General features: G+C 41.8%; 2 protein-coding genes across 4 annotated transcripts in view; one reads left to right on the forward strand and one right to left on the reverse strand.

Annotated features, from left to right (window-relative positions):
- The window catches only part of tlr22 (toll-like receptor 22), a 3,087-nt gene extending 1,011 nt beyond the window's left edge, over window positions 1-2,076 (reverse strand). The window contains exon 1 of the mRNA XM_078411103.1: window positions 1-2,076. This exon is cut by the window's left edge and continues 1,011 nt beyond it. Coding sequence (XP_078267229.1) covers window positions 1-2,076 — 2,076 coding nt within the window.
- A 25,378-nt stretch (window positions 2,077-27,454) lies between these two features.
- On the forward strand, window positions 27,455-105,211 carry arhgef37 (Rho guanine nucleotide exchange factor (GEF) 37). 3 transcript variants are annotated; one of them, XM_078411565.1, is made up of 13 exons: window positions 27,455-27,574; window positions 28,782-28,960; window positions 38,958-39,081; window positions 56,880-57,027; window positions 66,422-66,621; window positions 69,425-69,555; window positions 73,303-73,407; window positions 81,241-81,354; window positions 82,794-83,123; window positions 87,854-87,976; window positions 89,214-89,400; window positions 102,552-102,736; window positions 104,447-105,211. In XM_078411565.1, exons 2-13 carry the CDS (start codon window positions 28,793-28,795, stop codon window positions 104,651-104,653), a joined length of 2,022 nt encoding a protein of 673 aa, XP_078267691.1. In that variant the 5' UTR covers window positions 27,455-27,574; window positions 28,782-28,792; the 3' UTR covers window positions 104,654-105,211. The 3 variants fall into 3 exon arrangements, with proteins under 3 accessions (XP_078267691.1, XP_078267693.1, XP_078267692.1); XM_078411566.1 differs by lacking the exon at window positions 27,455-27,574 and adding an exon at window positions 27,782-28,057; XM_078411567.1 differs by lacking the exon at window positions 73,303-73,407.
- The last annotated feature ends 38,968 nt before the right edge of the window (window positions 105,212-144,179 follow it).

Raw genomic sequence — 144,179 nt, forward strand, 5'->3', positions numbered from 1 at the left:
ACATGCACACAGAAATGGGTTATCTCGAAGATCCAAAAAAGTCAGTGAAGGTACAGCTTCTAAATGTGTTCTGTTTACCAAGCCTATTTGGTTACCCACAGCTCTCAGAAGAATCAATTTGTTCAGTTTTGAATACATCAGAAGGTCTAGATTTTCAAGGCCAACTTTGTTGAGATGAAGTTCACTCAGGGCAGGCAAAAAATGAAGCAGATTAGGACTAATGGATTGGAAGAGATTGTTGCCTATGTCCAGGTAAGAAATATTCCCCACATCCCGAAAGACACGAGGATCAATATAACGAAGAGCGTTATTTCCTGCGTGGAGTTCTTTCAGAGAATATAAACCATCGAAAAAATTTGAAGGAATGTTCTGAAGACCGTTCCCATTCTGGCTGTTTAACGCGAGATGATGCAAGGACCTGAGAGAAGTGAACGGGGCTTTGCCTAGCCTCTGCGAAGACGGGTAGAAGATATGGTTATCAAATAGTTGAAGCTCCTTCAAGGATTCAACCCCTGAAAACACATCGAGTCTCAGAATATCGCCCGTAAGTTTGTTAGATCCCAACAGCAAATGTGTTAAATTCGACAGCCCTTGAAAACTTCCGTTCTTTAGGCTGGAAATCTGATTGTCGATCAAGTTAAGGTAATGTAGATTCTGCAAATAAATGAACGTGTGCACCTCAATAGAGTTCAGTTTGTTACACCTGAGATTAAGAATGTTCAGACTCTTCAGATCTGAAGAGAAGTTGGCTATTGCGAACAAATAATTATTTCTTAACTCCAGTTCCCTTAATTGAAAAAGACCAGAAAACGAAAGTGAGCCGATTTTAGTGAATTTATTTCCAGCGAGAGACAACTGTTTCAGTTTGTGTAGAGTATTGAAATCTTGAGGGTTAATACTGTTAATTTGATTGAAACTGAGATCCAGATTTTCTAAATTGTAGGCCTCCAAAATTGCTTTCGGAACCAAAGTAAATTCGTTGCTAGCGAGGGACAGCCTCCTTAAAGAAATTAACCCCTTGAACAAAGACTGTGAAACCGTGCTTAATTTGTTCATTGTTAAATCCAAGTCCTGTAGATGAACGCACGAGGAAAACACGTTGTGGATTAAAGCACCGAAGCCGTTTCCTCTCAGGTGCAAAGCTGTTAAATTCTGATACAATTTGCAGATTCCCAGCAGGAGGGGGTCGGTGGTGTTCAGCTGTAAGTGATTCAGTACAATGTATTCCAGTGGCACGCCTGTTATGCTTGTCAGCAGCGCAAGTATCTTAGATGGTTGCTCGCGAATCCCCCCCAGAGATAACTTTTTCATCTTTTTAAAAAACAATGCATCTTCAACGTGGAATACGGTCGACCCGTTGCCTCCCGCAGACGAAAGATCCAGGGAGAGCAGGCTGCTGAGGACTGATGACGTGACGTTAAATACCACGAAAGGGTTTTTTGACAGATCCAGGTCCTTCAGGGTTTCTGGCACGCGAGTGATATTCTGAGTGGCGAAGCTGAGCAAACCATTGTTCTGCAACAGCAGATTTTCCACAGCAACAGCGTTAAATACGTGATTCACTTCTGCCAAGCGATGCAACTTGTTGGAGGTTAAATTGATCGTCCTCACGTTCACTAAGCCAGCAAACGCATCAAGCCCAACCCGTTCAATGAGGTTGTCGTTTAGCAAGAGAATGCCGAGCTTTCCCAAGCCATCCAGCATGCTCCGGGTTAATATAGTCAGCTTATTATAACCAAGGTTCAAATACAGCAGATCTTTGGTAGATGCAAAAGTCTCCTCTGCAATATCGCTGACATCGTTCTTTGAAATGTTCAATACTTGCAATTGAGTCAAGTGGTCGAAGCTGGTTTTCCCCAGCCTCACGATTCTGTTTTCAGATAAGTCCAAGTTTTCTGTATTTTTCGGAATGTATCCTGGGACTTTGTCCAACTTCATCTTGTAACACAGCACTTTCAGATTCTTGCCGACAAGCAAAGAGCCATGCACCTGACAATCACACAGCGAGAAACTCGTCACCTGTACATCCAAATAGTGACTTAAAGCTAAAAGTAGCAAAATCTTTTTAAAATGCATGGTTATTGTTTGGACCACTGAAGAACCAACAATGAGTTTGTAACGAACTTCCGCACTTTACGCGAACCACGCCCAGGTTAATGCACAAATTTGTTATATTCCTTTCTGCCATGCCTTCCGCATTGAATTAATTAAAGTGATACTGCAATTTACATTGAGCAAAACAGGCAGTGCTGAAGGGTCAGGCAACAGCTGTGGAGGGAATGGACAGGGCACGTTTCGGGTCGGGACCCTTCTAGATATCTATTATTGAGATTGTGCGTGAACTTCACCTAACTAGTTCTTGTTCTTCCTCATACAAGGAGCTCGCCACAAGGGTCCTTCGTGGCTGAAGATGATTTCATTTGGTAAAGCACAAAGTGCTGGAGTAACTCAGCAGTCGGGGAGCATCTCTGGAGGTCTTCTGAACATGTGCCCAGACCCAAAACATTGCCAATCCATATCTTCCAGAGATGCCATATGACCCGCTGAGTTACTCCAGCACTTTGTGTTTTACTCAACATTCCAGCATCTGTAGTTTCTTGTGTCTCTGTTTTATTTGCTGAATTGGGGTCTACTCATGTATGAATTATTTTAATATGTGATAGTTAGTGATCTCCAGCCAATGAAGGAACTTGACACAGCAAGAAGGTTGAGAACTGTTGGAGGTCAGGTTCTTGTGTCGACAGTTAAAACACACACTCATGGACAAATACATAGATGTCTACTTATACTCTCAACATTTTGACTATACACAGACACACTACGTTAACATACGTGCATAGGGAGAAACACACACTGCTCTTGGGTCACACCCCACATCAGAAATAACCGTCACATTCAGCAGAGCTTCCTTTACCCAAAACTGACAAATTCTCCTCGGTTTAAGGGCCTGTCCCAGTTAGGCGATTTTGCCGGCAACTAGGCTGTCGCCGAACATTTGCCGGGGTGTCGCGGGCATGATCGTGAGGAGTCTTCGATGAATCGTAGCAGATCTCGGCGCGTCGCGGAAAAATTCACCTGCTAGAAATTTCTCGGCGACAGCTGGCTTGTCGCCAGGTATCGTAGCTTATTGCGGGTGCTGTCGCATGCTGTTCCCAGGTTTCTAGCTTGTCGCAGATGCATTTAGAAGCACGTAATACTAAATTAAGTAAAGGCATTTGAAGATACCAGAAGATAGTTTTGTTTAACCAATTTATTTATCATCAGGACATTTGACAGGTAGATTGGAGGGGACAGCTTGACGGTCAGGTAAGCGTGGGAATTTCACGATGTTTCCGAAGACGGTGTAATCTCTTAGCCAGGTGCTAGTTTCACAAAAAAAGTGACTTGTATCGACCTGACTCGGCATTGTCGTGGTCATGGTCGTAGGGTAAAATAAAATTTTGGCGATCTGCTACGACTTTGACAGTTGCCGGCAGTCGCCTTAAAAATCACGTAACGGGGACAGGCCCTTTAGGGACCAAAGCAGAGGATGCGATGAAAAACGTTGCTATCTTTGAAAACGTATGGACTGCTTGACTCTACTTGCACTGCACCCTCATTTCACTCTTTGCTTCTGTTTTGTAGCCAGTGGCAGCTTAACATGCGGGTGAGAATGGGAAGTGGTGTGATGTGTGCAAATCAAATGAATTTAGGAGCATTCAGTGGTACCATGTCTTGAACTACCCTTCTGATTTTGCTATTAAGATGAACACAAGCACTATGTTCCTGGAACGTGGAGACCACCGGCAATATTTATTTGAACATCAATTTGCGTTGTGTGCGCATGGATGGGGTGGAGTTATAGACACTTTTCAATAAGCAATACAGACATAGAGAATAAAAATATTACAAGGTGGCAACTTAATGGAAGAACTACAATTAAATGCATAGAAGAAAAGACGGACAAACAACCATAATGAATAAGGGGTATCCTTTCAAAGTTAAAAATTGAGCAATTAAAAAGAGAATTGAAACATTTGGAGGAAACCACAAGGTCATAGGGAGAACGTGCAAACTCCACAAAGACAGCACCCAAGGTCTGATTGAGGTCTGGCGCTGTGAGTTAGCAGCTATACCAGCTGTGACACTGTGCCACCCTATCAAGGGTACCCTATATAAAAAGGAATTTCAACTAATCAAAGAATAGGATCCTGTAGCAGAAATGAAAAGTTCATTAACTTTCCATGTCAGGCTTGGCTGCAGAACAATGGTCAAGGCCAATAGGGTAAAGGGGGCGTGGCTGTGTTCTGCAGCTGCGGCTCACCGGCAGTCTCTCTGTTTTTTTGTTGTTTTTTTGTCTGTCGTTGTTAAATGCACGTTTTGTTTTATTTTTAATTCTATGTATGTGGTGGGGGGGTTGGGGGAAACCTTTTTTCAAATCTCCTCCTCAACGGAGATGCGACCTTTACCGTGTCGTATCTCCGTTCGCGCTACGGCCTAACACCGTGGAGTCGGCGGCCTCCAGCTGGGATCGACCTCGAAGACTCCGGTCGCAGGGCCTGGACTTACCATCTCGGAGGCTTCGGCCGTGGGCCCTGCAGACCGCAACATCGGGAGCTCGCAGGTCCCTGGCTGGCGACCGGCTTTTGGGAGCTCCAGCTGTAGCAGCTTCAACCGCCCCGAAGCGCGAGGTACGATCGACCCGCTCGCAGGCCCTTCATCGCCCTGCGTGGCTCGGCCGTAGCACTTTCCATCGCCCGGTGGGGGCTCAGGACTTTCATCGCCCTGCGTGGCTCGGCCCTGGGACTTTCCATCGCCCAGTGGGGGCTCAGGACTTTCATCGGCCTGCTCGGCTCGGCCCTGGGACTTTCGATCGCCCAGAGGGGGCTTCAAAAAGTTGGGAGCCTCGATCACCTCGTGGCACCGCGGGAGAAGAATGAGGAGGAGATAAGACTTTGCCTTCCATCACAGTGAGGGTATGCCTAGAGCAATCACTGTGATGGCTGTTTTGTGTAAAAAATTATATCTGTGTGTCTTGTGCTTTTCAATGTCTACTGCCGGACCCTGACGTGAGAGGACGCTGGCGTTGTGTATTCGCCGCTTTTCCGTCAGGATAGTTTGTCTGTTTGTTTCTATGTTAATTGTTTTTGTAAAGCGCTTTGAGCATGTGATAAGGCGCTATATAAAATAAATGGATTATTATTATTATTATTATTAATAGCCTGATTAGAGTTTGAAGAAACATGCACCAAGGACTTTCTTGGCACTATAGTTACCAGCTGCTTCCAGTGGAATAAGACTTTATGAAATGCATTGTCAAATAGGTTATGAAGTGTCAGTAGAGTTAGAGGGTGAGATGACAAAGCAAATGAGATTAATGACAATTGGGGAAATGCCCTGCGATACCAGTGGGAGGTTGTGCAGAAGGAATATACACATGGTAGATAGAAAGAAAGTATTCTAAACAAATTGGACATAATGTAACATTACCACAGTAGCCGCTGTTTCAATTTCTACGACTCCCATGGCACTTCCTCTTTAAGTTTCTTTTTGGGCAGAATTCAAGCTTTATTTGACTCTCATCACGTTCACATAACTGGATGCTGAACATATATAACATTTTTAAAGTTATGGTGTCATTTGTATGTTATTTGTAGATGTTCATTCTATTTGTTTTGGTGTCCAAGCTGAATTACAATAATCACACAAAATGGCCTGCGTTTACTGACTGAAAACCTGATCAATTTACTAGATGCGCCGTAGAAAGCATTTTATTGGGATGTGTAACAGCATGGTTTGGGAACAGCTTCATCCAAGACTGCAAGAAATTGCAGAGAACTGTGGATGCAGCCCAGACCATCACACAAACCGCCTTTCCTTCTATTTTCACTTCACACTGCCTCGGCAAGACCATCAGCATAATCAAGGATGAGTCTCACCTCAATCATTTGCTCTTCTCCCATCAGGCAAGATGTACAGAAGTGTGAAAACACACACCTCCAGACTCGGGGACATTTTCTTCCCAACTGTTATCAGACAACTGAACCATCCAATCAGCAACTAGAGAACGGTCCTGAGCTACTATCTACCTCATTGGAGACCCTCAAACTATCTTTAATTGGACTTTACTGGACTTTATCTTGCACTAAACCTTTTACCCTCTATCAGCTACCCTCACTGTGGATTTAATTAATCTTGATTCAAAAGACAACTGCACCCTGTTAATTTGAGGAAATGTCGCCCTGAGTAAGAGCAATGGTGAAATTTGATTTGTGAATTAAAGAAACTTCCTTTATGAAGGCCTATGTGGAACTGATGATAAAATCAGCATTTAATACTGAACCAAATCAGAATATTGTGAGTCATTCACAGATGGAAAGGAAGCAGCAAGTTGTTAAAATGAGATCATGGTGTGTGCAATGCACAGATTGCAGTGTTTCAGGAATTCGAAACTCAGGGCAAATTGGACAACATCACAGATGGTACTAAATGCGACAAAGTTGGAGGGTGTACACAAGCGTGACAGGAATCATGGATATTGAAATAATTGATTCAGAAGTGGCAAACTTGAATTTACAAAATGTAATAGTATGGAAATGAACACAAACCTGTATAAAATAGTCAGGTGGCCTATTTTATGACAGTTGAGGAAAATGACAAGTAGGGTATGTCACTTATTGTTCAGTAAAGACGAATTCTGTGCACTGCAAACTGGAATATAAAAGATGTAGGATGTATATCAAGGTTGATACTGAAAAAAACCATTGGGAAATAGTGATTTGGCTATCTCAGACAGAATGAATGTTCAAATATTCTTTTATTTCAGACCACAAATTAGAAAATGTAAACTAATCAGATAAATCAGAGCAAGGATATACAAATTAAAATAGTGCACATCTGTAATATATCAGGGAGGGGGGACGAGAGGGTGCTGCACCAATGCAGAAGTGGTTTGGGCCCAAATTGGTCTAGTTATTTTCTATAAATCAATGGACAACTGAAATTTCAAATACTAAAATTTTTGGATGGATCTTACGGTGTGTTAGATAACAACTGTAAACCCATTACAATAAAAAAGGAGAAAGAGTGAAAACAGGAAACTATGTCAGTTAGCTTGACATCACAGGTTGGGAAAATATTAGAATCAATTATTAGGGACATGGTTATAGGGTACTTTGAACAATTTAAAATGCATGGTTACGTGGCGGCGCCTAACGGCAGCGGCTGACTAGCAGTCTGTCCGTCTTTTTTTTGTTGAGTGTCGGTGTTGGGATGATTTTTATATATATTTTTTTGGTTGTGTATGTGTGGGAGGGGGTGGTGGTGTGTGGGGGGTGGGTGTGGGTGGGTGGGTGTGGGGAACTTTTCTCTTCCTCACGGTGCGGGGTGCGGCTCGGCTGCGGGGCCTAACATCCCCCGGTGCGGCTCGGCCGCTGGACTTTACATCCCGGTGCGGCTTGGCCGCTGGACTTTACATCCCGGTGCGGCTTGGCCGCTGGACTTACATCGCCCGGTGCAGCTCGGCTGCGGGGCTTAACACCGCCCGGTGCAACTCGGCTGCGGGACTTAACACCGCCCGGTGCGGCTCGGCTGCGGGGCTTAACACCGCCCGGTGCAGCTCGGCTGCGGGACTTTACATCGCCCGGTGCAGCTCGGCTGCGGGGCTTAACACCGCCCGGTGCAGCTCGGCTGCGGGGCTTAACACCGCCCGGTGCGGCTCGGCTGCGGGGCTTAACACCGCCCGGTGCAGCTCGGCTGCGGGACTTTACATCGCCCGGTGCAACTCGGCTGCGGGACTTAACACCGCCCGGTGCGGCTCGGCTGCGGGACTTTTCACCGCTGGTGCGGCTCGGCTGCGGGACTTAGCTGCGCAAGGCTTGGTCGCGGGCCTTTCATCGCCCGGTTCGGCCGCGAGACGTTTCAGTGCCCGGTGCGGGGACTGTGCGGGTCGGTCGGGGACGAGCTGTCTGTCCGTGGGTGTGGGGAAGAGAGGGGAAGTTTTGTTGCCTCCATCACAGTGAGGGGGTGTTTGGAGTCACTGTGATGGACGTTTGTGTTGGGGCTATGTGTCTTGTGTTCTTTTTTTTTTTTTACTATGACTGCTATGTAGTTTCGTTCGGTACTTCGGCACCGAACGACAAATAAAGCTCTGTTATACCTGTTATACCTGTTATAGTCCATGGCGATAAAATGTAAGTAGAATCTGATAAATCAATTGGAATAATTTATGGTTATGGCTGTGTGGGACTGCATAGTGACATTGTGGTAGAGTTGCAGCCTTTCAGCACCAGAGACCCGGGTTTGATCCTGACGACGGGTGCAGTCCGTATGGAATTTGTACGTCCTGTATGTCTCTCTGTGTCCACAAGGGTTTTCTCCTGGTGCTCCGGTTTTCTCCCACACTCCAAAGACATACAAGGTTGTAGGTTAATTGTCTTCTGTAAATTGTAAATTGTCCCTCGTGTGTGTAGGCTAGTGCCAGTGTACAGAGTGATCGCTCGTCGATGCGGTCTCGGTGGGCCAAAGGGCCTGTTTCCGCACTGTATCTCTAAAGTTTAAAAGTAAGGCTGGTAGGGTAGTAAGAAAAAACTAGTGAATGTAATAAATTTTGATTTTCCAGTAACATAAGGTCATAAGGAATAGGAGAAGAATGAGGCCATTCGGCCCATCGCCTACTCCTTTATTCAATCAGGGCTGATCTATCTCTCCCTCTTAACCCCATTCTCCTGCCGTCTCCCCATAATCTCTGACACCTCTGTCCTAATCAAAAATCTATCTTAACATCAGTTAAGATATCACACCAGGATTGTTACACAAAGTTAGGACCCCCGTGATTGTGAATAATAAATTAAGAAGGATTGACTGGCTAAAGTAATAGAATCATAGAGCTATACAGTCTTACAGAACTTCACCTGTGGCCAAAGATGCAAATATCTCTGCAAGGGCCTCCACAATTTCTTCCTTAGCTTCCCTCAATGTCCAAGGATGTACTTGTACTAGTGCCTGGGGATTTATCCACCTTAATATGGTTTAAAGCCACCAATACCTCCTCATTGGTAATTTGTATAAAATCTAAGATATCGCAACTTCATGCCTCAATTCCATGATTTTCATATTTTTCTCATTAAAAATGCAAAATTTTAATTTTATATTTCTTTTGGTTCTACACAAAGATGGCCATACCACGCTTTCAAGGGACCTAGTGTTTCTCAAGCCACTCATTGCTCTTATCATACCTGTTGATACTGTCAAGATATTCCTTTTGTGCAAGATCCATTTCATTTCCTCTTTAGGCTCTCCTGATTGCGTGATATTATTTTTTTAAAAGGGAAGACTAAAGTAATGTATTTTTTAGATTGGCAGGTCCTAATCAATGAGATACCATATTGACCAGGAACTTGGCTATTTGCAGTCAATATCAATAGTTTAGACGAGGACACCAATTATAATGTACTTTCTGATCACCAAAGTTAGGTGACAAAAAGTAAGATGTGTGGAGTGTGCAAAAAGACTGCAGTGATATTAATAGCTCAAATTATTGTGCAAGAAATCAGCATGTTGAATATAATATGGAGAAGTTATCCACATTCCGGTAAAAAAATAGGAACACACATTTATTTGGTAAGAAAGTGAAAATAAATGTATTTGGAAAGGATAGTTGTGGCCTTTTATGCAAGTAATGAAAGAATACAAGTAAGTATAGCAACATTAGGAAATTAATTTCTCTATTGCTCTTTAAAAAAAAGGATTGGTGTGCTAAAGTAAAGAAGTTCTACTGTGAACACGTGGAGCACTTGTGAGGTGATATCTGGTGTTGGGGAACAGTTTATGTCTCTTAAACTAAGAATATAATAACTTTGGAGACATTTCACTAAAAGTTCATTAAACTGATTCCTAAAATAGGCCGACTGTTCTATGAAGATGACTGAGCAATTCAGACCTATAAAACTAAAATTAGAAAAATGAGAGATTATTCCATTGGAACATATAAAATTTCCATTGGACTGGAAATTTCCATTGGACATTTCCCTGGCTGAGAAATTTGACATTTGGGATTGAGGTAAAGAGAAGTATCTTAATTTAAATGATGGTGAATCTTTGTAATCCTTACCCAAATGGATGGTCAGCTATTTCTGCTCCTCCCTTTTCTATTCTTGCTGTTGTTATTCGCAGATGCATGGCTAAAGCACAAATCTGGAAGTTCCCCTTTAATAATAATAATAATAATAATAATAATAATAATAATAATAATAATAATAATAATAATAATAATAATAATAATAATAATAATAATAATAATAATAATAATAATAATAATAATAATAATAATAATAATAATTTCCTTTATTTGTCCCACACCGGGGAAATTTGCATTGTTACAGCAGCAGTGGATAGCAAGAGACGTTCATTATAAATAAAAATAAAGATAAGGATAATTGTCATAATTTACTGTGTTTTTCCTTTAATGATACTGTTGACTGGTCTGTTGACTGGTCTGCTGGGAGTAGCGCTGGTTGTGCAGTCTCACAGCAGCGGGAAAGAAGGACCTCTGATATCTCTCCTTCACACACTTGGGGTGAAGGAGTCTGTCACTGAAGGAGCTACTCAGTGCAGTGACAGTGTCCTGCATGGGGTGGGAATCGTTGTCCAGCAGCGATGTTATCTTTGCCATCATCCTCCTCTCTCCCACCGCCTGTACTGAGTCGAGGGGGCAACCCAGGACAGAGCTGGCCTACCTGATCAGCTTGTCAAGTCTCTTCCCCTCCGCTGCTGAGATGCTGCCGCTCCAGCAGACCACTCCATAGAAGATGGCTGATGCCACCACAGTTGGCATTATTCACAGATGCATAGCTAAAGCACAAATCTGGTTCAGACTTGGAGTGGCTCTGTAAAGTTCCTCAATCTGGCTGGTTAAGGAGCTACACAGTTTTACGTCATTTTCCTGAGGTGTGGATTTTTTTACATCTGCAAGTTCCAGAGCAAAAGCCCATACAATGACAGTGAGCAAGTGATAAATGTGAGGGATGACAAAAGCACTCTGTCACCATGAAATGCAAAAACCTAGACCATGGATACATGAAGGGTAAAAAAAAAAGATGGATTGGACACACTCGAAAGGGAAGTAGGAAATGCCTCTTCACTGGCAGCCATGGGCCTAATAATTACTGGAGTCAACCCACATTCTGTCCAATTAGTAATTATTAATGAACATGCCAGCCTAAGAGCAGAAGATTCAATACAATGTTAATGTCACTCAAGGTATTTTCTTTCAACTGTTAAATAATATCCAGCGATGTTAATGGGTAGCTAATGTTGTCCCACTTTTTAAGAAAGGAGGGAGAGAGAAAACGGGAAATTATAGACCAGTTAGTCTGACATCAGTGGTGGGGAAGATGCTGGAGTCAATTATAAAAGACGAAATTGCGGAGCACTTGGATAGTAGTAACAGGATCGTTCCGAGTCAGCATGGATTTACGAAGGGGAAATCATGCTTGACTAATCTTCTGGAATTCTTTGAGGATGTACCTAGGAAAATTGACAGGGGAGAGCCGGTGGATGTGGTGTACCTTGACTTTCAGGAAGCCTTTGACAAGGTTCCACATAGGAGATTAGTGGGAAAAATTAGAGCACATGGTATTGGAGGTAGGGTACTGACATGGATAGAAAATTAGTTGACAGACAGAAAGCAAAGAGTGGAGATAAATGGGTCCCTTTCAGAATGGCAGGCAGTAACTAGTGAGGTACCGCAAGGCTCGGTGCTGGGACCGCAGCTATTTACAATATACATTAATGACTTGGATGGAGGGATTAAAAGTACCATTAGCAAATTTGCAGATGATACAAAGCTGGGTGGTAGTGTGAACTGTGAGGAGGATGCTATGAGGTTGCAGGGTGACTTGGACAGGTTGTGTGAGTGGGCGGATGCATGGCAGATGCAGTTTAATGTGGATAAGTGTGAGGTTATCCACTTTGGTGGTAAGAATAGAAAGGCAGAGTATTATCTGAATGGTGTCAAGTTAGGAAAAGGGGACGTACAACGAGATCTGGGTGTCCTAGTGCATCAGTCACTGAAAGGAAGCATGCAGGTACAGCAGGCAGTGAAGAAAGCTAATGGAATGTTAGCCTTCATAACAAGAGGAGTTGAGTATAGGAGCAAAGAGGTCCTTCTGCAGTTGTACAGGGCCCTAGTGAGACTGCACCTGGAGTATTGTGTGCAGTTTTGGTCTCCAAATTTGAGGAAGGATATTCTTGCTATTGAGGGCGTGCAGCGTAGGTTTACTAGGTTAATTCCCGGAATGGCGGGACTGTCATATGTTGAAAGACTGGAGCGACTAGGCTTGTATACACTGGAATTTAGAAGGATGAGAGGAGATCTTATCGAAACGTATAAGATTATCAAGGGGTTGGACACGTTAGAGGCAGGAAACATGTTCCCAATGTTGGGGGAGTCCAGAACAAGGGGCCACAGTTTAAGAATAAGGGGTAGGCCATTTAGAACTGAGATGAGGAAAAACTTTTTCAGTCAGAGAGTTGTGAATCTGTGGAATTCTCTGCCTCAGAAGGCAGTGGAGGCCAATTCTCTGAATGCATTCAAGAGAGAGCTAGATAGAGCTCTTAAGGATAGTGGAGTCAGGGGGTATGGGGAGAAGGCAGGAACGGGGTACTGATTGAGAATGATCGGCCATGATCACATTGAATCGCTGTGCTGGCTCGAAGGGCCGAATGGCCTCCTCCTGCACCTATTGTCTATTGATGTTGAATATTGGAAATGATCTTGTTGTTGTCTGAAATGTCTCCCTTTGTTGCAAAATTTCCTCAATATTGAGAGTGGCTGTGTTGGAATAGAGGTTAGGCTGCATTTGGGATATTGCGTTCTGTTTTAAATGCCCCCCTCCGTCCCCTACAGGAAAGATGTGGAAGGCTTGGATGGGGGTGAGAGGAGGTTTACCAGATAGATGGCTGGATTAGAGGGTATTAGCTCCAGGGAAGAGGTTGAACAGACTTAGATTGTTTTCTCTGGAAGGCCAGAGGTTTTGGGGTGACCTGATAGAAGTGTAAAAATTATGAGAGGTATAATAATAATAATAATAATGCATTACATTTATATAGCGCTTTTCATACACTCAAAGACGCTTTACAGGGATTTAAAGAACATAGGGAAGTGAATAAATAGATAAATAAGTAAACGAACAGAGAAAGGAGACAGAAGGTGAGGTGACCTTCAGTGGTTGAAGGCAGTACTGAACAGGTGAGACTTCAGTGATGTTTTGAATGTGGTGAGTGAGGAGGAGTCTCTGACGGTTTGGGGTAGTGAGTTCCATAGGGTGGGAGCAGCGATGGAGAAATATAGATAGGGTAGACAATCAGAATCTTTTCCCCAGAATGGCAATTTCAAAGACTAGAGGGCACAGCTTTGTGATGAGAGGGGCAAAGCTTAAAGGAGATGTGTGAGGAAAGTATTTTACACAGAGGGTGGTGAGAGCCTGGAATATGTTGCTGTGGCTGGTGGTGGAGCCAGGTATGTTAGTGGCATTTGAGAAACCTTTAGAAAGGCACATGGATATGCAGGGAGTGGTGCGATATGCATCATATGCAGGCAGCTAGGAGTTGGTCTTGGCATTATGTTTGGTGCAGATATAGTGAGCCAAAGGGCTTTTCCTGTGCTGCAGTGTTCTATGTTTCTATGTTTCTATGTTTCTATGTTCTATCTGCTCTTAACCCTGAAGCTGCCGCCAGGGCAACGGGCCTTTAAGGCCAATGTTGGACTGTACCCTTAACTTTGAAACTTTGTTGGCGCCAGAAACGTGGCGACTCTTTATGTACTGTCTTGGTGTAGTCTATTATTACACTACAATTGTTGCACTTTTATACTTATCGATGATTGTACATATCTATAGTATGATTATACTGGATTGTATGAAAAACAAAGAATCTCACTATTCCTAGGTACATAGTTCTTGGGACAACAAGGTACCATCAGCATCATCATCAACTTGTGATAATTCCATTCACAAGAACAGTTATCAGTGATAGATGCCACGTTGGATATGCAATCTGTCCTGGAGCTCACCTTCATTGTACAATTTGGAGTTAACACTACCCTCCACACACTCAGGACAATTTACAAGTATACCAAGCCAATTAACTTGCAAACCTGTACGTCTTTGGAGTGTGGGAGGAAACCGGAGATCCCGGAGGAAACCGGAGATCCCGGAGGAAACCGGAGATCCCGGAGAAAACCCATACGGGTCAAGGAGAGAATGTACAAACTCCGTACAGACAGCACCCAGTCAGGATTGAACCCAGGTCTCTGGCGCTGTAAAGTAGAAACTTTACACTGCACCACTGCGCTGCCCCAAATTTTTTACGGCATATCGTTGCAGATTTATTTTTAATTCAGAGAAACTATGGAGAGGGTCCCTGGATAGGCTGATTTTGAAATTTCCAATAGATATTCAAATTGAGGAAGGATATTCTTGCTATGGAGGGCGTGCAGCGTAAGTTCACTAGGTTAATTCCCGGAATGGCGGGACTGTCGTATGTTGAAAGGCTGGAGCGATTGGGCTTGTATACACTGGAATTTAGAAGGATGAGGGGGGATGTTATTGAAACGTATAAGATAATTAGGGGATTGGACACATTAGAGGCAGGGAACATGTTCCCAATGTTGGGGGAGTCCAGAACAAGGGGCCACAGTTTAAGAATAAGGGGTAGACCATTTAGAACGGAGATGAGGAAGAACTTTTTCAGTCAGAGAGTGGTGAAGGTGTGGAATTCTCTGCCTCAGAAGGCAGTGGAGGCCAGTTCGTTGGATGCTTTCAAGAGAGAGCTGGATAGAGCTCTTAAGGATAGCGGAGTGAGGGGGTATGGGGAGAAGGCAGAGAGTGAGAGTGATCAGCCATGATCGCATTGAATGGCGGTGCTGGCTCGAAGGGCTGAATGGCCTACTCCTGCACCTATTGTCTATTGTCTATATGAATTGATCATAACTCCTTGGTGATACTCGCATTCAATCACTGACCTAACCCCTTTAAATTCCCATTCGCTGATCCCACAAACCCAACCAGAGAGCAAATGGAAGACATACTCAAGTACATTTCCTGTATTATTGCTGGGTGTGTAATCCGAGGGAAATGCCACAAGTCCTGGAACAGGCCCAGAAAATCCTGGAAATATGTATCAGGGCAGGCAGCATCTACACAGAGAGTTAACTATTCAGGTCAGTAATGTCTTCTGATAAAATATCACCAACTTAAACTGTGAAGTTTGTTCTATTTGCAGACATTTTGAGAAACAGAGAAAGGTTTTTTAAAAAACATGCATCGAATTTTTAATGCAAGCAGAAGGTCGAACTTGTATTTTCCTTGTTGTTCTTTCAAATGTGTTGAGTTATAGATTAAGGCTATTTAATGATGTTGGCAGTTATAGCATTATATAATATAAACTAAGCAATAAGGCACAAAAATGAGTCTTTTATTTTCAGGCTCTAGGCTGCAATATACGACATCTGCCTCGCTTTGTTTCAGCCTGATATCATATTCAAATTAGGTTTCAGGTAACTATTGAGAAAAACCTGTTGGGCAACATTACTTGCCGGAAGAATGAAATATTTAAAACTGTAGTCATGCTAAAAGTACTTTCAATTTGCTGAATTACTTGAGTTGTTTATGCAAAGTGTGCTATTAACTGAACATAACAGTGCAACCATATTTGAAACGGTAAGTTTTTTTTGTTGCTCTCCCGGCCTGAACCTTTTTATATTATTACTGTTACTGTAATTTAGCAATGACATATTTTATGTGCATATAACATTCTTCTTGAAAGAATGAATTGGGCAACAGATCTTCTGCACGATTGGATGACCCTTTGTTTATTGAAGTGAGTTAAATAGTAACTAGAGAAACCTATTCACTATTCCTTTAAGTTTCAAAGACTGCTTTAATTTTTGCTGCAATCTAATGCCTGTAAAATCAGAATCAATACTCTATGTGAACAGTTTAAAAAAAAACCTTAAAACATGCAGTTATTTCATAATGTGTTTTGCTAACCATCCGTTAAGGTATCCCTTAAGGTATCCGTTAAGGTTTCAAACCCCTTTCAATGTTGTATTTTGACTAAACACTTGTTGTTTAGTTTATTGTCATGTATACTGAAGTACAGTTAAAAAGTGTTTTGTTGCGCATTGTACAGTCAACAAAAAGACTATACATGTAGGAAACAGCAGATGCTGGTACAAATCGAAGGTATCACAAAATGTTGGAGTAACTCAGCGGGTCAGGCAGCATCTCTGGAGGGAAGAAATGGGTGATTTTTCGGGTCGAGACCCTTCTTCAGACTGACAAATAACCTCCCTTCCATTGACTCCATCAACACATCATACTGCCTTCGAAGGGCCCCCTGCATAATCAAGGACCAGTCTCACTCGGGTCACTCCCTCTTCTCCCCTCTCTCATCAGGCAAGAGGTACAGCAGTTTAAAAATGCATACCTCCGGATTCGGGGGCAGTTACTCCAACATTTTGTGTCTACCTTTGATTTAAACCAGCTTCTGCAGTTTTCTTTCCTACACAGGCTAGTTTGTGTGATGGTCTGAGTTATTTGATGATTGGCATGCATTTCTTGAATAAATACCCAAGAGCAGGAACTCACTGGGTGAAAGATTGCCTGACTTGAGTTCTGTCTGTTGCTGTATTGATTCAGTTCATCATAGCTTGCATTACCTTTCGTACATATTTCAAATCAGGGATTTGTGATTGCATTGAGATAAATTCTTATCTATATAATCAATAAACATTCTAGACCATGATTGCCAGTTGGTTCCTTTGACATCCATCTAAAAATGATAGCCTGGATTTTTTTTCATTGATTACATGTAAAGGGATATTTAGGACACTTTGATCAGAATCCCTCCCTGCTTTACTAAATGTACAAATTATATCGGTGACAGAGTTTGTAGCGCTACTAGTTCTGTTTCAGAAAGTTCTGGTTTCAAAATCCATTGTAATGTGCTTAACATAAAATCTAGGCTGATATTTTAGTGAGGGAGTGTTGCTTTGTTAGAGCTGCAGTATTCTCAGATGGATACAAAAAGTTCATTGGCACTACATTGATCAGCAGAGGTTTCCTCCGAATCCAACAAGCTGCTCCACTAGTTCAACAGGCCAGGCAGCATCCATGAAGGCCGAGTGATGGTCAACATTTTGGGTAAGGGCTTAGGATTGCACCGGAATTGAGAGTGTAGAGGAAGGATAGGCAGTACAGAGAAGTGAGAGGAGGGTGAGATAGGAGCTGGCAAGTAACAGATAGTTAGACAATAGACAATAGGTGCAGGAGTAGGCCATTCGGCCCTTCGAGCCAGCACAGCGATTCAATGAGATCATGGCCAATCATTCTCAATCAGTACCCCGTTCCTGCCTTCTCCCCATACCCCCTGACTCCGCTATCCTTAAGAGCTCTATCTAGCTCTCTCTTGAATGCATTCAGAGAATTGGCCTCCACTGCCTTCTGAGGCAGTGAATTCCACAGATTTACAACTCTCTGAATGAAAAAGTTTTTCCTCATCTCCGTTCTAAATAGCCTACCCCTTATTTTTAAACTGTGGCCCCTGGTTCTGGACTCCCTCAACATTGGGAACATGTTTCCTGCCTCTAACGTGTCCAACCCCTTAATAATCTTACGTTTCGATAAGATCCCCTCACATTCTTCTAAGTGCCAGTGTATACAAGCCTAGCCACTCCAGTCTTTCAAAATATGACAGTCCCGCCATTCCGGGAATTAACCTAGTAAACCTACGCTACACGCCCTCAATAGCAAGAATATCCTTCCTCAAATTTGGAGACCAAAACTGCACACAGTACTCCAGGTGCGGTCTCACTAGGGCCCTATGCAACTGCAGGAGGACCTCTTTGCTCCTATACTCAACTCCTCTTGTTATGAAGGCCAACATTCCGTTGGCTTTCTTCACTGCCTGCTGTACCTGCATGCTTCCTTTCAGTGACTGATGCACTAGGACACCCAGATCTCGTTGTACGTCCCCTTTTCCTAACTTGACACCGTTCAGATAATACTCTGCCTTCCTATTCTTACCACCAAAGTGGATAACCTCACTTATCCACATTAAACTGCATCTGCCATGCATCCGCCCACTCACACAACCTGTCCAAGTCACCCTGCAACCTCATAGCATGTTCCTCACAGCTCACACTACCACCCAGCTTTATATTATCTGCAAATTTGCGAATGGTACTTGTAATCCCTTCAACCAAGTTCCAGGTGTGGGGAGGTTGATGGGCAGATGGAGCCAGCTGGGGGAGGGAGGGATGGGGATGGAGATGGTGATAGAGGCTGGGAGGTGATAGTAGAGACAATAAGGGGCTGCAGGTTATGCTCTGAACTGGACACATCCAAGTGGAACCTTGGGGAACTAAACAAGTTATAATATGTGGCATGAAATTCAAACCAGGTCTCAGTGTGCAGAAATAGGAGCAAAGGGCCTGTTTTCACGCTGTAACTCCAAACTAAACTAAATTAAACTAAACATGAACACTGAAGTCAACAACTAAAGTCTGGGCGATTGGTTTAAATTCCCGTTTTATTGAGACCAGTTTTGAGGAAGATGAATCCAGTACAAGTCAACCTTGTTAATTTGCAAAAAGCTTAAAGTCGTGTTTCTAATCCCCCAGGCTTTAGTTATTAACTTCAATTTTGTGTTTAGTTTAGTTTAGTTTAGCTTAGAAATAGTGTGGAAACAGGCCCTTCAGTCCACTGAGTCTGCACCGACCAGCGATCCCCGCACACTAACGCTATCCACACACAAGGCACAATTTACAATTTTATTGAAGCCAATTCGCCTACAAACCTCTATGCCTTTAGAGTGTAGGAGAAAACTGGAGATCCAAGAGAAAACCCACTCAGGTCTTGGGGACAACCTACAAACTCTATACTGTACAGACAGCACCCATAGTCAGGATCGAACCTGGGTCTCTGGTGCTGTAAGGCGGCAACTATACCGCTGCGCCATCATGCTGTGCTTCATGTTTTTCAGACAAGATATAAAAGAGGGATAATAAAGAAAAGGTGGAGCACCATAATGATTCCAGAAATTTTCTTGATTGTCCTGCTCAGCAATGAAGTTCCCAATAAGTTCAGGGAAACATATCTGAGTCCAAACACTGGGATTGCTGAAGGTGAGGAAGAGGAACGGAATGCTTTCCTTAATTAACCAAGGAATGAAACAAAAGGGCAGGGCAGTTATGTATAAAAATACCAGCTAAACCACAGGTGAAGAATTGCTTAAGTACTTTTCAGGAGGATTCAGGGACATTTGCAAGAATATTGCCAGAAATGAAGAAATGGACATGATTTGTTAACATGTCTTAAACTCTCCCGTCTAAAAGGACAAGGGGAGCAGCTGGATGTGTGCATCACATCCATCCCGATGGAACCATTATCATCATTCTTTCAGTAATGCTGAATCATCTCCATGAATATATCCAAGAGAAGGAACCAAGTTGACTGTAATATCAATGAAAAACCTTATAATATTACAGTTGCTTTGCACATTGTATGTCATATTTGTTTGGATGCTTCTGGTGAAATGGGAAGGATTTCCTTATTCATCTACTTTTGGCTAGAGTTTAAAGACAAAACAAGCTTGGCACGGCATCATCAGATTGTGTTTCAATGCTTTTGAGGCAGAAAAATCAGCTTTTAAACACTCAATTTGAAAGGTATGGAGACTCCAACACAACTTAAAACCCAACAATATGAACATTAAATTCTCTGATTTTTGGTAAACAATCCCCCCTTTCTCCCCTCTCTTCCCTGTGCTCTTCCTGGATGCATACCCATTTCTCCCTTTCCCCTTCCAGCTATATTCCTTCCTTTGGCTTCATATTTCATACCTCTTCTATAGTTATCTCCTGATCTCACACTTTTAATATTTTTATCTATGGACTTTTTCCTACCGTCAGCCAATTAATCCCCTGCCCCCCCCCCCCCTCCCCCCTCACCTGTATCTGCGTCTGACTCGCCAGGCTGTGACCTGCTGTCAGTCCCCCCCCCCCCCCCCCCGATTACAATCAGTCTGAAGAGAGAAATGCTGCCTGTCCATGTTCATCACAGATGCTGCCTGGACCACAGAATTGCTCCAGCATTTCTACCTTTTTGAGGTAAACATGCATCTGCCGTTCCACGTGTCTCCGACATGTGACATTGGCCTGCAAACGACAAAGAAAAATGTTAGGAAACAATGGGAACATTGTCTGGGATGATTGTAGAATGATTAACAAAGCAGCCTTTGAAGAATTAGATGGAATGCTGCAAGATTATAGACACCAATAAATTAATGGGCGAGTCCGAAATTTTGGAGGTTCTAAAGCAGATGAATTGAAAACCAGTATTAATAGAGAATATAGAACAGGACAGCACAGGAACGGGCACATCAGTCCATAATTCCTGTGCTGAACATGATGAGGTTAAACTAATTTTCTCTACCTATATGTGATCCATATCCCTCCATTCTCTGCAGATCCATGTGTTATCTAAAAGCCTCTTAAATACCACTATCATATCTGCTTCCACCATCACCCCTGGCAGTGCATTCCAGACATTAAAAAACTGGCCCACACATCTTCTTTAAACTTTGCCCCTCTCATCTAAAGCTATGTGTTATGCTCTGGGGCACACAGGAACTGGACTCAAACGCACGACTCACACACAAGAGTCAATTTGGAGAAAATAAAGGCGTTCTTTAATTTTCACATTAAAGAACACTGCGATTCGAACCAAAAACTCTAAACTTACTCAGCTACAAAAACATTAGTTACAAAAATTACTTACTAGCTATACTACGACCGAGAGCACATGAATCAGAGCACATGAATCACAATACGAACTGGCACAGGACAAAGGGAGGCGTGGACTATATATACATGAGGTAAGGGCACACAAGTGGAAACAATCAAGGCGGGGCTGACAATTACAATGGCAGGAAGTCAAGGGACCTGAAATGAGAATCTAAACACAGAACATGACACAAGACTAACAGATCTGACGGGGCATTACAGTACCCCCCCCTTTAGGACCGACTCCTGACGGTCCAGGCTGGTCAGGATGAGTCTTGTCAAAGTCCTTGATCAAAGTTTTGTCCAAAATGAAGCTGGCAGGAATCCAGCACCTCTCCTCAGGACCGTAGCCTTCCCAGTCGACCAGAAACTGGCGACCGCGACCTTTCTTGCGGACTGCAAGGAGTGCCTTAACTGTGTAGACCGGACCACCGTCGACGAGCCGGGGGGGGTGGAGGGGGCTTGGAGGCGGGCACGAGTGCACTTTCCTTGACCGGTTTTATTTTGCTGACGTGGAATGTAGGGTGAACCCTTAATGACCTGGGGAGTTGTAGACGGACCGAAACAGGGTTAATGACTTTCGAAATGGGAAATGGACCCACGAACCTTGGAGCCAGCTTTCTGGCGTGGACATGAAGTGGCAAGTCCTTTGTAGACAGCCATATCTTCTGGCCTGGGCGATAATGCGGAGCGGATCTGCGGTGGCGGTCGGCTGCCGCTTTCATCCGGGACTGACCCCGGAGTAGAACCCTCCGAGCTCCGTCCCAGATTCGGCGACAGCGTCGGATCATGGCGTGGGCAGAAGGCACCGTCACCTCACCCTCATAAGCCGAGAACAAGGGGGGCTGATAACCGTAGGCACACTGGAAGGGTGTGAGTCCCGTGGCAGCCGTAGGAAGCGTGTTGCGTGCGTACTCGACCCAGATGAGATGGTCGCTCCAGGTGGTCTGGTTCTGCGCGATCAGACAGCGCAAGCAGGTCTCGAGCTCCTGGTTCATCCGCTCAGTCTGGCCATTGGATTGCAGATGGTAACCAGAAGACAGGCTGACGGTGGCACCTATGAGGGAACAAAACTCACTCCAAAACTTGGACACAAACTGAGGACCTCGGTCCGAGACAATGTCTGTAGGGAAACCATGGATACGGAAAACGTGAGACATCATTACCTCTGCCGTCTCTTTGGCAGAAGGGAGCTTGGCCACAGCGATAAAATGTACCATCTTTGAAAATCGGTCTACCACCGTCAGGACAGTTGTGTTACCTTTGGAGGCCGGCAACCCAGTAACAAAGTCAATGGAGATGTGGGACCAGGGCCTCTGAGGGATTGAAAGTGGGTGCAGCAGGCCCGCTTGGGCTTATCTGGAGGGCTTGCTCCTTGCACAGACAGGGCAGGCGGCCACATATTCAGCTACATCCTTCTCAAGTGAAGGCCACCAAAAATGCTGTTTAACCACAAAAACAGTTCTCTTGGCACCTGGATGGCATGTGAGCAGGGACGTGTGAGCCCAGTGGATTACCTGGGGGCGCAATGTCGCAGGAACAAACAAACAGTTAGTAGGACAGCCACTCGGTGCTGGAGTCTCATCATTAGCCTGCTTCACATCTGTTTCGATCTGCCAAGACACCGCTCCTACCACACGGTTAAGTGGCAGGATGGGTTCGGGTTCTCTGGTATCAGGTTCAGGGTCATAAAGTCGGGACAGGGCGTCTGGTTTTGTGTTCTGGGAACCGGGCCTGTAAGACAGAGAAAAGTTGAACCTACTAAAAAACAGAGTCCACCTGGCCTGACGTGAGTTGAGTCTCTTGGCTTTACGGATGTATTCCAGGTTCTTGTGATCTGTCCATACCAGAAAAGGCTGCTCGGCCCCCTCCAGCCAGTACCTCCACTCCCCCAATGCGGCTCTGACCGCCAGCAGTTCTTTGTTTCCGACATCGTAATTTTTTTCTGCAGGGGTCAACTTACGTGACAGGTAGGCGCAGGGATGAATCCGGTTGTCCTTCTCCGCTCTCTGGGAAAGTACCGCCCCAATCCCCTCGTTGGAGGCATCCACCTCCACAATGAACTGTCTCTGGGGATCTGGGATGGTCAGAACAGGAGCATTGGTGAACAATGTTTTGAGGCGCTGGAAGGCGGCTTCGGCCTGAGGATTCCACTGGAACTGGGTCTTGGAAGACGTGAGAGAGTGCAGAGGAGCAGCAACAGCACTGAAGTCTCTAATAAAACGTCTGTAAAAGTTTGCAAATCCGAGAAACTGTTGCACCTTCTTTCTGTTAGTGGGGGTGGGCCAATCGGCCACCGCACTGACCTTACCAGGGTCCATCTGGATGTGGTCGGCCGATATAATGTAGCCCAGAAAGGACATTGTGTCTGCGTGGAAGTCGCACTTCTCGGCCTTCACATACAGACGGTTAGCTAGGAGCTTCTGCAACACACACTTGACATGACGCTCATGAGACTGTATGTCTGGAGAGAAGATAAGAATGTCATCAAGGTAGACAAAAACACACTCATTGAGAAATTCCCTGAGGACCTCGTTCATAAAAGTTTGGAAGATTGCGGGGGCATTGGTTAACCCGAACGGCATCACCAAATACTCGTAGTGCCCGTTAGGGGTGTTAAACCCAGTTTTCCACTCATCCCCCTCCCTGATTCTCACTAGATGGTATGCATTCCTTAAGTCTAGTTTAGTGAACACTTTGGCTTTGTGCAACAGTTCAAAAGCAGAAGACATCAAAGGAAGTGGGTAACGATTCTTGATCGTAATCTCGTTTAGGAAGCTGTAATCTATGCAGGGACGAAGTGATCCATCTTTCTTGCCCACAAAGAAAAACCCCGCGCCTGCTGCCGAGGAGGGTGGGCGAATAATGCCCGTCCTCAGGGAGGACTCAATGTACTCATCCATCGCCTTCCTCTCGGGGACGGATATGGAGTACAGTCGCCCCTTGGGAATAGGGGCCCCCGGCAGCAGGTTGATAGCGCAGTCGAAAGGTCGATGAGGAGGTAGGGTGGTGGCCCTGGACTTGTTGAACACCTCCTTCAGTTCATGGTAACATGGTGGAACCTTTGACAGATCGGGATAGTCATCATCATCATTAGAAATCTTTATTTCTTCAGATTTAAGAACATTTATTCCCAAAACCGCCCCGATCTTCCCGTAACTCACCCCTTTGTTCACTGGTTCAACAAGACATGATTGTGTGCACTCAACCCCCCATCGTCTGATCTTACCAGATCGCCAATCAATCTGAGGATTGTGATTCTGCAGCCAAGGGAAACCAAAGACCAAGGGATGTTGAGCTGAGTCAAACAAGTGAAAAGACATTATCTCCACATGGTTAGCATTGAACATGACTTTGACAGGTTCTGTACGATGAGTTATCTCAAACAACTGACGTCCATCTAAAGCGCTCGCCACAATAGGTTGCAACAAGGGCACAGATTTAACCTTACACGATCGAGCTAGAGTCCAGTCCATGAGACTCTCGTCGGCTCCGGAGTCGATCAAAACCCCCCGAGTCACAATTTGCTGATTCAGAGTGAGGGTGGCCTGTGTCAGAGGTCGAGGAGGTAAGTCCGAAACGGGGAATTGGCTCACCAGTGTCCTCCTTTTCACTGGTGAGCCACCCCCTTTTACCGAGCAGTCGGCCAGATGATGTCCTTGTTGACCGCAGTAAAAGCAGGCTCCGTCCTTCAGGCGGCGCTGTCGCTGCTCCGGAGTCAGCCTGGTTCGTCCTAGCTGCATGGGTTCCTCCGACGGCTGAGAGGACGCTGTTTTCTCCGGCCAGCGATGGACAGGGAACGATTACTTCTTCGGTGTGAAGGACCCGGAGGAGCGCCCCTGGTGATTGGGAGGACGATCAGCAGCCTGGTGTCTTTCCTTTATCCTGTTATCGACACGAATAGCCCTGGTAATTAATGTCTCTAGATCACTGGGTAACTCAAAAGGTGAAAGTCTGTCCTTTATAGCCTCCGACAACCCATTCATGAATGCATCCACGTGTGCAGGCATATTCCACCCACTGTCTGTTGCAAGGGTTCGGAAGTCAATGGCATAGTCTATCATTGGGCGAGTGTTCTGTTTTAGCTGCAGTAAGACTCGGGAAGCTTCCTTAGCAGAGGAAGTGTGATCAAAAATACTGCTAAATGTTCTTTGGAAGAGGTCTAGATCCTGACAGACTGTGGAGCCCCGAGACCACTCCGCAGTGGCCCATGCTGCGGCTCGTCCCGTCAAATGGGACACAATAAATGCTACCCTGGCCTGGTCTGAGGGGAAGTGTGCAGGGTTATGCTTGAAGTGGAGATCACATTGTACAAGGAATGATCTACAATTCTCCGAGTCTCCAGAGAACTTATCTGGTGAAGCCAGGCGTAGAATCAGCGTGGGGTTCGCAGGCGTGGCCGGAACAGCAGGCGGATGGCCGGCTGAAGGTTCAACGTGAGCCAGTGGAGAAGCTGCCGAGGTTGGGTCGAGACGAGCCAGAACCTGATGGAGTTGTACAGCGAGGTGGTTAATCTGGGTCGTCACTGATGACTGGAACTCGCCTTGTCGATCGTTCAGCTCGCGCACCCCGTGACTGACTGAGCGCAGCTGCTCCTCCTGGTGCTGGATCTTAGTGCCCTGGTTGGCAAGGGCTGATTTCCAAATCTTAGAGTCGGCTGAGTCCATATTAAGGCCAGTTCGTTCTGTTATGCTCTGGGGCACACAGGAACTGGACTCAAACGCACGACTCACACACAAGAGTCAATTTGGAGAAAATAAAGGCGTTCTTTAATTTTCACATTAAAGAACACTGCGATTCGAACCAAAAACTCTAAACTTACTCAGCTACAAAAACATTAGTTACAAAAAATTACTTACTAGCTATACTACGACCGCGAGCACATGAATCACAATACGAACTGGCACAGGACAAAGGGAGGCGTGGACTATATATACATGAGGTAAGGGCACACAGGTGGAAACAATCAAGGCGGGGCTGACAATTACAATGGCAGGAAGTCAAGGGACCTGAAATGAGAATCTAAACACAGAACATGACACAAGACTAACAGATATGACGGGACATTACACTATGCACTGTACTCTTTGACATTTCCAAGCATTTAAAGCATCATATATTTGGAAATATGGTTAAACGATCATCTTGGATTCCATGTGATCTAACCTTCCAAACTACCCTGCCAAATTGGGTGTCTTGACAAAAGCCTATCGAAAGTCCATATAAACAATGTCCACTTCACTCTCTCATGAATCCTCTTTGTGACCTCTCCAAAAAACTCCACCAGGTTTGTGAGACGTGATTTCCCACACACAAAGCTTTGCTATCTATCTCTAATAAGACCCTGTCTATCCAAATATCGGCAGATCCTATCCCTCAGAATCCCCTCCACAAACGTTTGCACCACTGACATCAGGTGTGACGTCTAGTTCCCCAGCATATCGTTGTTGCCCTATTTTACTACGTAAATCACGCCACCCTCCAGACTTCCGAAACATCAATAGTGGCTAAAGATCATGCAAATATCTCTGCAATGATCTCCACAATTTCTTCCCTCGCTTCCCACATGCTCTGAGGGTGCTCTCTCTCACTTTCAGTAATCGTTCTTTCAGGTTGGTCTTAAGTGCTTTTGATATAATCCATTATGATACTGTGGAGGTATGGTTACCATATCGACTGATTATCTTGTATTTTCCAACTTGTGATTTAAATCGACAAAATAGAACTCGTCTGTTTAGCTTAGTTTACAGATACAGCACGGAAACAGGACCTTCAGCCCACCGTGTCCGGACCGACCAGCGATCCCTGCACATTAACACTATCCTACTCACACTAGGGACAATTTCAATTTTACCGAAGCCAAATTTTACCGAACCAAAACCTGTACGACTATGGAGTGTGGGAGGAAACCGGAACACCCGGAGAAAACCCATGCAGGTTACAGGGAGAACATACAAACTTCATACAGTCAGCACCTGTAGTCAGAATCGAACCCGGATCTCCAGTGCTGTAAGGCAGCAACTTAACCACTGCACCAACAGGAATAATATTCCATTGTGAGACTAGCTGTAGGCTGCAGTCACATTCCATGTTGTTTATTTCCTGAAAAAAATCAGCCCCGTGCATAATTGTAAACTACAAAAACACAATGTGAAGAATGCACGGGACCTTTTAAAGCTGCTGTGTCGCATTCCTGGCATATTTTGCAGAATTGAGCAATGAACAAAGGCCACTCTAATCTCTATCTTTGGTGTGCGAAATGTGGAGCAATTATAAGGAGTGGTCAAAATAGCATTAGCATGTACGGTCATTTTGAATGATCATATCAACTCAGGAAGAAAGTTCCTTTCTGATCTTCCTGAAACTTAACATTCTCCTCATAAGTAATTATTCTTATTTATTTGCAGATTAAAAATAAGGCTTTTGGAAGCCTTGCTTTAATATACATGAGTACATAAGACACAACAAACGCACATTCTTCATAATTATTTTCAGTCAACAGCAATGAGCTGGGACACCTTAAAAAAATAAACATGGTGTTTTATAACTGCTCTGGTTTGCCTTTAGAACTGTCTGGTTCTGAGTAATATTAGCCAATGAGAACATGGTTGCAGCCCATTTTGGCAGGGTTTGCAAGCTCGTGGTTGTAACAGGACTCCAGAAGCAATGAGAGTTTCACAGGTTGAAGCAAATGCTGTGCATTAAAAAAAAGCAATTCATGTTTGGAAATATGAAATGCACTTTAAAAAGGTAAGTAAGTGGTTACAAAATTATTAATATTTGATGTAATAGGTTGAATAGGCATCCTGAAAATTATGACGACTCATGGGAGCAGATTAGAAATGGAATGTTCCATGACGGCCTGCAGTAAGCAAACAGATTGTTTATGTTGTTACGTTGGTCAGGCATGTTTGACTGCCTTATATTCTGACCAATATAAATCACTTTAGGATTCTTGCTATGAGTAACACATTGGGGACGTGGAGTATATTCCAAGGTTTACAGAAAATTATGATTTACCCGTGCAGTAACAGAGAGATTAGTTTGCTGAATTAACAGGCAGAGTTCTGAAAAATTAACCCGTAGGTTTGAGTTTAAATGTCACCGTGGTAGCTGGTAGAATTCAGGTTAAATTAATCTTAGATTTTAAAAAGAATCTGGTGCCAGTCTGATGAAGTCTGATCAACCTGTAACGTCACCTATTCCTCTTCTCCAGAGATGCTGCCTGACCCGGTGAGCTACTCCAGTACTTTGTGTCTACCTTTGGTGTCAGTCATGGTAACTCTGAAATTGTCAGATTGTGTGTGGCGAAAGCCCATCTGCTCCACTAATGTGTACTGAGAAGGATATTTGCTGCCTCTGAGACTCCAGAACCATCTGGAGTGTTTAGAAAAGCGCTATATAAATGTAATGCATTATTATTATTATTATTATTATCTATGCTTCCTCATTTAAAGTGGAACTAGGGATGCTCAGTCAGGCTACACAGTGGTGCAGCGGTAGAGTTGCTACCTTCCAGCACCAGAGGCCCGGATTTCATCCTGACTATGGATGCTGTCTGCACGGACTTTGTACGTTCTCCCTGTGACCACGTGGGTTTTATCCCTGTGCTCCGGTTATAATCCCACAATCCTACAGGTTTGTAGGTTAATTGGCTTCTGTAAATTATCCCTATTGTATAGGATAGAACTAGTGTATGGGTGACCGTTGGTCGGCGCCGACTCTGTTGGCCGAAGTGTCTGTTTTTACTCTGTATCTCTAAACTAAATTAAACAAAAAAAAAGTACCTATGTTGCCAAAAATGTGCATATATCTGGAATGAAAAAGAAAAAGAAATATCAGATGATATAAGAGCAGGGTTTAAATTCAATGACAGGATATATTTTTAATTCCGTTCAGGAGAGTTTAGGACTATTGACAGCTATCTAATCAGCAATTCTAATTGTGTTTCCTGCAGGCACAGTTACCATGGACGATTCATCTTATTATGAGGAAATTGACAAATTTTCATCACCTAGCAGAATGGAGCAAAAACAAATGAAAGCAATTGAAGAACTCATTACTTCAGAAGAGCGCTACCTTACTTTGCTACAATTATGCGCAACAGATATCCGAAACCATTTGCAGTCCAAACAGGTATTCCCACTTAGAAATTATGCATAAATCGATGAAATATTTATGTGACAGGATGCATAACACCGTTCCAAATGCCGCACCTGCACTCGAGTAGGGAGAATGCATAAGGGAAAGTAGCTTGATATTACAGGCATTAATTGTGTTTTATCTCAGAAATAAGATCAGATATATTTATTGCGATAACTTAGAACTCACTTTATTTTCACATTTTAATGTTCTCGTGGAGCATCCAAGGAGGCCATTCATCCCACTGTGTCTATGCTGCCTCTCAAAGCATTCACATCTATCTATCTACTAAAACTCGTTTGTTTGTTTGTTCCTGAACTACAGCCAAAACGGTACACGATAGCGCAACAGTTTTAGGCCCACCTTATTCACTGTTGTCCCTTTGGTGCTAATGGAAGATGTTTCATTGAAATCGGTGTTATATTTTTTAAGTTATTCATGTTTTAAAGTTTAAATCTATCTCCTAGGGAGGGAGGGTAGGAGGGTGGAGGAAAGGGAGGGGGAAGGGGAGGAGGGGGGAAGGGGAAGGAAGTGGGAAGGGGAAGGAAGGGGGAGAGGGGAAAGAGGGAGGGGGAGGAGAAGGTGCTGCACCAATGCAGGAGAGGTTTGGGCCCAACGGGTCTACTTGGTCTAGTTCCTCCTTATGTCCTTATTATCTATTCACTAAAAATCATTTCCTTCCTGATTTCCCTACCAATCAACTATGCTGGATGTAATTTAGAGTGGCTAATTAACCTATCAGCCTATCAATGTACCTATTAATGTGCTATAACTCGCTACATAATCATAATGCAGAATACCTTGTAATTGTATAGTGCCTTTAACACAGTAAGGTGTATTAAGACATTTAAAGGAAGATGCTATCAATAAGAAATTTGACACCGAACCACATAGGTAGAACATAAGATGGATGTCTAAAGGTCTGGTCAAGAAAATAAATGTTGGAGAGCATCTTAATGAAAGAAGTAGTGAGATGGAGAGTTTTTAAGCTGAGATAGGATCATTGAAAGGCTGAAATGGCAGTTGAAGAGTAATTAAAATCTGGGATGTCCAGTAATAGAGGTGCTAGGAAAATTGCGTTTAAAGAGATGACGGGCTGGTGAAATGTAAAAACCTCAGTAAGGATTGGAAAAGAAGGTTGATCATTTTAAAACGGAGACATTGTAGATCCAATGGATTGCAGATAAAGTTTTAATGAATAAAACTCGGTGGATCATAACGGTCTTACATAGAACATAGCACAGTGCAGCCCAGGAATACGATGTCCGTGCCATGATGCCAATTTATACTAATCCCTTCTGCCTATACATGGCCTATATTGGTCCATTCCCTGTCTGTTCATGTGCTTATCTAACCTTGTTAAATATTATGAAGTTTAGTTGAGTAGCACATTTTTAAATACTCAACAATTGCTTACCTGTAAAAAAAATTGTCATTAAACATAATTAATATTGTATGGCATTCACACAGTCTATGAATGGCCACATCACAATTTGCATGATGTGTTTACTCACAGGGCTGCTAAAACTTGCAAAGGTGTTGTCAATCCATGTGAAATGCCCCAATGACAGCTTCCCTTCAACTTGGTTGGCATGGGCAAGGTGGGCAGTCGGGTCCATTTCAGTGCTTTGCAGCTAGCTCTAACACTATCACCCTATTACTGCTTTAAAGCATTAACATCCTTCCTTGAAGGAGGAGACCAGTTAAGTACACCATCCAAGACGTGAGGCCTCATCAATGCTCTATACAATTGTAGCTTTATCTCCTTACTATTATATTCAAATTCCCTAGCAATGAACAATAACAATATATTTGTCATCTAATAACTTGCTGTAACTGCAAAATGGCCTTCTGTAAATCATGCACCATGACACTAAGATCACTTTCCATTTCTAATTTCTCTAATCTTTGCAGATAATAAGTTTTTTTGCACATTTCCTGCCAAATAGCCTTTTTTTAAAATTTTCCCCCATTTAATTTTGAGACCATTTTCCAGTCTTTTGCTCATTTATCTAGCCTAGTTAAATACATCTTGCAGTCTCCTTGTGTCATCTTAAAAATGTACTGTCTTACCTTCTTTTCATCATCAGCAAATTTAGCAACCACAGCTTTGGTGCTTTCATGCAAGATATTTATATAATTGTAAACTCAGCATCAATCCCTTTGGCACTCATTATATCTTGTCCTCTATAAAAAGACCCAGCTACCCTCCATTTCTTGTCTCAGGCTCTATCCATGCCATTATGTTTTCCTCCTACACTATGGGCTTTCATGTTCCGCAGAAACCTTTGTTGCAATAACTAATCAACTGCATCTGGAAATATAAATATTGTACATTAACCACTTCCCCCTTATCTGCAGCACATTTTACTTCTCGTGAGAACTCTGATAAATTGACCAAACATAATTTCCCATTCATAAAACTAATTTAAATTTGCTTGCTTACTGTGAATTTGTACAACTACTCTGGTATAATATCTTATAACAGTGTCTGATGTTTTCCCTGTGACTGACATTAAGTTAGTTGGTTTGTAATTTCCTGCTCTCTAGCTCGATCCTACTTTTAGAAAATGGTGTTACATTTGCGATTTTTCACTTTAATGGAATATTCCCCATATCTTATGAATGTTGGGAAATTAAAACGAATGCACTATCTATCTCAATAGCCACTTCTTTTAAGACCACAGAATGAGATCTTTGATGACTGGTAGATTTATCAGTCTGGCAGTGCAAATATTCGCTCAGCACTTCTGGCCTAGCAATTGCACTTTTCCTGAGCTCCTCCTTCATTTCCAATTCATAATTTCTGGCATTAAACCGCTGCCATTGAGACTTCAGCACAAGTAGGAACAAGAGGGATAGAGGTTAGAAAAACTTGCTAAATGAGTCAATGGGACGAGGAGGATAGTTTGATGAGTGGGCCAATCTGTTCTTTCTAGAATTGTTTTAAAAATCATGCTCTTACCTTAAAAGTCATCCTCTCCTGAAGCAAGCACTTGAATAAGGCATCAATGACAGAAATCTGATGCCACCTTAAGCTACACCACATTCACACTTGGACTGCATGCCCCGTTAATGTGAAGGTTTTTGTCGTCCTAATCTGGATCATTCAGATGGTAGAAGTGGATCTATATTCCCTTCACAGTTATCGGCAGATGACCACATTAGTATCACAGGTATCCATCTTTCTCTTTCCTGCTGTAGATGCCAGAAGGTATTGGACAGTGTGATAACACATTGCAAACTGTACTTTTGAATCCGCATGTTCTGCAAAGTCTATCTTTCCCTCATGAATACGTGACAAAGAAAAAATCTTTGTGGTTAACCATGCATCTGAGGTCCTGACTAGAAACTTCTCCTAACCAGACTTGAAGGTTAATTGGTCTCTGTAAAACTTCCCCTAGCATGTAGGAAGGCATTGGGAAAGTAGGATAAAATAGAACTAATGTGAAACATCGTGGAGCTAGGGACTGACTTCAGGAACTCCAAGCCGCAGAAGCTACGACCGCCCCGATCGCGGGAGCTTCGACCGCCCCAACATGGAGGCTTCGATCGCTGGCTGCGGGAGCTTCGATCGCCCCGACTGTGGATGGTTCGACTGCCCCGTCCGCGGGAGAATAAAGAGTGATGAAGATTAGACTTTATTGCCTTCCATCACAGTGAGGAACGTGGGGAATCTGCTGTGGTGGATGTTTATGTTAACTTTTATGTAGTTGAGTGTCTTGTTGCTTTTTTGAGTATGGCTGTCTGGTAAATCGAGCTTCACTGTACTTTAATTGGCATATGTGACAATAAAATACCCTTTGAACCTTTGAACTCTTGAAATTACATGTGGTAAATGAGGCAAAAGCTTCTGCAGTTAAAGTTGGAATTCATTTCCTTGATAGGAATAGTGCTGGCATTCTCTGAGTAGAAATGAGTTCCATTGACCTTTTATGTAGTAAATTTATTTCAATCTACCGAAGGAAATTTTGATTTTGTTTCTTTTGTTTGATGTTCATCGGCTCTTTGCAACTTCAAAATATATTGTTGAAACAAGGAACTGTAAACTGCCAGTTTACAAAAGAAGACACGAAAGTGCTGGGGTAACTTCTTCAGATTGATTTGAGAGGGGTTGGGGAAAGGAAATAAACTAGAAGAGTGGTAGGCCAGGACGAAGCCCGGCAAGTGATAGGTGGATACATGCGGGATGGGTTTTTGATAGGCAGATGGTTGGATACAGGCCAGAGATGAAAAGACAAAAGCTGTGAGATAAGATTAGAAGAATTACAAATTGTGAAGAGGAAGAAATGTAGGTGGAGGAGGTGAGGAAGTGGGAGGGGAGAAATGGGTGTGAGCCCAGGCGGGGCATTGGGAGTAATTAAGATTTGGTTAGTACCTAAAATTGGAGAATTCAATGTTCATACCATTGAGTTATAAGCTACTCAAGCGGAATATGAGGCGCTGATCCTCCAGCTTTTATGTGGCCTCACTCTGGCTATGGAAAAGGTCAAGGACATTAAGGTCAGTATGGGAGTAGCAAGAGGAGTTAAAGTGGTCTGTAACCGAGAGATCCAGTAGGCCTTGGCGGGCCGAGCACAGACGTTTGGCGAAACAGTCGCCGAATCTACATTTGGTCTTATCGATGTACAGAAGATCACACCAGGAACCCTGGTTGTAGTAGATAAGATTAGAGCACAAACCTCTGTCTCATCTGGGAAGATTGCTGGGGTTCCTGGGTGAGTGTGACGGAGAAGGAGAGAGAAAGATCAAGAAAGGGGAGAGAAATGTTAGAGATAGTCCAAGAAAATTTGAGGGCAGGGTGGAAGTTTGTAGTAAAGTTAATTAAATCAATGAGTTGTTTACAGGTGCAGGAGGCAGCCCCAATGCAGTCGTTGATGCAGCGGAGAAAGAGTTGGGGGGTGGTGCCAGTGTACATTTAGAACAAGGACTGTTCAACATAAACAACTAAAACAATGACGAGACTGTCGTATGTTGAAAGACTGGAGCGACTAGGCTTGTATACACTGGAATTTAGAAGGATGAGAGGGATCTTATTGAAACATATAAGATTATTAAGGGATTGGACACGTTAGAGGCAGGAAACATGGTCCCAATGTTGGGGGAATCCAGAACCAGGGGCAACAGTTTAAGAATATGGGGTAGGTCATTTAGAACGGAGATGAGGAAAAACGTTTTCAATCAGAGAGTTGTAAATCTGTGGAATTGTCTGCCTCAGAAGGCAGTGGAGGGTAATTCTCTGAATGCTTTCAAGAGAGAGCTAGAGAGAGCAAGATTGCAGAATCAGGGGGTTTTGGGGAGAAGACAGGACCGGGGTACTGATTGTGAATGATCAGCCATGATCACATTGAATGATGGTGCTGGCTCGTAGGGCCGAATGGCCTCCTCCTGCACCTATTGTCTATTGTCTAAAAGGTAGGCATAGCTGGTACCCTTGCGAGTGCCCATGACTACACCTTTAACTTGAAGAGAGGAGTCAAAGGAGAAGTTGTTGAGGGTGAGGCCAAGTTCTACCAGGCAAAGGAAAGTGTTAGTAGAGGGAAACTGATTGGGTCACTGTTCAAGGAAGAACCGGAGGGCCTTAAGACCTTTCTGATGGGGGATGCAGGTGCAGAGGGACTGGACATCCATGGTACAAATGAGCGAATGAGGGCCTAAAAATGGAAAGTTATTGAAGAGTTGAAAGGCATGTGAGTTGTCATGGATGAAGATCGATACTGTGAGTTGTCATGGATGAAGGTCGCTAACTACTGGAGAAGGTGGGATAGGATGGAATCAAAGTATTTAGAGATGCACTAATCAAGGTTTTTGGAGTTTTTTGCTGAGGTGAGTAACTTCATTAGTATCTTTTGGATATAAAAGACCTCCTTGGCAAGGTATTATTAATTGTACCTTACAAGCAAATAAGATATTCACCACAATGTAGCTATTAATAAATATATTGAGCCATGTAGTGCTCAGTCTGACCTGTTACACACACCCAGCCCAAATGCTAATCCTGTGGCTGCAATTGCTAATATTACAGTTGGAGGACTGCCATGTTGGATGTCTCCATGTCTGAGCCCTTCTGTAACTCGAGTAGGCTAGAAGCTGTGACCAGGCCTCAGTTGGTAAAACCTGAGGACCCACTCTCTGCTATGTCCCGATGACCATCGACTGCTCATCACTGAGAAAGTATTTGCTTTCATTGTTACATCGCCCGTCAACCTGAGGAGTACCTTCAGCAACAGACTGGTTCCACCAAGATGCAGGACAGAACGCCACAGGATATCCTTCTTCCCTGTGGCTATCAAACTGTACAACTCCCCCCCCTTCGGCCATGGGGTAGACAGACTGACTCCCCCCCCCCCCCCCCAATCTTTGCACATGCCCAATCCTTTCTACTTGTCACTTTAATTTAATGTTTCATGTATTTTGTGTTTTTATGACTGTTGGCAGATCAATTTCAATTTCTAACCTGGGATAAATAAAGTTCTATCGTGACGTTCTGAGATATTTAAAACAGTTGAAACCGATTAAAACAGAACCGAATAATTAAGACTGAGGAAAAAAAGTGACATATAATAGTACCATTGAGTTAATTAAAAATACAGTGAAACATAAGGAAATAACCAAAAACAGAGCTGAAAAATGTTTTTCAAAAAAAATTGGTTACCCTATTCAATTGAGTAGGGCAACCTTGTATGCCACTGGTGAAGTGAGAGTTTTGATGCAACAATTCCTGACTTCTACCATGTTTCCTATTTCCAGACTGCAGTAGGGAGATGCACGATTCATTCGATAGAGGACAGGCAACAATTCTGTAGGAAATCACCACGTACAATAAAGAACAAGCTGACCAAAAGTGCAGAAAGTCTCCAACCAGGGCTGATTTGTCCCTGTAGATCCTTGTCAACTATTGATGATATTTTATGCTGTGATATTTCACTGTTGCTGCTTATAGGCAGGGAAGCAGAAATAATGTAGCCAAAGTGGGTAATGGGGTAGGAACAAGCAATGCAGGCATGCCTCGTAGCCCCACTAATCAATTTGAAAAGCAAAGGATGTGATCTGAGGAAGGAACAGTATGACTTTGCTTCCAATGGGGTCTTAGTTGAGTAGTGCACTAAACATGCTACCTCAGATGATTGTAGTTTAATTTTTTCCCAACTGTTTTACAGTGACCATTGAGGGGATAGGAGAGCAAAGGGACCAATTCCTCAAGGTGATCTAACTCGATGGAAGCTGCCATCTCTAAGTGGAAGTCAGACAGTTCTTGTAGACAAAACCAGTGATGAAAGCATTATATTTTTGGCACCCAATACCATTTCTATATTAGGTCTTACCTTTGTGGTATCTGATACACCATTAAACTCCTGAATGCCACTGGATTTTTTCCCAAGCAGATCATGCAAATACTCTTTGTGTTCATGAGTAAATGCTATGGGGTTTATTGTGATTACATTTTGAACCAGTATTACAGAAACTGTAGAATATATGATTCTGTTGCGTTTTGCAACAAATCCAGTTGCCTTCTTCAGTCTTGACAGGCAAGAGAACCAATCTTATCTGCATCCCGATGTGATTTACCTTTTGTTTCTTCCTATGTTATGAACACTTTTTGAAATGGTTGTGGTTTATCAGAAATTTGATTTTCATGCTTAAAAATATAAACGTTGTGGGCTTTGAAAGGCAAATTTGGCCATGTGAATTATTTTGCAAATTTACCATTCTCAGGTTATTGGGGCATTAGCTGCATACCTGGTGAGCCTTTGACCTGCTTGTTCCAGTGCAGGGATTAGTGCCCGAGCCTCTGTCACACTGCACTATCCCTAGTATTAATTGTCCAATACAAGGTTTCAATTTCTTACTTTGTCAAATTTTGTTACATTTTGTGGCAAAAACAAAAGTTTCAGCTCCAGAATTTAGTTCCAATAGGTAAAGATTGTAGAATAGAAACAATATAAATTGTATAAAATGTATGGGAGATCCATCATTAACCAATAGAAAATAAAAACATTAAAATTTGACTAAATGTTAGGGAAGCCATCATGATTCTCAAAGTAAAAAGCTCCAAGGTATTCCACTAAATGCATTACTTTTTATTTTAACTAAACATAGCACAAAAAGTTAGGAAATTTGTGTTTGGTAGATTATTTCTTTGTTGTAACAATGCTTCTTGGCAATAAATCTTATACCGTTGGAAAGCCTGTTTATTTCCCTTTTAAATGGTGCCACATTTGTAAGGAACATGCATTTGTGGGATGAGCAGCAGAGCTGAGTATGTGGGTTGCGCCCATGAAAAATCTGCCAAATCTTCTCTGCCAATGCCAAACAGCTTATTCTGCCATTGACTCTTGTTCGGTGTTGTTTGGTGGATTGGATGATTGAAGTCTGAAGAAACAAGACATATTGGCAATTTAACAATTTATTCATTTAATAAACAGGAGCCTCAGTAGCGTGTGGAAGAACCATACACAGCCACAACAGCCTGGCACCTCCTCCTCATGCTGGTCACCAGCCTGGTCACACACTGTTGTGGGATGGCATCCCATTCTTCAACCAGCATTTGTCGCAAGTCAGCCAACGTGGTTGTGTTGGTCACTCTGGCACGAACAGCACGCCCAAGCTGATCCCACAAGTGTTCAATGGGGTTGAGGTCAGGACTGCTGGCAGGCCATTCCATCCTCTCCACTCCCAAATACTGGAGGTAGTCTCTGAGAAACCCTGCTCTGTGGGGGCGAGCATTGTCATCTTGGAGGATAGAGTTCGGTCCCAGACTGTGGAGATATGGGATTGCCACTGGTTGCAGAATCTCATCTCGATATCTCTCTGCATTGAGATTGCCTCCAATGATGACAAGCCTCGTTTTTCCAGTGAGGGAGATGCCGCCCCACACCATCACACTGCCTCCACCAAAAGATGTTACTCTATCGGTGCAGCAGTCAGCATAGCGTTCTCCGCGTCTTTTCCACACTTTGACCCTATGATCCAACTGCCGTAGGCAGAATCTGGACTCATCGCTGAACATAACGTTCCTCCACATGTTCAGGTTCCAGTGCACGTGTTGCCGACACCAGCGCAAACGGGCCTGACGGTGAAGGGCAGTCATGACAGGCCTCCTGGCAGCCCTATGAGACCGGAGATCGGCTGCGTGCAGTCTGTTCCGAATTGTCTGGGCAGAGAGCCGTCGGCCATATCGTCCTGCAAACCTTGACTGCAAATCTGTAATAGACAGCCTACGGTTCCTAAGTGCTGACAGGGTGAGGAAACGGTCTTCTTCGGGTGTCGTCTTCTTGGGACGCCCACTTCGCAGCCTGTCTCTGACATCCCCCGTTATATGGAACTTGGCCTTCACTTTGGAGATGGTACTAGGGCTCACTCCAAATAATGCCGCAACTTGGTTTTGCGGAACACCAGCTTGATGTTGCCCTATCGCACGGGCCCTATCCAGATCAGTCAAACGTGTCATGCCGATTCTTGGAGCAGACACCTACTGACCACTGTAGCAGGGCCCACGCTCACAGATGCTGCCAATCAGGTGCCAATCAGGCACCTGATTGTCAGCACCTGGGGGTACCAGAAGCTCAAAACAAGAGTCAATAGCAACAGCAGAATAAGCTGTTTGGCATTGGCAGAGAAGATTTGGCAAATTTTTCATGGGCGCAACCCATATACTCAGCTCTGCTGCTCATCCCACAAATGCATGTTCCTTACAAATGTGGCACCATTTAAAAGGGAAATAAACAGGCTTTCCAACGGTATAAGATTTATTGCCAAGAAGCATTGTTACAACAGAAATAATCTACCAAACACAAATTTCCTTACTTTTTGTGCTATGTTTAGATGCTGCCTTTCCAATGTTTTCATATGCATCTCAATTTTTACCATTCTGTTTCATCCTAGGTCTTTTTTTTAAACTTTGATGAAACACACAAATTCATGACCAACTAATCGTGGCTGCTTGAAGTACAAAATATTTTACAGCTGTTGCATTTCTTTCTGCTTTTAGGTGCCAGATCTCGATCTGGAAGGCTTGTTTGGAAATATCGATGATGTAATACTCGTGTCCTCTAATCTGCTCAAACATCTGGAAGATACAGCTACTGGAAATTCTGACCAACTTCTCCTGATAAGTAATATTCTTTAAATATTTACTCAGTGTTAGCTTTGGTGAGATGATCTTTCTTTGTTGTGTTGTGTTCATTTAGGCAGTAAGAAAAGTAGCAGCTTCCTTTGTGTTAGGCTCTGCTTTGAATTCACATTGGTCACTGGTGCACATTCCTATGAATTTTATATTTATTCATGGGACATGGGTGTCATAAATCTAGTCTTTATTGAAAGGCATTTGGTGGCCTTGGGTTGATGGATTTCATAAGAACCAAAAATAGGATTAGGCCTTTTGGATCCTCATGTTTAATCTGCCATAAAAGAAAGTTAATACTAACCTTGTACCTCATCGCCACTTTCCTGCTCCAACCTTGAACCCAGTGATTTCCTTAATATGTTTCCATTCATACCCACTACTAACTCCTTATGTTCCTTCTTTTGATGCCTGGGAATTAAAATACTACCAACCAATTTTCCTGACCCGTATTTTCCTGACCCAGAGGGGACTTAAAATTTAGATCTATTGTTCCATGCAAGACATTGCTTTAGATTTGTGCTTTTATTAATGATTGCTGGATACGTTTTATTTCTCTTACCAGCCTGGCTTAATGAACCGAAAGTGCCAGAAGATCAGATGCAGATTTTTTTTTGGATGATTTATTCATGATTCATTTCTGTTACAAAAATGGGATATTTATGCCTGAATTTGTTTTACCCATTATTGTTCGGTGATTAAAACTCACCTGGTTCCTTATAGATATCGCATAATAGAAATGGAAATCAGTAATAGATCAGGGGGCTGAGCTATAGAGAGAGATTGGGCAGGCTAGGAATTTATTCCTTGAAGCACAAGAGGTTGAGGGGTGATCTTCCAGGTGTATAAATCATGAGGGGAATAGATAGGGTTAATGCAATTTTTTCCCCAGGGTAGGGTAATAAAGAATAAGCAGGCATTGTCAAGTCAATTTTATTTGTATAGCACATTTAAAAACAACCCATGTTGACCAAAGTGCTGCACATCTGATTAGGAAAAAAAAAGAAAGTTACAGTGGCAGGCAGTGAGAGATGAAAAATTTAGTAGGAACTTGAAGGGCAACCTTTTCATACAGAGGGTGGTGGGTATATGGAATATGCTGCAAGAGAACGTAGTTGAGGCAAGTACAATAACAGTATTTAGAACAGAGAACAGTACAGCACCAGACTGGCCCTCCAGTCTGACTCTCATTCAGTCTGACTAATTATGACTCATAATTTCATATACAACTATCAGGTCTCCCCGTAATCTCTGACCCTCCTGATAAAACAATCCAAGTCTGTCCAACCACACCCTGTAGTTAATACCTCCTAATCCAGGCATCATTCTGGTAAACCTCCTCTGGTAAATTTCCAAAGTCTCTGCATCGTTTCTGTAAAGGGGTGACATTTAAAAGACATTTGAACAAGCACATGGACAGGAAAAGTTTAGAGGGATATCTACCAAACATGAGCAAATGGGTCCAGCTTGGATGTGGCATTTTGGTTAGCATGGACAAGTTGGGCTAAAGAACCTTTTTCTGTGCTGTGTGACTCTATAAACCGATACACATGCTTATCATGACGTGGCAAGAGAAATATTCATAACACCTTCAATTTTTCTTTTGCCTATAGTTGCTAAATCTAAATCTGAAAGGGACATCTGGAAACATAGATATATTTACATGCAATAGTCAATAGTCAATTTATTTGTCACATACACATAAATGTGCAGTGAAATGAAAAATTACCCGCAGTCCAACAATAAGACCAATAAAAATAAGCAAAATAAAGTTAATGTTATCTTTTTATTTTGCAGTGTAAAACAAATAGTTTATGATAAATTTCTTGGTACCCTTTTAGGTACTTGCCAAGGTTAAGAGTTGCTGACTTTCATAACTTTCTAGAGGCCTAGAGCTTTGTGTGCACAGCATTTGGTCTTCAGGTGAAAACAGATGGTGAAGGGTCTGGTAATAATCAACCTGTGCCAAGAATGCTCCACACAGGTTATGCCTTCTGCCGTCACCTGGTTGCTTGTCTGAAATTGGCGCCAGGCCATTTTTCTACAATAATACCCATTTCAGGCTCCTAGCTACTATTGGCTCAAGAATGGCCCCAGCATGTGTTGTGCATGCTGCAGCCAACTTTCCAATTATCCAAAAAGAACAGAGGTTTCTACCTAATGTCTTCTGATTAGAAAAGCACTGCTGTCTCAGGCACAGTAAAAAACAGCTTAACTGTATTATTGCACTTAATGCGTATAATTTATTTTGCAAATGTTTATCACAGCACCTTCATGAATATTGTAAAGTAATGCATTATAAACATCCAGCAAGGTCATTCATTTTTGTAATTTGAATTCCAATTTAAGATTAGAACTTCACAAGTGTTGTGATTGCAGCATTAAGATCATTACATATTTACTGATAATTCACTTTCTAAATTGCAGAATGCACAAAGTTCATTTTCTTTATTTTTAGCTCAGTAATTTGGAAATGAGAATGATCCCCAATTAAATCCAATCTTCACCTCCTCGTTTTCTTTTTCTAAATCGCATTTTCTGCCTCGCACCTGAATGTATAATTTTTCCCACTTAATGAAGAATACAATAATGTCCATTATGAGCTGGAATTTACAATTATTCAGTTTCATTCCTTGACAAATACTGCCTCAAATAAATTAGCACATGACTCATTCACGCTTCTGGAAGTAACCTGAAAAACTACTGTTGACAATTTTAATGCTGCAAATTGTTCCTGGATGGTTAACTTTTAGAAGGGAAAGACATTATAGAAAAGGGGGTAGAGCAATTCTATTTTTCGAGATTAGGATAAGTGCAGTGGAAAGAAAAGATTTTAGTTCAGAGAATCAGCTTGGGTGGAACTAAGAAATAGCAAGGTACTGATTACATTCATGGGGGTTGTATTAAGGTTGTATTAAGGGCCACTGAAAATAGTGGTAATATGCAAATTAAGAGCATTGTATTTATCAAAAATTATGGATACATATAACAGGGATAATACAATAGTCAAGGGGTTCTATAATGTGCATTTTGTCAGGGAAAGCCTAATGAGCAAAGCATGGAGGATAAATTCATGGGGTTGTTTTTCTTGATCATTATGTTGCGAAGCCAGTGAGGGAATGGTGTTCATAATATGGTCGAAATTTCTGATATAAAAACTGAAAATTATTTAGCTCAATCTGAAACTACAATCAAATCTTAAATCTGAATATAGTAACATTCAAGGGTATGTGTTAACTATTGTAAATTGGGAAAGTATATTAAATGTATGGCATTAACAGGCAATTGCTGACGTTTAAAGAGTTGCTGTTTTGTTTATAGAAAATATATAATTCCTTAAGGCAAAAAAACCTTGAAAAAATGTTCCAGCCATGGTTTTTTAAGAGAAAGTTAAAAATATTATTGGATCAAAGGAAAAGGCCTGTACAGCCTGTAATGTTGACAAGAAAAGTAGTTAGCCTGAGGAATTGGCCGTTTCAGAACTCGGCAAAGTAGGGCCAAGAAACTGAGAGAAGAGTAAGTGAGTGGGTGACTGAAAAACTTAGAAACAAAATGAATGACAGGACCCTGGGAGTGTTGTAGAACAGAGAACCTAGGGGTACAAATACAGTACATAGTTCCCTGAAAGTGGTGACACAGTTAGACAGCTTGGCGAAGAAGGCATATGGCAAGCTTGGCTTTATTTGGCAGGGCATTGAATACTAGAATAGGGATATCATTTTACAGCTGTATAAGATATTGGTGAGACCGCATCTGGAGTTTTACATGCAGTTCAGTTCACTTCATCATAGCAAGGATATGATTATGGACATCATGAGCGTTCACGATCAAGCTTATCTTGAGAGGAATAGATCAGGTAAACGCACAGAGTCTTTTGTCCAGAATAATTTAATCAAGAACCGGAGGACATAGGTTTACAGTTGAGGAAGTAGTTGAGGTAAGTACTATCACAATGTTTAAGAAATATTGATACAGGTACATGGGTACCTTTAGAGGAATATAGGCCAAAAGCAGGCAGGTGGGACAAGTGTAGATGGGGCATGTTGGTTGATGTGGGTAAGTTGGGTCAAAGGGCCTGTTTCCATGCTGTATTACTCTAATATATTTGTTTCAAATTTTGCAATTGATCTCTGTGTCCCTATTTGTAAGATGAAGCATTCAGTATGGTGGCTTGTGCCAGAATTGTTTTTTGTCATTGAATTACAAATGCAGAATCAAGGATTAATGATCAAGGGATTTCAGTTCCAATCCTGTCGTATTGACTCAAGATTTTAAACTCCGTTAATGAGATTTAAATTTTTTTTTTTATCATGATAACCATGTAACTTTAAAAAAAAACACCTGGTTCGAAGGAAATCTGTCGTCTCTTGCCAATCTGGCTGCTATGTGACTCCAGACCTGTGGTTACATGGTTGTACATTTGAAATAAGCCAGAAAACCATTCAGTGCAAGGGATATAAAGGGCCGGGCAGTGAATACTATCATAGCAAGCGATGCCTATATCCATTGAGTGAATAAAAATAAATTCAAAAACATAATGGTGGTGTAGAGGTAGAGGTCTCTGCCTTACAGGACCACAGACCCGGGTTTGATCCTGACTACGTGTGCTCTCTGCACGGAGTTTGTACATTCTCCCCATGAGCTACGTGGGTTTTCTCTGGGAGCTCCGGTTTCCTCCCACACTCCAAAGACGTACAGGTTTGTAGGCTAATTGGCTTGTTAAAATTTTTAATTGTCCCTAGCGTGTGTAGGATAGTGTTAGTGTGCGGGGATTGCTGGTCGGCGCGGACTCGGTGCTGGTCAGTGTGCTGAAGAGCCTGTTTCCGCGCTGTATCTGTATAAACTAAAACTAAACACAAAACGGTGATAAAATCTGAAACGTTTGAAAAGACATTTTGACTGTATGAACAGTTCTATGAGTCATCAGCTCATCCCACAGATTCAGCTGCTGTGCTGCAGCTCACTATTCAGCTGGAACTTTGGCAGAGCTTTGGTTCATGCAAGGTGACCTGGTTCCAGGATTTTGAAAGCCTTGCTTTTTTAGTCGGCTGTTAAAAGGCACATCAGAATTGCAAAGCCAATTTTGTTTTATCAGTTCCTTTGTTTCTATGAACAAACCTCTCACTGTATGAGCCCGGCTAAAATTAGTTACTCATTGTGGAGCAAAGTGGCAAACCCTCACTGAATCACCATGGTGAAAACACTTCAGTACTCCAACGCTGGAATCTCTCACTGTTCTTTAAAAATTTCCATCAACCCTTCAGTTTTAACTGGCTTGGAAATTTAAACATGCCATATTGGTATATTATACTGATTTGTCGTGTGCGTGTAGGAAACTTGCTTCTTTTATAAAGTCATGAGAGGAATAGATTAGGTAGACACACAGAGTCTCTTGCCTAGAGTCAGGGAATCGAGAACCAGAGGACTTGGGTTTAAGGTGAAGGGGGAAAGATTTTATAGGAATCTGAGGGGTAACTTTTTCATACAAAGGGTGATGGGTGTATGGAATGAGCTGCTGGGGGAGGTAGATGAGGCAGGGACTATCGCAATGTTTAAAAAGTAATTCGACAGGTACGGGGATAGAGCAGGTTTAGAGGGATATGGGCCAAATGTAGGCAAATAGGACTAGTATAGATGGAACATGTTAGTCAGTGTGGAAAAGTTGGGCCGAAGAGCCTGTTTCCACACTGTATGATTATGACTTTAATATATATCTGCTATTAAAGTATCAAGTTGTAAAGTTTCAGAATTATTTTAATAATATTACATGCAAGTAATGTTGACTATAATGACACTAGTTTTTAGGCAAGTACAATTGTTTATTAGGCAGTTACTTGCCAAATAAGACTTTATAACTATGAATTGAATTCATAGATGGCTTTTATCCCTTGAACTATTCATTATTAATTTACAGAAGTAGAGAATTTCAGAAATACTTAGTTTAAGTGCATTCACTCCTCTATTTCGTTTTTCTTTTCTGATTCAGAGATTAATAAATGCCTAAGGTCAAGTACAGGTATATATAAAACCAACACTTAAAATTACCTGTGGGCTAAATAACATTATTATAGATTACATAATGAGTATATGGTTTAAGCAGATTGAACCTTTTTGACTGACCATCTGTTCATTAGGTGATTCATACTCAGCAATACCTCACAAAGAGCTACTGCCTTACAGCGCCAGAGACCAGGGTTCGATCCTGACTCAGGGCCGGATTAAGCTAGCGCGGGGCCTGTAGCATATGTTATAAAGGGGCCTTAAAAACAGGACAAGGTGACATCACCGCCCGCACCCCACATGACCTCACCCAGCCAGCGGCCATGTGTCCCCGCTCCACCAATGGCGGCCGCCTGGGCCGGGAGGCGGGTTGCTACGCACCCCCCCCCCCCCGATTAGGGGCTCCCAGAAATCGCAACAAAATGCAGCAGCAATTAGAGAGGTCCCAAAATCCAAGGTTCAAATGCACAGGCTTGGGCCGAATTTTTCAGTGCAAAATTCAGCAGAAATGCCGCTGGGATTTCTGCAGAGTAGGCAGGAAACACATTGGGCGCCGACCGCAGTACAAGTGAGTGCGGCCAGCGCCTGCTTCATACATACAGTGACACTGGAGACACCAAGGGCAGCTCTCCCAGTGTCAACAACGCCGGCTGCACTCCATGTTCCCATTAGGACAGCCCGGACCCCCGTTCCTCCCGATGGCCGGCGCCTCCCTCTCCCGCGAGCCGAGCCTGCCCGCCCCAACCACAAACTCCACTGGCATTGTGTGCAGGTTTACCAAGGACGCTGCCCCAGCCTGTATGCTCTGGGGAGGGGAAAGGAATAAAAAAACCCGGCGACTTCCCGCCCACCCAACCAACCAAACATGCCCTCCAAGACAGCAGAGTCCGGCTCGGTCCACCGGCTGCTACAAGGAAACAAACCGGATTGTCAATGGGGAACCCGCGACCAGCGTCAAAGAATGACCCAGTCCCTGAACGCTCCCCATGGATTGGACGAAATCCCACAGGTTCAAGTTATCCAAGTGGACTGCAACCCGCTGCATGAGCCGGAAGCACTCATTCAATGCCGCTCCCTCTGAGGGAACAACATTAAATCACTGCCTCCAAGTCACACATCGGGCCACAATCCACTCAAACTGTCCAAACCCGCGGGCATTTGTCCAATCCACAAAAACAGTCAGAAACCGAGCCATTCCAGAAAACCAATTGCAGGTTCCCCATTGACAGTCCGGCTCAATTCCCCGCGGCAGCCGTCAAACCGAGCCGGACTCTGCTGTCCTGGAGGGCATGTTTGGTTGGTTGGTTGCGTGGGCGGGAAGCCGCCGGACCCCCCGATTCCTTTCCCTCCCCAGAACCCCCAGACTAAGGCAGCGTCCCAGGCAAACCTGCACACGATGCCGGTGGAGCCCGGGGTCGAAGCGGGCGAGCCCGGCTCGCAAGAGAGGGAGGCGCCGGCCACCAGGGGGCCGAACCGCCCCAATGGGAACATGGTCTGCAGCCGGTACCACCAACACCGAGAGAGCTGCCCTTGATGTCTCCAGCGCCACCATACACATGGAGCAGGCGCTGGCCGCACTCGCCCTCACTGTAATCGCCACCCAATGCAAGGGCGTGATGTATTTTCTGCCCGTATTCTGCAGAGATCCCCACTTGTACTTTAGAAACCACCTTCTGACATTTACACAAGGAGTCACAATGCTCCACCATCCGACTTAAAGCGATTTGGGAATGATGACCAATCGCCAACTTGAAACATTAACTCTTTCTCTTTCTGACCCGCTGAGCTTTTCCCCGCGGCATTTCTGCCAGACACCACCCGAGTCAACCCAAACCCGCATATCCAAACCCGGGATTTCAAGACCTCGCTGAACACCACCACACCTTGGGAATGAGGAAGTTGGCAACCCTACTAATACGGGACAAGGGCAGTCCAAATTTAGCCCAAAATAGGGGATGCCCCAGCTAATACTGGACAGTTAGCAACCCTAGGTGCTCCCCCCGCCCTACAGTCTACCCCGTCTCTCGCCTCTGTCCCTCTGGGTGTGTGTGGAGGGGTGAGGGTCTGTGTCTTGGGGTTGGTGGTTGGGCGATGACCCGCTGGCTGCCCATTGGGCTGCGCTGTCCCGCCAACACTTTCTAACCGCGGCGGTTGGGGAGCGGCGCATGCAACACAGCGCCCCTCAGTGGGATGCCGATTTCAAGCATTTAGCGCAGGGCCCTCGAAAGTGCGGGGCCCGTAGCAAATGCTACTTTTGCTACTACGTTAATCCGGCATTGTCCTGACTACAGGTGCTGTCTGCACGTTCTCCCCGTGACCTGCGTGGGTTTTCTCCGAGATCTCCGGTTTTCTCTCACACTCCAAAGACGTACAGGTTTGTTGGTTAATTGGCTTTGTATAAATGTAAATTGTCCCTAGTGTGTAGTATAGAGTTAGTGTGCAGGGATCGGTGGTCGGCGCGGACTCGGCGGCCTCTTTCCGCACTGTATCTTTAAACTAAAGCTTAAAAAATCAGATTTCATTTATTTTTCTGTGTGAAAAAAACAATTGTGAAATCAGATCTGTGACTCACAGTGGGGACTGTGGATTTCATGTGCAGAGGAATTTACAGCCCTACATTTTCTGCCAATACGGAACTCTTCCTCTTGAATAAAGTGACAGGTTAAGATTTTTCTGCCCTGCATACCAGCTTGGAAAATATACATGTCAAAATAATATTTCAGGTTGAAGACACATCACCATAATGGAAATCTCAACTCTATTTTGCAAACTCTATTCACAAACGTTTCCTGATCTCAGTTTTTAGTTTATTTTATTTTAGAGATACAGTGTGGAAACAGGCCCTTCGGCCCACCGAGTCTGCGCTGACTAGCGACCCCTGTACAGTGTTCTACACACTTAGGATAATTTACAATCTTTAACGAAGTCAATTAAACTAAAAACCTGTACGTCTTTGGAGTGTGGGGGGGTTACCGGAGCACCCAGTGAAAACCTACGCAGTGACAGGAGAACATACAAACTCCATACAGACAGCACCCATAGTGAGAATTGAACCCGAGTCTCCGCCGCTGTAAGGCAGCAACTCTACCGCTGCACCACCATGCTGGGTATTTTCGAGCATCTTCTGTTTTCATATCAGACATCCCAAATTTACTTTTTCTGTCAGAAAATATATACTACTTGAATATCTGATTTAATTTTACATGTTGTATTATTGATCAGAGAGTGAATTAATGTTGAATACGAATTGGAGTAGTTCATTAAATTGCAAGCTGCAGGTCAATTAGGGCACGGCTGATTTATGCCTCAGTTCCACTTGTTTACAGTTGTTCCAATTCTCTTGTCATCTTTATGAGCTCAGCATTGAAAGTAATAATAAATGCACTATCCGTAGGTTTTTTTTTTGGAAACATGGAACTCCTGCCACTAACTGTTTAAAAAATATTTCTCCAGATTATACTTCTTAATAGAGTGGCTTCACTTTTGAGGTAGTGCCTGCTTGATTTTGGGCTCATTCTCCAGACATGGAATATAGAGCAGGACAGAACAGAAACAGGTCCACGATGTCTGTGCCAATCATGATTCCAAATTAAAGTAACTCCATCTGCCTGCACGTGATTAAGTTGCTCCATTCCCTGCATGTTCATATCCCTGCCTAATTATACAGATCTACTTCCATCACCCTCCCTGACAAGCACGTTCCAGGCACTGGGTTCCAGGTTCCAGACTGTGTAAAAGACTTTCCTTGCACATCTCCTTTAAACTTACCTCCACTCACCTTGCATTCTACTATTTGAAGAAAAAGACCATGATTTTGCTCCATCTACCCCACAGAATTCCATTATTATTACAAGCACATCAATTCAATCTATAATAATTTAAGCAAGAAATAAAAATACAGGTTTGCAATATATGCCTTTTTGTAACTCCGAAGATGGTAAATTTCTGGTGCATCAGCAAACACCAGTGTGTTTTTCCCTGAAGTTCAAGAGCCTAAAATATACCACATTTCTCCAAATAGGATCTGGTTACGTCTTCACAAAAATAGTGCATCACTTACTCACTTCTAAATTTCAGCAAAATATATGCAACTATCCGTTAATCTTTAAAAGTTATTTTTGTACTTATGCTTTAACTTTTAACGATTTATGGATTTATATATTAATTTATTTATGTATGAACAATATGACTCTATGCTTCATGAATATTTGCTGCTCCAATTTAGAAAATACCTTTAGTGGATATTTTATTTTTAGCTAATTGTTTGTGTTTCCAAATGTTAGTGCGATTTTAGGTGACTGATGAGCTAATGTGGGACTGGAGATGCTAGATGGAAAGGACATGTGGTTAGTTTCGAATGTCGTCCACTCCTGCTCATCTCATTGGGCTTCTGTGCACTCCAAACAATAATACTTTCAGTTCTCAGTTCTATCCTGCATTTTAGATTCATAGAGTCATACAGCGCTTCGAACAACTTCGTCCAACTTGCACATGCCAACCTTATTGCCCCATCTACACTAATACCACCTGCTGGTGTTTAGCCCAAAACCTTCCAAACCTATCCTATCCATGTACCTACCCAAATGTTTCTTAAACGTTGTGATAGTACCTGCCTCAAATACCTCCTCTGGTAGCCTGTTCCATATACCCACTTCCCTTTGTGTAAAAAAGTTGCCCCACAGGTTCCTATTAAATCTTCCCTCCCATTGGAACTGACTGAATATAATTAGAGTGTAGATGCTGGGGATGTTGGCCGATGGGAGGACACTGACATTGCTTTGTTCATCCTGCTAGTGGATTTGCAGATTTTTGGAGAGCACATTGGCAATACCCCATAAGTGCTTTTGTTTCTCCTGCTCTAGATAGTACATCTCCCAGAGAAATATGAAGGGCCAGGGATAACTGACGCGTGGTGAACCTTGAGCTTTGTGCTGGTTTGAAGTCTTGATCTCCAAACACTTTTTCCCTCAGGTGGGCAAAGGCTTTGGTGCAACACTCGAGGCAGTAAGTGTTGAGAGGTGGATCCCAAGATAAATAAATTGCCTAGGTATTCCAAGGATCCACTGTAGATCCTTTTGTGTTTGACAGGAAAGTTATGCAGTGAGACAGTTTGATAGAGGGCCTTTGTTTTCAGGATGTTTAGCGTAAACCCATTCTCTTGTATGCTTCATTGAATTGAATGAATGATCAATAATGTGGAGCTTGGCTTCAATGTGTCCCTACACTAACATCATCTGAGTTGCTGCTCCATAACTCAGATTCAATTGATATTTGTTCTGGAGTGCAGGCAATGTAGGTTGAACAATTATCCATTCCTCTTGTAGATTAGATTCTACCAGTGGGAAATTAGACAGATTGTGGCACTATTAGTAATTGGGGATTGCCAGTATTTGAGTTTCTACTTTTTAACCTCTTTCCCTGTTCTCTAAAATATGATGCCAGAACCCTCTCGATTACTGCTGCATCTTTTTGTTGCATTATCGTCATGGGGTAGAATGCCAAATGGAGTTGACATTGCATAATCATGACTTTCTTAATGCTAACTAATAGCAGTTCCTACTTATTAAACTCTTGCTCATAGATGCCACATCCACCATGTGACACCTACAGAAGGAAATATTGGTTTGTTCACATTTGGTCATTTTCTTGTGAAAATACAATTGTTCCAATTTTTATAACTCTTCAGATCTGTACCTCAAGGGCCTGTCCCTCTTAGGCGATATTTTAGGCGTTACAGGCGACTAGGCTGTCGCCACATGGTCGGCGGGATGTCGCCTGAATGGCCATGAGTAGTCTCCAAAGAGTCGTAGCGTCTTTCTGGCCGCCGCTGGGTTTTCAGAATGTTGAATTATTTTTGGCGACAGTGGTTTTGACACCAATGAGCGTAGCTTGACGTATCCTGACGTAGATCTGTCGTAGGTTGTTGACAAATGACGTAGGATGTCACCGGTGGTGACTTCGATGAATTCCATTGGCGACTACCTACGTCAACCTACATCAACCGGTGACAGGTACCGGCGTCAAGAGAAGTCAAGTTGCGACAGGCATTGGGAAAACCCAAGTCCACAGAAGTCAAGCAACAACAGCCAGTCGTGATGCTGATGAATGAAGTCCATGTACGCCTATATCGGCGACAATCTATGACAATGTACGACCATACCGACGACAAGGTAGGACCATACCGGCAACAAGGTACGACCATACCGGTGACAACCTACCACAACCTACTGGCTACCATCGGCGACAGTTGACGTGACTAGCTACGCCAGGCTACGTCAGTGGCGTCCCCATGGCACTTGTATTCTGTTTGAAGTTTGAATTTTAAAATTTGAAATTTATTGAAGTTTATTACAATATTTTTGTATGCACTGTTGTATGTTCTTATCAATCTTTAAAATTTTTTTGTTTGTTTCAATATCAATAAAGGAAATTCTTGACATTTTGATGGAAAATTGATGTATGGTTATTGTATTTCAGAGTAGTTTTTCATGGCATCACTTTCAAATAGTCATGATGCAGAATGATTGGAAACCCTACCATACACCCCCTTTTATAGGGTAAGTAGGGGATTCCATTGTTTTGGAGGCCAGAATGACGTGAATTGTCATCAGTTGTCTTCAGTCTTCAGGGTCGTCGCTTGTCATAGCTTGTCGCGGGTGGACGTAGGTTGACCTCAGTTGTCATAGGTTGTCGCCTGTGTGGTCGTAGGTGTCGTCATAAGTTGTCGTAGGTGCAGTCGTTGGTGGACGTCCTAGGTCGTGACGTTTGGGTCGCCGGTTGTCGGTACCTTGCCGTAGCTTGACGTCGATTAGGTGGTAGGTTGTTGTAGCTTATCGTAGACATTGTCGTAGGGGGGGTCCAGTCGCCGGTTTTTCGGCGACCTGCTACTATTACAGTTGCCGGCAGTCACCTAAAAAATCGCCTAAGTGGGGCAGACCCTTTACACATTCAAACCTGTTATCAGAGAGCAGAAGATTTTTTTTTCTGCTTCAGGTAATATCTTGGAATAATACAATCTAATTGCACACTGCTTATTTGTTTTGAAATTGCATGAAGTGGCGCTCCACTTAATTGCACAGAGCAATGTGACCAATGCACATTTGTTCTAGCAAGTCTCACACAAGAGACCTTGGCACTCGAGGGTCAAATTTAGTTGTCATATTTTCCTTGTAACTGTTGAAACCCATGTTGAAACTTACAATTTACTTAGTAAATTAAGTTATCAAAAGCGTCCGCAATCACAGGAATTCAGGTAAACGTTCCACTCTGCAACTGAGCTCTGCATGTTAGTAGTGGAGATACCAGTTCAGTGCCTCAGGCAAATTGATACCTTCACCACCAACATGCATAGCCCAGATCCAAAATACTGGGGCAAACAATCTACAGGTGCTAGAAAACAAAAAAAACAACAGAAAATGCTAGAAACACTCTGCAGATCAAGCAGCATCTGTGGGGAGAAAAACAGAATCAAATTTTCAGGTTAAAGACCTTTTTTCAGAATTGAAATACTAGCAAACTTGAAAGATACTTCCACCCACAATCCAAAGTTGTGCAGGTTTGTAGGTTAATTGGCTTCAATAACTTGCCCTTAGTGTGTAGGATGTGGAAATGGGATAGCATAGAACTAGTGCACCTTTTTATTTCAAAATATACTTTATTCGAGAAATAAATATATACAAAACATGTTCCTTACAAAACTCCACCCGACATTCTCGGAGGCTATATATACATTCAATACATACATTCAATACACCAATTACACAAAACGTTCCCCCACCCTTGTCGCTCATGTGGCCCACTGGCATGGAATCCCTTCCCTTATTTTTGAGGGGCATCTCCACCACACCCTGCCCCCCATATCCAGCAGCGGAAGGACCCTAGACTGTGGCCCTCCCCCACAGAGTCCTGGCATTGGCTGCACCAAGCTTCAGTGCGTCCCTCAGCATGCACTCCTACAGTCTGCAGCGGGCAAGACGGCAACATTCCCCGACAGACATCTCGCTCCGCTGGGAGGTCAACAAAGCTCGGGCAGACCAAAGAGCGAGTTGATGACTTTCCAGCATAGATCTAGCGTACCAGGAGATTGATGTTATGCTGTGGACTCTGGGCCAACGCTGTATATCTGACCTCTGAACCCAGTGCACACCAGCACCACTCTTGAGTGCAGGTGACAAGCTCCGCCACTGAAAGACTTTGACTACTGGGAGTTAACAGTTTCCCAACCCACTCTCCCATGCAAGGCTCACCAGCTATTATTTGTGAGCAGCATTGCAGAATGCCATTACAGTTTGAGAGAAGAGTCTGGCTACTGTTACCATCGAGGAAGGTTTGTGACTTACCAAAGATTAAGCTTAGAATAAATAGGGTGCATGTTATGAGATGGAAAACCACTTGACATTGTTATTGAACTGCAAGCCAGACAGTTGTAAAACCATGATACTAAGAGTGTACAAGTACCTACTGAATGTAATGATGTACGAAAGAATAGTTCACAATTCAAAATATCCCTTCATGTCTGATACTGGCAGTTTTCAGCTTGTGAATCCCAGTGAAACCACTACTGTATGAACTAGTATAAGAAAATAACTGCAGATGCTGGTACAAATCGATTTATTCACAAAATGCTGGAGTAACTCAGCAGGTCAGGCAGCATCTCGGGAGAGGAATGGGTGACGTTTCGGGTCGAGACCCTTCTTCAGACTGATGTCAGGGGGGCGGGACAAAGGAAGGATATAGGTGGAGACAGGAAGATAGAGGGAGATCTGGGAAGGAGGAGGGGAAGGGAGGGACAGAGGAGCTATGTGAAGTTGGAGAAGTCGACGTTCATACCACTGGGCTGCAAACTGCCCAGGCGAAATATGAGGTGCTGCTCCTCCAATTTCCGGCGGGCCTCACTATGGCACTGGAGGAGGCCCATGACAGAAAGGTCAGACTGGGAATGGGAGGGGGAGTTAAAGTGCTCGGCCACCGGGAGATCAGTTTTGTTAATGCGGAACGAGCGCAGGTGTTCAGCGAAGCGATCGCCGAGCCTGCGCTTGGTTTCGCCGATGTAAATAAGTTGACATCTAGAGCAGCGGATGCAATAGATGAGGTTGGAGGAGGTGCAGGTGAACCTTTGTCTCACCTGGAAAGACTGTTTGGGTCCTTGGATGGAGTTGAGGGGGGAGGTAAAGGGACAGGTGTTGCATCTCGTGCGGTTGCAAGGGAAAGTGCCCGGCGTTGGGGTGGTTTGGGTAGGAAGGGACGAGTGGACCAGGGAGTTACGGAGGGAACGGTCTCTGCAGAACGCAGAGAGGGGAGGGGATGGGAAGATATGGCCAGTGGTGGGGTCCCGTTGTAGGTGACGGAAATGTTGGTGGATGATATGTTGGATCCGCTGGCTGGTGGGGTGGAAGGTGAGAACGAGGGGGATTCTGTCCTTGTTGCGAGTGGGGGGAGGGGGAGCAAGAGCGGAGCTGCGGGATGTAGAAACAGACTAGTAGGCTTCTTTAGCCTGTTGCAACATGTAACAAGATCACAGCTGATTTAATTGTGACCTCAAATTCCCATTCCCATCTACCTAGTTTTAAATGCATTTTTAAATGCATTCAACGATTCTTCTCTTTAAGAAAGAATTCAAAGGACTCAAGGAAGATCCTTTTGGATTAAAACAATTTCTTCTCTGTATTAAATGTGCAATACCTTCTATAAAAACCGCAGCCCCTAGTTCTTTTATCTCCCATAAGAGGAACCATTTTCTTCACATCCCCTGTGCCAATAAGCCCCTTCTGTGTTTCAATCAAGCATCTTCTACTCTTCTGAATTGTAGTGGATATGTCTAGCATGTTCAACTCTTTGTCAAAGGGCAACCTGTTCTTTCTAGCATCACTCCAGCAAATCTCATCTGAAGTGTTTCTAATGCATTAACATTCTTCCTTAAATAAGGAGATTAATACTGTATAAAGTGTTTGAGATGTATTTGTCATCAATGCCCAATCTAACTGAAGTATAGTCTCCTTACTTTGAGTTCATTAACATTATAAAGATAAGGATAGCATTCCATTAGTTTTCCTAATTATTTGCTGTACTTGCATACCAACCCGTTGTGAATTATGCATTATAACACATAGAATCCGTGGCATTTCAAAGCTGTCCAATCTTCCACTGTTTGCATAATAATCCTCTTTTTAATTTTTATCTGCCAAATGGACAATTTCACATAAAAGTGCTGGAGTAACTCAGCAGGTCAAGCAGCCTCTCTGGAGAACATGGACAGGTGACCTTTTGAGTTGAAACCCTTCTTCAGATCAATTGTAAGGGGGGAAGAAGAAAGCTGGAAAAGAGGAGAGGCAGGGCAGAGCATGGCAGGTAATAGGTTGACACGGGCGAGGGAGAATTTTTGATTGGTAGATGTTTGGAACAAAGGCTAGTGATAAGACCAAAATGTGTGAGACAGGTTTGAAGAGTTGGTGATTGTGAAGCCAGGAGGAAAGTAGGACACAGCGGAGGCATTAGGTGGGGGGGTGGGGGGAGGGGGGAGGAGGGAATATGGGAGAAAGGGGATTGGTTGGGGGGGGGGGGGGGGGGGTGTTAGAAAGAGGTGACTTAAAATTGAAGAATTCAACCTTCATACCATTGTGTTATGAGCTACACAATGGAATTTGAGGTGCTCTTCCTCCAATTTGTGTGTGGCATCATTCTGGCAATGGAGGAGTACCTGAACAGAAATGTCAGAGTGGAAATAGAAGGGGAGTTAAAATATTTAGCAACTGGGAGATCCAGTAGGCCTTAGTGGACCGATCGCAAATATTCAGTGAATATTTTCCATGTTATACTCCATTCACTCACTTAACCATATCCCATCATACCCACATTGTATCCTCTTCACAGCTTGCTTTCCCACCTATCATGGTGTCATCAGAAAGTTTAGCAACCATGCTTTTGGTGCCTTCACCTAATTTATTTACATAAATTGTAAAAAGTTGAATGCCCAGCACCAATCCCCATGACACACCACTCATTACATCAAATGAGCCAGAAAATGACCTCTTCATGCCTCCTTGTTTTTCTATTTAGTCAGATAATTTTCTCTTCATGCCAACATGTTATCTCCAGCACCTCTGGAGATCTATTTATCGTACCTCCTTTTATCCACGGCATGTTACAGCTTTAAAGAGCTCCAATAAATTGGTTGAACATGATTGTGTATAAAATAAAATCAAGTCAAGATCACTTAAATTCAAATATGATAGTTTAGAATGGCTGACAACGTTTTGTGTTTTTAGAAAAGTAAGAATATAATTGGGGCGGCATGATGGAACAGCAGTAAAGCTGCTGCCATATTGCACCAGGGACTCGGGTTTGATCCTGACTATGGGTGCTGTCTGTACAGAGTTTGTTCGTTCTCTCCGTGACCACATGGGTTTGCTCCGGGAGCTCCGGTTTCCTTGCACATTCCAAAGATGCACAGGTCTGTAGGTTTATTGGCTTTGGTAAAATTGTAAATTGTCCCTAGTGTGCAAGATAGTGCTAGTGTACATGGATTGCTGGTCGGCAGGGACTTGGTGGGCAAAAGGGCCTGTTTCCGCACTGTATCACTAAACTAAACTGTACAAAAAATGTGTAATTCTTTAAGGTATTACTTTTTGAACATGGAATTTAAGGCATTGATTAAGCCCAATACATGCTAACCAAAACTTTACAAAATCCAATACTTGCTGCTCCTCTTCCTCTACTTCAGACATTAATCTGCAATGCTCCTAAAGCATTATAGGGATCTGTGATGATTGATACATGTTTTTATTCTGAAAGGTAACGTGTTCCTCACCTTCAAACAAGAGCTGGAAGATGCGTACAAAGTGTATTGTGTCGACTATGACAACATCCTGCTACTTGAATCTATTTATAAGAAGAATGAAAATATTCTGAAAGAAATTACAGAATCTGTCACAACAGTAAAGTAAGAAACTTGCAAAATCATATCTAATTATCTTTGTACTGCTTTAATTCTTTAAATGTGCATGAATCGGTTAACCTTTTGAACAATGTGTATTTTTGCTGTGAAAAGCTATGGATAATGGGACAGTAAAATGGTCGTCATTCTGTGAACATTGTTGTGGGAGGAAGAGCTGCAGATTCCTCATCCAACTGATGTTGAAGCTAGAGATGCTTTCTGTGTTAAATAAGTGGGGACACTTACATGTCTGAAATAGCCTAATCATTTTATAGATTTTGAGGCAAACCCCTACATCCATCCCATGGTTGGGGTTAGCTAACTGCAGCCTGGTGTTAATTAGGAGCCAGGAGGAGCACTCCTAGTCTTCGTGTATCATCGATAAGATGCACTCCAGTTAATTATCTCTGCTATTGTGACAACACCTCACAATCCCTGACATCTACGACCAAGTAGGACAGGTGGACTGATCTCCATGAACCACCATCATCAAGGACTTTCGTAGGATGTTAATAAATGCTGGACCCGCTAGTGAAGTTCACATTCTGTGCATGAAGAAATATATGAGAGAAAAAAAAAGTCCTAATCCTGTTCCTGTGCTTTGGATGCTGTTCAATCCCACAAATAAAGCATAGTTCCACACTATGGCCACTAGATGGCTCTTTGCAACAAATGTTTAGTTCCACCAGTTATATCGTCATCTTTCTCTTGATTTTGTTCATTTATTCATGAAACGTGGCTGATTCATTTATGAATCACTAACATGGTCCTAGCTTTCTAAAAATACTGGTCTCCAATTTCTTCCTTCATCTGCAGGTTTCCGGGGGGTTTATAATTATTCATATAATTACTTAAAAATGCAAGAAAATATTAAACATCCTTTTAATTGAACTTCCTCCCAGTGCTATAAATGAAACAGGAAGTATAAATAATATTTTGTTAAATATAATTGTTTGTTACAAAATAATCCTTTTGAAATTAATGTTAAGTCACGTGGTTCTATCTTGCCCTTCATGAAGTCAGCAACAAAAAAAAATCTGCCTTTCGAATTGTGACATTGAGAAATGCAAGTTACACAGTTTCCTTACTTTAACTCATTGTTCACAATTGTTTGCTATTCATTCAAAGACACTGTGGCTGTGTCCACCTCTCAGATGCTGCTCTGATCCCTATCACTAGCTAACAGGCCAGGAGAGGCCAATTTCCAGCATCATTGGTAACAGTTGGGTCGAATTAACTGATACTGGTTGGACCCTTGAACCTTGTCAGCTTACTAAAAGTAACCCAGGCTTTTTAACCAGAGTAGAGAAGGGAGAGGATGAGAAAAGAAGCAGGAGATAAAGAGGAAGGGAGAAAGAAGGGAAAAGGCAGAGGAAAGGAGACAAAGTGAAAGGCCTCCCTGCTAGCTGTGTGCCCATGTTGCAGGTTCGAGGAAGATTGAGCCATTGAGATAAACCCAAGACCACCGGCGCCACTGCGTGTTCAAGACTGAGCTGCCAGGAAGAAGCCCTAGACAGCCAGCATCTCTACCAAGGCTAAGACTAAATGGCCGGGGCAAGCCTAAGATGCCAATGCCTGTTTCTGCCCATGGACAACGAGGGACTGCGCCCACACACAGAGGCAAAGAATGAGCCGCCAGGATAATCCAGTGACCCACAGCACTACCTCTTCAGGCCCAAAGGCCAGGTACCAGGATAAACCCGAGGCCACCAGTTCCTCCTCTCGAGGTTAGGGTGAACTGCAGGGAGAAGCCTGAGATCGCCAGGCTTCCTCCTTCGAAGACCAAGACTGAACTGCCAAGACAACTCGAAGATCTCCAGTGCAACCGCATATGTTTGTGCCCTCTTGGCAAGAAACAGAGCACGATGTGATCCTGGACTTTCTTACCACTGTAAATAAAATATATCATGTGTATTGACTGAATGACTGAAATATATCACCTTACTGCAAGTGTCGATGTGGTCACTGCCAAACCTGGTGTCATCCCCAATGCTGCAATATATTCTTCCCGGCTGTTATCAGACAACTGAACCATCCTATCATCAAATAGAGAATAGTCCTGACCTATCATCTACCTCATTGGAGACCTTCAGATTATCTTTCATCAGACTTTACTGGACTATATCTTGCACTAAACATTATTCCCTTTCTCCTGTAACAGTACACTCTGGATGGCTTGATTGTAATCATGTATAGTCTTTTCACTGACTGGATCACACACAAACAAAAGCTTTTCACTGTACCTAATAAACTATTAATGTGACAAAAATATCACGTGACAATAATAAACTAAACTAAAATAACGATATATGTAAGATAGACATAAAATCCTGGAGTAACTCAGCGGGTCAGGCAGCATCTCTGAAGAAAAGGAATAGGTGACATTTTGGGTAAGAAATCTTCTTCAGACTATACAGTATATGTATGTATATTGCGGATTACAAATACCCTTCATACAAATATGAAATTGAAGAAGTACATTGGGCTTTGACCAGGAATCTTCCACTCCAGCAGTGTTTTATTCATTTTTGGGATCTAGGTGCTTCTGGCAAGGTCATCAATTATCGCCCATCTGTAATTGTCCTGGAGAAGGAGGTGGTGAGCTACATCCCTGAACTGCCATAGTCCTTTTGGTGAAAGTCCTTCTATTGTATTGTTGGTAGAAAGCCCCAGCACCAAGACCCAATGACTGAAATACAGAAGATAATTTGCCAAGTGGTGGTATGCACCTTGGAGGGGAACTTGCAGGTGATATATTGTCATATGTACCTGGTGACAGAGTTACCAACTTGAGAAGTGTTAGTGGGGATTGGTTTGAGCATGTAGCTGCAGCATGTTTTAAAAGTAGCGGTAGAGTTGCTGCCTTTACAGCCCCAGAGACACAGGTTCAATCCTGACTATGGCTGTTATCTGTACAGAGTTTGTACATTCTCTCAGTGACCACATGGGTTTTCCTCGGGTGCTCCGGTTTCCTCCCACACTCCAAAGGCATAGAGGTTTGTACGTTATTTGGCTTGGGTAAAAAATGTTAAATGGTCCCTAGTGTGTGCTAGTGTAAGGGGGATCGCCGGCCGGCATGGACTCAGTGGGCCGAAGGGTCTGTTTCCACTCTGTATCTCTAAACTAAACTAAACTAAACACATTGGAGTCACAATGATGGAGAGAACAATTTTTAGAGTGGTTGATAGAATATCAATCAAGCAGGGTCCACAGTTTTTGCTTCAGGTTTTGACCCTGGAGATTGGATAATTTTAATGCTGTAATCCACTGGGGATCAATATATTGGTGGGAGCTCAGTTTGTGGATGGCATGCCTTCCGTTAAATCATGAAATTCAGTAATAACAGAAACAAACCCATGAGTGACAGGAATCACGATTGATCACAGTTGATGAATAGGTAAAATTATGTATGGAAGAAGGGAGAAATGGAACCGTCATGAAGCAAGTGCAGGTTTATGAAAAGTTCAATAGAACTGCAGAATGCTTTCATAGCGTTTTGTAGCACTTAGAAAAATCAATAAAAAACCCACAATTCTGATGTAAAAAGATTTGGAATAAAAGATGCTGTCTTGAAATCAAGGGCAATTACTTCCACCTCTTGTCAGGAATTCAGCTCCTTCGTACATGTTTGGTCTAAGGGTAGAAGAGGTCTGTAACCAAATGGTCCTGACAGAATCCGAACTGGGCATGGGTCAGTAATTTTTTGGTTACTAATGCTGGATTTAGTGGTAGTCCAATGGTTAAATTACCAGGCTAATAATCCAATGTCCTCATGCAATTTGAAACAACCTCATTTTGCTCCCAGGTGTTCCTACAATTTGCATGTAGCCTCACTCAGTGGAGGAGGCCCAGGACAGAAAGGTCAGTATGGGAATGGGTAGGGGAGTTAAACTGTTTGGCAACTGGGGGATTGTGTAAGCCAAGGCAAACTGAGCGCAAGTGTTCAGCGAAACAATCACTCAGTCTGCGCTTGGTCTCTCCGTTGTACAGGAGCCCATACCGAGAACACCGGAAACAGTAGATGAAGTTGGAGGAGGTGCAAGTGAGCCTCTGCCTCATCTGAAAGGACCATCAGGGCCCTTGGATGAAGTCGAGGGAGGAGGTATAGGGATAAGTGTTGCATCCCCTGTGATTGCTGGGGAAAGTCCATGGGGAGTGGGTGGTACGGGTGGGGTGAGTTAACCAGTGAGTTGCAGAGGAAACGGTCTCTGCGGAAAACGGAAAGGGGTGGAGATGGGAAGATGTGACTAGTTGTGGGATCCCGTTGGAAAGGGAGAACTGGTCATTGAAAGGTGATGTGGAGACGGGGAGAGAGAAAAAGCATTAGATGAAGAGCATATTGAGGAGAATTTGAAATGTAAATTAATGGCACAATCTTCGGAGCACAGGACGATGTGGGGTGATCGTATAGAGGTGTACAAAATCATGAGAGGAATAGATTGGGTGGACACATAAAGTCTTTTGCCCAGAGTAGAGGAATCGAGAACCAGAGGACATAGTTTAAGGTGACAGGGGAAAGATTTAATAGGAACCTGAGGGGTAACATTTTCACACAAAGGTTGGTGGGTGTATGGAACGAGACTGGATAGCACGCAACAAACGTTTTTCATTACCTTGTTAAACGTAACAATAAACTAAACTGTGACTGAGCAGCCAGAGGGGGTAGTTGAGGCAGGTACTATGTTAAAGAAACATTTGAACAGGTACATGGATTGGACAGGTTTAGAGGAATATGGACCAAATGCAGGCAGGTGGGATAGTGTAATTGGGATATGTTGGTCGGTGTGGGCAAGTTGGGCTGAAAGGCCTGTTTCGACACTGTATGACTCTATGACTCCATAAGCCTACCTCCACTCCCCACCCACGTAATCTTTGTTCCGGCTTTGTGTTGCTAAAGAGTAGTTGGAAAATTGATAATGTTAATGTTATAATTCACTTGAGATTAATGTCCATGGGAGCACAGTTTGTAGTTGGCATGCCTTCTGCATCGTGATTAAATTCAGTAATGATATCTTGGAAGGAGAGCAACAGAAAGAGATCCATGAGTGACAGGTAGACACAAAATGCTGGAGTAACTCAGCGGGTAAGGTCAGGCAGCATCTCTGGAGAGAAGAAATGGGTGACGTTTCGGGTCGAGCCTTCTTCAGACCATGAGTGACAGGAATCACTATCGATCACAGTTGATAAATAGATAAAATTATGTATGGTAGAAAAGACAGACAGAAAAGCCATGAAGCAAGTGCAGGTTTATGAAAAGTTCAATGGAACTACAGAAAGCTTTCAGTTTGTAGTACATTGTGTTTGTAAAACATCAATAAAAACCCACAATTATGACAAGAAAGGATTCTGTTAACATGATCATTTAAAATCAGTTACAATAAGACGTAATTAACATGTCATAGTTTGTTCTCCCCATTTTATTTTTAGGTGGTTTTATTTAAACAGTGGCTGCATACACCTCGCTAATAACACTAATAGGAGAAAATAATTTACATGATTATCAATGATGTGGCTTCATGTGGCCACAGTCTAGACTTATAGGGTAGATAAGCCATTGGTGCTTATTTCACTGTTGACTTTTTCCAAGTAAATAAATAAGTAATTTAACATTCTTTACAATTTACATTTCTAGAGAAAAAAAATTTAAAAATAAATTCCCACTGCTGAAACTGCTAACTCATGCTGACTTTTATGTTCTTGGGCAGAACCACACCCTTTGCACTTTGTTCATTTTTCTTCATGAACACTGAGCAAAAGTAGGCTACTCAGCCATAACATTAACTTGATCTCAGTACCTTTGCTGCAGACAAAAAGATGGCAGTACACACATGAATGAAAAATTAAACTACATTTATCAACAAATGTTGTTCCTTCAATATACCCAAATGTTGGGAACACTTTAACTTGAAATATAATAACTGAACTCTCAGTCCAAACAAATAAATGTTTAAGTCATTCATTTATGTTATCCATTAGCTAAACACAATTAATAAACATATGTGTCACGTTAGAGGTGCCAGTACGACAGAGTGTACCGTCATAAAAATAGCACTGCCTAATCTTTTCAACATGCCCACACATTTCTGAGCCAAGACAGCCACTTAGAACAGAGAAATGGCTATTATTTACTACTATGATTCGGAGGAATTATACAATCTTAAATGTTCTATCAAGCCCAATAATCCAATGTTTATGTCACTGGACTGGTCGTCTGGAGATATGGAGTTCAAACCCCACCAAGGAAATGGCAAATGTAAGTTCAATTAATTAAATATATTAACTGCAGTAATAAATAACGGTGAGGCCATGTATTATGGCAAACAATCGAATTGGTTCTACCTCCTTCCCCCCTCAATCCTCCCCACCCCGTGCTTCCCTCCTGTCCCCCCACATCCCCTCCCACCCGTCCTTACTGGGTGCAGTCTATTTGTCCCACTGGTTAACGAATGTCTAGTATGTTTCATAACAGCCAACTAATATTCAAACTATCTGGTTGGTGTGCTACCATGCCTCTGAGGAAGTTCCTAGTTTCCTCCTGAATCGACCATTGTTTCCTGTATGAATACAACAGAGGTAATTCTGTAGGTGGTAGATCTGGGAGATCCAGTCTAACAAGGCGCCTGCCAGGAATAGGTGCAGTATTTCTTCCAATCTTGTCAAACCAGATGGTTAAGTGCGAGATGTTAGTGAGTGGTTTTCTCTGGCACCATCAGTATCGGTAACAATCTTCCCACTAAAATAAATACTATTTATAGGATTGCGAGTGTACTGTCTTTTGGCATAATTTGTTAACCCTATTTTTCCGCATAATTCGTTATGACCAAACATGTTGCTACACTTGAGTGCACAGGAGCAATAGGCTGGAACACAGTAAATACTTTTATCTACACAAGAATGTGTTCAGCCCTGCCTGTGGATCCTGCATGACCCATTGAATCACGACACAGCAATTTTATTTCATACCTACATTACATTTAAAGGGCTATCATTAGTGAGGCTTCATTAAAAAATCAAATTACTAAATGAAACAGTATTTTTTTCAGTCTAAAAACAGCAATAAAATGAAATGAACCATTAAATATTGATTTTTTTTTCATCTTTTTGAAAGTATTGTAATCTTTTATATCAAAAAGGACTCATGATTTGAATGAATCTTCTGGCATCATTTGCAGAGCATCTTCAGAATACTTCAGTCAGTGAAGTTTGTTACAGTATTCATGTTTTCCAATTAGTAGTGGATGGAAAAGATTTGAAGGAGATTTTCAACGTGACTGAAATCATCCACAAGTCTACAAAATGTGTCTATTTTTGTCATCAAGATATCGCAAGAAAACATAGAAAATAATATTTCAAGAGTGAAATTTTATGATTCAAAATCTGGTACCAACTCATTAAGGTGTCTTTAGATGTGTTTGTTAAGGAGCATTTAGAGAAACCAGTTTTCAATTTGTTACTGTTGCCTTTAGAATATTGTGGGTTGTCATTATAGGTTGTTTGAAATACTTTGTTTAAATGTGTGGGTAGAAAATAAGATTGCACAAGAAATATAAAATTATGAGAGGCATAGATAGGATAGACAGAATTGTTTTTCCCAGGGTAGCAATGTCAAAGACTAGAGGACATGGGTTTACGGTACAATGATCAGTTTAAAGGAGATATCATAAGGTTATGTCATAAATGATAGTAGAATTAGGCCAGTTGGCTCATCAAGCCCACTCCGCCATTCAATCATGGCAGATCTATCTCTCCCTCCTAACCCCATTCTCCTGCCTCCTCCCCATAACCTCTGACACCTGTATTAATCAATAATCTATCTAGCTCTGCCTTAAAAAATATCCACTGACTTGGCCTCTACAGCCTTCTGTGGCAAAGAATTCCACAGATTCACCACCCTCTGACTAACGACATTTCTTCTCATCTCCTTCCTAAAAGAATGTACTTTAATTCTAAGGCTATGACCTCTAGTCCTAGACTCTCCCACTAGTGGGAATATCCTCTCCACATCCACTCTATCCAAGCCTTTCACTATTCTGTATGTTTCAATGAGGTCCTCCCTCATTCTTCTAAACTCCAGCGAGTATAGGCCCAGTGCTGTAATAGGAGATGATCCAAAATATGGAGATGATCCAGGCAGATAAGATTAGTATATCTTGACATCATGTTCAGCACAGACATTGTGGCCTGAAGGACTTGTTCCCGTGTCGTACTTTTCTATGAATATAGAAATGCTTGAAACAAAAGATCCAGAGTTGAAGCTAGGCTGGACAATGCAGAGAGAGCATGATCAATTAGAACTAACCAGCCCAATGATCACTGCCTCTTGTAGCCTGGTGATTTGCTCATGCTCGTGTTGTCAGAAGAAACACACCTCCCCTTGGTATGAAAGACACTTTTTATTTTATAGTCTTTTCCTGAACTATTAAATAATGATATTTATAATAACTATTACCTCAGATGCTGCCTGACCACTTTGGGTTTTTTTGATTAAGAACATCTTCTGTCAGGCGAACAAGCGACCAATGAAAAATTCTTAACTAGCCAGGCCTGACCCTTGCTTATCAATAACAGAAGATTATTTCAGTTTGTAATAAGGCGCATAATGAACAAATTTAAACTGCATTTAGTCAGGATTTAACATAGACCTACTTAATGAACCATTTGCATTTAAGATACCTATTTTCATCTCTCGGCTGGTTCACTAGACAAGTCATGCTTTTGCTGTCTCAACCATACAAATATTCCTACTCAAAAGTTTATTATTGTTGCTATCTCCTACTACTTTCAAATGAACCAGGTTATTATTAAGGTTCATTAGGATGTCCCAAAAATAGTGAATAATACAATAGAAATCTAGGCCCTTTCTTTTGATTAAAGTTCTACAAAGCAAACTGTGAAAGTTTCTAGGAGACATAATGTTAATTCAGCATTCATGATAAAATTAATATTTTAAGTATTCACCTCAGGATGAAAAATAAATGTCCCATTAAACAATTACATGGGTCTCGCTCCAGGCCTGCAGAGACCAAAAGAGGAGCACGCTTCCTCGTGTGGAGATAAATTGGATTCTCTTTAGCTGTTGCACCAGGAGTAATACAACACATAAAGGAAAAGTTAATCACTTATTTGGTTCCTGGGTTTGCCCACAGTTTGGCTCGTTGTAATGAATCCCATTGAATAATGATAATCAAAGCCATTCTTATCAGTTCCCCTAACAGTGCTTTCTTTCCAGGTTTGCTCAATGCAATACATATGATATCATTTGACAGGTTATCTTTTGAAAGACTGTAAAAGTGGAATGATAAAGATGATATGAAATGGAGGATTTTAATAATGGTTACATGCCATCTTCATTTATAAAGGAGGACCAGTATGAGATTTATTTTCTGTCTTTTCCCAATAGGTCACGCACTGGTGCCATAACATTGACTTTCTACTTGGTGATGCCGGTGCAGAGGATACTTAAATATCCGCTGATTTTAGAAACTATACTGAAAAATACACCTGAGTCTGATGAAGGCTATGAGGCACTAGAGAAAGCTACTAAGGCCATGCAAGAAGTCAATATTAATATCAATGAATACAAGGGACTAAAGGAAGTAGGTATGAAATGGTCTTTGTACTTTCCTTGCATTTATCTCCTCCTAAAAGCTTCCACATCATCATTCCCACTTATTCTGTTTGCAGCTAATGGTAGACGCAGATCATTTCATTGATAACATTGCCCGTGCATTTTGTGAGGAAGCCATAATGGGGAAAAAATTGGCTTTGGCTCAGTAGTACAAGCCACAAAAAGTTCTGCCAATAAATTGAGAAACTTTCATTTTTTGATGAAGGTGCCTTTTGTATTCACACTTGGAAAGGATATTTTCCTGCATTGCAAGCCTGCAAGAATGCAGACATTCATAAAGGATATGCATGCCTCTACAGGTACCGCTGAAATTTCCTGCCATCAATGTAATACAATTGCCACTTGGCGCAAATGGTTTTTTGGAACCCTCTGCAAGTTCCAATGGGTCTTTGGGAAAAGTCTCCCTTCCAAATATCATTCCCCTTGGCAGCAATGGAAAGTATAGTGCGGAAATACTTTCACAGCCATAAAAGTAGGAAGAGATTTGACCCCTTATGCCCTCAGAGTAATGTTACATGAGAGACCCCACTCACACAGTTTTGTAATAGGTGCAAATTATTATTTTTTACATAAAACTATAAGGGAGATTGTTAACATTAAAGCCAGAAAATGGTGTGCATTAAGTTCTTAGTCAAGGTTTTGGATTGCATGATTAACAGCAGAAGTTGCAGTTGTGAGATTTGCACTAAGAACATAGAATAGTACAGCATGGGAACGGGCCCTTTGGCCCACAAAGTTCATGCTGAACATGATGCCAGGTTAAATTAATCTCCCTTGTCTGCACATGTTCAATATTCCTCCATTCCCTACATATCCACGTGCCTATCTAAAAGTCTTTAAATGCCATTATCGTATCTGCGACTACTACTACCCCTGGCAGTGCATTCTAGGCACCCTCTCTTTATTATAAAACTTGCCCCTTACATCTACTTTAACATTTTCCCCTCTCACCTTAAAGTTATGCCCTCTAGTCTTTGACATTTCCAGCCAGGAAACAAGGTTCTGATCCATTATTTTATATATTTCTATCAGGTCTCCCCTCAGCTTCCAACGCTTCCAAAAAAAAAATCCAAGTTTGAACATCCTTTCCTTCTTGATAATACACTCTAATCTAGGCAGCATTCTGGTAAAACTCTTCTGCATCCTCTACAAAGCCTCCACATCTGCCCAGCAATGGGGCAATCGGAACTGCACACAATACTCCAGTTTGTTTTTCTACTCTCCCCCACCACTTTGTTTTGTGATTATGGCTTCAGTTCCTTCGAGATTATGACGGGTGAAACAATCATATATGAAATCCCCTCAAGACTGTGCAAGCCACTGATAAAATGTGCCTGTTTGCATGCAGTAGAATTTCTGGTTCAGACCCTTTTCATGAAGAATAGGTGGAACGGAGGGGGGTGGGGGGGGGGGGGGGTGACCTGGATTTTGACTTTGAGAGCAATCTAGGCATTTCTTTTTTTTGCTTCTTGAGATCTGTCGAGCATGAGGCCAATGCAAATCATGTTAGGAAGCACCAGTTACTCCCAATTAAAGTTAGTACTCGGTATCCTTCCCATCTGTCTTCCACTGCTTAACTGATCTCCTAACTAGATCAACAAATTTCTTTGAATTCTTCAAGCTTATTTTTAATCAAATGCTTTATTTGTGAGTGTTTTCCATGCCGTTTCTTAAGGCAAAGCAAGGTCCAAAAGTGATTTATAGAGAAGGAAATTTTGAAATAAGTGCGATGAGAGACTAGGGTACCAGGTAAGAAATGACAAAATCACCAAATTCAATCACCCACTACGACTGGACATTTGGCTCGAATGATATTAATGCAAGGGTGGTATAGATGTCTACCAAAGAAAGCGTGATGAAAGATAAAGAGGTGATGAAGGAAAGTGTGATGATAATACATTTAAGGATTTTAAAGGCAAAGTAGATGAGAAAAAAGTAGAAGCAGTGTTTTTGGGGGTGAGACGGTAAGAGAAATGTTTTAAGATTGTGGAAATGAATGCAGATTTGAAGGTATGGAATCAATGATTATGGAGAGAAGTTGATAACGTTTGTAAATGTAGCTCAGGAGAAGTTTGAGTATGGAAAGGGAGAACATCAAGAGAACAGGCAGATGAGATGGTATAGAAGGAATGGGTGGTACAGTGGCTCATTTATTAGAGCCACTGCCTCATAGCACCAGAGTCTTAGGTTCACTACTGTTTGCATGTTCTTGCTATAACCTTGTTCCTTGGCGCTTCATTTGGAGTGCTCTAGTTTCCTCCCGTATCCCAAAGAAATACAGATTGGGAAGTTAATTGCCTACTACAAATTGCCTCTAGTATGTAAGTGAGGAATAGAATCTGAGAGGAGTTGATGGGAATGTGGAGAGATTAAAATATGAGATTAATGCAGGATTTGTGTAAATGGTTGGCATGGACCAGATGTATTGAAGGGGCTGTTTTCATGATACGATATATGAATTAATGGCTTATGAAGTTTGCAAATGCAGAAGGAAATTGAATTTGCAACTTAGAAAAATCTGGCACCTGCACGGTTTCCTATTGCTATTAAATCCACCTGCTGTGCAAATGAGTAGACCTGGCACACTAGAATCTGGCAGTGAGGGAAATAAGTTAACATGGGTGAAGACCTAGTTCTAATGATATCCGACAATATTCAGATAGCAGATGTTATATTTGGCAAACTGTTGTCTTCAACCAGGTATTAGACCAGTGAGAGGCAAATGCTAGAAACTGTTTTGTTGTTAATGTTTTATGCTTCTTCCAATTCCAACAGCAAACAAATATATCAGACCAGAAAATCTTTCAATAATGGATTCAATATGCAGAATAAACCCGCATTCTATTTCAAAGAAGGCATCCAGGCTTAGTCAAGCTATTAAACATGAAACTGGAATTCTTCCAAAAGTAAGTTGTTGGTCCAGTATTTAAAAAAAATATTTTTACAATACATACTGCAAGTAAAACTATGATGAATTCCATCAATGGTGTTAGAATACACTGTGAAGAAGCAATAAATTCAAAGAGCCAGTATGTATTGGAATGAGTTCGATTTTTTCAGAATATTATGAATCTGATTCCATTTCCAATCTTAGGAATCTGCTTTTCCAAAGGAAACAAGAGATCTGTGTGTAAAATTAAATGTCAGATGAGTTGTGCCATAATTCCACTTGAACATTTCTACAGTTACTTTGTATGACTCAGAAATGACCACTGAAGCAAAGTTTTATTCAAAACTCGCTGAACTGCATACATTTTCTATACTGTCCTGTAAAGGCAGTAAAGATCAAAACATAGAAAATAGGTGCAGGAGTAGGCCATTCGGCCCTTCGAGCCTGCACCGCCATTCTATATGATCATGGCTGATCATCCAGCTCAGTAACCTGTACCTGCCTTCTCTCCATACCCCCTGATCCCTTTAGCAAAAAGGGCCACATCAGGGGGTATGGAGAGAAGGCAGGTACAGGTTACTGAGCTGGATGATCAGCCATGATGGGTCTGTATTTCTGATCAGTTATAGTAATTCTGAGATAAATCCAAATAAACATATGACACATGCAACAAAATATGAAATTCTACATCTCGACTATGAAGCTTGATTCTTCATGTCTATTATTTGCCCTTTTAAACAGTTTATTAAAATGAGGATTGGAATAAACAGCAATAATAAATTATTCATATTAGAGAATGATATAGTGGAACCATATATCATAGTGATATACCATAACAAGGTGCAAAAATGTGAGCATAGAAAGCAAAGTGGTGCTTCCACACAATTACAAGAATACAAGTATTTTCCATCGTTGATGGTTTCAAACTTTTTGCTAATAATCTGTTTTTGAGATATTCCATTAAGATGAGCAGGTATCTTGATAGTTGTGATTTGGTACAACAATGATGTTCTCATTGAATACTTCTAAATGCATTTTATAACCCTTTGCAGGAGTAATAGAAGCGCATTATGGTGAGAAAGAAACAAAGATTGATATTTAATTCCAAGTAGAAGTTGTTGCAACATGTGAACCCTAAGACATATGGGAACTAATTAATGTTAAATACATTTTTATTTGTAGTCTTGAAAGAATTGAGCTCCAAACAGTCAACTTAATCAGTCACCGAATCTGCAGTGTATTTATGTTACTCTGCTGAATGTGGTCTGATTCTTTCCTGCAATGATTCACTTAGGAATTGAGAATGAAGCATTGAAATCTGCAAGTTAATGAGGTAGAACTTCACGCTTGTTTGCGTGTGCGTAGGTTGCAAATGTCCCCTGACCAGTGGTTCTGAAATCTGAAAGGGAAGTGGAATGTGCCGACAACACCATTGAAAGATGGGTAGGAATGGTTAGCAGATGGAGAAGATAATGAATGCAGGGGAAGAGAAGGCAGTGGACTTTCACTGTGCAGTCTGAAGAAAAGAATGTGTTATTCGGAATTCATATCTTGGGTCAACTTCTACAGTTGGGTCCCAGTGAACTGAAGCCCAATTTCAAGCCAAGTTGAGTTTATTTTCATCGGCATAATTACGGTGAAGTACAGGCACAATGAAAATCTTGCTTGTGGACACAAAGACTTAAACAATACAGAAAAACCTAAGTTATATATAAATTATGCATAAATTGCGCAAGACAGTGAAACAAAAACTGCAAAACAAAAAGACATGAGTGTGATTTACAGAGATAAACAAGACTTTATTGCATTTTGAGCAAACTTATCTCCAAAGATAGACACAAAAAGCTGGGGTAACTCAATGGGACAGGCAGCATCTCTGGAGTCAAGTTCTTAAACAACTCTACACAACTCTCCTCCTACCTCAGTAATAGAATACTCTGCATCACCTCTTACACCTCCAGGTATTGCATAAGATTATAACACATTCTAGTAGAATTAGGCTATTCGGCCTATCAAGTCTGCTCTGCCAATCGATCATGGCTGATCTATTTTTCCCTCTCAAACTTATTTCCTGCCATCTCACCTTAACCTTTAATGCCATTACCAATCAATTTCCACTTTAAAGATTTGATTCCCATTGTGTTTTTGGCAGGAACGTCTTGTTTTGTACAGCCTTTTTCTTTTCATTATCTTGTATAATATATGTATTATTTTATGCTTTACACGTGGTCTGAATCTACATGCATACATCAAAACATGTTTTTCATTGTACCTGTACCTTGCCCTTCTTCCCTGCTCAGGAGAGTATGGCAAAAATGGCAACTGCAGAAAGGCAGCTGTTTCAAACATTTAAAATATCTGAAGAACAATAAAAACAGTTACAGGAAGGGAGAGGTTTATTTTTATGGGTTTGTGGGTACATTATTACAGGAGATCAATAAACTTTTTTTTAATTTGATGAACTTTCAGTAGAATTGAAGGAATCTGACATCAAATGCCACTCTATTTTACAGGTTGCAGAAAGAATCGTCTCCAGACATCTAACCCCATTGTCTGGCCGTAAGCAACTTAAATAGTGACGGCTTGTACTATCTAAGTTGCTTAATTAAAACGTTCTATCAATTCAATTCAAATATATTGCCTTCATCATTCAGCAGACCTGAATCAGAGCACCATTAACATTTTGTGATCACTAGTGTAACAAGATGGATGTTCAGGTGACCAATTCACCAGTGGTTTGCAGGTGGATCAAGGCTGGGGTTCACTCAATGAAAGTGATCTGAAACCTTGATCAATTGAATTATTTTGGAGCTCACGTGTTTTTGAAGGAGCATGCTGAACAAAGTGGGCTGGATTTATGGTGTTTTTCTTAAACCTGGAAGTGACAGCAAGACACTTGGGGACAGAGTGGCAGAACTGTAGTTTGCTGAAACTTGTGGGGAGGTTGGATATACGGGACCAGCTAGTTCCTAAAAATCAGTAGGAAACCCTCCATAATTGCAGTGGACCTCTGCAAATGGCTGATACCATTGCACAGAGTGCACATGGTGCAGTATCTTAAAGGTATCTTAAGGTATCTTTTAAGATACCTTAAAAGAATCTAAGGTAGACTCTTTTTTCTACCTTATAAAAGAATAGGGTAGATTCTTTTATAGCAAGAATCTACCCTATTCTTGCTATAAAAGAACATGTGGAGTCCGTTTGATGCTTTCATACCCCCATGGTTACAAACCCATTAAAAACATAGAAAATAGGGGCAGGAGTAGACCATTCGGCCCTTCAATTATGATCATGGCTGATCATTCATAATCAGTACCTCTTTCCTGCTTTCTCCCCTATCCCTTGATTCCATTAGCCCTTAGAGCTATATCTAACTCTCTCTTGAAAACATCCAATGAATTGGCCTCCACTGCCTTCTGTGGCAGAGAATTCCACAGATTCACAACTCTCGGTGCGGCTTCCCCCACCCTTGCATCTGATGAGTGATCGTCCTTCAATGAAATGTCATCAATATGGATGGTGGCAAGTGCTCCCATTCTGACCCAGCAGTGGGATTAAAGAACAAGCTCCTTATCATATGAACATAATAATTTAATGTATTAATGAAATGTTGGCAGTCAAGGGAGTAGGCAATTATGTCCTGTTGAAGTAGATTGACAAATTAAACTGATTTTGTGGTTCTTCGACAACACAAAATGGAAAAAAATGTAACGAGAAACCATCAATATATATTTTTTACAATTTATTTTTTATTTATTGGTAGACCAAAGACAAAGATTACGATGATATGGTAAAGCTTTTCAATATAATAGGAAAGGATGTTACAACACTGAAGAAAAATGCACAAAATTACTTAACAAATGTGGAGGTAACAAAACAATTTGTTTTCTTTTTTGATTCTCTTCTTGTCCTTATTTGATATTTTTCAAGTTTGTTTTCAACTGCTTTGCCTTTTACTTTTGCTCCTTACATATATTTTTTTCCGATTACTTTCTTATGTCTTTGTTCGATATTATATGTTAACATTAAAAAAGACGCATTTCATCCTTTAGGAAGTTTGTTTATTTTCTTCAAGTCTACTGAGTGTACATGCCCAGAAGACAGGCCTTGTAGAATCAACCAATATAATGTCTGCCAAAGAACAAAACAGTGACACAAGATAAGTCCCGAAAAGCACTGACTCCTGCTGGCTTGGAGGAGAATAACCATGAACTATACACATTCAATGATATACATTACCACATGATGCATTCCTACCTTCTCCCCAAAAGGCTCATTCAATATCATTTTACAAAAGCTTTCAAATAGTCTGTGATCTCCTTTCTCCAGTAGAACACGTGAATCCACTTGAGGCAGTACAGGATCTGCTGTTTCTCGCTGATTCATGTAATACCCACACACTCGTTGATCCATCATCAACACTTGGATCTGTATTCCTTTATCAGTAGTCATCTTCTACACTAGATTTAGATCATCTGCATTTCACAGATATTGCCATAGTTTCTTCATATGTTCTCAAAGCCAGTTTCAAAACCAATGAGGAAAACCAATGTGTGAAAACGTTACCTCTCACGTTCCTATTAAATCTTTGCCCCCTCCAAAAGTACACTGATGGAATTGTGGGACTCCAAGCACGATGCCTACTGCCTTGTCCAGATTAGACTACTTTCTCTCTGCTGAAATCAGCTCTCTGGACATAAACCTTTTGGTTTTTCAGAACTATCTTCCATCAATGGGACAATACAGCACCAATCTCACGCGGTGAAGCATCGCAAGATGAACTCTCTGCCTGTTGAGTCATGAGATAGCACATCATTTTTTGGGAATACACGAAATCCTGTTCTTGAACTTCAGTCCAATCTCCGCTTCACATCTTTTTTCAGTAATTCCTGTCAGCGGAGCAAAGGGCATTATTAGATTTGACAAGCCTTTAATATGGTAATTCAACATCTCTGGTCATGCTGTCAGTTCAGGTGCATTATTTGGGGCAGAAACATTGGTAATGGCTTTTAGCTTCTCTTGAAGTATCCACAGCATCTCAAGTATTGGACTTCATTTGAAAAGAAAAAACACCTAGTTATCTTTGAACATAGACCTGCCTTTTCTAGTCTGCTCAAAACATCTTTCAGATTCTACAGGAATCTTTTCAGTCTCCCTGAACACAGAATATCAATCAAGGGTACATCGACCCTCAGAATGCCCCCTTGCAACTCCTCTTGCTTCTCCAGAGGATAACAGATGCAGAAAAATCTTTGAAGGATAGTTGTTTTTTTGTTAACTAGTTTTTGGGTGTATCCACTGTCAAAAACTTCTTAGACTAATCCTTCAAAACAATCCATTGTTGTGCCTAACTCCTATTCAGTTAAAAAAAAACGGACCTCCCTCAGATAAAACTGCAAATAACTCTTTTATTCTTGGAATAAGAGCCTGCTCTAGGAACAAGATTCAATTAACACTCAGTTTATAATGTCCACTAACCCTGATGAATCCATCATGCTTCAATATTGGCACAGTAGATGCTGACCGTTTAGAGAATTTGATAGGTTCATTTATTTTCTCTCTTGTTAATCTCTGTCTAGAATTTAGCTTTCATTGCTTGAGGCATTATCTTAGCTTGAAGAACCATGGTCATGAGTCCAGATCATTTAGAATTTTAGATTGGGTGCCCTTCATTGAGCCCAGTTCAGTGTTGAAAACTGCTTCATATCTCCCAAACATATCCTGCCTTGCCATCTTAACACGACAAGTCTTCCCCTGAATCAGGGGAATTTCTTTCTTTCGACGAGTGCTAGGGACGAGTGGACGAGCGACCAGCAGCCTAGGCAGCTAGCTACCGGTCGCACTCCACAGCACGCTATCGGACCGCCTCCCACCAACCCCGTCAATCGCTAGACAGGCAAACGCCTTGTTCAACACGCGTTTCGGTTGTTATCGGTGGCGCTGACTGCCATTTGGTTTAAGCGTGTCTCTGAAATCTTTCAGCGAAGATTACATCAAGCACTCGAATGGTTACCTGGAGTGATCTGCTTCGCAGACAACATCCTCATCTATGGCAAAGGAGAGGCGAGGGAAGACGCGATCATCGACCACGACTCGAAGCTCGAGCAGTTGCTTCAGCGATGCGTATAGCAACACATCAAACTCAACAGAGACAAGTCCATCTTCAGAGCAACCGGGATTTCCTTCTTAGGACATGTGGTCACTCGCACAGGGCTGCAACCCGACCCCAAAAAGGTCGCCGATGTTGTCAACATACCAGCACCCTCAGATGTACAGGGTGTGCAGAGGCTACTTGGATTTGTCAACAACCTGAGCTGTTTTCTACCCAGCCTGTCTGAAACCCTAGAGCCCATCAGACAGCTGGCGAGACCAGACATGGCGTGGGAGTGGTCTGCTGAGCAGGACAATGCAATGTCCAAGATCAGACAGATGATGTCTGAAGGACTGATCTTAGCGCACTACAATCCCAAGGAGGAGCTGACGATTCAGTGTGATGCGAGCAACAAAGGACTGGTGGCAGCCTTGCTCCAAAAGGGATGTCCCATCGCGTATGCGAGAAAAGCAATAATCGACACCAAATCGCGATATGCTTCGATGGAGAAGGAGATGCTCGCTGTGGTATTCGCAATGGAGCATTTTCATCAATACACATTTGGTCGCTTCACCAGCGTGCTCAGTGATCACAAACCGCTTGAGATGATAGCGAATAAGCCGTTAGTGAAAGCACCGTAGCGTCTCCAAGGAATGCTACTTTGCCTACAGAGCTATGGTTTTGACATCAGCTGCTGTCAGGGGAAGCTCGTGTATCTTGCAGATACACTGTCGCGTGCAGCTAGCGGAACTCCGAGCAGAGAGCAAGCATTCGAGGAGGTCAACATGGTATCGCACTTGCTTTTTCGCGATGAGCGCCTCGAGCAAATTCGTGATGAAACAGCGAAAGAAGACACGCGACAGTTGCTGAAACATGTCATCATCAGTGGTTGGCCTAGCAAACGAGATACGCTACCAGCGCAGCTCACGCCTTATTACAGTTATAGGGATGAGCTCGCAGTACAAGATGTTTTGATCTTCAAGGGCGAGCGCGTGATTATACCGATACGCTTACGCAGAGACATGAAAGAAAAGATACACTCTTCACATCTGGGTATCGAGGGCTGCCTACGACGAGCACGTGAATGCCTATTCTGGCCTGGCATGAGTAGCGACATCAAGCAGTATATCGCCACATGTGATGTGTGCCGCACCTATGAAGCCAGCCAGCAAAAAGAGTCGCTTATGAGCCATGAGCTAACGACTAGGCCATGGGAGAAAGTCGGTACAGATCTCTTCTAATGGGACAGGAAAGATTATATCGTCACTGTCGACTACTGTAGCAACTTTTTTGAAGTAGACCGGCTGAGAGACACGAGCAGTCCAACCGTAATTCGCAAGTTGAAAGCTCATTTCGTGAGATACAGCAGCCCGTCACAAGCTGTGAGCGATAATGGACTACAGTTCACATCGATCGCATTTCGCCAATTCGTGAGAGAATGGGATTTTGAGCACTTGTGCAGCAGTCCCGGTAATAGCAAAACGAAATGGAAAGCAGAATCAGCTGGCAAAACAGCGAAGCGAATCATGACGGAGAGCAACAAATCGCGATCCGGCCCCTACGATGTTGGATCATCGTAATACACTTTCGCAAGGGCTGAGCACAAGTCCCGCTCAGCGCCTCATGAATCGTCGCATGGGTACACTGCTGCCTACGACAGCAAGCCTACTCGAACCCAGAGTAGTATAGGTCAGCTAAAGACCTTTCCCCACTTCTCGAAGGGGATGCTGTGCGAATGCAACCCCTCGTTCAAGGAAAGAAGATTTGGGAGAAAGCCATTGTTTCTCGCCGGCTTGATGAGCGTTCATACGTGGTTCAGACCCCTTCCGGCAGCTACCGTCGCAATCGCCTACATCTCCGCAAGACCTGTGAAAATCCACCAGACGAGCTAGTCGCACGCCAACACACGAAGCACGGCCAGACCATTAATGACCAGAGCGCGTCCACAACACCGACCACAACCAACGCGACACAGGCGTTTAAACAACAGCCAGCGCCTACTGAAGAGAAAACAGCTACAAAGCAAGCTGACAAAAAACAAGGACATTTGACATGATCAAAACTACTGAAGAGAAAACAGCTCCAAAACAAGCTGACAAAAAACAATGACATTGACATGAACAAAACAATGAAAACCCGTTCAGGTCGTACAGTGAGACCGCCAAAGTATCTCAGAGACTTTGTGACACATTGATTTTGTCATTGTCAGTTGTCATGTTTGATGATGCATGTCTTTTAGAAATGACAAGTTCATGGTAATGGAGTTCATAAATGTCATGGTAATAGATAAGTGTAGTCACATTGCACAGTAAAGAAATATTTTTTCAAAATTGTTAGAGAATCAATGTTTAAGGTACGTTTACTTAAAAAAAAAGTTTTTTTTTACAACATTGTACATCTGACAGTTTTTCTCTTTTGGAAAAAGGGGGGATGTTATGATATATAATATCCATGTAATGTTTGATTGATTGAACGACTTAATAAAGTCCACGCATGCACGTGCGCATGCGCGGGAGTTAAATCTTCTTGGAAATGTGTCTCCAAACATAACTCAATGGGTCAGGTAGCATCTCGAGGGAACATGGATAGGCGACATTTTGGGTCAAGACCCTTCTTCAGCCAATGTTTAGTTAGGTTATCAACTGTAAATCAAACTTAAACCTTTGCATGATCCCATTTAGCTTTGGGTTAAAGTATTTTTTTATTACTGGGTTCTCTGGGGTCAGCAGGTAACTCACTAAAATATATACAGATGCTCCCATTGCACTAGTCAGGGTAGACTTCTGTTTATATTTATCATTTATGTTGTTTGCAGCAAAGATATGTAACTGTATTGTGCAATATTTCTCCCTTGACTGAGTTTGAGAGTTAGATGCTGCAGTCAAACCTTTGTCTGAAACTGATGGACTTATTGGACTTTGCTTCTCTTTCCACGTTTTCTCTTTTGGTCCTACTTGAGTTCGGAAACAATTTTCTTTGTCACCAATATATCACATCTTAACATGCCAAACAAGGTAGTTTCATCTTTTAGTGGTGGATTTGTTTTCTTCAAGCCCACTGAGTGCAACCGCAGAGAAATCAACCAAAAAGGAGAACGCCAAAGATCAAAATAGTAACACAAGACAAGCATCTAAAATAAAATGCTTGATTGGAGAAGAACAACTGACTATATATATCTAATCATATATATTGCTTCATTTCCATTTAGATCTACTCCATCTTTCAGATTAAACATATAAGTACCTTTCCCTTTTCCACATTATTGTTTTTCTCTTATTTCAATTATAACGTATGAGCTTTGAATGTTTTGAGATGAAAATGAGTGCCGATTTTATACTTGATCTAGTCTTTAAAATAATTTACAGTGCAAATCCTAATGAGATTCAATGTTCAAATATTTTTTCTTGCTACTTTAGAATCAAATATTTTGTGAATAAATTAATTTAAATATATCTATTCAGGCCACTCTTTTCCAACGTTTATGTCTAGTTGGGCTGGTAACATGTTAGTTTCATTTTCTTACTGTAATGTTAGATACTAATGAAGCTTAGCAAGTGGGCAGATGAGTCTTAGCCCATTTAGAATAAATGGGTTCATTCATCACACATATTAGCGGTCCACACACTAGTATATCAGAAAGTAAATTCACAGCCTAAAGTATTTTGTCCCTTGATATGATTTTCTTTACGAATATGGAATGTAGCATTTATCTAGAAATAACAGTTTCATCATAAAGAATTTATTAAATAAAAATTGTTTGTTGGATCATGAGATAACTAACTGCTATGCTTTCATTTACTCTATGTTATCAACATTATAAGTTCAGAAGCTGGTATTTTTACATGATGTTCAGAGAAAGCATTCTCAACTAACGTATACTGTTTCAATTCAACTAATGCAAAACAAATGTTCAGTATTGGATTCCATTGTTCTAGAATTGGTTCCATAATGAGAAAAATAATTCTGTTCTTAATGTTTCACTCTTTTTCCCGCATTTTAGATGTAGTGGTGGTGTGATAGGGCAATTTACAAGATATATTTAGAAGTGGGTTTTTTAACGGTTATCGTGGTGTACAGAAGCAGGCACCACAGGCATCTACGTACAAACCTTCCAGTCCTGTGTATGCTACATGGCATAATCCTCAGTTTAGGCTTCAGAGTTTTACAACTAAGAAGGAATAAAAACAAGTCAGATCTACCACATTTAAATACTTCTTTTTAATATTTTTCACTAATGTATATTCATTTATGTTCTTAAAAGTGGCATTGATAGTTTCCACTATGATTTTAGCCATCAAGTTCTTCGTGATTGTATCCAGACTTTATTTGATTGTTAACATAGCAGATCATTGTGGGCTCCACCTTTCCTTGATCATCTGCCAGGTTTTGATTTGTTCTTTTCATACCTTTCATTTATTTGTTCTTTGTATCTTTTCATATCTCTAGTTTCCCTTTCCCCTGACTCTCAGTCTGAAGAAGGGTCTTGACCTGAAAAGTCACCTATTCCTTTTCTCCAGAGATGCTGCCTGACCCACGACTCCAGCATTTTGTGTCTATCTTCAGTGTAAATCTGAAATTCCTTCCTGCACATCAAGCATGAACATGTTTGCAAACATATATTTTACAAAGAGTATAATGCAGCTTTTGATAGTACACTTATTCTTGAAGTATGTGCGGGTGATGTTAACACATGTGCAATGCTCATTTGGTGTCTTCCCTGTGAAATTGATTTACAGATATTCATGTCAATAAACTAAACTAAACTAAACTAGTATCCAATGTGGACCAAACAATAGAAAATGATATGAATGCTGGGCCAAGCTCTGCACCCTCAGAATTAAAGGGATTACATAGAGATGTATCATAGACTGAGTTGGAGGAGAGATCGTTGCATTCAGCATATTGGAATCTGCAGTTAGAAATTTTGGAGTAAATTTGGATGATTGCATAGTTCAATGTTAATTTTTAACCAAAAGTACAAGTAGGATCAAGGCCAACTGCCAGGGAAAGGTGAGAGGAGGATGGGGTCGTCTGGGATGGTCAGCACTCGAGAGATTTCCAGCAGGTGCCCCTGCTATCTCTAACTACCTGAAATACCATGCATGCAGAAGTTAAATATCTCCTAGTAATTAGAGACCAAAATCTGTCACTTTCTGCAGGCACAGATGCAGTCACCTGCTTGTACCTGGACTGCTCCACATGTGGTGGTATCAGTCACTGTCATTCGGAACCTTTTAGCACCTGGATCATTGCTGACAAATGCTGCATTGTGCAGCTTGCTGTTCACCACTGGTTATGGAATGGCATTGATGCTCTCTGCTCAACTATCATCGAAACCTATGGAATTATGGTCACAATTCCTAAAATGCTCCCCGACTGAAATTTTAATCACTTGGCCAGATTCATTCCTTAATATAAAGTTCGTATGACTCCTTTCCTAGTTGGGCTATTTATATATTGTTTCAATAAACTACTGGATGTACTTATCAAATTCTGCTCCATTTAGGCCCCTGGCACTAAGGCAGTTGGAGTCAATATTGAGGAGTTATAATCAACCAAGACATTAACCCTATTCATTTTTTAATCAGTTAATTTTTTATTTTGAAACAGCATTTTCAACAGTTAAACCCATGCCAAGACTTTTCTGATTTGGTGGATGAACATGTTGCAGCCTGCTATCAAGGCTTTATCGAGAAACTGTGTCAACAAGTAATTCCTGAATTTGTAAGTAAAAGCATACAATTAATAGACTGAACACATTGGCTTTTTATTCAGTAGTGTTTATAGAGTTTCAATAATCTTTTGGGGTGGCACAGTGGTGCAGCGGTAGAGTTGTTGCTTTACAGCACCGGAGACCCAAGTTCGATCCTGACTACGGGTGCTGTCAGTACAGAGTTTTTACGTTCTCCCTGTGATCGTGTGGGGTTTCTCCAGGTGCTCCGGTTTCCTCACACACTTCAAAGACGTATAGGTTTGTAAGTTAATTGTTTTCGGTAAAATTGTAAATTGTCCCTAGTGTGTCGGATAGTGCTAATGTACGAGATGGCTGCTGGTCAGCACGGACTCTGCATTTTACTGAAATATTTAAAATAAGTAAGGTCGATTCTGTGAATAGGCTTCCCCAGGCTGAAAGTCAACATAATGGATCACAGTTTCAAAAATAAAGGTCAACCTTATTTGAAGAAGAGACATTTTCAGCAAAAGATTGTAAATCTGGAATTCTGTACTCTAGAGGACCATAGATGCTGAACCTGCTGGTATTTTCACGAAATAAATCAATAGATTCCTGTATACTTCTGGGAATAATGTTTATGGAAATAATGCAGGGAAGTGCAATGGAGGTAGATTAGTAATTATCTTATAGAAGGGTGGTGCAAGGTCAAGGGACCAAATGACCTATTTCCGATTGTTATTTGTTACGTTCTTATAAAGTTATGGAAAAAGGCCCTTCACCCACCATTTTCATGCCAACCATCAGGTATCTAACTATAGTAATCCCATTCTTCAGCAGACGATCCATTGCCTTGTGTGATGGTAATTGGAGTGTTTGCCGAGGTACTTCTTAAATGTTGAGAGAATCCCCACTGTCAATAGACAATAGACAATAGGTGCAGGAGGAGGCCATTCAGCCCTTCGAGCCAGCACCGCCATTCAATGTGATCATGGCTGATCATTCTCAATCAGTACCCCGTTCCTGCCTTCTCCCCATACCCCCTGACTCCGCTATCCTTAAGAGCTCTATCTAGCTCTCTCTTGAATGCATTCAGAGAATTGGCCTCCACTGTCTTCTGAGGCAGAGAATTCCACAGATTCACAACTCTCTGACTGAAAAAGTTTTTCCTCATCTCAGTTCTAAATGGCCTACCCCTTATTCTTAAACTGTGGCCCCTTGTTCTGGACTCCCCCAACATTGGGAACATGTTTCCTGCCTCTAATGTGTCCAACCCCTTAATAATCTTATACGTTTCGATAAGATCTCCTCTCATCCTTCTAAATCCGTCATAATCCATCACCTGGTGCATTTGAGATTCCAACCACAATCTTGTTGAAAAGTGTCTTGCTCAGATCCCTTGTGAACCTCACCCCTAAATGTGCACCCTCTAGCTCTAGGTATGCTCATTAATATGAATGACTACATATGGGAATATTTTTGTTCAAAACAGAAGAGAAGATTGGAATCCATCATTTATGAACCACTCTGTGTACTCGCAAGTTTGTTCAGTGGTCCACAACAGCTGGTTCGAAAACATAAAGATAAAATGCTGGACTGTGAAAAAATACAGGAGAAGATAAAGCAAGAAGGTGATGCATCTTATGATGAGAAGACTGCTGTGAAGACATACGAAATGTTGCATTCTTTATTACTCACTGAGTTGCCTAGATTTAACAGAATTGTACTACAACTACAAGAACAAATTCTACAAGCAATTATCAACGTTTATCGTGACTTGGCCAACAACGTCCTTGAATTAATCAATCAGCATCTGCATGAGGTAATAATCTATATTTTGAATTATTACATGCATTGGAGGAATTGAATAGAGAATTGGGTAACATTATTTTCTTTTCCAGAAGCTTGTTTCAGATTCAACTATGTTGTGTGTAAAATATCAGTTCCTGGTGCAGTTTAGAACTATTCTAATCTGACAGATGGTAGAAAATGTTCTGATCACCTACCACAAGCACCCTAATGTTACCCACTTGCTCAGGGAAATAACTGCACCAATGGCCCTTGAAATGTTGTCCTACTAATTAAGCTGGATTCAAGAGACCAGAATGGTCGCTTGGTTGCCTGACCTTCCTGCGGTACACTGTAGAACATTGTGTCGAGGAAGATTCTGAAGACATGGGTCTCTCCCATAGATGGGAAAAGTAAATATAGGCCATGGAACCATGCATTAAGTCATAGAGTCATAGATTAATACAGTGTAGAAACAGGCCCTTCACCCAACTTGCCCACACCGGCCGACATGTCCCAGCTACACTAGTCTCACCTGCCAGCATTTGGTCCATATCCTCCAAACCTGCCCTATCCATTTACCTGTCCATGTTCCTGTCTAAGTGAGACTAAATCCTTAGTGAAAATGGTGCAGTATAATACCAATGCAGCGCATAGCTGAAATGAGCACTTTGCAGTGCAAGGTGTTTGATCACAAACTATAAGGCAAGTAGTTTCACTGTTGAGTGAGAAACTCAGAGGAGGAGCAGCGCAGCAGATTTAATAAGCAGACATGAGTGTCCCAGAGTGACGGCTCTTATAGGTGGTAGAAAAGGAAGGCAGGCGCTGAGGGAGTGGTCTACTGGGAGCGGCCTTTTTGGCCGAGGCTAATGCTGCTCTCCCTGTATCTCTGGCCCTCAAGGCCTGGAAACACCTATAGGCTCAAAACCTATTTCTACTCCCTAGCGTTTGAGGCTCATTGAGGAGGCGCTGTGAACTGTTTGCGTGCTACTGTATGTTTCATTTTTTTCCTTAGTACCTAATCAGATGTACAGCACTTTGGTCAACGTGGGTTGTTTTTAAATGTGCTATACAAATAAAATTGACTTGACTTGACTTGACTATGTAACACTCTCTGTACATTTTTCAGTTTAGTTTAGTTAAGTTTAGAGACACAGCTCGGAAACAGGACATTCGGCCCACCGAGTCCGCAAATATTGTGGTGCAAATGCTGTGTTTGAGGGTAGGTGTCGAGGATAAATTTTACTCATGGGATTTCAGTGAGGAGGCTGACTGGAGGGTATGGGCAAGATGAGGTATTTTATTATGCAACTCTTCCTTTATCTTAGTGCAGTAGACTTGGCGATTAGGGCACTGGTTAACTCCTCCTAAGGGATGTGTGAGGTCAGGGGGACTTACCATACCCCTGAAGGCTACACCTGTGGGAAGTGCATGCAGCTGAGATACTAACTGCGTGAAGGAACTAGAGTTGCGACTTGGGAGACGATTGCTCCAAGGAGAGCAGCAGTCAGGTCTGTGGAACCAGGCCTGGCCCTGAGGCACCGAGGGGTAGGGTGAAATCAGACAGAGTTATAGTGGTAAGAGACACTTAGTTAGGGGGACCAGAAGGAGATCCTGTGGCAGCAAACGAGACACCAGGATGGTGTGTTGCCTCGCTGGTGCCAGGGGTCAGGATGTCACGGAGCAGCTGCAGAACATTCTCAATGGGAGGGTGAGCAGCCGGAGGTTGCTGTGCACATTGGCACAACTGACACGGGTAGGAAAAGGGAGGTCTGGCAGTTAATATAGGGTGTTAGACTAAAGGTTAGAAAGCAAAACATCAACGGTGGTGATCTTCAGATTACTCCAGGTGCAACGTGCTAGTGAGGGTAGGAATAGGAAGATGGGATAGATGAATGCATGGCTGAAGAGTTGGTACAGGGAGTAGTGATGCAGAATCTTTGAACATTCTTCAGTGACCTGAACAAGAGGGATGGTTTCACACGATCTGGTGGTGGTTGACTAACATTCTGGCAGGCAGGTTTACTAGTGCTACTCAGGAAGTTTTGAATTAGGTTGGCATGTGGACAGGATTCAATGTAATAGTGAGGCAGGTGGGAGGCTAGAAGTTAGTACAGAAGCCAATACCAGTTTGGTAAGAGCATGGCAGGGAACAGGGAAAGACAGTTGGATGAAATTGCATTGATTTTAATACTTGAGACCTGCCAGATATGGCGGATGAACCCAGGGCATAAATAGGTACGTTCGACTAGTATGTTATAGCCATTTACAGAAACCAGGCTAAGGGAGGGGCAGGTCTGGCATCTTAAGAATCCAAGGAACAGGTGCTATAGGCAAGATAGAGGCAGGGGTAAAAGAGGAGCGGGAATTGCTTTATTGATTAAGGAGAAAATCATGGAAGAAGTCCAAGGTGACATTAATGAAGGATCAATCAGTGAGGCTATATGGATTGAGCTAAGAAAAAAAATGATTACATTATTAGGAGAACCAGGGGACACAGCCTAAGTATAAAGAGGAGGCCATTTAAAATAGAGGTGAGAAGAAACTTCTTCACCCAGAGAGTTGTGAATTTGTGGAATTGTCTGCCACAGAAGGCAGTGGAAGCCATTTCACTGGATGAATTTAAAAGAGAGTTAGATAGAGCTCTAGGGGCTAGTGGAATCAAGGGATATGGGGAGAAGGCAGGCACAGGTTACTGATTGTAGATGATCAGCCATGATCACAATGAATGGCGGTGCTGGCTCGAAGGGCCAAAAATGGCCTCTTTGTGCACCTATTTTCTATGTTTCTATGTTTGTATGATTGTACAGTGGGCCCATGAAGGGTATGAAATAGGGTGGTGAAGAAAGTTAATGGCACATTGGCCTTCATCAATCAGGGTTATGAGTATAAAAGTTGTTACGTTATGTTACAGTTGTACAAATTGCTAGAGAGGCCACACTTAGAGTATTGTGTTCAGTTTTGGTCACCCTGCTAGAGGAAAGGTCCAATTGGGTACAATGACAATAAAGATATATTGTATTGTAAGGTGCGGCACGCTGGCGCAGCGGTAGAGTTGCTGCCTTGCAGCGCTTACAGCCCCAGACACTCGGGTTCGATCCTGGCTAAAGGTGCTTGTCTGTACAAAGTTTGTACGTTCTCTCCGTGACCTGCATGGGTTTTCTCTGAGAACTTCAGTTTGCTCCCACACTCCAAAGACGTACAGATTTGTAGATTAAATGTAGATTGTCCCTAGTGTAAGATAGTGTTAATGTGCAGGGATCGTTGGTCGGTGCGAACTCGGTGGGCCGAAGGGCCTGCTTCCGAGCTGTATCTCTAAACTAAACTAAATTGAAGTGTACGGAGAGGACTTACATGGGTGTTTCCAGGCCTTGAGGGCCTGAGATACAGGGAGAGGTGGGCAGATTAGGACTTCATTCTTTAGAGCACAGGGGTGATATTATAGAGGTGCATAAAATCATGAGTGAAATAGAAAGGGTGAATACACAGTGTCTTTTTTTACCAGGGTAGGGTCATCAAAAACTACATGGTATAGATTTAAGTGAAATAAGAAAGATTTATTAGATACCTGAGGGGGAACTTTCTCATACAGAAGGTAGTAGTTATAGGAAATTAGCTGCCAGAGGAAGTTGTTGAGACAGAACAATAATAGCATTTAATAGACATTTGGACAGACACAGATAGGAAAGTTTGGAGGAACATGGCAAATACAGGCAAATGGGACTAGCTTACATTGGGCATTTTGGTTGGCATGCACCAGTTGGGCCAAAGGGCCTGTCTCGATTCTGTGTTACTGAATGACCATATGTCTCCAGTTTTCTTGGCAGCAAAGAAAAGTACACAGCGTGGAGAAGGCCAACTTGAGTAAGCCACCAACGCAGAAGGAGGAGGCTTTTTTATATCCAGTTATTCCCCACTCGAGTTTACCAGAGCAACCAGTTCCCCCAAAAAACCACATTGATGAAAAAGAAAGGCTGTTAATGTGTGGGAAAGAATATTGACATCAATTACTAATTGTTACATGGTAGTTATATAGATGGGATCAGTCCTTCAATATCTCAGCCACATATTCATGTAGGTGCTGGCTGGCATTTAAATTTAGAGCACATCATTTTGTGACCTTTGGGATCAGTATAGCTCTGCTACTCAATATTAAATTTGGTGAGCTGTCAAGAGAAAAATTGGATTTATATATCTATTAAAACTATCTGGTCTGTCACGATTATCTACTCTGTCAGTACCGCATCTTACAAATTACTCTGCCAACTTAATTTTCAACTAAATAGCTACTTTGACAAGTTACAACCAACTTACAGCAAATCATACAAAGTTATTAAATTGTACATATTAACACTGGGACAGAATAATTTACAAAGCTCACACATTTCAGTTTAATCGGAGAGACCATTGAGCCATTTCAATTTAATGTAAAAACAAGGTGATGCTTCGCATGTACCCATTACTGGGAAGAAGAAGCATGTCTTGGATGTTCTGAATCTGATCCAGGTCAAGCCTTATTCAAATAAGATCAAAGCAGAAGGAATAATCTCTCCTCCAGTGTGTGAGGTTTATATCAGCCTTTGTGTCTGTATATGTACATATGTATACAATTTTTAAAAAAATACCACCAATAGCACATTTCTGTAAAACATTGTGCAATTGCTACTTGTCAAACTTGTGAACTATTATTTCCTCACCTGGGAAGAGCCATGATCATTAGATAATGCTTATGGAGTAATTTCTGAAACTACTTTTGTATTTTAGTTTCTACCTAGCCATGAATACAACTCGCAACAACAAACAGAAGAAACACTGGAGGAGTCAAAAGTAAAGCTGGAAGAATTCAGCCAGATATTTGAATCAATAATGGAACAAATCATAGAACAGGTATGCTAGGGGTAAAAGTCAATTAAAAAGATAATATGAATTTTTATGCAGTTGGTTTATGTTTACATTTCTCCAGAAGCTGACTACCAAAGACGTACAGATATGTAGGTTAATTGGCTGGGTAAATGTAAAAATTGTCCCTAGTGGGTGTAGGATAGTGTTAATGTACGGGGATCGCTGGGCGGCACGGACTTGGAGGGCCGAAAAGGCCTGTTTCCGGCTGTATATATATGATATGATATGATATGATACACAGAAAAAAAAATGTAATACAGGATGAAAAAAGCATGACAATTGACTAAAAAGCACATTTGAAAGGGCACCTTCAGCCCTGAACTAAGGCTGGAGAGACTTTGCAATCATTTTATGAGCAGGAATTTTGACATTTCGCATTTAGTTATTGTACATTTATGTCGATCAGATGAAATGATATTCCAACTTTATGGCAGCAAGCTATTGAAACCTCCTGAAAGGATGAGTCACACTAATGCCATTGCTGACCTTTTTGTCAATGTTCCTTTAATTGGCCGAGACATTGTTGCAAGTGGCTACAGTAATTGACGAAATCGAAGTGCAAATACCGGAAACTAGAAAACTGAGGCGGGAAATGGGATTGTAACTTACTGTATTGAAGGAGAGCAATGAGGGAATGGCTGTGAGAAGGTGAGCAGCATCACATCCTTTCCAAACATGCGGCATGCGATTTGTTCATGAGGGCTGCTGACAAAATGGGCTCCTAATGAAGCCAACATCCTGCCGAAACTCTGGAGTGGCTATCTGCATGGTCCAGTAAACAGCTACAAAGTGCCTAAAATCCATGTGGCAGAGTGTTATGTATTTCATAAGTTCATAAGTTGTAGGAGCAGTATTAGGCCATTCGGCCCATCAAGTCTACTCCGCCTTTCAAGCATAGTTGATCTGTCTTTCGCTCTGAACCCCATTCTCCCCATAATCCCTCACACCCGTACTAATCAAGAATCTATCAGTCACCAGCTAAAAAAATATCCATTGACTGGCCTCCACAGCCTTCTGTGGCAATGGATTTCAAAGATTCACCACCCTCTGACCAAAGAAATTTCATTTAACAATTACGTCATCATCTAGAGTTGCTGCAACTTGCTGGCTTTTAAATATGTCCGAATATGAGATTATGGTTGTGTGAAATGTCCAGAGTGAAATTATTTTGCTAAATTGTCATTTTTACAGTTTTTACAGTTAATCTTCGATTTTTTTTCAGCCTCTCAATCAAGAAAAGCTGAACGTTCTTCTGAAAAAATACAAACCCAGCAAAATATACCATGTTACCAGTAATATTTCAGGAAGTAAAGATCTTGACCTGACACTTCAAAGTGGAGATCTCGTGGCAATTCTTCAAATCACAGATACAAAAGGAAACTCGAACAGATGGCTTGTGGATTCAGGAGGTAACAATTTCATTGTCACGAATGAGACAAAAATATAATGTGTATGTGCATAATCTAGTTACCACTGTAATTTTCTTTCCACACTCACCCAATTTTCTCCTCCAATTCTGAAGTGGCTTCATGCTTGAGCTAAAGCAATTAGTGACCGGATACCTGCCAATCGTGTGGCATCATAGCCAAATGTTTCTTGTTATCCTGATGCTTATTTTCCAACATAGCAACAGGAAATGTTGAAACGTTGCTCATTGTTCTCTTTGAAGGCGCCCTGAAGGTCTTGTAAAATATCTGTGGCAATCCCACATCAGCAACAGAACAGACTGAAGATTAAATTAAAGACCTCCTGGTCAGTTTTTCTTTTATATTCTAGTCCATTGACTAGAAGCAGTCCCAGATATAATATGAGCACAAGATCAAGTTGGATAATCTGAGGCAAATGACTCAACTCCTGACTCGCGAATGCCTTTTTCAGCATCAAAAAGGCAGCAGAAGTCAGGAGAACCCTCCACTTGCAACTCCAACAGAATTCAACATCATCTAGAACAAAAATTCCTTCATTGATACCTCACCCACAAACTGCAGCGCATTTAAGAAATGCCAAGACTTCTGTGTAGTTTATTGTCACGTGTGCAGTGAAAAGCTTTTGTTGTATGCTATCCAGTCAGCAGAAAAACAATATATGATTAATATGATGGGTACCATATGGCATGAGTTTGGCACATTATCGTTATGCTATTACTTATCCCATTGATATCTCTACCTCTGTTGGTTTATTAAACCAAGTGGCGAGACAAAAAGGTCTCTAGACACTGCATGGACATTGAGTCGACGATGTTGCAGTTTGGGGGAAGAATAGGCCAATCATCTACCCTGAAGAAAACAGGAAAAAATCCAAGAGTAATGATGATGTTGACTTAGAATGCAGTGAACATGTCAAGAAGCCAGAGTATGAGTGAACTTAGCCATTTGCCTTGTGAATGTAACAAGTAACAAAGTCCCTGACCATGAAGGATGCAGCTAATGGTTTAATGGTTCTTTTTGCACATATTGCATATTCTCATATGCATTGCACAGTGAAATTCTTGCACCTGTCGCCACATTTTGGCAATATTTACAAAAGAAAAAGTCCAAAGTACAAAGTCTGGCTCACTGGGAGCTATGTCCCAGTCCAGTACATAGGATAGAGAAACTAAGTGGTACACAATAAAAGTAAGGCAATATCATTGCTAGTGGAAGGACTGGGGCATAAGAAGCATCAGTAAGTTTACAAGCACCATTAACTGCAGATGAGGATTATTTCAAGGACATAATGAAAATCTTTAAGAGGCACTTTAACCTGGCAACCAAGGGGAAAATAAACGGTTGGCAAATATTGAAGAAACTGGCAAAGATGTGTAATTTACTGATCGTTTTGTATCTAGCATTGTTTGTGTGGACTGGAGGATGAGAGAATTCAGACGAAATCATTTAAGGCGATGGACATAAGGGTTGAACAAGAATATAGATTGGATATGAATATGGAGGCGACACTTAAAAAGATAAGGCACTTTCACGTAGAGCATGGTTGCAAGGTGCAAGCAGGGAGAAAGCCCACAGGCATAGTAATATTGGTACATTTCAATCTTCATACCCAAGAATGCTACAAGTGTGTTTGGTGGAAAATTGGTAGGTCACATGAGGAGAACAAGTTGGAGACCTTGGCATGAATGTAATGCAAGTCCATTCCATGTGTGGCCCTTATAATTTTACCTATCTTAATCAGGTCCTCTCTCAGCCTTATCTGCATCAGGGTAAAGAAACCCAGCCAATCTATGTCCTTCCCATAACTGAAATGCTCTAATACAGACAATATCCTGGTTATGATGCAGATCTCAGCACCCCCCCCCCCCAGTGCAATCACATTGTTCATGCAGCATAGAGTCCAGAACCGCACATCACCCATGGTATGTATCTTTATGTCTGATACCATAGTAGTCCAGCTGTGTTAGGCATTAAGAACTACTGTGTGGAACAATTCCATTGGGATACCACTTGCACGGTGAAGTCAGATAATGAGACGATGGAATCTATTGCACATCTAAGGAGATTGATCAGGGCTGTACATTTAAGGCCATTTTGTTGACTGAAGAAGAAACTCCAAATATGTGCATCGCATCTGCAGTGAATAATTCTCTCATTAAAACTTGTATATGAAACACATCCATCATTCTCCATTGAAGTGGAGAACATAATGTTGGGTGCATATGCAGGAGAAACCCTTTGCCTTACTGGGGAAATGAATTGTTGAGCCTCTCTGAGAGATAAATGGAACTAGTCGCATGCTGTAGTTACGTGCCATGACCATTGGAGTCATATGGATTGAGCCACTTAGATTAACAGTGTCTCCTTCTAAAAAGATCAGCTTTCAACAATGAGGGTTTGGATCATTCACACTTTGGGATACATGGTGTCTCTCCCCATTGGTGATGTGATGTGTCCCATAGGATCTCCAGCTAGCAGACACTAGTAGACCATGGTTACAGATTGCAGCTTCAGCGAGATGGCTGCAAAAGATGGTAGTTTAATGGTTCCTATGCAACTACCTAAAATGGTGGGTGAAGGTATATCCATGAATGAGTGTGCAGCAAATTACAGAGAGTTCCACCCATGAGTCCAAAATACCTTGATTGCATACTAGATGGTATTTGATGACAACCCATCCGACACCACTTGCATGGGAGGAGGTAGTGTAAGTAAGACTGTGCTCTGTGGCAGCATATTTGACTTTGGTACCAAGTAAAACCTAAGGAGAGACATGAGGCATAGAGCCACGATCTGTAGTGAAGCAGCACAGCAGCGAGTGTAAATGTGATATCACCTTAAGTGGATTTGCTTTGAGCCTGGATGATATAAACAAAGGCTGTACCAAGTGATAGAGCATAATGAGGCCATTCTTCAAGATTCATGGATTTGCAGTGTAGACTGTTTGAATATCTGCCAATATAGGTTGAAAATATATCTATTTCACCGTGTCATCAAATGAAGCGTGCCTTGCATCATCCTGGCTGGGAAATGCAAAGCCAGAAGGTATTAATTACAGACGCACCAGTGGAAGCCTTCACAGTTTTAAGAAGATAGACACAAAATGCTGGAGTAACTCAGCAGGTCAGGCAGAGGAGTTCTGACCCGAAATGTCACCTGTTCCTTTTCTTCAGAGATGCTGCCTGACCCGCTGAGTTACTCCAGCATTCTGTGTCTATCATCGGTATAAATCAGCATCTGCAGTTCCTTCCTACACAAGTTTAAGAAGGATCCCTGCAAAGCAAGTCAAAAAGCTGACGAGAGAAGTAGACCAGGGTGAAGTGCCCCAGAGGAAAGGATCATTTATCCTTTGCCTTACTGGGGAAAGGCAGAGCCAGAGGGAGACAATCCATTGCATTTTCCGGTGGTGGGCCGTCATAGACGATGATAGCGTGGTTGTGCAGTCTCATGTCTTGTGGAGATCGATTGTGGCTCACGAGTCTGTTGCGCGGGCCACATACGCGGCAGCAGTGGGGGCACATGAAGGCTATTGTGGGGGGATTTAGGGCTGCACATATTCCTAGTTAAAAGCATTGTTTTGACAGAGACCTAGCGATTTCAGAACAATGGGACTATTCACAAAATCAAAGACAGGCAGATCAGGGGAAGATGTGATGAATGAAGTGGTGAAGCAAAAGAGTCAGCCAGGGGTGAAGTTGATTGAGTCTGCCAAAGATGACATCGACACTATTAAGTTCTTGGCAAGAGCTAATTGCTTACGTGAATAGCCGAATGGCCTGAGTTGGAAGCATTAAGTGAGGGTTTCATTGCAATGTGGGGCGAGTTGTAAAGGGTTGAAACTCATCAGACAGATATTACTAGAGGCACAGACTTACTAACGTCAGCCCAATACAACATAGCTAAAATGCCATAAGAGAGACTGAAAACAGGTGTGTCAAAGCTGAAAGCTTTGAAGATGAATCATGGAAAAAGGCCTCAAGTGCAACACAAGGAAATAGGACCAGTCTGGCCTACAAGGAGTTAGAGAGGGAATTAGGGTGTGTAATTGGCATGAAAACCGGTATAAAGTTAGAAAATTTTAATAATCAGGTAAAACAGAGATTGGTGCATTTGTTTTCATGGAATTCAGGAATGTACCAAATGCAATATAAAATAGTAACTACTAGGGTGGCTGATTTGAGTTATTAGTCCTCCATTTTAAACTGGACAGTTCAGTGTATACAATTGAATACACCGATTTAGAAAAGGCATTACAATGTATTTAGAGTTGTGAAGATACAGTAATTACACTGAAGCACCAGTTGCCGAACAGAATGAGAGACCAGTTGTGCATGAGGTCTGAACTGAGAATGGAGAATGCTGGAAATACTCAGTTGGTTGGATAGTACCAATGAAAAGAGAAACAGAGTGAACATTTCATTAGAAACGTGAACATTTTAGAAATCAAACATGGTTTCTGAGAAGAGGGAAGGGAACAAAGACAAGGTATCTGAACAGGTGGTGATCAAAAAGACAATGACACAAGCTGCAGTGCTGCTGACTGAGACAGGGTTGAGAAGGCTTATTCAACAGTGTGCGTTCATTTGTGGTGTATGGTGTTATTTGGAGAAGTGATCCGATGAAATTCAATGCCTGGAGTGGATACTTCAGAGTTATAAAGTGTATCTTGCAATGAAGATTTTGTTGAATTTAATCAATGGCCAATTCCTTGCCCACAGCTACATTATAAAAAGACATGATTGGCACTAAGACATCAATAAAATAGCAGATCGATTTATTCACAAAATGCTGGAGTAACTCAGCAGGTCAGACAGCATCTCGGGAGAGAAGGAATGGGTGACGTTTCGGGTCGAGACCCTTCTTCAGACCCTTCTCGACCCGAAACGTCACCCATTCCTTCTCTCCCGAGATGCTGTCTGACCTGCTGAGTTACTCCAGCATTTTGTGAATAAATCGATTTGTACCAGCATCTGCAGTTATTTTCTTATAATAAAATAGCAGACTTGGCTCCAGTGACATCATTGACCAGTCTGCCATCTTTGATGAGGTCACAATGTGCGAGCAGTGATGTCTGGCTCGCCACCATAAGGTTGCTGGTGTGGGCATTCAGTGGCCGGAGAAGGAGACCAAGCCCAGTAGGGGCAGATCCCCACATGGGTCAAAAGGAGGAGTGCTCCAGGCGAGCACCAGCACACACCCACTCAAGACAGGATACCCCCTGCCGCAATAATTACGTTTGGCCTGATTCCATTCATCCCTCTTCCATCCTGCTGACTTCCCAGTGCTTTTGCTCAGGATCAGTTGCTGGCATGTTACTAATGCCACACCATCATTATTAGCCACAATGCCATTGCTAACCAAGTTCTAAACCTGTTGGTTAATAATTTTGGTCCTTTGCAGATTACTGATTTTTCATCAAACTGATCTCCCGGTGGCCGAGCACTTCAGCTCCCCCTCCCACTCCCAGTCTGACCTTTCTGTCATGGGCCTCCTCCAGTGCCATAGTGAGGCCCACCGGAAATTGGAGGAACAGCACCTCATATTTCGCCTGGGCAGTTTGCAGCCCAGTGGTATGAACATCGACTTCTCCAACTTTAGATAGTTCCTCTGTCCCTCCCTTCCCCTCCTCCTTCCCAGATCTCCCTCTATCTTCCTGTCTCCACCTATATCCTTCCTTTGTCCCGCCCCCCTGACATCAGTCTGAAGAAGGGTCTCGACCCGAAACGTCACCCATTCCTTCTCTCCCAAGATGCTGCCTGACCTGCTGAGTTACTCCGGCATTTTGTGAATAAACTGATTTTTCATCAATCTCCTGGCATTTCACAGGTGCCAATAGAAATGGACACAATGGAACTATTCACATAAGGCTTGCTGTGCAGCACATAATGATGGGAATGCAAAATCATCAGTTCTCTCCCTTTAGGAATCAAGCCACCTCTTTGTTTTAATAAGGACAAGCTGAATATCTACGTATGTCTATTTAGCACACAACATGAAGCCCAAATACAGTACCTGAGTGTCAAAATGATGTTTAACCAGTCTCTCTCTTTAGCCTAATGCCATTAGCTCTCAGGGTTTAGTTGAAAGGCACAAGGAAGGAAGGAAAGTCTTTTATTTCTTTGTTGATGGTGATATCCTGTTCATGGTTGTTTATTAGCTTCCGCTGTCCTTCTCTGCTGCTATCCTTCCTGTGCCAATTCACATGCCCTCTCCATGTTTCTCGTCACTAATTTTATACTGAGCAACCTGACAGTGATTTTTCAAGGTCACCCCTTGCTGGTTTAGAGAAATCAGTGACTAATGCTGTTTTGCAGGAGTAAAAAAATTGGCATCATTTTCCAGAAGTAGAGGAATAAGCTTTTAATGTTTTGCAAGATTCTCACAAGAAGACAGCATTACAAGCTGCAGCTGCGTTGCTCATATTGACACTGTAGATGATCCCTCTGTGTCACAAAACGAGGGCTTTCTCTCCATTACCATTCTGTGTGTGCTTGCCTTCTTTACCACCTTCAGCTCTAGTTCTATTTTTTTCACATATGCTCTGATGGCTTTATCTTGCCCCATTCCCTAACTCTCTAAATCTGTGACCTTGTGCAGCTAGTCGAAGGCTTGCTGATTCGGGATAGATCAATCCTGCACCTTTGACTTTTGGTGTCTTCCATGGCTAAACTGTGTGGCAGGCAGATTCACGGCTATACTACAGCACTCACCAGGCAGACCATTGGAGCCCCGAAGCAACTGTGTACCAATGCCATAAGGGAATCTGAGGGATTCCTGCAATGTGGCTGTCGCAGTTGGCTGCATAACTTTGTTTTGCACAGAGCCATTTTTTAATGAGAACCTTCAGCATGTTCTCCCGGTGACCGCGTGGGTTTCCTGCAGGTGCTCCAATTTCCTCCCACATCTCAAAGACGTGCGGTTTATAGGTTAATTGGCCGCTGCAAATTGGCCCTAGTGTGCTGGGAGTGGACGCGAAAGTGGGATAACTAGTGTAAACATAGAAACATAGAAAATAGGTGCAGGAGTAGGCCATTCATGGCTGATCATCCAGCTCAGTAACCTGTACCTGCCTTCTCTCCATACCCCCTGATCCTTTTAGCCACAAGGGCCACATCTAACTCCCTCTTAAATATAGCCAATGAACTGGCCTCAACTACCTTCTGTGGCAGAGAATTCCACAGACTTACCACTCTCTGTGTGAAGAAATGTTTTCTCATCTCGGTCCTAAAAGACTTCCCCCTTATCCTTAAGCTGTGACCCCTGGTTCTGGATTCCCCCAACATCGGGAACAATCTTCCCGCATCTAGCTTCTCCAACCCCTTAAGTGTAAATGGGTAATCGATGGTTGGCATGGAATCGGTGGGCCGAAGGGCCTGTTTTCATGCTGTGCCTCTAAAACTATAAAACTAGTGAAGGAGTGACTGATGATTTAAGAATGGGGAAGATATAGACTTGTTCCAGTGGATACCCACATTTGCCTCTCCGACTGAAGGCCAATTCAGGTGAATAATTTCTCTTCTGCTGAACTAATTGATTATTGTACCTTTATGTAAACTTTTAGTTATTCTTATGCAAGGACATCCTTGAAACATACTGGCACCTTTCAATCGGTAAATCTTTCGATCTTTAAAAAATATTCACACTTTCTATTTTTCTACGGACGTAGAAAACATTTTCACTCATTTTGTGAGACATATTTTTTCACATCATATTCCATTGGCCTTGTCCTCGCCCATTCTGGAACCTGTCCATATCCCCCTGAAGCCTCTTGAAATCCTCTACCTAATTCAAACTGCTACTAAGCTTTGTATCATCAGCAACCCCAGATATATTACACTTCATCTCCTATTCCGAATTATTGATACAACTGTAGCCCCAGCAATGATTTCCTTGGCGCCCGATTCATTTATTGGCATATTCTATTTTATATCTACTAACACATCTTCAGTCCATAAATTATATATATGCTCTCAATAACCCTTGCTCTAATTTTATTTAGTAATTTTATATGTGGATCTTATCAAAGGCCTTCTGAACAAGTACATTAATCGATTTATTCTTATCTATCCTGCTAGTTGCAACTTCAAAAATCTCTAAAGGATTTGTTAAACATGATTTGCCTCTCATAAATCCATGTTGCCACTGCTCAATCCACTTGTTTTCTTTCGCCAAGCTCCCAATAGTAGATTAAAGTCCCTTCCCTTCTGTTAATGTTAGTCTAACTGGTCAATGGTTCCCTATTTTTGCTCTCTTTGTTTTAAATTATGTTTTTTTTCCAAACATATGCCACCTCTCAGACCTCTTCAGCGAACAAAACCCCTTTTCAACAATCAGAAATATCAGGGATAAACCTGAGCTTTGTCATGGGAAATGGAGCTCACTTCATTGTAACTGCTACCTGAGGGCTGCATCGTGGTACATTTGGTAGAGCTGCTGCCTCACAATGCCAGTGACCCGGGTTCGATCCTGACCTCGGGGTCTGTGTGACTAGTGTGCTCATTCTTCCTGTGACCGCGTGGGTTTCCTCCGGGTGCACTGACTTCCTCCCACATCACAAAGACGTATATGTTTGTAGGTTAATTGGTCTCAAAATTACCCCTAGTGTGTAGGAAGTGGAGCCGAAAGTGGGATAACACAAAACTAGCGTGAATAAGTGATCGATGTTCAGCATGGACTCGGTGGGCAGAAGAGTCCATTTGCATGCTATATCTCTAAACTAAATTAAATGTCCCTTTAATGCAGAAGTGTGGGAAATTTCCACTCATTTTTCAGCCCATTATATCATCAGCTCAGCAACACCCAGACATTCTCTTTCCTGATTCCAACCATGTCTAAGTGTCAAGATACAAGATTTAATATTACAAACAAAAATATCATGAATTATCAAGCAGAAATGGGTTTTCCTGAAAGATTTAATTTCTGTTGCTAACTGTGTAGATAGAATAAGTGAAGCTGTATTTTTTTTGCAAGTAGAAAAAGGTCGATTTGACCACAGGTATCCTAAAAGACACATTGCAGGGTCCTGCCCAAAATAGACTGGCAGAGCAACTGTGTTTTAATCATGATCTGCTCACTTTGACAAAACAACCTTGTCAAAAAACTAAGAGCATTTTTGCAGCATTTTGCAATTGAAAATTGATCTCATTTTCCCCCGGAGTGAAAAGCGATAGTCTCTATTTCCAGTCCTATCTTGCCATTCTGGAAATTCACCCAAGCACTTGCAAGCATGAGCCACCTATTTACTCTGATATGACGCCCATTTCAGATTACACAGCTATATTCCTTTTAAAGCATTGCGTGGGAACTGAACAAGAAGGAACCATCATTACTTGGACAACCTGGTCTTCGTAGAGCAGCGCTGAACTGTGCCCTGTGTCAAGGAAATCCTGCATCTATGAATTTACCCAACAATCTGGATCACAATGCAGGCCCAGTCATGAACCTAACTCCAGAGTGGAGTACTGAGTAGCCCACTTTTCTATTTCCTTATAACAGTGGTGTGGGGGTAGGTATGAGAAAAATAATGGAACAGTTGTCTTTTCCACGCTGCCACATTTAACTCATCCTTTCAGATGCCCTGCAATTCTTTGTTATCTGCACGTTGATTTATTTGTAATAAAAATGTACGAATGAGTGAATCCCCATTCTCCCTATAACCTTATGTTATAAAGGCAAGTGCTGTTGAACAACATGCATATCTGTTCTCACTCAGTTAGGTCTGTGGCCCTCACAGATCAAATAATATTTATGCTGCAAACGTTAATCCTTTTCTATCGAGACCATCCATTTGAGGCGGGTCTCAGCTGGATGCAAATTGGAAGTTCTCTTGCTGTATCCCAACCATCTGTCTAAGGCTCAAACTCAGAAAATCATTCACCATTGCATCAGTGGGACCCTTTCTAATACATACTTGTTTAGAATGTAGAAGCAAGGAATTGCTGATGCTGGTTTACAAAAATAGACACAGAGTTCTGGAATAACTCAGCAGGTCATGCACTATCTCTGAGAAAAAGGATAGGTAAGGTTTCGGGTCGAGACTGTTCTTCAGAACTAGTTTAAACCTGTATTGTATTAAATATTCCATTTGCATTTCAATCATCTTCCTGAATATTAAAGTTCTATTTGAAATGCATTTCAACAGGTTTAAATTAGAAAGAATAAAATATTTTTTCCCCCACTTTAAATTCATGCATGCAGTCACAAGGTACTAAATAGGAGCATGACTAAAATGTTTCTTTTTAAACAGATTCCAACTGTTTTTAGAAAATAAACACAAGTTTTCTCTCCTAATTATCTGTAATTAAGAGAGCATATGTGTGAGCTTAAACATACCACTGCAGGAATAATAGGTTAGAGTGCCCTTTTTTAACCTCCAGTAATGAAAGGTTAAAACTGAGTGACATTCACGAATCAAAAGAAAATAATAACATAGAAACATAGAAAATAGGTGCAGGAGGCCCATCGAGCCAGCACCGCCATTCATTGTGATTATGGCTAATCATCCACAATCAGTAACCCGTGCCTGGCTTCTCCCCATATCCCTTGATTCCACTAGCCCCAGAGCTCTATTTAACTCTCTCTTAAATCCATCCAGTGATTTGGCCTCCACTGCCCTCTGTGGCAGAGAATTCTACAAATTCACAATTCTCTGGTTGAAAAAGTTCCTTCTCACCTCAGTTTTAAATGGCCTCCCCTTTATTCTAAGACTATGGCCCCTGGTTCTGGACTCGCCCAACATTGGGAACATTTTTCCTGCATCTAGCTTGTCCAGTTCTTTTATAATTTTATATGTCTCTATAAGATCCCCTCTCATCCTTCTAAACTCCAGTGAATACAAGCCGAGTCTTTTCAATCTTTCCTCATATGACAGTCTCGTCGTCCCAGGGATCAATCTCGTGAACCTATGCTGCACTGCCTCAATTACAAGGATGTCCTTCCTCAAATTAGGAGACCAAAACTGTACACAATACTCCAGATGTGGTCTTACCAGGGCCCTATACAACTGCAGAAGAACCTCTTTACTCCTATACTGAAATCCTCTCATTATAAAGGCCAATATACCATTAGCTTTCTTCACTGCCTGCTGTACCTGCATGCCAATTTCAGTGACTGGTGTACAAGGACACCCAGGTCTCGCTGCACTTCACCCTTGCGTAACCTGACACCATTGAGATAATAATCTGCCTCCGTGTTTTTGCCGCCAAAGTGGATAACCTCACATTTATCTATATCATACTGCATCTGCCACGCATCTGCCCACTCACTCAACCTGTCCAGGTCGCCCTGCAACCTCCTAACATCCTCTTCGCAGTTCACACTGCCACCCAGCTTTGTGTCATCCGCAAACTTGCTAGTGTTACTTCTAATTCCTTCATCCAAATCATTAATATATATGGTAAACAGTTGCGGCCCCAACACTGAGCCTTGCGGCACTCCACTCCCCACTGCCTGCCATTCTGAAAAGGACCCGTTTACTCCTACTCTGTGCTTCCTGTCTGCCAACCAATTCTCTATCCATGTCAACACCCTACCCCCAATTCCATGTGCTCTAATTTTGCTCACCAATCTCCCGTGCGGGACCTTATCAAAGGCTTTCTAAAAGTCTAGATACACTACATCCATTTTACTTGTCACATCCTCAAAAAATTCCTGAAGATTAGTCAAGCATGATTTCCCTTTCATAAATCCATGCTGACTTGGACTTATTCTTTTACTGCTATCCAAATGCACTGTTATTACCTCTTTAATAATTGACTCCAGCATCTTCCCCAGCACCGATGTCAGGCTAACTGGTCTGTAATTCTCCGTTTTCTCTCGTTCCTTTCTTGAAAAGTGGGATAACATTAGCTACCCTCCAATCCACAGGAACTGCTCCTGAATCTATTGAAGATTGGAAAATGATCACCAATGCGTCCATTATTTTTAGAGCCACCTCCCTGAGTATCCTGGGATGCAGACCATCAGGCCCTGGGGATTTATCAACCTTCAGTCCCATTAGTCTACCTAATACTATTTCTCGCCTAATGCAAATTTCTTTCAGTTCCTCTATCCCCCTAGATCCTTGACCTCTAGTACATCTGGGAGATTGTTTGTGTCTTCCTTAGTAAAGACAGATCCGAAGTACCTGTTCAACTCTTCTGCCATTTCTTTGTTACCCATAATAATTTCACCTGTGTCTGCCTTCAAGGGACCCACATTTGACTTTGCTACTCTTTTTCTCTTAACATATCTAAAGAAGTTTTTACTGTCCTTCTTTTCAGCCCGTATTGCCCGATTTGGATAATAGCAAATCTAAAAAATGTAAATTAACAGACCAAAATGACAATTAAAATTAATGTAAAAGCACCCAGAACCCAAGGAAAGCAAATTACTGTTTGTTTTAAAACTTGGCAATAATTTTCTGTGGTGCAGATCCTTTGAAGTAAATTGAAATCAGACCTATCTTCCTGTTTTTACTTTTCCTCTGCACAAAACACAGGAACACACCTTTGTTCACGCCAGACATGTAACCACTAACAGTTTATAATCCATGGCAGGATGTACCGGTTTAGTCCATGCAGAATTTGCTGCTGCAAATCACAATCGTGTTGCAGATACGGAAAACCCATGATCAATGCCAAGGGAGATCTATTCATCAAATAAAATTATCTGTGAAAACATAACATTGAAACAGACAAGAATTGAAGGGAAGCCACAGATCACTGTGAGTGAGATTCCCCGCGGATTAGGAAAAATGATTGAAGGAAATCAAATATATAAATTAAACATACATTTATGCTGAACATCTACTTTTGATGAAAAAATGCAAACCAGATTTAAGGCTGCATGTACATTTCAGTTGAATATTCAGAGCAGTGCAGATGATTCCTCCAATCTTTCAGAGCTGATTTTTATTGGTTCCAGTTGCTCTGATATATTTTAAAAAATTGTTGTTTTCAATAAATTCATTTGTACTCCATGGATTTTTTGCATCATTAGTAATGTTATTACCATAATAAAACAATGAATACTAAAGGTAATTTGTTTATATAACTAAGAGTTGTAAATGTTTCAATTTTAGCAAACAAACCTGTACTTAGGTCCATTGAATTAAAGAATGCTGCTTTTGAAGCTGCAACACTTTCTTTTGTAAGATCGTAGAGGATTTGTCCCTGCTGGAAGTTTGAGTCCATATCAGCCTGAAAAAGAATCCGGTGGAAATAAAGATTTATTAGCTTCATCACTTGCTGATATTGGCGATGGAACAAATTCCAGAAGAAGATCTTGTCACCTGCCTGAAACGCCTCTTTCCTTGCCGCCAAAGACAATGCGATATCAAGTAAGGGATTCATTGTTCTAAAATTCATAGAGTCATAGAATCATAAGCACAGAGACAGGCCATCCAGCTCAACTCATCTATGCCAACCATGTTTTCTTGCTGAGTTAGAGCCATTTTCCTGTGTTTAACCCATATTCCTGTAAACCTCTCCTATCTAAGTATCTGTCTAAATATCATTGTTCCATGTATGCACCATGAAAGAATCGTCCTCTGCATGAAAGAATCGTCCCTCAAGTCTCTTTTACATCTTTTTCCTCTCCCCTTAAACCTACGCCCTTCAGTTTCGTATTGTTTTACCTTCGTGGAAAAAGGCAAAGACCACTTGTCTTATCTATGTTTCTCATGATTTTGTATGCCCCCTATAAGGTCACCCTTCATCCTCCTGTGTGAAAAAACTCCCATCCTATTTAAGCTCTCCTTACAACTCAAGCCCATGTGACCTGGTAACAACCTGGTAAATCTTTTCTGCATCCTTTCCAGCAAAATTATATCCTTCCTACAGCAGTATTGCACACAATGCTCCAAATGTATAGTCCAATGTCATGTCCAAATGCAACATGTAGCCCCAATTCCTCTCCTCAATAAACTTACTGATGAGAGCAAGTGTGCCAAATGCCTTCTTCACCACGCTATGTACCTATTGCTCCATTTTCTGAGAGCTATTTATCTGTACACCTCAGACTCTTTGCTTTACAACACTCTTAAGGGCCCCAACATTTACTGTGTAAGTCCTGCCCTGGTTTGACATATTAAAATACATTTGGATTTCTTATTTAATGTGCTAAAATGCATTAGAAGATTGTGAAGATTAATTTGATCTTTTTCTCCCACAGATGTATAACACTGGGTGATCTGCTCAAAAAGCACATTCACATCATGTGGCTACATGAAACACACTGTAAACATCAAACTGTCGTATCCAAAATATAATACATTGATCTTTCCGAGAAGTCAAACCTCTTTCATTAATTATGAATCTTTCTTGAAATCCTTCTTAAAATTGGTTGCATATTTCTTCTGGTTTTACAAATTTGAAATGGATATCATGAAACAACGTTAGAATGGCTAACGCATTCAGTAATTAATTGACCCTTTCCGATTTGTATTTGACTGGCAGATTATGCCGCCCTTTGTATTTTCTCGCTGGATGTTAGGAGGAGATAGAACATTCAGTTCTACAGCAAAATTGACAATTCATTGATCTTATTTTAAAGTAAACAGCTCTTTGCTATCCCCTTCCACTATTATGGAGTGACCATGTTATAATAACCTCCTTTCCCAGTCCAAAACAAAATAGCCAAGTTTATGATAGTGAAAGTTAATAAAAAGAGTTTCAGATAAAATGAAGAGCTATTGCTTCCATGGGGAAATGCACAGAAGTACTCAGCCAGGACCTTCAATGGGAATACTACAAGATAAGCTTTCCTTTGCATTTTTGTAAATGGGTTTAGCATATGGTTAACATACACAGAGAGGAAGTGTCTCCCTACTATAATTTCTACCTGGATGAAGTGAGAATGAATGCAATTTTGCATTGCATTTAACTAGCAATGAATGCAAATACAAACTCCATTGTTCCGTTTCGGTACATATGACAATAAAACACTCGTGACTCTTGATGTTCCACAGCTTCAAGGCACGACTCTGTGATTACTGGAATGTAACATGTCCAAAATTTTGCATATATCTGATATTTTGCTGTGTGTGCAGGTTATTGCAGCTTACCACTTTGCAGCAAGAGGACCCCATGAAGCCAGTTTACAGCCCGGAGACATAGTAACCATACTGGAAGCACACGATAAGAGAGGAAGCACTGAATGGTACCTTGTTGAAGTAAATGGACAGAAGGGATATGTGCCTTCAAATTATTTAATGAAAGTTTCTGTGACTGGTGGGAGGAACTCCTTTGCACTATAATACCTGCTCCGATCATTTCTGAAGGTTTTGTGAAAAGTTGCACTAAATTGGCTTGAATACATTAGATGTAGCAAGGAGCCCTGAAGAATTGTGAATCATTAAATTTGATGTTACCAAATGGGTATTACAACATGAGAACAATTTAGGTGGTAAAAATATTTCTGTGACAAATATTTGATATATTATTTTAAAAGAGTATATGTTATTTTGGTTTTGATGCAATATAATTACAAACAATTAACAGATTTTATGGTATTTTACCCAGTATTCTGATTTTAATATATGGTTAATGCTTGTGTACCTTAATACTATATGCTTATCCATTTTACATTTGGCACTTTCAAATGTAAAATGTTCAATTTGACAGGCACTTTTTTATCTTACATTCAGATTAAACAAAGAAAAGCCTGGTGAATTATGATTATATCCATATGAATTCTTACTGTCAGTATCAAATGAGTCATTCTGCATTTGTTAATTTTTAAGCAAGGTATATGAACAAAAACCATTTGGATACATCCAAAATGTCTAGATAGAATTTCTTGAACAGTTCACATGGAAATGATCCATAAAAAACTGAATTGACACTGTGTTAAAAAATATAGTGGAAGCTTTCCATGTTAAACTAACTTGTGTTCTAAGTGACAAGATATATTCCATTTCCAAACACTAGCATCTTAGAATTTGATTTTTTAAAAAAGAAATATGAATTAGTTGGGATTGGAACAAACATAAAAATGTTACACTCCGCAATAATTCACCAACAGTAGTCAATGGGAATATTGTATTTATGATGAATTTGTTTTTTTCTGCATATATCTTTGGCATATTCTTGCATTTAAATAGGTTTGGAAATAGACTGTAAAAATATTGCGTAAAACGCACCCATACTTCAAAGTATTGACTGTTGCTAAAAGGTGGTAGGTGAACTATATGCTGTTAGAATTGAATGATAATTGAAAAGCAAAAACCTACAGTTGTTGGAGATCTAAAGTAAAAATGGAAAATGGTCAAGATGTTCATGTGGCCAGATAGCAGACCTCCCAACCCTTCCAAATTTGGCGGAACGTTTCTGCTTTCTTATTTCATTTCCGCCATTCCGATTTTGCCTCACATTTTTCTGCAAAACACATGCCTCATCGCTCGCCCCGCCCCGCCGCTAGCCTCGCTTCGCCCCGCTGCTCGCCTCGCCTCACTCCGCCTCGCCCCGCCGCTCACCTGGCCTGGCCTCGCCGCTCGCCTGGCCTTGCCTCGTCGCTCGACTGGCCTCACCTCACCGCTCACCTGGCCTCACCTCACCGCTCACCTGGCCTAGCCTCGCTGCTCGCCTGGCCTCGCCACTTGCCTGGCCTTTGCCTCGTCACTCGACTGTCCTCACCTCACCGCTCACGTGGCCTCGCCGTGCCGCTCACCCCTCGCCTGGCCTCGCCGCTCAACTGACCTCACCGCTCGCTTGGCCTCGCCCAATAGGTGCAGGAGTAGGCCATTCGGCCCTTCGAGCCAGCACCGCCATTCAATGTGATCATGCCTGATCATTCTCAATCAGTACCCCGTACTTAATCAGTACCTCGCCTGGCCGGGCCTGGTCGCGTAGCGTGAGGCCCGTTGATGTTGAGAGGGGATGGGGTGGGTGAATGGGGGGGCTTGGGGTGGGAGGCAGGGGAGGGGGAGTGGGAGGGGAGGGGGAAGTGGGGGTCTGGGGGGAGGGGAGTGGGGGTGGGGGGCAGAGAGGTGTGGAAGGGAGTGGGGGTGGGAATGGGGTGGGGAGGAGAGGAGGAGGTGGGGGGGAGGGAAAGTAGGAGGGGAGGAGGGAGTGGAGGTGGGGGAAAGGGAGGAGGGGGGAAGGGAGTAGGGGGAGGGGTGGGGGGGAGTGGGGGTAGAGTGGGAGTAGGGGGAGGGGGGTGGGGGGAAGGGAGTCGGGATGGGGGGGAGGGTAGTGGGCGGGGAGTAGGGGTGGGGAGGGGGGGGGTGATGGGAACATGGACTGTTGTGATTGTTGACCACTGGAGCAAGTATGTCATCATTAGGTATGTGCAGTTTTAAATGAAACTCTTTCTTCAAAACTTAGTTATACATTTTATGACCATTGTTCTTTTATTCAATACCAAGAGAATTGGGATGTGTAAGGAAAAAGTAAAACAGAAAAAACAAAACAAAACAAGTTTTTCTTTGTGTTGTAAAAAGTATTTCTGTTCAATAACCTTTCTATAAATAGCAGAATATACTCATGATAGGCCTGACATTGTACATGTAGTCCAAGAACTACAGACTGTTGGAAATAACAGTTGTTTTTCATACATGAAGGTAGCGCAACGCATATGCGCATTTGGCATGCGTACTTTTTTTTTGTTGAAAAGTTGCATTATACGCCATATTATTAATGTTGATGTAAAATTCTGAATTTTGGACATCAAAATTATGAATTTGTAAAATCAAATGTTGGGAGGTCTGAGACAGTGTCAGAGGAGGGAGAAGCAAAGTTTCAGTACATAACTCTCAACCTGAAAAGATCAATTCTGTACTTCTCTCCACAGAAGCCTCCTAGCCAGCTGAGAATATCTACTATCTGTTTTTAATAGAATTGAAAACTCCATTTTTGGAGTTTCTAAAATAACAGTATTGTGTGATAAAGAAACCTATTTAACTTTTTCTTGTGAAGTTTTTCCACTAATAATTGCCAATCAACATGGAATAAGCTATTTTGTTGTAAATAGGCTCATTCGGAACTATATTTGGTAATGCAGATTGATGGAATGTTACGTAAATAGCAACTTTATCCCCCTCAAAGATTTCCTATCTTTTAATTTCAGTATCTAATTCTTATTCCTTTGTTGCTATAAACACACGTGTGATAAATGTGGCTGTTTATCATAATTACAATAAGTTGTCACTGAAAAATGCTTTTATTTATTTTTATTTCCGAGTTATAAATCGTACTAAATGTTGTATTAACTTGTACAAAATAAAAATATCATGAACAATGTTTATATTTGTGCTAGCCTTTTTGTTTGGAGTGCAGATCGGAAGTAATTTACTTCCAGAATTAGCAGTGGCAGCAGTGCTCGTTGTTTCAGCAGAGGCAATCTGACAGCAGTTTATGTACAGGAGCAGTCGAATACACACCATGAATATCAGGCTCCTCACTAATTGCACTTGTTCTGTCTTCTACATAGTTGGTGTATTGACAAGAGTTTCAATCTTTGCCAATTATTCACACTGGAGGAAAGTGAAAATCCCTTGCCTTATTGAACGAGGTGTTACTGAGTTATTAACAGTCAATAATAGTAGTTAGTGGGTGGAATGGTGAGTGGCAGTAGAGACCCGAGTTCGATCCTGACTATGGGTGCTGTCTGTAAGGATTTTGTACATTCTCCCGTGACCTGCGTGGGTTTTCTCCGGGTGCTCCAGTTTCCTCCCACAATCCAATGACATACAGGTTTGTAAACTAATTGGTTTGGTGAAATTGTAAATTGTCCCTACAGTGTGCAGGATAGAGTTAGTGTGCAGGAATCGCTGGCCAGCGCGGACTTGGTGGGCCGAAGGACCTGTTTCTATGCTGTATCTCTAAAATAAAAATCTAAACTAAAAACTCTCTTGCCCTTAAAAATAAAATGTTTTATAATGCTTGGATTGCCATTCCTTCAGAATTCTATGGTTGTCAAACTAAAACATAAATGTGTAAAGTGTGTTTAAAATGGAGTCCAAACTATTAGACAATAGACAATAGGTGCAGGAGGAGGCCATTCGGCCCTTCGAGCCATTCAATGTGATCATGTTCCACTATACAAATGTTCCACTATGTATTTCATTAACTGTTAAAAATTTCAAATGATAATTAAAAATGAGTATAGGCACAAAAAGCTGGAGTAACAGGCAGCATCTTTGGAGAGAAGGAATGGGAAACGTTTTGGGTCGAGACCCTTCTTCAGACTGTTCTTTGAGTGTTCTTTGACTTGATTTTTTTTTACCTGTGAGTATTTGTCATAGCGATTTGTTTTTAATTTTGGCATCTAATAGAATGGGTGAAAGAGTGTAGCGATGGGAAAGAAAAATTCATGGTGCTCCAAATGCCAAATATTTGCATGCAGCCCTCTTTGAAGTTGTTGGCAATACAACTTAAAGCTGGACTATTATGTTCATTCATGAATCAGTAATCAATTCTTTGCATTTTGATGGAAACATATTGGGATTAATTGATGATATGGTTAAATTGGTTGAAAAGGTCTTGAATTTTATTAGTGTAGGCAAGTTGTTCAGAGCAAGGTAACAACAGTTATTGGGATGTCTTTTATGATGAATCTAGGGAATTGATAAACCATATTCTATTCTGAAATCTTCAAAAATAGGTAGAACCAAGGTGCAATACCAGAAATATATTGGCACAATCTGACTTGACAACACGGTCGTGAACCTGAACTCAATGGTTACAATGACAACTTTTATTTGATCAGACATTTCTATACAGGCAATGGCAATAAAGCCCAGCAAACAAACATTCTGCAATTTTAATTCTGATTTAACATTCAATAGACATTTGCCTCTGTTGGTGATAGAATGCTCATCCCATTCGTCTGTTTGCTCCATTAGCAAGCGACAAGTCTAGCTGGTGACTTATCTACATGAAATGCGATTATGTTGCAATGCAATAACACAGGGACTTAGCTGGTAGAGCTGCTGCCTCACAGTGCCAGAGATGTGGGTTCAACCCTGAGCTCAGGTGCTGTCTGTGTAGAGTTTGCACGTTCCACCTGTGATTGCGTAGGATTGCGGAGCACCCGGCCCCGGTTTCCTCCAACACCCCAAACGTGTGCGGGTTTGTAGGTTAATTGGCCTCAGTTAATGGCCCCAGTACATTCAAAAGTGTATGAGTGTAAACAGGTGATCGATGGTTGGCATGGAATCGGTGGGTCGAGGGTCCTGTGTCCGTACTATATCTCTAAAATTAAAAGGAAAACTGAAACTATCTGACCTATGTAAAATCAGGGGAAGGACTGTGCCATATGGCATGATAAAGATATAGCTAACACAAGTATATAACTGGATTAATTCAACAAGGTTTCGACAGAAAAATTGTTAACATGACATCTTTATCTGATCAAACATTTCTATGAGAGGCATTTAAAGTCCAAAGTAAATGTCCCATCAGCTGAAAAGTAGACTTATTAATAATCTTGCAATAAAAAGAGAAGCACTTCATCCATTCATTGATTTTCTGAATACATGGTCCAAAAATAAGAACCACAATAAAACATTTATATAAATTTATTCGTCTCAATGAAGTGGTGAACTTGAAGTATGTTTGTTGTCATACAGTTAATGATGGATGCCATACAAATTTGTACTTTAGTGAATCTTTCTAATCAATACCACTTTCCTTCTATAATAAACAACGATAATTATAGATAACAAGGTGAATAATTTGTCATTTTTTAAGGTTAAGATTGATATAAAAATAGAAAAAAACACAATTTGAAAAGACATATACATTCATATAAACACAATAAAATATTTTGGTTGTATACATCGCAATTTAAGGAAGACTATTTATTTTATTGAGAGGCAATCATACTCTTCATATTGCCATAAATGTAAAAGTAAGAGGACCTTTCTTCAATACTCTGTAAATGAACACCCTGAGCTTTCTGAAGGGTCTCGACCTGAAACATCACCCATTCCTTCTCTCCAGAGATGCTGCCTGTCCCCCTGAGTTACTCCAGCATTTTGTGTCTACCTTCAATTTAAATCAGCATCTGTAGTTCTTTCTTACACCCTGAGCTTTTATCTTTCTTGTTGGAATAATGATGAAGGTTCTATTCGTTTGTGTAACAAACTGAATGCTTCACTTCCCTTTCCAGTATATTGGTACAGAACAGTCATATTCTTACAAGTTTCTCCTTTTCTAATGCTGTCTGTGACCAAACTTTTCCCTCAGTGAAGTAGAGTATTCTTAATTTCACAGTTGACCTTCACAGTTATCTTGCAGTATTTTAGTTCCATCTACCAAAAGACCAATTGAATGTTCCCATCCAGTGAATCAGGAATAACCAGATCAATCACAATTTTCAGCTCCTTTTCCCCCTTTTCCACCCACAAATTTATTCTTTCATAATAGTTTGTACTATTGCCTTCAGTGTGACAAAGAGTCTGGTCACTGGAAGTGGAAATATTGACTTGTTCACCTTGAGTAGGCTTCTGTAGTTGTATCTGAGGAACATATCTACACATTGCTGCTGGCCTATTATGGAAACTAATCCCAGTTTAGCATCAAAGCACAACATTGCCATTCTTTTCCTTAATAAATAAGGCATAAAAGCAAAAGGCAGCAACAACGTGTGCACTAACTCGACATAAATCCAATATGTGTATGTTGTTAGTATAAGAAGGCGGCACGGTGGAGCAGTGGTAGAGTTGCTGCCTTGTAGCGCCGGAGACCCAGGTTCGATCCTGACCACGGGTGCTGTCTGTAAGGAGTTTGTACGTTCTCCCTGTGACCATGTGGGTTTTTTCCGAGATCTTCGGTTTCCTCCCACACTCCAAAGACATCCAGGTTTGTAGGTTTATTTGCTTGGTATAAGTGTAAATTGTTCCTAGTTTGTGTAGGGTAGTGTTAATGTGCGGGGATCGCTTGTCGGTGCAGACTCGGTGGACCGAAGGGCCTGTTTCCTTGCTATATCTCGAAACTAAACTAAGTTGCTGCCTTGCTGTGACAAAGACCAGTGTTCATTCTTGACTCGGGATGCTGTCTCTAGGAAGTTTGTACGTTTTTCTTGTGACTATGTGGATTTTCTCTGGGTGCTCCAGTTTCCTCCCACATTCCAAAGACGTACAGTTTTGTAGATTAATTGGCTTCTGTAAATTGCCTCTAGTATGTAGGATAGAACTAGTATACGGGTGGTCGCTGGTTGGTGCGGCACCAGTGGAGCGAAGAACATGTGTCCACACTGTATCTCTAAATTGACCTAAACTTTGAAACGTCCGATTTTCTCCAACTGGCCTCCATTTTAATATCGATATAGTAATATTCAGCACGGTCTTAATATGTTCAAGCTCCTTAATGAAGATAGTGAAGGTTGAGCTGTACGTTAGGGATCACCACCAAGATCAGAAGAAACCCTACGTGCTATCTATGTTGTTTTTAACCAACTATGATCAACAAAGCATTGTGCCTGGAACTTGATTTCAGATATCAACAATATATTTATTTGTAATCTACTTTAAAGATGGCAGACTGAAAGAAACATTAACTACATTATTGTGAGGGACTAAATAGTTTGGCTGCAAGTGCTTTCAAAATGTCCATTTTTTGGTTCTTTCAGGTTGGGAAATAAAAAAGTTCGCATCCTCCTGCACTTGTCATTATTTTAGCTTTGTGCAGTCAGAACTTGAAGAGAGGCTGCATTCCTTGGTCTAAAAATAACTTTACCACCTTTTAATGCTGTTAAAATGGCATTGGGAGGGGTTACCATCTCTATAAAGTTCCCATAAATCTTTATTTGTGAGGTTCACAGAACAGTACCATCCGATTTGCAATGTAATGCTGAGTCGTCCTCCTGCACCTATTGTCTATTGTCTATAGTCTATTGTCTATTGTGTCAAATTCACATAGAGCATTTATCAATGAGGAGTGCTCACATCCAACAGAATTTACCCTAAAGGTTGTGATATTGGCAGCCAGCTCTTAAAGAGACATACTACATTACAGGAAGCACACAATAAGCTGCAAGGAAGGGCTGCTCCCTTTCTGAATGAAAACTGAGATTGTCGGAAGCATTGGGAGTCTGCTCCTATGCATCAGGGGAGCCTGGACAGGCTGCTGAAGGCAGTGTCTGCAAGAAACAATTTCTGAGTGCAAGGGCAGTATGAAAAACATTTAGGGCTGCAGACAGATGCACCTGGAAGGAGATTGCCACTTGTAGAAAGTGTGTTTCTACAAAACTCTAGCCAAATCCCCACATATGCTCATTCTCGCAAGTTTACAAGTTATAAGAGAAGAAATAGGCCATTCGGCCCAATGAGTCTACTCCGCCATTCAATCATGGCTGATCTCTGCCTCCTAATCCCATTTACCTGCCTTCTCCCCATAACCCTTGACACCCGTTCTAATCAAGAATTTGACTATCTCTGCCTTAAAAATATCCACTGACTTGGCCATTACAGCCCCCTGTGGCCATGAGTTCCATAGATTAACTACCCTCTGACTCTCGTGAGATGAAGCAAGGCTACATAAAGCTTACTTTCTTGAGTATAAAGTTTGCTACGCTAACGTAAACTGTGAGAATGCAACATCAGGGGCAGCAGCCTGGAGAAGTTCAAGAAGTTCAGAGTAACCTTGACCTTGAGCTTCATGGGCAATTCAATCCAGGCACATATCTGAGGCACTTTTTAAGATTGCAAAATGTCACAGATCTCAGTGAAGTTAATGAATGCACTTTGAGGGTTAACCGTTGAAACAGCACAGTGGGTGGCACAATGGCACAGAGGTTGAGCCGTTGCCTCACGGCGTAAGAGACCCAGGTTCGATCCTTCAACAAGTTTGGAGGGGTATGGACCAAACACAGGCAGGTGGGACTAGTGGAGCTTGGACACGTTGGCCGGTGTGGGCAAATGGAGGGCTGTTTCCACATTGTATCACTCTATGACTCTATGGCTCTGTGTTTAGGAAGGCAAATGGAGTAAGTGGAACTTACTGGAAAGAGAATTGAGGGCAAAAGAAATGAAGCTTGTTCAGGTCTTTCATTAGACCAGATTTGGTTTCTTTATTTATAAAAGGATATTCCTGTCTTGCAGATGGTGCAGTGAAGGTTTATCAGATAGATCCCAGAGGGATGATAGACACAAAATGCTGGAGTAACTCAGCGGGACAGGCAGCATCTCTGGAGAGAAGAAATGGGTGACGTTTCAGGTCGAGACCCTTCTTCAGACTGATGTCAGGGGAGAGGGAGATACATAGGTAAGGAAATGTAAGGTGTGAAAACAGGACAAAGGGAATGGATATCAAGGAAAATGTAGAATAGGTCATTGATAGCTGGGAGAAGGTAACAACAAAGCAAACAGAGATAAAATGTTAGTCGGAGACAATTAGACTGGTCGGAGAACTGGAAAAGGGGAGGGATCCCAGAGGGAGTTATCTTATAAAGCAAGACAAGCAAATTGAGTCAATACTTTCTGGAATTTAGATGGATGAAAAGGGATCACATTAAAACGTATGGTTTCAGATGGATCTTGACAGGCTAGTTGTTTCCTCGTTGGATACTGTCTCAGGATAAGAGTTTAGCTGTTTAAGACCAGGAAGCAGGTAAGGCTTTAAGCAAATGCAAGGCTGAGACAGATTTTGAATGTTAAGGGTATCAAGTGTTAAGGGGATTGAGCAGGAAAGTGGAATTGAGGCCAAATTCTGATCAGCCAAGATTTAATTAAATGGCAGAGCATGCTCAAGATCCTAGTTGACCTACTTATCCTTTTATTGAAGTTCTTATGAATGAGGGGTTTTCATATAAAACACACGCTACAAAATATGGACCATCTTGAAGGATTAATCATTCACAACTTGTTCCTGAAGCTCAATTCCTCGATTAAAAATAACTGCCATATATTCACATTACAGAGGCAATGTCTGTGGTTCTTTAGCTTTTGTATTAAATGAAAAGAGCTTCAAAACAATGTAATACGATTCTTATTCACTGCGATCAACGATGCTAAATGCAGCTTTTTGGCTGTCAGTTGTCATGTCTTTGTGGGATAACGTTATTTACTACCTGAAAGCTGTTATTACTTGGATATTTATCACTGTAGCTATAGAAACAAAATCCTAGTCAAACCTGCCATTATCTATGTGCCCCGTTTCTAATTTTAGTAAACTGCTTTGTAATGAAGGTATCACAAAATGCTGGAGTAACTCAGCAGGTCAGGCAGCATCTCTGGAGAGAAGGAATGGTTGATGTTTCCGGTCGAGACCCTTCTTCAGACTAATGTCAGGGGGGGGGGGACAAAGAAAGGATGTAGTTGGAGACAGGAAGACAGTGGGAGAACTGGGAAGGTGGAGGGGAAGAGAGGGACAGAGGAGCTATCTAAAGTTAGAGAAGTCAATGTTCACACTGCTGGGCTGTAAGCTGCCCAAGCGAAATATGAGGTGCTGATCCTTCAATTTGCAGTGGGCCTCACTATGACACTGGAGGAGGCCCACGACAGAAAAGTCAGACTGGGAGTGGGAGGGGGAGTTGAAGTGCTGGGCCACCGGGAGATCAGGTTGGTTAAGGCAGACTGAGTGAAGATGTTGAGCGAAATAATCGCCGAGCCTGCATTGGTCTCGCCGATGTAGAGAAGTTGACTTCTGGAACAGCAAGATACAATAGATGAGGTTGGAGGAGGTGCAGGTGAACCTCTTCCTCACCTGGAAAGACTGTTTGGGTCCTTGGATGGAGTCGAGTGGGGAGGTAAAGGGATAGGTGTTGCATCTCCTGCGGTTGCTGGGGAAAGTGCCTGGGGAGGGGGTGGTTTGGGTAGGAAGGGACGAGTGGACCAGGGAGTTATGGAGGAACGGTCTCTGCAGAAAGCAGAAAGGGGTGGAGATGGGAAGATGTGGCCAGTAGTGGGATCCCGTTGGAAGTGGCGGAAATGTTGGAGGATAATTTGTTGTATGTGCTGGCTGGTGGGGTGGAAGGTAAGGACAAGGGGGACTCTATCCTTGTTACAAATGGGGGGAGGGGGAGCAAGAGCAGAGCTGCGGGATATAGAGGAGGCCCTAGTGAGAGCCTCATCTATAATGGAAGAGGGGAAGCCCTGTTTCCTAAAGAATGAGGACATCTCTGATGCCCTAGTGTGAAACACCTGATCCTGGGTGCAGATGCGGCGTAGACGGAGGGATTGGGAGTAGGGGATAGATTTTTTGCAGGAGATAGGGTGGGAAGAAGTGTAGTCAAGATAGCTGTGGGAGTCAGTGGGTTTGTAGTAGCTGTCGGTCACTAGTCTATCTCCTGTGATGGAGATGGTGTGATCCAGAAACGGTAGGGAGATGTCGGAATGGTCCAAGTATATTTAAGAGCAGGATGGAAATTAGTGGTGAAATGTATGAAGTCAGTGAGTTCTGCATGAGTACAAGAGGTAGCACCAATGCAGTCGTCAATGTAGTGGAGGTAGAATTCGGGGATGGGGCCAGTGTACGTCTGGAACAGGGATTGTTCGACGTACCCGACAAAGAGGCAGGCATAGTTTTGTAATGAAAGTATTTTCTCTGCTTCTCACTAATGTCTTAAATAATCCAAGCCTCCATCTCCAATCCATTCCTACCATCCATAAGTGCTCTCTATTTCTACATTTGCATGTCATCCGTAGGTAGACACAAAATGCTTGAGTAACTCAGGCAGCATCTTAGGAGAGAAGGAATGGGTGACGTTTCGGGTCAAGACCCTTCTTCAGACTGATGTCAGGGGAGGGGGCGGGACAAAGATAGGATGTAGTAGGAGACAGGAAGACTAGTGGGAGAACTGTAAAGGGGGAGGGGAAAGAGAGGGACAGATCATCCGATATCCTTCATTTTTGTAATCAATATTTCTTTCCCTGATCCCGTTTATTAAAACGTCAATGTTATGTGTATTATTACCATTTTCTTGCACTTTGTGCTAATGAGCATATTTATAAATCCAAGGATATGAAATCCACAATCTCATTCCCACTTAGTAAACATTAATCTTCTAATGGTTCACCTGCCAATTAAAAATGTGGCAATAAAGTAATATAAGATGGTCTGGTTCATTATTACAAATAAACAAAATACATTTTTGATTGGAATGTATTGGATGGCTACTCTAATAAAATTCATAATGGTTGCAATGAAATTCAAGACATTATGCGATAGAATTTTGTCAACTTGTGCAGAAGCGAGTTAAAACAATTGCTGCACAGCCCGACAAAAACAGTTTGAGGAAGGGTCCCGACCCGAAACCTCATCTATGCATTCTCTCCACAGATGCTGCGTTACTGAGTAACTGAGTTACTTCCTCCAGCACATTGCATTTTGCTCAGGATTCCAGCATCTGCAGTTTCTTGTGTCTCCAACAAAAATATTTTGCTTAAGATAGACACAAAATGCTGCAGTAACTCAATGGGTCAGGCAGTATCTCTAGAGAAAAAGGAATGGTGACCTTTCAGTCGGGTCCCTTCTTTAGACCCGAAACGTCAGCCATCCTTTTTCTCCAGCGATGCTGCCTGACCAGTTGAGTTCTTGAATCACCACAGTTCTTGAGGTACGGTTATATCCACAATGACATTTGGGAGAGAGTTCCAAGACTTTGACCCAGTGATGGTAAAGGAATGGTGATATATTTCCAAATCAGGGTGGTGTTTAGTTTGGAGAACAACTTCCAGATGGAGGTGTTCAAATGCTTTTGCTGCCCTTGTCCTGCGAGCTGCTAGAAGTCAAAATAGCATTGAATCAGGTCTTATAAGCACCAAGATCTGTCTCTGCAACAATATACACTGATACAAAAATGGAAGGGGTGACATCCGGGTATATTACAAGCCCTTGGACTTCACCGCCACCTCACTGCTACAGTCCAAGCTCCTCCATGCATTACCAGATCATGGCATATGGTCCCAATGCAGGCAAATAGGATTAGTGCAGATGAGTAAACAGTTTGGTTTGGAGGTGTTGGGTTGATTAGCCACTTCTGTGCTGTACAGATCTATGACGCTATGACCTAGAAGGAAAATGGTAGACCATGTAACTCAAAAGTCCCCATTTTTTCTTTAAATTTTAACATTTCAATAAAGTTAAGACACATTATGGAAATATAAGGGATATTCAATCCTAATTTCTGGGATGTGTTTTTATTATTTCAGTCATACATTATTTGAACACAGCACAAAGAACAGTACAGGTCATGAACAGGCCCTTTGGCCCACAATGTCTGTGCCAAACATGATGTCAGGACCAACTCGTGTGATATGCACATAATCCATATCCCTCTATTCCCTGCATATCCATATGCCTACCCAAAAGTCTCTTAAATGCCACTATCGTATCTGCCTCAACCATTAACTCTGGCAGCGAATTCTAGGCACTTAGCACCATCTGTGTAAAAAACTTGATATCTCCTGTAAACTTTGCACCTCTTGCCTTAAGTTATGCCCTCTTGAATTTGGTATATCCATCCTGGGAAGAAGGTTCTGACTATGTCCGAAAAGCCCAAGGTACTTACAAAAGAACTTTCATGGTGACTACCTACATGCAATAAAATTATCATTTTGTTAGTGTGCCCTACCTTTAAAATAATTTTATTGTATTGGAAAGTCATGAATCTTTTTATTATACGTCCTGAACTTACTAGACACTGAGTCTGTTTAGACTCTACATGGAGTCCAATAGCAGAATTCAATCTTACTGAATCTATCATCCACGGATCCTGTTTCGTTCTTCCAGCAGATTGTTTGCTGCCCTAGATTACATCATCAGCAGTCTCTTGTGTCATCAATCTTCATAAAGTTACTCAACATTTACGCTAAGGAATCTCCTCCCAGATCCTGTCCCAAATTAGACTTCCTGCAGGATCCACAGTCACCCTGATTTCAATCAAGATCATAGATGTGCAAAGGAAAAAAGAAAATAACAAGATATAGTAGCAGGAGTAATTCAGTAGGTCAAGCAGCATCTCTGGAGAACATGGCAAAGTGTGTTTCGGGTCGAGAACACTCTTCAGACATACTTCTTTTTACCAACTGGCAATTGATAATTGGTAAAAAGGAGCAAGACATACTCTTTTTACCAATGTGAAAAGAGTATGTTCACTCTTCAATATGTAATTATGAGTTAATTACACATTGTGTAATTATGTTTTATCTTATAAAGATAAATTTTACATTGAAATAAAGTAATTTATTGATGCATCACTGGCCTCATCTTGCAAATATTTGTAAGGTCTATCTTTAGAGAATGATGATTTGAATTGATAAGGTAGAAATAAAGAGGCAAGGCACAATAGTCTATTATTATAAATGTAGAGTTAGACCAATCTACAAATATAGTTGGACATCACAACAACCTCTAGCAAAGCAAAGTAAAAGGTTCAGACCACTTGTGGATGCAATTAAAGCTTGAAGTGTAATATGCATCAGTGGTAGACAAATATATAACCGTGATAAAAGAAGATAAAATAACTCAATTGTTAAAATGGCAATATTAGCTGAAGATTACAGTCTGTGGCACGCCAAAATATTCGAATCATTCAGTACACTATCTGCTAAGTATGCCACGTGATTTGTGCATCTTGTCCTACTTTAAAAAAAATGCCTGCAATTGACAGCTGAAAGGAGAGGACAGTAATTAGCTATGTTCTAATGACTCTTTCAACAGTCACCGTAAAGTGATCACGCGTATCCTCTTTTCAGTGTACTGCTTCTGCTTAAGCACCCGAATAAAGTTCTTCTTAATATTGGGAGTGAGTCACTGTTGGCTGTTCTTTACGTGGAAATAATAGCTCATTGGAATACATTTACAGAAGCATGTGATTCTGTTGTACAAATTCACTTCTTTTTCCCTCAAAGTTACTTAGTATTAATCTATGACTCATTGCAATTTGAAGTGTGCAATAAAACAGTTGAAGCTCCATGTATTATACGCACGAGATCTGCAATGCACCACTCTGAAACGATGATTGGGGACAAAAATGAAATGATATTACTGCAGCCTGGGGGTGTCAGTAGATGTAACTTTCTCCTTACTGCAATAAAGTGATTTGTTTCAATGAGTTATGTTGCATAGGGTAAATAATTGCTAACATTAATCTGATAATATTTTAGATGACAACAATGTTGGAATTTATTAAATAATATTTGATGTACATCTCAGAAATGACAACTGTAAAATGATACATGAAATATTATGTGGCTCAGATTTATATGACACAGGTATAAGCTTTGGATAATATCATATAGTAAAACTGGTGGTATACTAGGGTTTCTTATTAAAATATAATTTTACACCACTGCCTATTAAGGACTAAATGGACATTTAATTGCCCAATACAGAAATTATAGAACCATATATTGCAAAAGTTAATTATTCCAGCCAACTATTCTATTTCAGACCTTCAATAATTTAATTGAAATGACGCAGAAGTTAAAAACAAATAGGTTTAAAATTAAAAGACACAAAGTGCTGGAGTAACTCACTCCAGGAAGCACCTCAGTAGAACATGGATAGGTGAGGCTTCGGGCCATGCAGCATCTCTGTAGAACATGGATAAGTGATTTTTTTTGGGTCGGGACCATTCTTCAGACTGATTGTGGAGGTGGGGGGGGGGGGGGGGAGAAAGCAGTTTGGAAGAGCGGTCCGGCAGGGCAAAGCCTGACAAGTGATAGGTGGATACAGGGGAGGGGGGTTTTGATAGGTAAATGGTTGGACAATGTCCAGAGATGAAGAGGCAAAGTGTGTCACAAAATTTCACCTATCCATATTCTCCAGAAATGCCCCCTGACCTACTGAGTTACTCCAGCACTTTGTGTCTTTTATTTTTATAAACAAGCATCTGCAGTTCCTCGTGTCCCAGGTTTAAAATTAGTTAGGTAAAAGTAAATCAGAAAACTATAGTTATAAGTGGTATTTTCAGAAATTTGAGCACATATAGTACGCTTTTGAATGAATGCTACTCTTGTTTAGATGGGATATTAATAAGGAATCCGACCTGCCAATTTAGGAGCTCGCAAAAGTTCCTGTGGCAGAGAGCAAAAGAATTCTCCCACTGTCCTAACCAGTAGTTACCCCTTAAATTCACTACAATCAGTTTATGATCGTTATCTCACTGCTACTTTCATGGGATGCTGCAGTTCTGACACCAAAGCACAATAGCTGCACTAGGGGTGTACAATAACTTGTTCACCAAAGTCCAGTTTGGACTTCCACCTGGCTCCTGATTCACTACAGCCTAGGTTCAAACGCAGTACAGAGAACTGAATTCCAGACGTGGGGTTGGATGAGAGTGACTGGCTATAACATAAAGGCAGCATTTGACCGACTATGGCATAAAGGGGAAAATAGTCCCATGGTTGGAGTCATAACTCACACAGAGGTAAATAGTTCTGGTTATTGGAGAGCGATCATCCAGGATCCAGTGTGTAGGAAGGAACTGCAGGTGTTGGTTTAAACCGAAGATAGACACAAAAAGCTGGAGTAACTCAGGCAGTATCTCTGGAGAGAAGGAACAGGTGACATTTCGGGTCAAGACATAGAAAATAGGTACAGGAGTAGGCCATTCAGCCCTTCGATCCAGCACCGCCATTCAATATGATCATGGCTGATCATCCAAAATCAGTACCCCGTTCCTGCTTTTTCCCCATATCTCTCGATTCCATTAGCCATAAGAGCTAAATCTAACTCGCTCTTGAAAACATCCAGATTATTGGCTTCTACTGCCTTCTATGGCAGAGAATTCCACAGATTCACAACTCTCTGGGTGAAAAGGGTTTCCTCATCTTAGTCCAAAATAGCCTACCTCTTATTCTTAAACTGTACCACTGTTTCTGGACTCACCCAACATCGGGAACATTTTGCCTGCACCTAGCCTGTCCAATCCCTTACGAATTTTATATGTTTCTGTAAGATCCCCTCTGATCCTTCTAAATTCCAGTGAATACAAGCCCAGTCGACCCATTCTTTCATCATATGTCAGTCCCGCCATCCCGGGAATTAACCTGTTGAACCTACGCTGCACTTCATCAAAAGCAAGAAAGTCCTTTCTCAAATTAGAAGACCAAAACTGCACACAATACTTCAGGTGCGGTCTCAACAGCGCCCTGCACAACTGCATTATGACCTCCTTGCTCCTATACTCAAATCCTCTCGCTATGAGACACTTCTTTAGACTGGGCTCAGGCTCCAGTATTTCACTCTAGGTGTTGCTCAGGGCAGTGTATTAGACCCATCCATCTTCAGTAGCTTCATCCATGACATTCCTTCCATCATAACATCAGAAATGGGAATGACCTTTTGCTGATTGCACAATGATCGATTACATTTGCAGTTTTTCAACAAATCTATGCAAGCCAACATTCAGACTTGTGCTGATAGGTCGTGAATAAGGTTTATGCCACAAATGTGCCATATAATGACCACCTCCATCGAGAAAGTGGCTAACCATCTATCTCTGACATTCAGTGTGATTACTGTTGCCCCAAAACCCAACTAAAACTCTGAGGGTGGTATGGTGGCGCAGCGGTAGAGTTGCTGCCTTACAGATCTAGAGATCCGGGATCGATCCTGACTATGGGTGCTGTCTGTATAGAGTTTGTACGTTCTCCCTCAGACCTGTGTGAGTTTTCCCCGGTAGCTCCGGTTTCCTCTCACACTCCAAAGACGTACAGGTGTGTAGGTTAATTGACTTGGTAGAATTGTAAATTGTCCCTAGGATGTGTGTAGGATAGTCTAAACGTGCGGGGATTGCTGGTCAGCCAAAGGACCTGTTTTTGTGTTTTATCTCTAAAACTAAAACTAAATGATACTGTGGCTACAAAAGTAGATCAGAGGGTAGGTAGCTAGCAGTGAGTGCCATGACACACAACACCAAAGCCCTTCAACCACAAATCAGGAATGTTGTAGAATACTTTTCATTTATTTGGATATTTCAATCTCCAACAACTTTCAAAAAGCTTGACACGCTCCAGTAATCATCTGCCCCAGTATTGCAACCACCAGCCTAAGGGATCATTCACTCCACCACTGATGAGGATTTGTTGCGTTGTGTTCCATCAACAAAATGCATCACTGTTACAATATTAGCCTACTCCTGGAGCACCTCTTAAATCCACAACCTGTATCACCTAGAAGGATAAGAGCATGAAATGTATGGGAACACCACCACCACCCACGGACTCCCCTCCAAGATGCAGGCCAACCTGATTTGGAAATATATTGCTTTTCTTTATCATTGCTGGCCCCATATGGTGGAACTCCCTGCCCTGCAACACTGTGGAAGTACTGTCACTGAAAAAGCTGCCGTGGTTCAAGAAGGCAACTCACTATCATTTCAAAGGCTATTAGGGATGGACAATAAATGCTGGCTCAAGCAAGGATCTGAAAATATAAAGAAAAACCCCATGTGAATATGATGCTGTATAAACAACATCTGATTAATGGTGTGACTGTTATGAATATTGTCAGCTACACTGTTACAGGGAATAACATTGGTAAATATTCTATTCTTCAATATCATGCTCCACTTGCGAGCATTCGTCCTGCCTTGGTGACTCACCAAGTGGCAGTTCATTTTCAGTCCTATAGTATTTGTCTTCTGTGAGTGTTTCTGGGCTGTGCAAGAGTAGAAATGGCCAGTGAGTGAAGGTCTGCAATTTGTCCAGCTGTCACCTGCCTGATATCTGGCCTTCTTCAACTGCTCCATGACTTTATTTGCTGATACTGATTAACAAATCACTTCTCGATTGATGTGGGTGAGTATATTTATTCGTTTTGGTTGTTGCTTGAGTCAAATATTTCATTAAACTTCATTGGGGGTGGCATAGTGGCGCAGCGGTAGAGTTGCTGCCTTACAGTACCAGAGATCCAGGTTCGATCCTGACTAAGGGTGCTGTCTGTACGGAGTTTGCACTTTCTTCCAGTGACCGTGTGGGTATTCTCCTGGTGCACTGGTTTCCTTCCACATTCCAAAATCGTGTGGGTTTGTAGGTTAATTGGCCTCTGCGAATTGTAAATTGTCCCTAGCGTGTAGGGTAGTGGTAGTGTACAGTGTGTATAGTAGTGTGTCGGATGGAACAAGTGTATGGGTGATCGTTGGTTGGTGTGCACTTGGTGGGCCAAAGGGTCTGTTTCCACATTGTATCTCCAAACTAAACTTCAGGTTTATTTCCAGTTTGATCATTCTTCCCTCTCAAGATCATGTATTCACATGTTTGCTTGTGATTGCAACGATACTCCCCAGGATTTGCTGTGTTTCTTCCAACTATTGGTGTAGTGACTGTCCAACAAGGGTCACTCTACCTGAAGCTTGGTCCAGTCTATCACGATGATGCCATACATTGGACCAGGTAATAGCACTCGTGCAGTTCCATTTCAATCAGTGACTAGATTTTAAACCAGTGAAGTTAAACAATTACTTTGACAAGGAGGAGGGCAGCATGCTAATAAAGGCAGGTCAACATCAGAAGGGCATGGAGCGCTGTAGATTACTAGAGAGATGGTATTGGGGTAGGAAGGAAGTGGTGGGGATTCAGCACAATGTCTTAAATTCAATCCAGAGAGAAGGAATAGAGAGTTGCTCCTGCTGTCCTAATTACAGTTCAAATAGGTTAAAACAACATTAAATTCACTGTTGGTTGGAAACTTCCAGTGGCCCCTTTTAAGGAGAACTGTTTTATTTTTCTCCTGCAAGCTTGAGCTCATTTAATATTGAGTTGCCAGTGAATGGTATCAGAGGGTTGGTCCTTGATTTTCATCAGATGGTTTAGAGCTATTCTCAGTGCTTTTGGATAATTACGGGCCTTTAACTAATACAATCTGTGCATCACCTTGAGTATGGACTGCGAACACACAAAGTACACATTATATACATTGCAACCACAGCAGTTTTCAGCCTGAGAAGCTACAGCACCTACGCACAATGGTATTTTAAGGAAGTTTTTTTTTTCCAGATGGCTTTATGTTACATAGATGGCGAAAGTTGTGTCATCTACATTCAACATTGTTCAATTATTGAATAAATATTTCCTTTTACAGGTTTTACTGGTACGACATGCCTTAAGTCATCACTAAATACTGAACAAGATTGTCTTAAGTATGTACATTACGCTATATCATGCCCTATTATCTAAATGTATATGTTTTCTGTCATTCCTTTCAGAAATCATTGGCAATGCAACAGAGAAAATGTTACCCGCGCTTCCTTTACAATGTGGATCACTGCATCGCACCACAACGTTTGGAACTTTTTGAAGGGCAGTTATGGTTCAGCAATACTGGTCCCCCCCCCAGGATACTAACTCCCCACAATTACATTTTTTTAAAAACTCTTAACATCTTGGTTATCACCACTTCCTCTCATTGCAAAGTTGAAGTATCATCAGCACTGGAATTAAATAAACAATCAACAATTTATTGAAATGCTTATCCAACTCAAAAAACGATTAGTTTATTAACCCCAATAAACACCATTTTAATGGAGTTTGCGCCAATATAGAGACACGAGGGAATTGTCTTTTCTTTATTGGAGACTAACTACAGTTCTACCCACTAAACCATGTAGTTCTTGGTCTCTAACAAAGGATGTACGTGAGTGATATTCCCATGTTTTTTGCTTTGTGAATGCCTACCTGTCTGTTTTGGTGCTTCACAGCATTGCTGGAATGCATTGCTGCCCAAGCTGCTCCCTGACAATCAGTGTGTCACACCTATTAATATTGAACCATGTTTTGCCCGCTACAGAATGGATCGGGTGCAAGTAGAATAACTGTCCAAGTTTACTCATTGCACCAAAACAAGATAAGACTGATTTATAACTATCCAAAACAAAAAAGAAAAAAATTGCTCATACACAAAAATACAGCTCATACAGTTCAAACTTATACACCAGTACAAGTGCAAAGGGTATTTAAATGTTCTCAATTAGAAAGCTAAGATTTGTATTATATCACACCTTAAAAAATAATCGAGGAACACTTCAAAGATGTTTCCGCTTTAATTAGAAATACTTGTGTTCTGCAGGTCAGAATGCAGCCTGATATTGGTTTACCATTTAAGGACTCCCTGTTTTTTTATAGACGCCATGCTTTGCAAGTCCAAGTTCTGCCAGCTGCCATTAAATAGAAGTGTTAACATTCTTCGGCACCAGTACTGAACGTTATGACATTGTAAGACAATGTCTGGCATTCAAAGCTGATATTGATAAATGCTCTTGCATAATATATAAACAGCTAGCTTAAAAAGGGACCACTGTAAATGTCAATTGATTATGTTTCATTCACTTGGGAGCACAGAAATATCAGGCACTCAGAATTCTTTTTGACAGGCTCAATTGGGAACTGTTGAATGGCAGCACGTAGATGAGAAATGGAGGGGAACCCAAGGATAGATCCCCGAGGACTCAAGGGAATGTCATCAGTGGTGGAAGAAACAAGATTGTGTGTGATTCTCTGGCTTGTTGGGGGTGGAATCTGCTGTCTGCAGTCCGATTCAGCTGGGCAGAGGAGGGTCTTGGAGAATATTAAGGTTGTAGAAAGTTGGAAAAAGCCAAAGAAGGATAGTTTACCACAGTTGTGGTCAAAGAGGATGGCATTGGTAGCTTTGAAAATAATTGCAGCAGTACTGTAGCAGGGATGGAAAGTCATTGGAAGGATTCATCGGGTGGCACATTGGCACAGGTGGTGGAGCTGCTGCCTCACAGTGCCAGAGACCTGGATTCCATCCTGACCTCGGGTGCCCTCTCAGTGGAGTTTGAGTAGGCTTCCTTCTGCTGCTCCAGTTTCTATCCTGCTTTAGATGCTAGGCTTCCCAATATTTGCAATACAAACTTTTCGACATGCCCCTCGTTTAGATATAAGATCTGCTTCCTGAGAAGGAGTTTACTTACATCCTCCTCCTCCTCCCTCATCACCTCCTTGCCCCGCATCATGTCAGACCATTTTAGGAGCCAGTGGTGGGTGGGTGTTCCTGGAACTGATTTTATTTTCCATTTGGACTTTTCAGACATTCCAAACCTCCCCATTTACAGTGGTTGAATAAGTTAACATTTGCACTGTTTGGGCAGAAATAAGTTGTTAACATCTGACTGAGATTCATAGAAAATAGGTGCAGGAGTAGGCCATTCGGCCCTTCGAGCCTGCACCGCCATTCAATATGATCATGGCTGATCATCCAACTCAGTATCCCCTGATCCCTTTAGCCACAAGGGCCACATCTAACTCCCTCTTAAATATAGCCAATGAACTGGCCTCAACTACCTTCTGTGGCAGAGAATTCCACAGATTCACCACTCTCTGTGTGAAAAAAAACGTTCTCATCTCGGTCCTAAAACACTTCCCCCTTATCCTTAAACTGTGACCCCTTGTTCTGGACTTCCCCAACATCGGGAACAATCTTCCTGCATCTAGCCTGTCCAACCCCTTAAGAATTTTGTAAGTTTCTATAAGATCCCCCCTCAATCTTCTAAATTCCAGCGAGTACAAGCCGAGTCTATCCAATCTTTCTTCTTTTGAAAGTCCTGCCATCCCAGGAATCAATCTGGTCATAATCATAATTCATAATCAAACGATTCTATTCTGGTCTTGGAAGCTGAAAAACTTGTTGAGGAACAATATAATTCAAGAACATGACAGCTTCACCCTCAATCAAAATGAGAATAACTCTTTTAAAGCTCAAGTGGCAGGAGTAAGTGCTGAGGGACACACTGAAGCTTGGTGCAGCCAACGCCAAGGCTCTTTGGGGGAGGACCACAGTCTTGGGTCCTTCCACTGCTCCACATTGAGGGGCAGGGCTTGGTGGAGATGCCCCTCAAACGTGGGAAGGGATATCACCGCAGGGAGCCACATGAGTGACAAAGGGTGCCGGGTATAATGATATTTATGTGAACACCACCAAATACAACGGTAAAGTATGCATCGCTGCTGAGAATGTCGGAAGACATTGTTTCGCATTTTTTTTACATTCTGAATAAAGTTTATCTTGATTTAAAAAAATTATCCTGATCTTAAATGCATTGGTTTTCCTTTCATGATGGCAGCGGTGGTAAGTGAAGGGGAAAGTCGGCGGCTATGAAAGGTCCACAAACTCACCTCCCGTGCCCTCTGAGAGCGCCCCAAATGTTCCCTGGTCGGCGTGGGAAGCAGGGGCTTGGTGCATGATGTCAGAAGGGGAGTCGCTGGATGATACTGACGTTATGGTTGCAATGATCAAGCAGCATGGTGTTGGCGGAACATGCCTCGGGAGGCACTACAACAGCTGGATTAGCAAATGCATTGTGCATGAAGCAAGGGTGGAACGAGCCGAAGGCATCATGCTGGGTCAGGATTGATCCAATGCCGCCAGGACACCGGGCATTAGAATATGAAAATCAGAAGTGACACCTCTCCTTAGGCCAAGATCAGACTTTACAGAGAGTTGGAAGTTGCAAGACAGTGCCAGAACATGGCCACTCTCTGCATGCTGTTCCAAAATTCAGTTTAAGAATAAGGGGTAGGCCATTTAGAACGGAGATGAAGAAAAAACATTTTCAGTCAGAGAGTTGTGAATCTGTGGAATTCTCTGCCTCAGAAGGCAGTGGAGGCCAATTCTCTGAATGCATTCAAGAGAGAGCTAGATAGAGCTCTTAAGGATAGCAGAGTTAGGGGGTATGGGGAGAAGGCAGGAACGGGGTACTGATTGAGAATGATCAGCTATGATCACATTGAATGGCGGTGCTGGCTTGAAGGGCCGAATGGCCTACTGCTGCACCTATTGTTTATTGTCTATTGTCTAAAAGAGAATCTATTGCCTTCATGTGTGGTATGATTTGATAGCATGCAGAACAAGCTTTTCACTGCATCTCGGTACACTAAACACACATGTACGCTGCAGGCATATGGAGATTTCATCCAGTTCAAGTGTGAATTGATCAATATTAAATTGGTGATGCACCCTCCAGAAATGCACTAAAATCACATTGGTTCCCCAAATTGGCACAAATGAAACAGCACAAAGAATGGACATACATGTGTGGTACGAGCAAGCAATGACAAAGAATTGACATGAAGTCTTTCACAATGTATGGCTAAACAATTCAGGAACTCAGACAATGATTTGGTAATGTTGAGATATGAAGGCAAAGGTTTTGTGAAACAACTGTCTGATTATCATATACTGATGTTGTAAATAATGAATGTCAACAGGCGAATTGCTACATAATTCTGTACATTGAAAGATAATACAAGATTAATTATATTAAACATTTGGAACCATAACAGATTAAAGAACGTAATTGCTAAAATTCAGGTGACCTAGTGTTAGAAGCGTTACATTGCCAACTTCCTAACCCAATGCATCTTAGTTTTCAATGGCAAAGCTCACTAGATGGGTACCATTCATCAATTTGCAGCAGGCATAACACTGAGGGGATACTTTCAATGTCCAAAGAGATTGATGTCATCTCATGCTTGAATTTAACCTTGTGCCATTTCATTTCAAGTCAGAACTGATAGTCATCATGAAAAAATACAGCAAACCAAAACAGCCCCTACCCTAGTTGCAGGAGATTATTCCACACTGAGGTGGCTGCAGGAATGGTATGGTTAGATTTTGGTGCCCTTCAGAAACGTTCCAATTTCCTATTAATTGAGACGGTTTTAGCAGAATGATTTTACATTGCCATGGCTTGGGTTATCATGCACTCACTGACTGAATTTAATATTGATTTAATCTGAAGAACCATTTGTCGTACCTGTGAAAATATTTGGTTTGCAGCTCATATATCTTTACTTTGCAGCAATACCACAATTGCTAAAATCAGTCAATTAATATAAAATAGTTGACAAAATGGTAAACTGTTTCATGACCTTTAATTGTACTCAGATGGTATTCCATCAGCTTAACGCCAAGTCTGGTTCTTCAGTCTCATGTTCTTCAGTTACAGTTATATATTGCACTGTTAATTTACTATGCCTGCAGTTCATTGCCTGGTTCTCTGCCTCAATTACAGTATGGTGGGTATTTGGGCAAGAAGGCAATCTGTTTGAGAAGGCGTTGTCGTCTGTTCTGTGTCCCCTGTTCATTGTGACTTTGATGTGTTCACAGCAATTTACTTATTGTTATAAATAAGCTATTGTTGGTCTAAAAGTATTATTTGATCCTACATAAAAATGATTCCCAATTGGCCTTTATTATGTGAGGATTTGAATATAGGAATAAAGAAGTCTTACTGATATACAGTGCCTTGGTGAGACCATACCCCAGAGTATTCTTCCCGTTCAGCATCTTCTCTACTGCCATCAGGCTATTAAACACTGCAAGCTCCAATAAACTCTAAAGTACATAGACTATTATTGTCTGTTTTTTTGTGTATGTATGAGTGTGTGTGTGTGTGTGTGTGTGTGTGTGTGTGTGTATGTGTATATATACACACACACTGAACTTTTTTTCTTGGTTATTATATTGTTTACAGTGTGCTATGTTTACATATTCTGTTGTGTTGCTGCAAGTAAGAATATCATTGTTCTATCTGGGACATATGACAATAAAACACTCTTGACTAATTAGATGGGCCTAGATAGAGAGGAAGCGAAGAGGATGTTACCAGTAGTGGGAGAGTCATGCACAGCCTCAGAATAAAAGGACATACCTTTAGAATGGAGATGAGGAGAAATTTATTTTGCCTGAGAGTAGTGAATCTGTGGAATTTATTGCTACAGATGGCTGTGGAGGCCAGATCATTGGGTATTTTTTAAAGTGGAGATTGATAGATTCTTGATTAGTAAGGGTGACAAAGGTTACAGGGAGTAGGCAGGAGAATGACTTTGAGTGGGCTAAATAGATCAGACATGATTGAACAACGGAGCAGTCAGTAGGCTGAATGACTAATCCTGCTACCTTTATATAAAATTTTGGGGGTTTTTTGCCTCCAAAATATATATCTGCCGTTGAAGGGGAGCAGCAGAGATTCAGCTACTGGGATGGCAAGTTTGCAGCAGAAAGAGAAATTTAATGGAACTGGATGTGATCTTTATAATTTAGAAGAATAAGAGGAAATCAAATAGAAATGTACATTTATTTAACAAGGCTTGACAAGTTGAATGCAGTCTCAATACTTCTGAGGCTGAGGAATCCAGAGCCAGAATAAAGTATACTCCGTTTAGATCTAAGACGAGGGGAGCTCTTCATTCATAAAGCAATAAATATTTGACATTTTCTACCCCTGAATGGTGTGTAGATTAAGGCACTTAGTTCATTCAAAATTGAGAATGATAGATTAAGGAAATACAAAGCTACAAGGGTAATACAGGAAATTGTATCTGAGGTAGAATCATCCATGATTTTCGTGAACAACGTGCCATATTTTTGTGTCTGATATAAAGAAAAGACAAATCCATATTTATGAACTGGCACCCAATCTAATGTGTAAACTAAACTGGAGACTGGTGTGACCAAGACAAACAATGAACCTCATATTGTTAATTCACTTTCCCATAATTTGCTGCCAAAGTAACAGCCAGGCTAATGGAACCTGTCATTATTTAGCCACAGTTATTTCAGCCAAGAACTGATCAAAGGTCAAACTGAAATGTTGATGGCCAAGATGTGACAGTACAGAGCAGCTTCAAAAACACACAAAAAGACATCTCTCAAGGAAAGACACAAAATGCTGGAGTAACTCAGTGGGACAGGCAGCATCTCCGAAGGGAAGGAATGGGTGACGTTTCAGGTCGAGACCCTTCTTCAGACCCGACAGCCTTGATCCAAAATGTCACCCATTCCTTCTCTTCAGAGATGTTGCCTGTCCCGCTGAGTTACTCCAGCATTTTGTGTCTACCTTCGATTTAAACCAGCATCGGCAGTTCTTTCCTCTACAGTTCCTTCCTACACAAGACATCTCTCAGGTTGGTCCATCTTTGAAATATAATCAACAGCAAAAAGTTCATATTGATGTTCTTATATTTATGCTCTCGCATTGAACTCAACCTGTTTCTAGAAAATTAAATCTTCTTAATGATGCATTTTCAATTGTAGCTGAATCATGCCTCCCTCACTTAAAATTAAAGATTAATTTAAGTATTATTTTCGCTTCTTCTTTAGAGATTTAATACATTGGTATTTCCATTTTTTTCATCATAGCCAAGTTTATTTCTCTTTCTCTCCCCAATTTTGTGACTATCTTTCTCAGCTCTGGTTAATTTCAGTCTTTCATCTATTTGGTCAAGAGCTAACATTCATTTTGAAAGTATAACTTAGGTCACAAACTATGAATCAGGATTAAGAAACAATAAATATTAATAGAATCAATAGAGGGATGAGAGTATGAAATCAAATCATAAATTCAGCTTCAAGGTAAATTGGTAAATTCTCATAAATTGGAATATTCATCATGAAAAGTGGCTTTATTGAAACAAGGTGAGAAGCATTAACTCTAGTTGAGCAGAATCCTGGAGGCACAATTACATATCTCTCATTTGCAATTACACTGCCCTTCTCCATTTTACAGTGTTTTATTCTCCAAATCTTTTTAACTATATAAATTGCAAACAATTGTTTTAAAGAAAATCAAAGGAAACGGAATGCTGCTCAGATTCTTCTCTTGAAGACTGAGGAGGTGATTAATTTTACATTTAGAGTCATAAAGCCATAAAGCATAGTACATAGTACAGTACAGCTGTGCTTCGGCCCACCTTGTCCAGGTTGGTCAAATTGGCACATTGGCTGGTCTCATTTCTGGGGTGAGCTCGGGAATCTTTTACAATACAATACAATACAATACAATATATCTTTATTGTCATTGTACCCAGGGGTACAACGAGATTGGGAATGCGCCTCCCATACGATGCACTAATTTAGGTCATTTAGACAGCAGCAACCCAACGAAACGAACAGTTATAACAGTTTTGGACAGGGTAAAGTGCAAGTTGATCTATGCGTTGTGGCCATCCGGCTCAGCAGGACCGGTTCATAGCAGCTATGGCCCTGGGGATGAAGCTGTTCCTGAGTCTGGAGGTGCGGGCATAGAAGGCCTTGTATCGTCTGCCCGATGGAAGGAGTTCGAACAGACTGTTGCAGGGGTGTGAAGAGTCTTTGTGGATGCTGTTGCTTGGAAGCTTAGTTCAGATATTGTCGGAGTTCTTTCACCTATGATGGAATAGGCCAATAAATCTAGATTCCGATTAACAGCTACTCCTGCTTGTCTCAGAAAAAAAACCCAGAATCAAATGGGTAGCAAATAGATGAGTTCAACAGCTTCAAGTTGTGAACCATTAATTTCCTTGTCTTACTTTAAGGCTGTCTTTAAATTGCTCAGCTACTAACAATCTTTTATCTGTCATATTTCCTGAAAAAAATATAGACTAAGAAAAATATGTTACTTGCCTGGTTATAACTGAAGCTTATGTAAAGGTACAGATCTGGCCTCAGTGGCTTTGTACACACTTATCCATATGGCACAGATCCTGGTGGATGAGGTAAAACATGAGTCCCGATGAGTATCTCTAAATCTAAAAATCTAAATCTAAAACTGGAGCTGAAAACTGAGACCAATTTGGCTGAAGTCCAGGTGGAAGAAATTAATTTAAGGGGAAAATAGGCTTCAGTTAAAGATGCACAGCAGACTGTAATACTGCCAACAAATGAAGAGGAAATACCGGAACAGGATCAATATGAAGACTAATCTGCATTAATAATTAATTCACAACCCTGTAAAATCAAGTGGACTGTGGAAGTCTTGGCTTAAGTTAAATGGGATGCAAACATTTGTAATATTTTTGTAAGAGGTATTTTTTGTTGAAACTTTAAATTACTCACTAAGTCCTTTAAAGTACTAACAAATAGAATTTTGTACAGCAAATGATTCTTGCTGTCTTCTTTTTCAATAAAATAGGGTGGCATGGTGGTACAGTTGGAAGACATTACCCCAGAGACCTGGATTCAATCCTGACCTCGAATGCTGTCGGTGTGACTTTTGCACATTCTCCCCGTGACCATGTGGGTTTCCTCCAGATATTCCAGTTTCCTCCCACGTCCCAAAGACGTGTGGATTTGTAAGTTAATTGGTCTCTGTAAAATTGCCCCCTAACGTTTAAGGTGGAACAGTGGCCTTACAGCTCCAGAGACCCGGGTTCAATCCTGACTATGGATGCTGTCTGTCCGGAGTTTGTATATTAATACTGACTAGCTAATTAATTTATTGCATCTTATGGGAGGCGCATTCCCCATCTCGTTGTACCCCTGTACAATGACAATAAAGATTTATTGTATTGTATTGTTCTCCCTGTGACTGCGTGGGATTTCTCTGGGTGCTCCGGTTTCCTCCCATATTCCAATGGCGTAGAGGTTTGTAGGATAATTGACTTCTCTAAATTGCCTCTAGTATGTAGGATAGTGCTAGTGTACGGGGTGATTGATGATCAGCGCGGACTCGGTGGGCTGATGGGTCTGTCTCCATGCTGTATCTCTGAAGTCTGAACACATGTTTCCATGGTGCATCTCCAAACATAAAATTTGTTTTTTCTCTATTGTTTAGCTTTAAATAATGTAAAATGTTTCCAGACATTTGTGTGTAAAATTGATTGACTGTTCCACAATTAAGTAATCTCTTTGAATTTATACTTATAGTAAAGTAAAACCAGAGATCCAATCAGTCATTGTTTGATCCACCACCCAAGAATATTCACCTCTGCAGCAGCACATTAATTTATCAAATCTACAACTTTACTTCACAGTCCACAGCAACTTCATAATTTGTCACTGATTTTATATTCCATAGCCTTGCAATATATTTCCATTTCATGCATCACCGAGCCTTTGTTATGAAATTGTGGAATACTTAACATTAATATTGTTCGTCAGTTACTATACTTTCAAACTATTTTCTCTGGTCTGGTGTTTTGAGATTTAAGTGGGAAGTGCATCAATTCCAGGGAAAGTTATGATATTGGTTATTGACCCCTGAAAGTTAAAAATACTATATTCATATAAAACAGAGAATATTTAGCATAACGATGCTACAATCATAATGACAAGTAGTTATCAAAACGCTACCTAAATTGCAGGAGAACCATCAAAAGATTACAGCTGTGTTAATGGCAAGACAGATCAATTTCCTGAAAAGAAAATGCTTGCTTTTAATTGTAAACTGCAAAAATCAGTAGATGTATTCATTTTGGTGAGTAAAAACAGCTTAAAATATATGAACACATTATACTTTAAAACATTTAATCTGCGTCATTAAACCATTCCTGGAGTATTTTTATTTTCATGTCTGTCGATTTTATTTCCAATACATATTGCTTGATGTCCAGAAGTCCACATCTCCGATTCAGGGATGCAATTGGTCTGGTTCACAGTGTCTCCTGTGAAAATGTGGTGATTCTGGAACATTCTGGAAGAATCATAGAAGCATAGAAAATAGACAAAAGACAATAGACAATAGACAATAGGTACAGGAGTAGGCCATTGGGCCCATCGAGTCAGCACCACCTTTCACTGTGATCGTGGCTGATCATCCACAATCGGCACCCTGTTCCTGCCTTCTCCCCATATCCTTTGACGCCGCTATCTTTAAGAGCTCTATCTTACTCTCTCTTGAAAGCATCCAGAGAATTGGCCTCCACTGCCTTCTGGGGCAGAGAATTCCACAGATTCACAACTCTCTGGCTGCAAAGGTTTTTCCTCTAGCGTGTCCAATCCCTTAATAATCTAATATGTTTCAATAAGATCCCCTCTCATCCTTCTAAATCCCAGTGTATACAAACCCAGTCACTCCATTCTTTCAACATTTGACTGTCCCGCCATCCCGGGAATTAACCACGTGAACCTACACTGCGAAGGTATTTATATTACAAAATGCTGGAGTAACTCAGCAGATCAGGCAGCATCTCAGGACAGAAGGAATGGGTGATGTTTTGGGTCGATACCCTTCTTCAGACTGAAGACTGAACCTACGGCACACTCCCTCAATAGCAAGAATGTCCTTCCTCAAATTTGGAGACCAAAACTGCACACAATACTCCAGGTGTGGTCTCACCAGGGCCCTGTACAATTGCAGAAGGACATCTTTTCTCCAATACTCAACTCCTCTTGCTATGAAGGCCAACATTCCATTGGCTTTCTTCAATGCCTGCTGTACCTGCATGCTTATTTTCAGTGACTGATGTACAAGGACACCTAGATCTCGTTGTACTTCCCCTTTTCCTAACTTGACACCATTCAGACAATAATCTGCCTTCCTTTACCTGCCATCAAAGTGGATAACCTCACATTTATCCACATTAAACTGCATCTGCCATGCAACTGCCCACACCCAAACTGAACAAGTCACCCTGCATCCTCATAGCATCCTCCTCACAGCACACACTGTCACCCAGCTTTGTGTCTTCTGCAAATTTGCTAATGTTTGTTTTAATCCCTTCATCTAAATCATTAATGTGGCAATGCTGTCTTGAAGGGCCAAATGGCACCTATTTTCTATGTTTCTATGTTTCTATGACTTGGACAGGTTGGGTGAGTGGGCAAATGCATGGCAGATGCAGTATAATGTGGATAAATGTGAGGTTATCCACTTTGGTGGCAAGAACGGGAAGGCAGGTTATTATCTGAATGGTGTCAGGTTAGGAAAAGGGGAAGTCAACAAAACTTTTTCACACAGAGTTGTGAATTTGTGGAATTGTCTGCCTCAGAAGGCAGTGGAGGCCAATTCACTGGATGCATTCAAAGGAGAGTTAGATAGAGCTCTTAGGGCGAGCAGAATCAAGGGGTATGGGGCACGAATTGGGCACTGATTGTGGATGATCAGCCATGGCATATTGAATGGCAGTGCTGGCTCGAAGGGCCGAATGGCCTACTCCCACACCTCTTGTCTATGTGTCCTAGTCTGGGTGTCCTAGTGCATCAGTCACTGAAAGGAAGCATGCAGGTACAGCAGGCAGTGAAGAAAGCCAATGGAATGTTGGCCTTCATAACAAGAGGAATTGAGTATAGGAGCAAAGAGGTCCTTCGGCAGTTGTACAGGACCCTAGTGAGACCGCACCTGGAGTACTGTGTGCAGTTTTGGTCTCCAAATTTGAGGAAGGATATTCTTGCTATTGAGGGCGTGCAGCGTTGGTTTACTAGGTTAATTCCCGGAATGGCGGGACTGTCATATGTTGAAAGACTGGAGCGACTAGGCTTGTATACACTGGAATTTAGAAGGGTGAGAAGGGATCTTATCGAAACGTATAAGATTATTAAGGGGTTAGACATGTTAGAGGCAGGAAACATGTTCCCAATGTTGGGGGAGTCCAGAACCAGGGGCCACAGTTTAAGAATAAGGGGTAGGCCATTTAGAACAGAGATGAGGAAAAACTTTTTCAGTCAGAGAGTTGTGAATCTGTGGAATTCTCTGCCTCAGAGGGCCGTGGAGGCCAATTCTCTGAATACATTCAAGAGAGAGCTAGATAGAGCTCTTAAGGATAGCGGAGTCAGGGGGTATGGGGAGAAAGCAGGAACGGGGTACTGATTGAGAATGATCAGCCATGATCACATTGAAGGGCCGAAGGGCCGAATGGCCTACTCCTGCACCTATTGTCTATTGTCTATTGTCTATTGTCTATTGTCTATTGTCTATGTATCTATGTATCTATGTATCTATGTATCTATGTATCTATGTATCTATGGCTGATCATCCAAAATCAGTAACCCGTTCCTGCTTTTTCCCCATATCCCTTGATTCCTTTCGCCCTAAGAGCTAAATCTAACTCGCTTTTGAAAACATCCAGTGAATTGGCCTCCACTGCCTTCTGCGGCAGACAATTCCACAAATTCACAACTCTCTGTGTGAAAAAGTTTTGTTGTACTTCCCCTTTTCCTAACCTGACACCATTCAGATAATAACCTGCCTTCCCGTTCTTGCCACCAAAGTGGATAACCTCACATTTATCCATTTATCTGCCTTCTGTGGCAGAGAATTCCACAGATTCACAACCCTCTGGGTGAAAATGTTTTTCCTCATCTCAGCCCTAAATGGCCTACCCCTTATTCTTAAACAGTGATCCCTGGTTTGGGACTCCCCCAACATCTGGAACATTTTTCCTGCATCTAGCCTATCCAATCCTTTAAGAATTTTATGTGTTTCTATAAGATGCCCTCCCATTCTTCTAAATTCCAGTGAATACAAGCCCAATCGACCCATTCTTTCATCGTAGTGTAGGAAAATAACCAGATGCTGGTACAAATCGAAGGTAGTTATTCACAAAATGCTGGAGTAACTCAGCAGGTCAGGCAGCATCTCAGGAGAGAAGGAATGGGTGACGTTTCAGGTCGAGACCCTTCTTTCATCATATATCATATGTCAGTCCAGCCATCCCGGGAATTAACCTGGTGAACCTACGCTGCAATCCCTCAAAAGCAATAATGTCCTTCCTCAGATTAGGAGACCAAAACCACTCACAATGCTCCAGGTGTGGTTTCACCAGGGTCCTGTACAACTGCAGTAGGACCACTTTGCTCCTAAACGATTCTGGAAAGTTCACAGAGTGGAATTGACCACAAGAGAAGTCATGAGCTTGGGAGCAGTTGTGATCAAAGCCACAACATAGGAGCGCAAGTCTTGCCATCTTGATCTTTGCAGAAGAGGCTAGAAATTACGAAACAGGGGAACCCACAATTTAGGTATTTTCTTTCTCTGGAACGTTGGAGGTTGAGGTTGGACCTGATAGAAGTATATAAAATTATGAGAGGCATGGATAGGGTAGGCAGTGAGAATCACTTCCCCAGGTGAAAATGTCAAAGGCTGCAAAGGCATGGCTTTAAGGTGAGAGGGGCAAAGTTTAAAGGAGACATGCGGGGCACGTTTATTTTTTCATAGAGTGTGGGGGGTGCCTGGAATGCACTGTCAGGGGTGGTGATGGAAGGAGATACGATAGTGGCATTTAAGAGGTCTTTAGGTAGGCACTTGGATATGCAGGAAATGGAGGGACATGGATCATTTGCAGTTCATCTGGGCATCGTGATTGACACAGACATTGTGGCGCAAAGACATTGTTCTTGTGCTGTATTTTTTCTATGTTGTATTTATTACAATTCAGAATTACAAAGCCCTCTGATAGATAAACATATAAAATATTAGTTTTCTAGTGGTGTGAATTGTGATATTGTCACTCCCAGTACATGAAATCTAAGGGAATTGCAAGTCCTAATAATTAAAAAATAATAGTATACTATTCATTTCTATTTTAAAGTATTCGGAAGTAAAGCTGACTTGGTTGCAGCCAGCCAGAATGATTGCTGGCAAGTGGCTGGTAATGATTGTGCCATAAATTGCCAGCAAAAACCATCAGTAACTAGATGGAATCAGTCTGAAGAAGGGTCTCGACCCAAAAGGGTCTGAAGAAGAGCCTTAACCTGAAGCGTCATCTATCCATGTTCTCTGAAGATGCTGCCTGACCTGTTGAGTTACTCCAACACTGTGTCCATGATGTAATCTAACTCGTAACTCCTGACACTCAATGATATTACCATCACCAAATTCCCCAGCATCTCCAATTTGGAGTTCAATAACGATCTGAAACAGGACCAGATGCATAAATAGTGTTCACAAAAGTAAGTTAGAGACTGGGTATTCTGTAGTGAGTGACAGCTCATGTATCCCTACAAGCCATTCTACCACCTACATGTCATAAGTTGATGATGGAATACTCTTCACTTACCTCCATTAGTTCAACACGTGCAATGTCAATTCAAGACACAATCATTACAAGCCATTTGGCAGTAATACCTGATTGGTGTACATTCTGGGTGATGAATCTATGGAATTCATTGTGGAGGCCAAATCTTTGGGTAATTTTCAAGCAGAGATTGATAGGTTCTTGATTAGTAATGGGCATCAAAGGTTATGGGGAGAAGGGGATAGAGAGGGAAAAAAAGATCAGCCATGATCGAGTAGCAGAGCAGACATGATGAGCCAAATCGTCTAATTCTTTTTATATCTAACGAACACACAGGCATTCTAGAGCAACAAGAGAAATGAGCCTGATTGATAGAATCCTGACCTCCTCAATATAAGCATACTATTCCACTCCAATTCTATGACTAGTGCATGCAGTCCACCAGGTGCTTAGTTAAGTTTAGAGCTACAGCGCGGAAACAGACCCTTCGGCACACTGAGTCAGGCCGACCAGCGATCCCCATACACTAACCCCATCCCACACTCGAGGGACAATTTACAGAAGCCAAATTAACCTATAAACCTGTACATCTTTGGAATGTGGGATGAAACCAGAGCACTCGAGGAAAACCACACGGTTACAGGGAGAACTTCCAAACTCCCTACAGAAAGCACCTGTAGTCAGGATCAAACCCAGGTCTCTGGTGCTGTAGGGCAGCTGTAGGGCAACTCTACCGCTACGCCACCTACTGTAGGGCAACTCTACTGCTACGCCTTTGTGCTTACACTGCCGTAGAAACAAAAAGTTTAACAAAATCACATCTGAAACATATGACTTTGATTGCCTAGGAGGATAGCAAATACAATAACCCCAGCTATTTCTCATCAAGTCAAATCCATCCTAACCTGAAAATATGTTGTCATTTTGTGACTGAATCAATATCCAGGAAATCTCTCCCTAACAGCACTGTGGGAACACTTACATGACACAATTTAGATTGCTTTCCCAAGAAGATGGTTAAACACCACGCTCAAGGAAAAATAAGGCTTTTTTTTACAGACAGCACCAAATTTGTGGGATTTGAAAATACTTGGGAGAGTTTGTTCGTGTACCATTTTGTCTTTCGGAATAATCTTCTTCCACAGTCTGAAAGAGAGAGATCGGATCATTTCCAATGTGACAGAAGGGTAATGAGTAGGACAGGGGACAATAGAAGGAAGAACATGTAGAGACCGTAGCCATGACGACCAACATGTTCCATTCCAGGATGGCAAAGTTGCAGATGGAACCTTGCTACTCCAGTGGTGATCTGTTACTTTGGAGTTCAAGTGAAAGCGAAGCATTTTGGAAGGTTTTGAGTGTGTGAAATACAGTTTGGGGCATGGATTGGATGGAGAGCAGCTTCCTTATCTTAATTCAGGTTAGGCCATTAAATGTATTTCAATATTGCAGCTGCACGTTAAGCGAATGGTATGTTAGCATTCATAGCACGAGGATTTGAGTATAGGAACAGGGAGGTTCTGCTGCAGTTGTACAGGGCCTTGGTGAGACCGCACTTGGAGTATTGTGTACAGTTTTGGTCTCCTAATCTGAGGAAAGACATTCTAGCCTTAGAGGGAGTACAGAGAAGGTTCACCAGATTGATCCCTGGGATGGCAGGACTTTCATATGAAGAAAGACTGGATAGACTAGGCTTATACTCGCTGGAATTTAGAAGACTCAGGGGGGATCTTATTGAAACATATTAAATTCTTAAGGGGTTGGAGAGGCTAGATGCGGGAAGATTGTTCCCGATGTTGGGGAAGTCCAGAACCAGGGGTCACAGCTTAAGGATAAGGGGGAAGTCTTTTAGGACCGAGATGAGAAAACATTTTTTCATACAGAGAGTGGTGAGTCTGTGGAATTCTCTGCCACAGAAGGTAGTTGAGGCCAGTTCATTGGCTATATTTAAGAGGGAGTTAGATGTGGCCCTTGTGGCTAAAGGGATCAGGGGGTATGGAGAGAAGGCAGGTACAGGTTACTGAGCTGGATGATCAGCCATGATCATATTAAATGGCGGTGCAGGCTCGAAGGGCCGAATGGCCTACTCCTGCACCTATTTTCTATGTTTCTATGTTTCTATGTCAAGTTCTTCTCACATCTCAGAAGGTCATAAGGTCATAAGGAATTGGAGTAGAATTAGGCCATTCGGCTCATCAAGTCTACTCCGCCATTCAATCATGGGTGATCTATCTCTCTCTCCTACCCCTATTCTCCTGCCTTGTCCCCATAACCTCTGACACCTGTACTAATTAAAAATCTATCTATTTCTGAAGAGATCTCTGAAGATATGTAGATCTATCTGGTCACCATTAGGGGGAGGCAGTGAGCAAATATATGCCTTCTCTCCATTGCTTGCACATAGCCATTGAGCAAAGAGTCATAAAGTCATAAAGCACAGAAGCAGACCCTTTGACCCATCTCATCCATGCCGACCAGGATCCTCCCCGATTCTTGAATGGGAGAGGAAAATAGCAATGAAGTAGAATATTTGTCATGATCTTGATGAAATAAGGAGGAGGCTCATAGATGGAAGGCCTTCACCAGCTCTTGTTTCTGATATTCCTATACAGTCAGTGTGGAGCATGGTGGACCTGCCTATAGTAGAAATGTAGAAACAAGGAACTGCAGATGCTGGTTTACAAAAAAGAACAGAAAGTCCTGGAGTAACTCAGTGGGCCAGTTAGCATCGCTGGAGAACATGCACAGGTGGCATTTTGGGTCATGCTGCTGCCTGACTCATTGAGTTACTCCAGCACGGTGTGTCCTTTTTTGGCTGTAGGCCGGATGAATGTTGTATATTGCCTGAGCTGCCACCAACAGTGGCATGAGCAATTATTCATGTATTCGAGTACATTTCCGGAGCCACACCAAAAATATGATTAGAATAGTTGTTTGAATGACAGGTAAATATTGATATACGGCAAAGAGCCGACTCCCAGCTTCTAATTAATACATTATTGGGTTAAATTTGATAATACAAATTACAAGTAATTGGGTGTTTCCATTCCCCCCAAAATGAATTATACTTTGCATCAACTTGACACCGACTGAAGTGCAATGGTTACCTGCAGCAGTTTATTTTAATTAGCTTTGTAGCTTCTCCTCCTGAACTGGCAAATCGATACACCATGACAACAAAATCCATGGTGTACAGAGGTCATAATAATCCTCCACCAGTTAACGCAGTCTAATTATTGGCTTTGGGCAAATGACATTAAACAATCGCGTTCTTTCCCAAATAAAACTGGTAGATTGTGAAATCTCGTCTGTCACAAGACTCAAGCCTCAAAATGAAAATTATATAAAGGATTCCAAGATAGTAGCATATTGAGGAAATCACATTAATAAACCACTCAGGCTTTGATCTTGCAGGTCTTGCAGGTCACAAATGCACAGGTGCACTTAATACAATGCAGACACAGGCATTTTGTTGCTCATTATATTAAGTTACACGAGTGGTTCGTGGCTACCCCCGGAACACAATTGTTATGCGTCTTTTGTTTTTGTGGTCCTAAGTTTCCATTAGCTCATTCAACCAACACCAATCTAAAAAAAAAGCTTAAACATGCAATTTCAAGTAAAGCCTTCTCAAATGATTGCTTGGGATAATACTTGTAACTGATGCTCTGCATGGCAGTTTCCATGTAACTCCATCTTAAGCTGTCCTTTGCCAAGAGTTACAAAGATACTTCAACTGCAGCCGTTGAATAAGGTTTTGGCCAAGCTGCTAACTGTAGAATCGGTGATCAGAATTTATATCCTTTGCATGTTGTATATTACTCATTTATGAAATGTAGCAGAGGCGGATACCGGAGAAACCATTGCATTGCATCTGGCTAGATTCAACAATAGACGAACCATGACAACAAATGTATGTTGATTTTACATTAAACAAAGAACATAGAAAAGTACAGCACAGAAACAGACTTTTCTGCCCTCAATGTCTGTGCCGAAAATGATGTCAAACCAAACTGATCTCCTTTGCCTGCACTTGCTCTGTACCCCATCGACCCCTGCAGATGGATCCATGTGCCTATCTAAAAACTTGGACACCACAATCATATCTGATTCCACCATGACCCCTGGCAGTGCGTTCCAGGCACCCATGGCCCTCTATACAGATTTTGTATTGTGTCTTTTCAGAATTTTGCATTTAGTTTCATATAATGGAACATACCAATGAATTTCTTATTAAAGGAGAAATAATCATCATTAACACAATGGCGGCATGGTGGTGCAGCGGTATAGTTGCTGCCTTACAGCGCCAGGGACCTGGGTTCGATCCTGTCTATGGGTGCTTGTCTGTACGGAGTTTGTCCGTTCTCCCCATGACCTGTTTGGGTTTTCTCTAGGATCTCCGGTTTCCTTCCACACTTCAAAGAAATACAGGTTTGTAGGTTAATTGGCTTGGTATAATTGTAAAATGTCCCTAGTGTGTAGGATAGTGTGAGTGTGCGGGGAACACTGGCCGGCGCAGACTCGGTGGGCTGAAAGGCCTGTTTCTGAGCCGTATCTCCAAAACGAAAAAATAAAGTAGGCAATGCCTGGCCAGCTGTAGTATTTTAATTGCTTGTATTGAAACTTCAATATCTAAGACAGTGATGAGTGGAAAATGCAGACACGTTATTTGGTCTTTCTCCCAGAGGAATTGGCACAGACTTCCATCCATTTGTTACAACTGAGCCCATTGGAATGTCGCATTATACCTTTTGCTTCCTTCGTATAAATTGTGAAGCAAATGTCTGATGTATGTGGAAAGTATTCCCATGCTGCTTGATCTCTGATGTACATTATTAACAATTCATTTCACTTATTTACCTCGAATTGAAACTAAATTGTTCTGGTTCAGTGTAACAGCATAAAGTTCGGCAGATGTCACCAAAATAAATTTGTTCTAAAATTAGCTTCCTGCTTGACTCTATTTATGTCAGGAACAGACTGCTTTGTGTTCATCAAAAGCTGCACGATACACATACAGAAAGATGCTTCAGGGCAGTGGGAGATAAAGAAAGCACCTCATAACAGACTGAATGCTTTTCTAAGAAAATTATAATAATGTAAATATCACCAGCAATAATGTTTTGACTACCAACCACCTAAACAATAATAATAGCAACGGTTCTTTATTGCCACGTATGCACAGCACAACAAAATTATTTTGCACAATTAAGGGCTGCAC

This window comes from Rhinoraja longicauda, chromosome 14 (assembly GCF_053455715.1).
Source record: "Rhinoraja longicauda isolate Sanriku21f chromosome 14, sRhiLon1.1, whole genome shotgun sequence".
NCBI classification, from domain to species: Eukaryota; Metazoa; Chordata; class Chondrichthyes; order Rajiformes; family Arhynchobatidae; genus Rhinoraja; species Rhinoraja longicauda.

Coding starts and splice junctions, on each gene's coding strand:
- arhgef37 (XM_078411565.1), top strand. CDS start 28,793: ATGGACGATTCATCTTATTATGAGGAAATTGACAAATTTTCATCACCT. Junction 39,082..56,879: donor TGACCAACTTCTCCTGATAA/GTAATATTCTTT, acceptor TTATTCTGAAAG/GTAACGTGTTCCTCACCTTC. Junction 66,622..69,424: donor CAAGGGACTAAAGGAAGTAG/GTATGAAATGGT, acceptor CAATTCCAACAG/CAAACAAATATATCAGACCA.